This window comes from Suillus paluster (assembly GCF_016628075.1).
Source record: "Suillus paluster strain FC165 chromosome Unknown EDB91scaffold_107, whole genome shotgun sequence".
Lineage (NCBI taxonomy): Eukaryota > Fungi > Basidiomycota > Agaricomycetes > Boletales > Suillaceae > Suillus > Suillus paluster.
Genome location: NW_024537667.1, coordinates 1 through 132,037, shown reverse-complemented (window position 1 = coordinate 132,037; position 132,037 = coordinate 1). Strand labels below are relative to the sequence as shown.

Sequence of the window (132,037 nt, the reverse complement as noted above, 5' to 3'; positions counted from 1 at the left end):
AATATTAGGATTGGTAAGTAAAAGTCCAACCACTACATATACACCAAACTGGTGAGTTTCGATGTTTTGGGCTTTTGGACTTTCCCACACTCTATTTCAGAGATATTTCACTGCCCTAGCTCTCAACTGTTAGTGGATCCTTTTATAAATCTGAGACCATGATATTGACCATGCTTAGAATATATTGCAAGCATCTGATTACTAGATTGTGTCCATTGGAGAATGTAGGCCCCTTATCAGTACACATACCCCCTTTCCCTTAGATAACAATATTATACCATATTTCTAACTGATCCTTGGGATGAGAAGTAGGTATATATGTAGTAAGGATAATATATGAGTAGTCTGGATCATTTATGCAATGGTAAAGTAGGGGAAAACACCAAAAATGTGACAACTGCAATCTTAGAAGTTTTAGCCTGTATAGAAGGATTCTGTAGGTATCCTGATGTACCAACCTGGTGTACATACTCTAAATCTGTCTAGGAATGGTCCCCATATCATTCTTCAGCTGTGTTCCTGTAGGAAAACCTTTCCCAGAGGATGGACCACCAGGAGAGGGTGAGTACACAGCATCACAAGGTTTTGTCTGTGGATGTTAAGGTCATGCTCAAAGGAAGGAGAACTCAAAGGGCTTGACTTCAGCTTGTGTGCTGCACCCCTTACCCAAGTATGTGCCCTTAATTTATGAGAGGCAGGAGGGAAGTCCAACAAAGTCCAGAGGTTTCCGGAAGTCAGACACTAGGGGAGTTCGGCGGAACTCCAGAGGTTCAAGGAAACCCAGAGTAAGACTGCTGTGGACAAGTCTGGAGTAGAAATGGAACAGAGGTAAACTACCCTAAGGTAGAGCTGGAGACACACTGGTCTAGATATAACATATCCTCTGAATGTGTGGCTTTCTCTTGTAAGGCTCATAACTTTGTCAAATCTTGACCATTTTACATGATCAGACCACCGGTAAAATCACCGGATTGAGTGCTATGTTACCACAAGCAACCGGTCACATAACTACCGGTCAAAAAATACCGGTCACAATGGTCTAGATATCATATATCCTCTAAATTCATGACTTTCTCTTGTAGGGCTCATGACTTTGTCAAATCTTGACCATTTTACATGATCAGACCACCGGTGGAATCACCAGATTGAGTGCCATGCTACCACAAGCAACCGGTCACATAACTACCGGTTGAAAAATCCCGGTCACAATACTGTAGATATCATATATCCTCTAAATTCATGACTTTCTCTTGTAGGGCTCATGACTTTGTCAAATCTTGACTATTTTACATGATCAGACCACCGGTGGAATCACCGGATTGAGTGCTATGTTACCACAAGCAACCGGTCACATAACTTCCGGTTGAAAAATCTCGGTCACAATGGTCTAGATATCATATATCCTCTGACTTTGTGACTTTTTCTTGTAGCACTCATAACTTTGTCAAATCTTGACCATTTTACATGATCAGACCACCGGTGGAATCACCGGATTGAGTGCTATGTTACCACAAGCAACCGGTCACATAACTTCCGGTTGAAAAATCCTGGTCACAATGGTCTAGATATCATATATCCTCTGCCAGTGAATTTGTGACTTTTTCTTGTAGCACTCATAACTTTGTCAAATCTTGACCATTTTACATGATCAGACCACCGGTGGAATCACCGGATTGAGTACTGTTACTAGAAACAACCGGTCACATAAATACCGGTCACAATGGTCTAGACATGATATATCCTCTGAAATTGTCACTTTCTCTTGTTGTAAGGCTCATAACTTTGTCAAATCTTAACCATTTTACATGGTCAGACCACCGGTGGAATCACCGGATTGAGTGCTACATTACCACAAGCAACCGGTCACGTAAATACCGGTCAAAAAATACCGGTTGCAATGGTCTAGATACAATACATCATGATATCCTCTAAATTTATGGCTTTCCCTTGTAGGGCTCATAACTTTGTCAAATCTTAACCATTTTACATGGTCAGACCACCAGTGGAATCACCAGATTGAGTGCTATGTTTTACTTTAAACAACCGGTCACATAAATACCGGACACAATGGTCTAGACATGATATATCCTCTGAAATTGTCACTTTCTCTTGTTGTAAGACTCATAACTTTGTCAAATCTTAACCATTTTACATGGTCAGGCCACCGGTGGAATCACCGGACTGAGTGCTATGTCACCACAAGCAACTGGTCACATAACTACTGGTTGAAAAATCCCGGTCACAATGGTCTAGATATCATATATCCTCTGACTTTGTGACTTTCTCTTGTAAGGCTCCTAACTTTGTCAAATCTTAACTATGTTACATGGTCAGACCACCGGTGGAATCACCGGATTGAGTGCTATGTTACCACAAGCAACCGGTCATGTAAATACCGGTCAAAAAATACCGGTTGCAATGGTCTAGATACAATATATCATAATATCCTCTAAATTTATGGCTTTCCCTTGTAGGGCTCATAACTTTGTCAAATCTTAACCATTTTACATGATCAGACCACCGGTGGAATCGCCAGATTGAGTGCTATGTTACCACAAGCAACCGGTTACATAAATACCGGTCGTTGTTGCACCCCATAATACCGGCCCACCCGTCTCCATTGCACCCTATCATGCCGGCCCACCCGTCTTCATTGCACCCCATATCACCGGCCCACTCGTCTTCATTGCACCCTATATCACCGGCCCACCCATCTCCATTGCGCCCTATAATGCCGGCCCACCCGTCTTCATTGCACCCCATATCACCGGCCCACTTGTCTTCATTGCACCCCATATCACCGGCCAGCTCGTCTTCATTGCACCCCATATCACCGGCCGACTCGTCTTCATTGCACCCAATAACACCGGCCGACTCGTCCTCATTGCACCTCCTTTACCGGCCCACCCGTCTCCATTGCACCTGCTATACCGGCCCACTCGTCTTAATTGCACCATATTTACCGGCCCACCCATCTCCATTGCACCTGCTATACCGGCCCACCCGTCTCCATTGCACCTGCTATACCGGCCCACTCGTCTTAATTGCACCATATTTACCGGCCCACCCATCTCCATTGCACCTGCTATACCGGCCCACCCGTCTCCATTGCACCTGCTATACCGGCCCACTCGTCTCAATTGCACCCTATTCTCCGGCCCCCTCGTCTTCATTGCACCTTATGTACCGGCCCACTCGTCTCCATTGCACCTCATTTACCGGCCCACTCGTCTCCATCACACCCCAGTTCCCCGGCCCACTCGTCTATATTGCACTCCATTCCTCCGGCCCACTCATCTATCACACACTGGATTCACTACTACTATTCATAATTTCCTATATAGTACATTGCTATACTACCATCTATACTATATACACCCGGCCCATCCGTTTGCCTTGGACACTCCACCCCCTCGGCCCACTCGTCTAACATGGTACAATTATTGCCATGGGCCGGCACCGGGTGGCCCGTCTCTATTGGTACATTGTCACGCCCGGCTGCCCGTCTCAGACGGGTGAATTCACTGAAGGGGCTCTGATTCACTCGTTACTACTTTGCGGACACTCATTGGATGCAGATGTGTTGTCACTTAGGCTCACCGAGCGCTGGTTCACCAAAGTCGAAATCATCAAGGCTGAGCTTGAGGAAAAGCAGTTCAAGGTCAAACTTACTGTCATAGACACCCCCGCGTTTGGTGACTATGTCAACAACTGCGATTCACCAAAGTCGAAATCATCAAGGGCTGAGCTTGAGGAAAAGCAGTTCAAGGTCAAACTTACTGTCATAGACACCCCCGCGTTTGGTGACTATGTCGACAACTGCGATTCACCGAAGTCGAAATCATCAAGGCTGAGCTTGAGGAAAAGCAGTTCAAGGTCAAACTTACTGTCATAGACACCCCCGGGTTTGCGATTGACCTCATCTCGATGACGAAGGAGTTGCACTACAAGAACTACAGGCAGCAACAGATGGAGATGAGGAATGCTCGCTACTTATCTCTATGCACATGCTCGACCTCATCTCGACAACGAAGGAGTTGCACTATGAGAACTACAGGCAGCAACAGATGGAGACGAGGAATGCTCGCTACTTATCTCTATGCACATGCTCGACCTCATCTCGATGACGAAGGAGTTGCACTACGAGAACTACAGGCAGCAACAGATGGAGACGAGGAACACTCTCTACCTATCTCTATGCACATGCTCGACCTCATCTCGATGACGAAGGAGTTGCACTACGAGAACTACAGGCAGCAACAAATGGAGACGAGGAAGTTTGGGGAGCCCACTCACATCAGCATCTTTGGGCGAGATGGCGGGAAACGGACTTACTCGTCTGTATTGTGCTGGTAGATATCATTCCTAAGCGTGATATAGTGGCTTGGCCTGCTAGCTGTAGAAAAAATCAGCTGATACAAAGACAACGCGCAGATTTGATTAAGAAAATTGGGAGTGGGAAACGGACTTACTCGTCTGTGTTGTGCTTGTAGATATCATCGCTAAGCGTGATATAGTGGCTTGGCCTGCTAGCTGTAGAAACAATCAGCTGATAAAAAGACAACGCGCAATTTTTGACGAAAACGCGCACCGCGCAAGGTGCGGAACGCGCAAATAATAAATGTGCAGGTGTTACACCATAAAGTAGCACATTCTTACCAATCTAGCTACCATGAAGCTCGCTTTGTCTTTTGTCTTTTTTGCCATCGCTTTGGTACAGATGACGGCAGCAGCGCCCGTCGTCGACAACAGTGTGGAGCAGGACCTCGAATGTATGTTTCGACGTATCTTCTAGTATTCGCACTTTCTGACTAGATATACATCCAGCTCGTGGCGGCGTATGGTGTAGGTTAACGTGCCCGCAGTAGTATCCGAGTGACATGTCTAATCAGATACCCTTGACTGGCACATTGAATACGAGTCCCCTAAGGCTGAAGGTAATTCTCCAGTGCTAACTTTGATACCAAGCGTTACGATATTCACTTGGTTGACCGTGAAAACGCAGTCGTCGAGAAGCGCACGGAGCAGAACCTCGAATGTGCGTTTCAACGTGCCTTGTAGTATTCGCACCCTCTAACTTAGATATGCATCCAGCTCGTATCAAAGTCCCATGTAGGTTGAATTCTAACGTGCCCACAGTAGTATCTGAATGACATTGTCTGATTAGATGACCTTGCTTAGGACTCCTTTGATGTCGAAGGTAAGTAATTCCCTAGTCCTGGCCTTGTTTTCGAACGTTCTATTTACCCCGTTCAATCACAGATGATTCAATCTCGACTACAGCAAGTCTTTAGTTCGGCTCTGGAGTCTCGGCCCTTTTTAAATAATTATCGCCGTTAGCATAAGATTAGAAGCTCGGGGTTGTGGATCCCGGCAGCGAGTAGAGTTGACTTTCCATAGTGCGAATTAGTCTAGCAACTATCGACATTTACCATCACTATAACCCACAGTTTGTCTTGTAATAAATTATAGTGGAACGAAATGCTTGGATGCCGTGAGCCTGTCCGGTAACTCGGTCGGTTGCTGGAATAATGCCTCTCGAGTGCGACTATGGATAGGTTTCGTGTACTTATGTCGGGTACTTCAGCATGTCGACTATGTACAATCTACTTATCATTTGAGTATTAATGGAGCGTGAGCTAAATACACAGCGCAAATATAGGGTGTGATATATAATGCATCCAGAAAGAAATTCTGATCGTCGTCTAGAGCACTATCTTCTCCTGTAAAGACACAGAAGGCGCCAAGGACGCTGAGCCTGCAAAGGCCTGCGTCTGTGTCTGCGTCCCAGCCATAACACCGACAGGAATGATATATGTACAGTGCAACCGCGCTGCAATGGCGCTGCTACTGTCGCCCACGTTTGCATCGGTCGTTTCCGCCGTTCCATTTGCTTCATTTTTTTTCTGCAGCGGTCGCATACGGCCCACAGTGCCGGGTTCCTCTGGCCGAGGCCCCCATCTTTCGACGCACTTCTTGTCTTTGTAGCGCCTTGGTGGATCACATTGGCGACAAATGCGCTGGCCGAGGGCATTATTGGCGTGGAAAGAGGTTGTGCAGGGTACTGGTGCGAAGGTAGGGATGATGGCATTGTGAGCTGGCACTACGTCATCAGCTTAAGATGTCCGGTCATTAAAAAAAGGCACGCACCGATATTTGTGCTGGACCCTGGGTTGCCCTTTCTTTGGGGGCACCGGTAACAGGAGGGGCAAAAATACAGGGCTGATCGGTCCTGAGCTGACCAGGCTGATCCAATGGACCAACAAGGATACCCCTGGACTGGTGGGCCGCCAAGACAGCGGGGGGAGACTGTGACGGTTGGTCGTCTGCATTGAGATGGCTTCTTTCATTGCCAGCAGCGTCAAGGAGGAGGTCTTCCATGTCCTTGGAAGTAGCACGGATACTAGAGCGGCTGTTAGAGCGGGATTGAGAATTGTGAGTAGGCTGGATGGTGAGGTGGTGGTTGAGGTGTTATATTTGGGAAGTTGTTGGTGATGGGGGTCTAGGTCAGTAACGCGACCACTGGACATGGAGGTGACTTGGAGAATGTGAGAAGATAGAAAGGTGGTATGAGATGGGACTTACAAAAAGAGGGGGCTTGTGGTCATATTCCCTATTGCGAAGTCGTTTGGAAGGGGGTGGTGCAATGAGATAGGAAGGGTATCAAAACTGCCTGAGCGAGGACGGCCAACAGAGATGAAGGGAGGAAGAGGAGGGAGGGCAGCTGCGATTCTGGGATTTGCGGAGTAGAGTCTACAGTCGTCAAGCCGCCAGTTAATATTCGGGATGTGACCACCTGTCAGTCCGTCTCTGAGAATACGGTGTAAGACAGCACGTGCGTGGGCAGTGGGGGATTCGATGGCAGCGAGACACTTGTTGAGTTCTTCGTAATATTCGAGCGTAACACGTCTGCTTGCTTCTGATTTTTCGAGTCGTTTCTTTGTGTCGCTAAGTTCTTCTGTTAGTCTGTCATTTTGGCAGTAGCTGTTACGGAGTAGATTAGCAAGCCGAGCGTCACGGTTGGAATGATTTTTATTTGGAAGTGGGGATGTCATAGTATGGAGTTGTGCTGGAGGTTCAGACATGGTGCGCTGATGGGGGAAGAGCCCAGTGCTTGAGGAGGGACTTGAGAGTCGATGATCGCTCGATCACGATGGCGTTTACGTCACCGTGCATGCGACAAGTAATTTGGAAGTGCCACTTAGGTCGGCGAAAACCTCGATATTTTGCTGGTAACGAGATATGTAGATTGCAGAGCAACCTAGAGTAACGTTCCTTCAATAAAGACTCAATTACCTCCCAAATCCAATATTTGCATGGTCTCATGAGCGTGCGTGGTTTCGTCTCTTGTTGCCAGTTGGGGACCGAAACCTCTGTCCGACACCGTCGCGGGTCATATACGGCTAACGAAAGGTAGCACATCCAATACAAACAAAAGCCGGGCCGTCAAGGGTATACTAATCGAAGTTGATTTAGCTTCGTATTGATCTTCATATGGCTATTCACCGTACCGTATACGGTATACGACCGTCGACCGCACGACATCCACACATTACAGTAGAAAACATACCCGTACACTCAAAATTGCCTCAAAGTCAGATTCTGAATGCACCGCGGGTCTCTGCCGAAAACAGCTGGTGTTGCACTGATAGACATAGATGCTGTGAAAACAGCCACGACGGCGAGGAAGATGTAACGCATTGGTTGTACAAGGTGATGTATGGTAGAAAGACGGTTGGAGTTTATGTCCTAAAAACCTCGTTAACCATTCTGGCCGAATAAACAGTGTGTATTAGTGATTGTTAGTCGGCTCTATGACTGGTAGGAGAAAAGGAGGGCAACAGCAAATCATTATATTTAAAAATTTAAACCTGTTATTAAGGCGCGAGCTCACTATCATAAAGACAGCTCGGGTTCGATTAGGCAGCATGCTCGCATCGTCCGGCAGCGTCACGGCGACGCTGACCACAGCTCTCAAGAGCGTCGTCAATCTTCTTCGGCGAACGGCTCATCCGTCGGATAACAAACGCTCGGGCAGACTTGTTGTACTGAGCATAAGCATAAGTGAAGGACGCTCCACCTCAGTCTTGAGACCACCTAGATCTACGTGAAGCCAAAGTTGGCATAGGCAGCGATAATCGAGAACACGGGCTACGCGAGGCAGAAGGAGCCGTGCAAACGCCGGGTGATGAAGATCGGCGCCTGCGAGAGAAGTCAAACTTGTGAGCAATTTGTCAGTGTTAACCGTCAACCAACCACCGAAATATTTGCGTTATGGTTGTGCAACATACATTGATTATTTTCGACCTTCATTGAGCAGCATCGAGCCCTCGGCCCGTCGGAAATTGGAATTCCTTCACTTGGGCTTGGCTTGGGCCTGTGCCGCGGTTGCAAGGACATATCGGATGGATCGGGTGGTGCGCTCAGTTGAAGTTGATTCCCAGGTGACCAAGTGATGGAAAGAAAGTCAGGAAGCGGGTGGAAACAAAACAGATAAGCAGTCAGATGTTTTGTTCAGTGAAAAGAATTAGGTTAAGGGAAGAAGGACGATGAAAGACATGGAAAAAAGACAGCTAAACCGAGCGTTGAGGGGTGGTTAGGACATGAGGGGAGTGGACTTGGGATGGGTAGACCAGAGGACAGACAACGACAGATATCAAGGACGCGAGCACTGACCGACCAGTGTTTTTCAACAAGGACCTGCAAACGAGTCAGAAGCGGAAGCACCAGGGCTGTTACAAATGAGCCCAGCAGAAAGGCGGACTCACGTCACATCAAATACTTGAGGAAAATTCTTTCCTGATATACTTTGTTCCGAACTAAGTTCTCAAGATCTCAGGTGGCAATATTAATCTGCTGGCATTGCAGATGTTCGAAAGGGTGGTCGTGTTAAGTTCTTCCTACACTGCCACGAATAACAATATTCAGCACAGAAAAGCAAGCCCCCATATTACATCCTCACAAACAATGCGATTCTTCTTTGTCCTCGCCGTTGCTGCTGCTTCGACAGCATCAATATCTGCAGCATCAATACCTGCCAGTAACCCTGTCAGTGAAAAATGTCCTGAATTTTGCAACGCATCAAACTGCTGCTCTGGGCAGCTATGCTTGCCGTTGGGATTAGCTTGGGTGAGTATGAGTAGTTTGCGTCTTGGATTCAACCGCATGACTCACCGGCATGGTAGTTATGTGTGGATAGTCACTGAGTGGCATTTCACGATATTGAACTACAGTGAGTCGTGTTTCTGCTTTCGCATCGATGCAGTATGGTTGATGGCACGACGCGTGATTTACTCGTAGCGAGTTATTCAGATCTGCTAGCTTCGACGTCCTCGTGAGGATCCAGGCGTGAAAGAAGTGGATACATATAGCAGAGAGAGAATGACTGTTAACACAGACAATATTAATGTCAACTTTGAAGCTATAGTGAAGATGTCATGGACGTCGAAACAAATTTATGACGTTGTACTTACGACTCGGACGATAGGAAGTTTGAGAACGTTCTACTTTCAGCACGAACGAGGATGTAAAGGTGACTGATATTACCACTCGAAACTAGTGCCCGCACCTCAGAAGCAACAGTTGCTATTCATTCCTACTTAATCCAAGTCAAGAAAAAATTGAGAGGTATTGCAATAAATCAGAACTCGACCGGTTGAGGTTTAAGGCAGTGAGGCTGTTGCATATTGGTATCGGTACCTGGGGCTTGACGCTCAGCGCAAATATTTTGTTGTGATTTGTTTTGGCTCAAAGTCAATGAAAGTCTACTAGGGCTGCTTAATTTTTGCTTTGGACATAAAATGCTTGGACGTAGTAGTCGATTAGTTTCTAGGCAGCGACTTCCTCGACCAGCTCGACTTTACTCAAATCCTTCAAAGAAAGTAAATGCGCCGGCTACCGCTTTCGCCCAAGTCCCCCTACCCCATTCAGAGTATCCCCCCTTCTTGGCACAGAGGGAGGAGGACTCGACCCATCTCCTCGCAATGCACGGCTTTCTAAAGCGCAGAACACCATACACAATCCTGCCAACACCCCTTCCAGATGACCGTGCTTCAGCTCTGAACAGCTTCTACTTTACCGATTCTCCAACTCAGGACCAGCTGGCCGTTATGGATGCATGTCTCCACAATCTATACGACGTTCCACGCGCAAAACAGGTCTTTGAACAACTCAGGACCAGCAAGTCTGGCGAGCCCTTACTCGAATCTCGCATACACAACTCCTTCTTAGAAGCTTATATCGACATGGCATTTATCAAGGAGCCAGAGGACAGAGCTTTGTGGGTCGAGGACGCGTCTCAGCTCTACAACCTCATGGAAAAGGGTACTGAAAAAGTACACCCGACCGCGTCCACTTATGCTATCATGCTGCTAGCATGGAGACGGTACCCTTCATTCACCACTCTACTTTTTCTTACTCTGACCATCCTTTCTAGTTTCAATCCCGAGTCTGACACACCTGTCCACCTCTCCAACATGCCAAACCCAACAACACTCCTTAGTAACCTCATAGAGCGTGACATCTCACCCACAACAGTCGTCGCCGATCGCGTTTTATCATCATCCGAAGAAGCTTCTGACATCATAAAATTCCTTTCCAAAGCCGCGGTAGAGCTTAATCTCCCTCGTGTGTTGGCTGAACTCGGTCAGGCAGAATCGCTCGGAAGTCACGTCCCAGACCCATTGGAGGATGTCCCAGAGGTCAAGCCTGTCACGCGACTCGCCGTACGTGCTGCATTCTTTCACTTGAATTCCATTCACATCCCCTCAGACGCCCTCTGAGGAAATTCTGGACGAGGACGGCAACGTAATGCCAGCGGAGGCAAAGGAAGAAGTTCCCTTCAACCTCAACAACCTCCGCAACCACTTGGCTCAGGTCACTCTTGCACGACGCGTCCTCCCAGAAGACCTAGCTTCCCGACAAAAACTCCTGGAAGAATCCGTCTACGACGTTGCGGTGGAACGCCTCCGACATGAAGCCAAACTTTTCGACGACCTAGGTCTAGGCAACCGCGAACTCCATCGCGCAGATTTGCAAAAATGGATGTGGGACTGGCACCAAAAACTCAAGACGCGTCTCGAGGCCGAAATAAAGGGGATCATAGCTGCAGAGGCCAAAATTGGTAAGCATATATGCGCCTATCAGACATCCATATTGACCACCAGCTAGCTTCAACCAAGAAAGTACCCCGAATGGGCCCCTTCCTCTCCCTCGTCAAGCCCGAGAAGCTCTCCCTAATCACTATCCTCGAGATCATGCGCCTCCAAGGCAGTGGTGGCGTCTCAGATGGCATGAAAACTGCCCGTGCGCTGCTCACTGTCGGGCGCGCCGTCGAAAATGAGTACAAAGCTGAGATGTGCAAACGCAACAATATCGCCATCCCCTCGCACGCGCGGCCGAACGAGTTCACAGGTTATTTCACGGGCCTTGGGTACCGGGACTTGCATGCGCGCCGGGTGACGGCTGCAAAGTACATGGAGGACAGCGAGGACTGGACATCAGAGTGGACTCAGCTGCTTAGGGTACGCGTCGGGAGTATCCTCGTAGACTGTCTCATGGACTCGGCGACGATCGAGCGGACTGCTGTGGATAAGCGCACCAACGAGGAGCTGTAAGTTTACTTGTTTCCTGCGTGTCACATGGGTTGAAACTCTCTGCAGAAAAGAGAATCAACCCGCGTTCTACCATGCATACGAATATGTGCGCGGGCAGAAGCTTGGTGTCATCCGGTTGAACCCCGTGGTCTCAGAACGCATCGCAAAAGATGGCCTGCGCGAAACGCTTCACCCGCGTCATCTGCCCATGCTTGTCAAGCCCAAGCCGTGGCTCAACCACGACCAAGGCGGATATCTCTACAATCGATGTGAGTACAACATCCAACTCTATTAATCCTCGCTAACAAAGTTGAAATTACTAGCTGCCGCCATGCGCTTCAAAGACTGCCAAGAACAACAAACCTACCTCGAGCATGCATCCGCACTCGGTAACGTCGAGCTCGTGTTCGCAGGACTCGACGTTCTCGGTAGTACACCCTGGAAAGTCAACCGCAACATCTTCGATGTCGTGCTCAAAGTCTGGAATTCTGGTGAACGGCTGTGCAAGATCCCCCCTGCAGTATTCGACCAGCCAGAGCCTGAAAAGCCCCCGAACATGAACGCGGATATCAAAGCCAAGAGCGTGTACGGAACTCGTCTGAAGGCTTTTATGCAGGAGAGAGCGAATAACCATTCTGATCGGTGTAGCGTCAACTATAAGATCGAGATCGCGCGCGCTGTAGGTTTTTCATCTTGTTCTTATGCTAGCGATCTGACCAAAAGCGAAAGTTTCTGGGCGATACGATGTATCTCCCTCACAACCTCGATTTTCGAGGACGCGCGTACCCCATTCCTCCCCATTTCAACCATATCGGGGATGACCTCAGTCGTGGGCTGCTCATGTTCGGTGATGCGCAGCCCCTCGGTGAACAAGGCTTGCGGTGGCTTAAAATCCACCTTGCAAACCTGTACGGGTTCGACAAGGGGAACTTTGACGAGCGGGTCAAGTTTGTGATGGATCATCTTGAGGATGTGTATGATAGCGCTGAAAAGCCTCTCGATGTGTGTCTTTTCCCTTCTTATTACGATGCCTTTGTGTTGACGCTCGAATAGGGTAGCAGGTGGTGGACAAAAGCTGATGATCCATGGCAATGTCTCGCGACGTGCATGGAGCTACGCGCAGCGCTCGAATCAGGCGATCCGCATGCATACATGTCGTCCCTCCCGGTACATCAGGACGGGACGTGTAACGGGCTCCAGCATTACGCCGCTCTTGGTGGTGATGTCAAAGGCGCTGCGCAAGTCAATCTCAGTGTGACGGACCGCCCGTCGGACGTGTACACCTACGTTGCAAACATGGTGGAGCGGCTGCTTGAGGAAGATGTGAAAAGGGGCGACAAGTATGCGATCATGCTTGCTGGCCGGGTTTCGAGGAAGGTGGTTAAACAGACTGTGAGTGTTCGTTTTGTTGATTGAGAGGCGTGGGCTGACATGATGTGGTGACAGGTGATGACTACTGTTTATGGTGTGACTTATATTGGCGCTCGTGAGCAGATCGAGAGACAGCTTAAGGATAGGAAGGATATTCCTGAGGAGGAGTGTTGGGGTGCTAGCGCTTATCTTGCCAAGAAGGTATGCATTCTCTCTCTTCCAAGAACTCCATCAAAGACTTACTCCTCCATTCACAGGTGCTCTCTTGCATCGGTGATCTATTCTCAGGAGCCAAAGCCATTCAAGTCTGGCTGAACCTCTGTGCCCGCCTCATCTCCAAATCCATCCCAGCCGAGCGCGTTCCAGACGCATTACAATCTCCCAAAGGACGTAAGAAGAACGGTTCTTCCCTCCCCAAGAACCGTATCAGGAAAGAACAAATGTCGTCCGTCGTGTGGACGACGCCTCTAGGTCTCCCTATCGTACAGCCCTACCGCAAGACGAAGCGAAAGCAGGTCATGACAGCCATTCAGAGCGTGTTCATCTCCGACCCTAACGCGCCTGCTGAAGTGAATGCTGTGAAGCAAGCGTCGGCGTTCCCGCCCAATTTTATTCATAGTCTTGATGCTACGCATATGATGTTGACTGCTCTCGAATGTCGCGTAGGTCCCTTCGGCTTGGATTTTTTTTTCGATATTGATGAGTGTGGTTATAGACCCAAGGCTTAACTTTTGCGTCCGTGCATGATTCTTATTGGACGCATGCTAGCAGCATCGACAAGATGTCTGAAATTATCCGAGACACTTTCATCGCCTTGCATTCCTCGGACGTCCTTGAGAAATTGGCTACGGAGGTACGTATCGTATTGCACGTGCTACTCAACCACAATACTGAAATTCTTGTTGCAGTTCCGCACCCGATACGCATCCCACAAGGTTCCTTTGGCATCGCTCCGCAGTGGTAAGCTGTTGAAGAACCTCCAAGGCGCAGGCGTGCGTATCGTAGCTTCGTCCGAACAGGCAGCTGCGCTCCGTGAAGGCGGGTTCACGTCGTTTGACAGCATTATGGATGTCTCAGACGAAGAAGCTGGGTCCATCGCCCAGATGTCCCAGGCATCGGAGCCTCAGTCGCAGACTGAGACTCCAGTGACTGAGGTTCCGAGTCCCAAGCCCACGTCAAGCAAACGCGGACGGCCCGTCAAAAACGTGATCATCATCGAAGGGAAGAACGATTTTTCAACTGTTACGGAGCATGAGGAAGGAGACGAGGACAGCGCAGGCGAGGACGACGCTGATTCGCTTCTGGTGGATAAATTCGTTGATTTGAGCGCTGTGCTTCCACCTCTTCCGAAGAAGGGCGATTTTGATGTGGAGACAATCAAGAAGTCGCAGTACTTTTTTTCATGAGTCTGCGTGTGCGCTTTTGTCATCCGTCTTTTGTCTTTTTCATGCGATGTTTCGCTGTCCTTGTTTTCGCCCCTGCATGCTTCATCACGCCGCATACGTACGCCTTGCATTTGCATATCTATCACTAACGTAATCTTACATTACTCACGTTGTCACATAGACCTACTTAGATGGAATAAGAGTTTACTCGCCTCTCATGATGCATATATTTGTCTACATAAACATCAAGAAATTTGGTAAACTCGGATTGCTTAAAAACTTGAAGTAAAGGGACAAACTCACTACTATCATTGAACACAGTATCGACACGTACAGTATTACATTTTATTTCGCTCATTTTGTTTTTTTCGCAAATGAACGTATCCCCATGCCCCACGACAACAAAGCTATGAAAGGAAACAGTGGTTTGTTCCCGACAGCGGATTCGAGCTGGCACTGACCTTGCTTCCCAAGGTGATATTGTGTTCCACGCCAAATTGCCAATAGATCTTGCTTCACAAGTCAACTAAGTTCTCAATTTAGGTGGAAATCTGCTGGCATTGCAGATATCATCTATTCGAAAGGGTGTTCCGACATCGCCATGAAGGACAATATCCAGCACATAAAATCAAGCCGTCTTCCTACTATCCCCTTCAGATTTATCATTCTCACAAACAATGCATTTCTCCCGTGTCCTCGCCGTTGTTGCTGTTTTGACAGCATCAACAACCGCAGCATCAATACCTGTCAGTGGAGAATGTCCTATAGGTTGCGCCATATTATTCTGCTGCCCTGGGCAGTTATGCCTGGGGTATAGCATACTTTCGGTGAATATGAGTAGTTTGCATCTTGGATTTAACCATGACTCACCGGCGTGGTAGGTATGTGTGTAGACAAGTAGAGGTCGAGGTTTAGGACAGACGAGGTTTAGAAATGGTAGGACGAGGATTAGAAATGGGAGGACGAGGATTAAGAGTCATCACGAAGGTTTTCGGCGCTGTGAATAGTACCAAAGTGGATGTTGAGAATACACGCAAAGGGATCGTAAGGCTCCGCGGCACTGATGCTGGCGTCTTGTCATCAAACCCTCCAATCCCGTGTGGGAATAGAGTAAGAAATATACCCGGCAGCAAGTCAGGGTTATTGTATTACGGTTAGACTCTCTGTACAGCCTGTACAGCCAAAGGTCCGGCACCTCAGATGACAGTAAAGGCACGACCCGAAAAATGAGTGCAATCAGGATCTGAGACGCCCATGGATTCGTTTACAAACGACGGGTCAGTGTCCGAGTCCGCGGGTGACGTGAAGGACTGAGCGGGGTGATCATCAAAGCCTCCCGTTTCCTCCGAGAAGATTGTTGTGACATCAGGATCATGATCATACATAACGCGCTTAGCAAGACCAGGAATGGGACATTCTGAGGAAACGTCAAATATTATCCAGCCGTCTGGTTTTCCAAAGTAGCGACCCGCACATCTTGAATGGTTCGAGACGCCGCGTTCCAAGTCGTGCTTCATGACCGCATGGAATAGAACAAGGATAAAAGACTCTAGGTCATGATGTACACCGCGCTCGATTTTTGCGAGACGAACTGTGCCCTTCAAGTTCTTATCTGAGCGCAACATCTTCTCCAGAAGCCCTCCGGCCATGAACAAGGCAGTGCCCTAATGGTGATGTTTGGTGGAAATCAGCAAGCGTTAAAGCGTAGATGTACTGTGATCTCTGCCCCTGGAGCTCTGGAACTTGATAGAATGGTTTCCTCGCCTCTGGTGTTTGGCTGGTCGACCGAGAGAGGAAGCTGATCCAGTGAAATCATTGTTTCAGTCTTGGGTAGCACCACCGAGGCAAGCTCGAGATCCGTAATGAATCCTTCTCGACTTCCAGCGTAGCCTGGCTGGTCGAGAAAGATATTGCCCGGGTTGATGTCGCTATGAAGGGTACCCTTATCTTCCCGGAGTACTTCATGTCCTAGAAACATAACGATTAGGACAGTCAGTGCCGGCTACTTAAATGATGTTTTACCTTTGAGTGCAGCGATAGACCCTAACCTCATTCATCTTTACTGATAACCTCAACCTGAATGTACGTATCCAAGGCCTAGGAGTCTTCATCTCTTCGAGGGTATATGACTTCAGGTTCCAAATGGAGAGGTCTCGGAGCGTTTGGCCGGAGGTGTAGATTTAGCTGTGTTTTCTCTGTTGTTGTATAGTGACTGGCCCACGAGCTACCTTCATCCCTTGTTGTAATTCAATGGTAATTGTAGACTGCACCTTGAAAACAGTGATATGAGGAGGCCCTTGAACTCGTACCACTACCATGGTCAGTTTTCCCACGCATTTTCGTGGACAAGGTAGAGCGACGCCCGCTCACAGTGAACAACTGGCTTCGAATAAACATCATAAACATCATAAATCAAACACCTAAAGCACACACACGAACATGCAGCCAACCCACATCAAAACCATACCGAAACTGAACCACACACGTAAAATACCATCCCGCACCACGAGAAACACGCATCGCAGACAAGATTAAGAAACAAGCCTACGCCCGACGTAAAAGAAAACACTAACTAACGACCTTACACTAACGTCGCACCACAGCTAACCGTCCTCCTGAGAACAGATCCCTGAATATAGGTACCCTAAAACACGTCCCCACATCGCTAACAAAATGAACCCGGCCACACAGTGTCCCCCGACCCCAATGTTTGACACCCAGACAAAATCTGCGACTCAATACGAAACTATAAAACCCCCCTACAATTCTCCAAACTCCCCCGTCCACCCCAAGATGAGGGATAAGGAACCGACATCCCTTAAAGCTATCTCCCAAACGACTCGCCCATACCCCTCCACTCCCCGCCCCTCATCCCAGACCCCTCGCGCTGGTCCGAGGTACTTCCCACAGAACGTCCTACCAGACGACGACAGCATGGAACAACCCCCAAACCTCTTGCCTGATTCTCCCCCCTCCCCAACATCTCCCCCAAACACACCCACACCCATCTACCGCGAGATCAGCGGGCCCACACAACCACCTGACCTTCTCGTCTTCCGTGAATTCAACGTCACAACCACTACCCCCCAAGAGACCACGGCAACCGAAGTTAAGAACAGCGACCTTCATAATTCCATGCACGCCCCTGGTAACGCCATGGTAGACCAAATCATGGGCGCACCCCACAGCCCCCCTACCATACGTGAGCAAACCGAGGAAGAGGATGCCATCCTTGCTCACCTCGCACTAGCGGAAGCAAACCGATCCGTACTAAGCCAAAACGGAATTAACCACTGCACAATCCTACCCCAGTTCACTCCCACGCCCATCGGTGGCTTCCCCAAGATACATATGGCGCACTCTGCCCAAATATTCGATCACCTCAACAATAAGGTGCTCCTTGCTTGGTTCCAGGTGGAGCACCCGAAGTTTATGGTGCAAGTCTTTGACCAATCCGGCAAAGATGTAGCGGAGAAAACGGCAATCATAGCAGAACACATCCGAGCCAGTATATCAATCATTTCTGACTTTGTTCACCAAGAAGCTCCACCAATTCGTGTCTCCCCGCCCCATCCCCAAGGCGGACGAGGAGCTAAAGAACTCCCCATTGGCTTCTTAGTACACAAGATCTCCGAAGAAGCGAAAAACCTAATCATAGACCAACGTATATGGTCCTCTACGGACATCACATTTGAGGCGCTACCATTCAACTGTGCAACCCCCCCAGAATTACTATTCTGTCTATCCGGTTTCACCACACCAGATGCAGACATTGTCCGCAAAACTGTCATCGACATCTGGGCATACGACGACAACAGATGCCACATTGATGACACCTTCTCTATGTGCGGGTTCCCAGATGACGAGCTTGTGTACAAAGCCACGCATGACCTCATTCACTCCGTTCGCGTCGAAATCTTAGACTTCAAGGTGACAGGAGGTCTATCTGTACCTCGATTCAATATATTCACAACAAGTCCAACGAATAACGCGAAAACGTGGACAGAACTATGAAGCTTCCTTCACATCCTCGAATACCCCACTGGATTAGACGGCTGTGGAATAGCTGCGGCGCTATACCCCTACCAAATCTGCCACTCTCTCATGCACCCACGCGGCCTATGTCCATTCCCACAAATCCCACAATGGAATGGCCCAAAACTGAGTAACAGGAACGCGACAAACCCATCCCGTCAGACAGGGAGACCCAGAGGTGGCAGACCAGGCCGAAACACCTAGACCCATCATATATCACTATATATCACCTCTCCATATGCCAAGTATATACAAAAGTGTACCTCACTCCTACTACGTGCTAACCTCCAAACCCCCCTCAGCCACTTTACCCCCCAACCACCCAACCTCTTATGTACCACCTCGTATCCCCATCCTGTGAATAAACTCCCGTCGCCACCTGTCAGCTACCCGTCCCTCAATAATTACACTCGCCACAATAAACCCAACTTAGGCCCAGTACCTGTGTGAATTGGAAAATTGTCATGGCAAAAACGGATCATCGAGACGCGATCCGTTCACCACTGATTCCCTGCCCAAATATACTGATCGCATTAGCGAGACAGGAAAGTGGGAATTGTCTCACCAAAGCATGGTGCATGCCAGACCACGGAAACCTATTTAGGTTTGGACGAGTCGTGCCGAGAGGCTGAAGTTTTTACTAGTAGAAAATTGGAGCGTACTGGGCATCCCTATTCACCAAAAATGCTAACATAGTCCACTGAAAGGCGGCCAGGATATGCCGACTCTAAGCTACATAACGATCGTAATGTAGCCTTAGTATAACGATCACACCCACTTCTCAACATCCCCCCCCTCAAACTGGTCTCTCTGCTGGCCTTGGCTCTCGCCCTCATGGATGTGGAGGAGAGCCACCTCATACCACTGGGTGGCCCTCCGATGACCGTCCCCGAGGATCTGGAAGTGGATCTGCCCTACCCAGGCAAGAACTAAATCAACCGCAACACGCAATCGAAAACAACCAACACCTACCACACAACCTGTGCAACAACCCCAACCAAAATCTCCAACGCCCCCTAAGAACCCCCACCACAAATGACCCACACAACAAAACACCCGCCCGCCACCCTGCACCAAACACCAACACCACACAACATACCCCGAACGCGAACCCAATCACTAACCATACCACCGACAACTGGAAAACAAGAGCCAATATCAAACTAGCAACACTAAATATCAGAGGACGCACCTCTGCAAACCTAGGTCAAAACCAAATCTCCAAATGGAATGAGAGACCAAAGGATAGGTGTACTATGCATACAAGAAACACACCTATGCCCAGAACACCAGTCACAGATCGACTCCCTCTACACATGCAGACTCCTAGTACTAAACTCGAGCGACCCGGCGAGACCCGGTAGCTCAGCTGGAGTGGCATTCATCCTAAACAAAGAAATAACAAACGCTTCGAGCGCCAGACTACATGTCATCATCCCTGGGCGAGCAATTATACTATCCATCAGCTGGCATGATAATAAAATAATTAATATACTAAACGTGTACGCACCAAATAACCTGAATGAACACAGAGACTTCTGGAATACGATCCAAACCGAACTACATAGACATAGCCTCGAATCAATAGACTTCCTGATGGGAGACTTTAACCTCACCGAAGACCCTATTGACCGCGCTCCTGCAAGACTAGACAATGAAAGCGCGATAGATGCATTGAGGGACCTAAGAAACACACTAAACCTGCAAGATACATGGAGAATAGAGAACCTGCACTGAAGACTATTCACACTCAGTAGCAACCATCAAACACTATCACGCCTAGATAGAATATATACATTGAGTAGACATACCGAAAGTCTAATGGAATGGAACTCACTAATAAGCCAGATCCTGTTATGACCAACGTCCCTTAACCTAACTAGTAGGTGTCTGGAGATCGGATCACACCACAGGACTCGTCTGAGAGAGGATAAAGCAGGGATAGTATTGAGAGGGAAACATCTAGGCCTACGATGACGTAAGAACGAAGAGGTTAAGTCTAAGGAGTACTACTGACTACTACCTAGACTATATACTATACTTGGGTCGGAGATATCTGAGTATGAAAGGTTGTGATATATCTATATACGGTCATAACATTGCACCTAGGGTATAGGGCATCTTTATCAACCAATCAACTACAAGAAGGGGAAAAGGGTTCATAGGGGTATTGGTGATTAAGCAGGGTTCTTAGGGTACTGCTTCTATTCAGGGTGAACGGAGATTAAGAAGGGTGAGAGAGTTCTGTGACAAGAAGTCTCGAGCGGTGATTAAAGGATCTCGATAGGAGATAGGATCTGGAGATGTATCGGGTACGATTGGATCTAGGGGTTTCTCCAGGGTCTTCGGTAATGAGCATGCTTCTCTATGAGTGGCGCTTCTGTGATAGGGTTCAGGGGTGTAGCTGTGACTGTGCAACAGGTTCTAATGTAAGGGGTTCGGTGAATGACAGAGGTAAGGTAACTCTTAATGTGTCATGTGTGGGAAGTGAAGGTCTGCGATGTGAAGGGATGATGATTCTTCGAGAGGTGGCTCGTAAAGGACTCTCGGTTATGGTTCGATCATAGAGGCATGTAGATGCTTATGATGTAACCCGTTGCCTAATCGTAGGACTTCTAAGGATGTGATGACTTCGTATGTCTAGGGTTATGGATATAGATGGATGACGTCGATGTAGTATAGATGTGATGTAAAGATAGTGATCGTTAATCGGTTATCCATCTTATCTTATCAGGGATCTTATCTAATCTAATCTTATCGGATAGGGTCTCTTAGGTTTGATAATCGAAATTTAGATGCAGTTGGTAACATTCATGACAGATCCCCACTGACCACCAGATGGTCTCCGTCAGATTTGCGCCTCCAGACCTACCCCACATAGGGAAGGGAAGATGGTCCTGGCCACCAAGCCTGATATCGGACACATCCCTAATGAACAGAATAATTGAAATGGGAAGAAAAACCCAGTCTATAATAGAAAACAATGCACAACGCACCAAAGAATCGAACCCTCAAACCATATGGCAAGACTTTAAAACCGATATAAATAAAATCGCTAAAGATACAGCAAAAACCCACCTACATAAGATACATCAACAAATACGCACCCTATCGAAAGACCTTCGCAAGCTAGCAAACGCGAACGACATCGACATGTCCGAAAACACAAGACTGAACGAAATTATCCTAGAAAAGGAAATCCAACACCTGCAAAAGAAAAACTTCAAAAAAACGACACTGAAAGCACAAGCGCAATGGGCAACTCACGGCGAAACAATCAGCAAATATTGGTCCAGAATGAACAAACAAAAATCCCCGCGAGACATCATATACAGACTAAACATCCCTAACACTAACAGGTACACAACTAAATCAGAGGAAATGGCAACAATCGCAAAGACGTACCATGAAGATCTGCAATCCAATGACACACTACACCACACAGACAGAGAAAGATGCGAAGCAAGAAAGCGAACATTAGCCGAAATACCGATTGAACAGAAACTCACTAACCCCCCGGACCGCATGAACGAGACGTTAAAAGAAGAACACATCCTTGAAGCCCTTCTCTCGTCAAAATCGGGAAGCGCTGCAGGCCTCGATGGCGTGCCTTACGATGTATGGAAACTATTACACAAAAAACACCAAGAAGCGACACAAAATGAGAAACCAAGTTTCGACATCATAAAGACAATGACCTACAGTGGCTCAAAAAACTGTCCACATGTTTGTGCTATTTTCACTATCTACATTATTGTATATGAATGGACAGGTAGACCAAGGTTATGCTAGTGGGGTACTCTGTAGTACTCCCTTGGGGCATGAATGTGAGCCCTTGACCGTGGGAATCCATGGTAATGTGGTGGCGCTATAGGCCTTAAAAAATGATGACTCATGTGGACAGTTTTTTGACCCAAGTATTTTACACAGATAATTAGCTGTTCTAGTATTTTGTGTGACCTCCCTTGCCCTTAATTCCTGCCTCTATCCTTCTAGGCATACTTTCAATCAATTTCTGACAATCCTCTGCTGTAATATTTCCCCACTCCACTGTAACTCTCTCCTATAACTCCCACACTCCTTTAGGAGGGTGTTCATAGGCTAAAAGCTTCTTCTTGAGTACTCCCCAGAGGTGTTCAATGACATTGACATCAGGGGATTGTGCTGGCCAGTCAAGGAGGTGAATATTTTGCTCTTCAAACCATTCTCTGGCTCTTCTGCATGTATACTTGGGATCATTATCCTGTTGTAAAATAATGTCTTCTTCATCAATTCCTGATTCTGCCATGGTAGGCAGCAAGTGGTGGTTGAGGATGTCCACATACTGCTCAGCATCCATCCTCCCCTCAACTTCTGCAAGCATTCCCACACTATTCCACCCCATAGTTCCCCATACCATTAGAGAACCTCCTCCAAACTTGAGAGTTCCATTAATCTCTCTGTCTATAAGAGGGCCCCCCTTCTTTTTCCACACATATACCTTCCCATCTGACCCAATTCTATTGATTTTAGTCTCATCAGACCATATGACCCGCTTCCAGTCCTCTACAGTCCAGTTTTGATGGGCTAGGGCAAAGGCTAGTCTTCTCTTCCTATGAGTGATGGAAAGAAGAGGCTTTTTCTTCTTTGTTACAGCCCTAAGATTGGCTTCCTTAAGGACATTCCTCACTGTTTGTGAAGAAACTGGAGTAGGGATGATGGAATTGATATGATGAGTGACTTGGACAGCATTATCAGCCTTTCCTGTGGTGATATGTTGGATAATGACCCTCCTATCAGTAGAGGTGAGTTTGGATGGACAACCTCCACTGGAGTTTTCCTTGTCTGGGTGACATTCTTTGATGAGCTTAGCTACAGTAGACTTGCATACACTAGTTCTAGAGGCTATTTGATGAGTGGAGAGGCCAGTAGTAGACAGAGAAAGGATATTATCCCTTTGAGCAGAGGAGATGGTTTTCATGGTGATTGTGACTATGATATATGGGACACACTTCATTATATACTTAGCAATAGGTTTAATAATGTCATAATGACACCACTTCATAATTTATTTAATAGTGGCATGACTTTATGGTGTCATAACTAATGATTTATATAATTTTAATCTAGGGTCAAAAAACTGTCCGCATGAGTTATCATTTTGTAAGGCCTATAGCACCACCACATTACCATGGATTCCCACGGGCAAGGGCTCAAATTTACGCCCCAAGGGAGTACTACAGAGTACCCCACTAGCATAACCTTGGTCTACCTGTCCATTCATATACAATAATGTAAATAGTGAAAATAGCACAAACATGTGGACAGTTTTTTGAGCCACTGTATGTGATGACAGATATCCAGCTACATGAAGTAACCACAAACTCCTCCTTCATGACAGGCTGGATGTGCCCTCTGTATAAGAAAAAGGAGCGCTATAAAATAGAGAACTATAGACCAATCACCCTACTAAACACTGACTATAAAGTACTTACCAAAGCACTTGCGATACAAGCTGCAAATGTCATACACAAATTGATTCACCCCAACCAGAGCGGGTTCATCCCCAAGAGATCCATCTTTGACCTGATCCATCTGGCACAAACTATGACCGCATACACAGACATAATGGAAGAAGACGGAGCGATCGTAGCATTAGACCAAGAAAAAGCCTATGACAAAATACAACACACATACCTGTTCGACACACTAGACGCCTTCCAGCTACCCCCAATGTTCGTAAAAACAGTAAAAAGCCTATATAAATCAGCATACACACATGTAGCTATCAATGGCTGTATGAGCGCACCCTTCCGAGTTACCAGAGGTGTGCGCCAAGGAGATCCGTTATCATGTCTACTATTCAATTTAGCGATTGAACCACTAGCATGCACACTGAGAAACTCACAAAAAATACAAGGCTTCAACATCCCTGGCCTGAACCATCAAATCATCGTCAACATGTACGCTGACGACACCACCATATACCTATCCAAAGACGATAGATACTCGGACCTAGAAGACATACTAAAAGATTGGTGTTTAGCATCAGGAGCGAAATTTAACTTAGAAAAAACAGAAATATTACCTATTGGTACTAAAGCCCACCAAGACCAAGTAGTACAACAAAGAAAACTACACCCCCAAGACGAACCATGGAATGACCTAATCCACGTTGCAAAAGACGGGAACCCAATTAGAACACTGGGAGCCTGGATCGGTAATGAAATAGACCACGCAACATCATGGGAACCAATACTTGTAAAAATCGAAACAAACCTTACTAGATGGAACACGTGCCATCCCTCCCTAGACGGGAAGCGTCTAATAACACAGATGATCATTGGCGGAATGACACAATTCCTAACTAAAGCACAAGGAATGCCTAAGTCGATTGAAACAGCAATCACAAAAAAGATACGTACCTTCATCTGGGATGACCGCAAATCCCCCCCAATAAGCCTCGCTCGCTTGGAAAGACCTGTATCAGAAGGAGGTCTAGGTCTACTAAATATCAACACCAGAAACGAAGCAAAAGAAATCACCTGGGTACAAGCATTCATGGACCTATCTAACTCCAGACCGGCCTGGGCCTTTGTAATGGACAGAATAATAAATAGCCTGAAGCCAAATGACATCAAAGACCAACCTGAAATAAACAACCTACTAACCTCCTGAGACCCACCAACCCGAGGAATAAGAGCCAACTGCCTCCCCAAACAAATAACAAACCTAATAAAAACAGCAAGAAAACATAACGTAAGCTTCGCTCCACTGAAACTATCGGAAAGAATCAAAAACCAAATGCCTGCATGGTACCACCTTGGCGCCCCCCAAAAAATGTATCACAGAACCAAAGACAAGTGCCTGAAAGACACCCACAAAGCGAAGTCAGTAAAAGACCTTAGAGAAATAGCCGAATGACTAACAAATACCATCACCCACCAAAACATGGCAAAATGCATATGTTATGCATGCATCGAAAACATATTGGCAGGATGCAAAGACCCCGACAAGTGCGCACGCACCGCAAAAAAAATCCTCGACAACCTAAATCCAACATTCAACCCTAACACATCCCCAAGAAAAGACAACTTAACCCTAACACACAGAAGAATAGAGAAAAATGCATGCATGAGAAAACAACAAAACAGCGAGATCATCTTCGACCCCACCATCACAAACAAGAGCCACATATCAGAGAGCTTCTGTATCTTCACTAACCCAGACCGCATAATACAACTCCCAGCCTACCACCTTCGCACACCAATAGCGGACTGCGGACGATAAAGACCCCAACTAACAATATATACCGATGGATCTTGCACCAACAACGGCAAACTAAATGCGTCATGCGGAGGAGGAATCTGGGTAGGAGATAACCATCAACTCAACAAAGCCATCAAAGTACCAGGAAATACTCACTCAAACCAGATAGGTGAGCTGACAGCTGTACTAGTAGCCCTACATTCAGCTGACCCACTAACACCCCTGAAGATCATAACAGACTCAAGATATGTCATAGATGGACTAACTACGCACCTGACAAACTGGGAGGATACCGGTTGGATAGGAATCGCCAATGCGACCCTCTTCAAATCCGCAGCCTACCACCTAAGAAGACGCCCAGCTCCCACCACATTCCAGTGGGTTAAAGGACATAACGGGCATATAGGAAATGAAAGAGCGGATCAACTCGCGCTCGTTGGAGCCCTCCGAACTGAACCTGACCAAATCGACACATACATCCCATGAAATTTTGACACCCAGGGAGCGAGACTAACAAAAATATCACAGAAATTAGCGTATATGGAGATCATGAACAAAACTAACCTCACCTACAAAAGGGCGACACTAGCCCTCCTCAATATAACAAGATTTGCCATTGAATCACTATCGTCCAACCTAGAAACGGACAAAACCATATGGCGCAGCTGCAGGAACAAAGACATCTCGAAAAATATCCAGATGTTCCTATATAAATCGCTAAATAACGCTTATCGAGTAGGAGAATTCTGGGAATCCATACCTAACTACACACACAGAGCATTCTGTAATCAATGCCCGGGCGAAATCGAATCAATGGATCACATACTAACACAATGCAGCAACCCCATCAGTAAAACAATCTGGCAACTAGCAAAAAACACCTGGCCAATAAAACATGGCCCCTGCCCTGAACCACACATCGGTCTAGTCCTCAGCTGCGGCACCATTTCCCTCCCAAACACGATGCGAGCCAAGACACCAAACAACATGAAAAATGCTCGGATAAAGAGAGGAGCATCACGTCTCCTTAGGATATTGATCTCCGAATCGGCGTACTTAATATGGACAATAAGATGCGAAAGAGTAATCCGCGAGTCCACCCACAATGAAGACACTATAAGAAGATGATGGACGAATGCCATCGACAAACAACTACAACTAGATCGAGCACTTGCAAGCAAAACTAGGCGAGACACCAAGATGGAAACAAAAGTAAGACTAACGTGGTCAGACATATTACTTAATCAACAACACCCCCCTAATGACGACTGGGTAACAAACCTTGAGGTTTTAGTGGGTATCAAGCTACCCAGGCCCCTGCAGAACAAGGCAACCAGGTAGTTCTTAGAGTCCCACACTATTTCATGACCATGAAATGTGAGTAAGTAGCATTTTCCCTCGGACGACTTTACTAGTGAGAGTCGCTATAAGCGTTTACATAGAGCTCGATGGCGTCAGTTGCTACGTAATAAACCTGCTTTTCCAAAAAAAAAAAAAAAAAAAAACAGTGATATTCAACAGCTGAAGCCGAAACAAGTAACACATTCTATATTCTGACAACAAGTTTCCCGAGTATCATACCTCCCGACACTTTCAGTCCAAGCGTGTCCCTCTTATCATAGACAATGGCTCCTCAAACCTACATTTTGAATTCGCCTCCCCCCACTCCTCTCCTAATGTCATCGCCAAGTACAAGGAGCGCAGGTTCGCTGTTACTTTTGGTAACGCAATCGACGCGGAGAGCAGTGCGAAGAGCCAGGTCAAGACACCTCAGGAAGGGGATGTGTTGTTGAATTTCAATGCAATAGTACATTTCCTGAATTGCTGTCTGCCTCACTGAACGAAGTGCATAGCGACATCCTAGCTCATGTTTGAGCAATATTTGGTTCCTTCACTCACTTTCTGTATCGATTCTGTGATGTCGTTCTATCAGAATAGCAAGCACACATCCAGCAGCCCATTTGATGCTGACAGCCTTCTTGTCTCATTCAACACGGCGTCCACTTGTCTCCTGCGTGTTACATCGGTTGGAAGCTCTCCACAGTAAAGAAAACCAACCCACATTCTACCATGCGTACGCAGAAGCTCAGTATCATCTAGTTAAACCCAGTGATCGCAAAACACACTGTAAAAGATGTCCTGCACAAAGCACTTCACCTGCATCATGGTCGTCAGACCCAAGCCATGGCTCAATCATGACCAAGGCGGATATCTCTACAATCGATGTGAGCATGCACATGCACCTCAACCAACGGCTCACTAACAAAGTTTAATTTACCAGCTGCCATCATGCACATCAAAGACTGCCAAGAACAACAAACCTACCTTGAGCATGCATCCGTGCTCAGTAACGTCGAGCTCGTGTTTGCAGGACTCGACATTCTCGGTAACACACCCTGGAAAGTCAACCGCAACATCTTTGATGTCATACTCAAAGTCTGGAACTCCAGTGAGCTGCTGTGCAAGATCCCCCATGTAGTATTTGACCAGCCAGAGCCTGAAAAGCCCCCGAACATGAACATGAACATCAAAGCTAAGAGCGTGTACTGGACCCGTTTGAAGGCTTTTATGCAGGAGAGAGCAAATAACCATTCTGATTGGTATAGCGTCAATTATAAGATTGAGATCGCATGCATTGTAGGTTTTTCGGCTTGTTCTGTAATGTCAGCGATCATGTACACCTATGTTGTGAACATGGTGGAGCGGCTGCTTGAAGAAGATGTCAAAAGGGGTGACAAGTATGCTATCATGCTTGCTGGTCGGGTTTTGGGGAAGGTGGTTGAGCAGACTGTGAGTGCTCGTTTTGTTGTTTGGGGAGAGTTGGAAGCTGACATGATGTGGTGGGGCAGGTGATGACTATTGTGTATGGCGTAACTTATATTGGTGCTCATGAGCAGATTGAGAGGCAGTTTAAGGATACGAAAGATATTCCTGAGGAAGATTGTTGGGGTGCTAGTGCTTATCTTGCCAAGAAGGCATACATTCTCTCTCATCCGAGACCCTCGAACTTACACTTATATTCTCAGGAGCCAAAACCATTCAAATCTGGCCTAACATCTGTGCCCACCTCATCTCCAAATCCATCCCAGCCGAGCGCATTCCAGATGCATTACAATCTCCCAAAGGGCGTAAGAAGAACAGTTCTTCCCTCCCCAAGAACCGTATCAGGAAAGAACAAATGTTGTCCATCGTGTGGACGACGCCTCTAGGTCTCCCTATCATACAGCCCTACCGTAAGACGAAGTGTAAACAGGTCATGACAGCCATGGAGAGCGCATTCATCTCCGACCCTACTGCGACTGCTGAAGTGAATGCTGTAAAGTAGGCGTCGGCGTTCCCGCCCAATTATATACATTGTCTTGATGCTACGCATATAATGTTGACTGCTCTCAAGGGTCGCGTAAGTCCCTTCGGCTTTGATTTTTTTTGGTATTGATGAGCGTGTTTTACAAACCCAGGGTTTAACTTTTGCATGCGTCCGTGCATGATTCTTATTGGACGCATGTGAGCAGCAGATAAGATGTCTGAAATCAACTGAGACACTTTCATGGCGCTTCATTCGTCCAACGTCCTCGAAAAATTGGCTACGGAGGTATGTATCGTATCGTATCACCCATGTTGCTCGACCATAATACTGAAATTTTTGTCATAGTTCCGAACCCGATCCGCATCCCACAAGATTCTTCTCGCGTCGCCTCGCAGCGGCAAGTTGTTGAAGAACCTCCAAGACGCAGGGATACGTGTATTGTAGCTTCATTCGAACAGGCAGCTACAGGACCCCGGCTGCTCCCTATACCGCATGTCTGCAAATTTTCAAAATTTTCCTTGCGGGGCACAACACTTTTGAGCCTTGTGGGGCGCACTTCGGACATGCATGGTAGCCAAAACATACCAAAAAAGGAAATTTTCCGAAACATATTACCGTGCTACTGAAGTACCTAGGCAAACCTGTGGTTCTGCCTCTTGCAAGACCGTACCACGAACTGCAACGCAAGAATCTCGCACACTGCCACCATCCCAGCTGCTTCCCACCTGTAGACAGTAATAAATTTGTGTTTTACAGTGTTTCATAGACTTCAAACTTACCATTCAAAGGCCCATGGTTTCATAGCGTGATACCGGCCCTCTGAGACACTGAGCGCGGATGTTCCAAGATTGTAGACAAGCTCCTTGATACTGGCAAGTGTCCATAAGTGTCCTGTAGACTTACTGTTGTGCCAAAAAGAGTTTGGGCAAAGGTATTCAGAAAGTCGTGTATAAGGAGAAAGTCTGCCTGACTCGATTTCGAAGATAGTAGACCCCCTTCTTGTCCCCAACCGAAGATAGCATGAACGGGAGCATGAAGCTCCTCCCAGTGGTCTGCAGAATGCTGGAGTGTCAGGTACTTAACTCCGAGGATACTGTCAGATGCTGGTCCTTGATTGCTGACTGTCAGAGCGGCTTTTTTCAGCTCGTCTAGGATGTTTTGCCAGGTCATAGCACAAACTTCACAAGGCAGGGGTTGGATGATACAAAAAACGGTTTGATTCTGGTTTGACTACCACAACTATTGCTACCAAATGTTCCGCATAAGTGTACCATATGTCAGTAAACATAGCTACATGGTGAATCCCTTCATCAGTTCGTAGTCAACCAGTGCCTGTTTAGGGAAACCGGACATCTGTTTGAGCTTTGTCGTTGGTTAGTGTACCATTCGCATGACCTTCAACCCGGGATCCACGGCCTCTCGGGGTGCTACCAACGGACATGGGGTATGTGCTACAGGCTTCTGGGGCACAACTTTTAGGACCATAGGATGGGTGATTTCAAGGACTTGTGAGGCGCTACCAGTGGACATACAGTATAGGGAGCAGCCGGGGTCCTGCAGCTACGCTCTGCGAAGGCGGGTTCACGTCATTTGATGGCATCATGGATGTCTCAGATGAAGAAGCCAGGTCCATCGCCCAGATTTCCTAGGCATGGGAGCCTCAGCCGAAAATTGAGGCTCCTACAACTGAGGCTCCGAACCCAAACCTATGTCAAGCAAACGCGGACGGCCCATCAAAAACGTGATCATCGTCAAATGGAAGAACGATTCTTCATTTGTTACAGAGCACGAGGAAGGAGATAAGGACAGCGCGGGCGAGGACAACACTGATTGGCTTCTGGTGGATAAATTCGTTGATTTGAGCGCTGTGCTTCCGCCTCTTCCGAAGAAGGGTAATTTTGATGTGGAGATGATCGGGGGGTCGTGGTGCTTTTTTTCATGAATCTACGTCTGCATCTTTATCGGTCGCCCGTTTTTTGATTCACTACTACTAGATGTCCACTAGAGTTTGCACATTTTTGGGGTAACGTCTATTACTCCACAACACACAAACATAAAAATTTAATTCTTTGACAGTTCGATAGCCTGACATCGAAAGTACAACATCTGCTAGTTTTTCTTTTGAAACTCGACGTGTTGAGTCTGGCGGAGAGTTACCGCGCAGAAAAGTGCATTTTCCCTAGAGTTCGCGCACTTTGTCACATCATGTCACCCGTCTGCCGCAATGCCTTTTCACACTCCGCAGTGTCCGCAACCGTTCGTACGTACTAGTGTGTTGCAAGGACTTCAATTTGGCATTGCGGAGTTTCGATTTACACAGTCTCGATGTAACGCTTTGGATAGATTGTCACGTCTGAGGCATATTTCTTTTATTGCAGATGATCCTGACAAGCATGTGGCCCCAGAAAATTTTGTTTTAGTATTCTCTCATCGTGTATAACCATCATACCGCATTCCAGAATTTTATGTGGTGATCTGACCTTTAGAGCGAGCCTTCTATGCCAAAAACTAGCCTCCAGCACCAATAAGTTGGCCATGGAACGAGATCTACTTCGATTTTCTTCAAACAAAAAACATGGCACTGTGTATTATGTTGGGGAGCACCTAAATGCAACATACATAAGGATTCCGTGCAGAATTGCGTGTGCTAGAGTCAATGCGCGAACTCTTGGGACACACGGACTGGTGGGACTATCTAGTATCAGTAATCATCGAGCACAATATCGACACGTGCAGTAGCTCCATTTTATTTTGCTCTTTTTTTTCGCAAATGAGCGTATCCCTCTGATTCCCGTGCCCTACGACAACAAATTAGCTATGAAAGGAAACATTAGTTTATTCTCGACAGAGGATCCGAGCCGGCATTGACCTTGCCTCGCAAGGTGATGTTTTGTTTCACGCCAAATAGATCTTGCTTCACAAGGGCCGCCCAGGGCCCAGGCAATTAAGTCATGGTCGAACCTTCTGTATGAACGAAGTTCTCATAATCTTAGGTGGCAATCTGCTGGCATTGCAGATATGTATCATCTGTTCAAAAGGGTAGATAGGTTCTTCCTACATCGCCATGATAAACAATATAAAGCACATAAAAGCAAGCTGTCTTCCTACTGTCCCCTTCAGATTTATCGAGTCATCCTCGCAAACAATGCGTTTCTCCCGTGTCCTCGCTGTTGTTGCTGTTTTGACAACATCAATATCTGCAGCATCACTACCTGCCAGTGACCCTAACAGTGCGGACTGTCCTACATCTTGCGCAATATTTTTCTGCTGCACCGGGGAGTTATGCATAGGGTTTGGTTTCCTTGCGGTGAGTATGAGTAGTTTGTGTCCTGGATTTGATCACATGACTTACTGGCGTGGCAGGTATGTGTGTAAAGTTTAAACAAGTAGAGGTCGAGGTTTAGGACAGACGAGGTTTAGAAATGTTGAGGTTTAGGGAGGACGAGGTTTAGGACTTCAGGCCTGCAGGAGTCATCACAAAGGTTTTCGGCGCTGTGAATACTATACCAAAGTGGATGTTGAGAATACACGCACGCAAAGGGACCCCAAGGCTCCGCTACGCTGACGCTGGCGTCTTGTCATAAAACCCGTTTAGAAAATTAAAATAGAGTAGGAAATATGGCCGGCAGCAAATCAGCGCTAATGTATTCCGGTACTGCTTTAGATCTGTACAGCACAAGGTCTGGCACCTCGGATGACGAAGGCAGGAAATCGCGTAAAGCCGAGGCAGTAAAAGCACGATCCGAAAGACGAATGCACTCGGGATCTGAGACGCCCATGGATTCGATTAAAAACGACGGGTCAGCGCCCGAGTCCGAGTCTACAGCGGGTGACGCGAAGGGCTGAGCGGGGTGACTGGCAAAGCCTGCCGTTCAATCCTCCAAAAAGATTAATATTGTGACATTAGAATCATGATTATATAACGCGCTCAGCAAGACCAGGAATGGGGCCATCATGCGGGTTCGATTTCAGAGAACTGGCGTCTGGCTTCCACGAGCCCACGAAAACCACAGTCAGCATACTCAGCAGTAGTGCCGCGGCGAGGCAGGACTTTTGAAGTGTGCAGTGGACACGATACACTAGCTATGATATTCGTTTTGTGTGAACATAAGTTCGAGGCACCAAAGATGGCTATCCTCTTGTCTTGTAAATCGAATTCTAGGGGAACCCAGTGGCAGGAATGGAGCTCTTTCTATTTGTATGTTCACTAGTACATCAATACATCGTTACCCCAGAGTTCGCCAGACTCTGGCCCCAGACATTCACCGTCACTCTTCCGAGTCACGCCTTCGAACTCTTGTTGCTTGGAATCTACCCGCGTAAGATCATTTTCCAGTGTCATATCTTTTATTTGATGTGGTGGGTGTCGTTCTTGCGCGTTTCAGTCCATTCTTTCTTCTGGTTATCGAAATCTCGTGCACAGGTATACCATTACTTATAATCGTAACCTACTGTATATCGTGGTATTGGACACACATCAGTTATCGATCACATAGTTTCCGTATCTAGAATTAGTCAATGTTCTCACAGAAGAGCAACAAAAGCACGGACCTTAGCACTGAGCACGGTGGTCTGGATGCGTGCTGTTCATCGCAATCTTTCGTACATCTTGAATTCCGATGACTTCCAAGGGAAAGGATCGCCATCAGTAGCATCTTCTCTGTATCTCGCGTCAGCACAACACCCAGCAGATAGGATCGAGGCGTATACTCCTGAGGACCAAGGACACGCAGCCCTCGTATATGGGTATCTTTTCCACTCATGTGGTTTTGTACCACGATAACTTGTAGCACGTACGCGTGTACAGGTTTGCTACAAGGGGGTTAACGAGAGGTAAGCAACGTTGCAAAATAATTCACAATGAGGTTCCGTCTTCGTCAGGTTCTGAGGAAACGTCAAATGTTATCCAGCCGTCTGGTTTTTCTAGTGTAGCGACCCGCACATCTTGAAGGTCACTTGGACCAGTTCCTGCACGGATAGCGAGAGTCGATGGGGTGTATGAGTCATCCTGTGGCCAACTGAGGAAGATACTAATTTTCTGAGTTGCGTTCGGTTAGTGCTGAAGTCGCGCACAAAATCGTCCCTTTACCTGAATTGCCACCTTGCGAGGGAACTCCACCGTGATAAAGTGAGGCTGTGGGCCATCGGAACTGGACATCACCTGAGTCATGCCGTGCACATCAAAAAAGAGATCATGCTCACTGCCAGAACGTATCAGGATCCCCGTCTCTAAGACACTCTGCACCAAACCCAAATTTGTATGAAGAAACTGACCACTTGGCAAGGTGTCCGATATCCGGCCATGGTAGTACAGGGGGCGTGCGAGCTGCAGGAAGCTGGATGAGCATCACTAACTCCAAAGCTGTTTCAAGCACGACCAAGGAACTAAAGCGAACCTGGGTGCATGAGAGGGACGCCATCCCTTGGGATCGGTAAGGGGTGGACGTTGTGTACGGTTGCTGCTGCTGTGGATGGTCCTGCGGTCGTGTTAATATTGTTAGTGGCCATTATCTAGCGCTATAGTAGTCCAGAGTAAGTATTAAGTCGGCGTAACCTCGGCGCGCAGTGTCTAGCAGGAAATTAGGGTTAGGGTTGGGGTATTGTGTTCACATCGGATCCTACGTGACTTCGTTGAACTACTTAACTCCATCATTCCTTGACGAAATTCTTTCGTTCAACCTCGTAATCAAATGTGCATGTAGAGACATCGATTCCAATCGTAAATTGTATGTAGAAGTAAGAATTGAGTGAGACATCCAGGTGGTGACGACAAGCTTGTGGGGGTGACGACTCAGCCGGGATGGACGTAAAATAAATATAACCTTCGTGAAGACTCTTAAACCTCGTCCTCCCTAAACCTCAACATTTCTAAACCTCGTCCATCCTAAACCTGGACCTCAACTTGTTTAGTAACATACCCAGAAGAACTACCACGCCGGTGAGTCATGTGGTTAAATCCGGGACGTGGACTACTCGTACTCACCACAAATATGCCAAACGGCAAGCATGAATATCCAGGGCAGCAGGGTAATACTTGGCAAGTCAAAGGACATGCTTCACTGCCAGGATCACTGGCAGGTATTGACGCTGCAGATATTGATGCTGCCAAAGTAGCAGCAACGGCAAGGACACGGGAGAAACGCATTGTTTGTGAGGATGATAAATCTGAAGGGGACAGTAGGAAGACAGCTTGCTTTTATGTGCTGAATATTGTTCTTCCTGGCAATGTAGGAAGAACCTGTCCACCCTTTCGAACAGATGATATCTGCAATGCCAGCAGATTGCCACCTCAGATTTTGAGAACTTAGTTCATGCAGACGGTCCGACCGTAACTTCATAGTTATCTTGTGAAGCAAGATCTATTGCGTGGAACAAAATTTCACCTTGCGAAGGAAGGTCAATGCCAGCAGCTCGAATCTGATGTCGGGAACATTGAACAAACCAACGTTTCCTTTCATAGCTTTTTCACGTCATCTCTGACGCCTGGATTTTTCAGTTACAACTCACGCATCAACTTATCACAACGAATTGCTCAACTCGACCCGATATAGCTTGTTGGGCGCACAAATATCACTGCAGAGTTGTGTCGCCAACTTCCGAACGTGGTTTTTTTTATCGGAATACTCCCTAACATCTCGTATCGCCTCTCTGTACGCTGTCAAGTTCAAATTGTTGGGGCCATGTAAAGTTGAGGTCAAGGTTTTCCCCACCTCCTTAACGTTCAACTCAGGCTCAGGCTCTCCTCTATTTCTCTTCCCACCATCACTATCTCGCTCGCCACTCCAAGTGTTCCCTTCCGCTACAAGTTACAATAGCTCATGAGTTCTGTTGCTTTGTAGTTTTTCACCTGCGTATCTATCTTACCAATCCCCACCAGTGTCGCCTTTTTTGTCTTGCCAGTCAAGATAACCGCTCGGCGAGTCTTTCTCATCAACTGCTATATCTCTGTAGAGAGTGCAAACACGTTTACGTGTGCTCGCGCATATCTCATTCGTTTCGAAGACTAGTTAATCTTGAGTTAATCTGATCACACCCATTTACTTATTTGACTTTGATCATAGTCATTTTCCAGAATTTTGGTTTTTGTCCTGTACCGCGGACTCTGCCTAACGCTCCAGTTGTCATCGGCGACCGTCAAAAAGTGACATAATGAACTCGCTTGTATGCGCAGAAGGTGACTATATGCGCACTGCTTCCACTCGTGCTGAGTATCCATCGGCTCTTTCAGTGAAGATTCCACCTTCCTACGGTTGGTTGTCTTTCTTATGTCACCTGTGATCGTATGCAATAACTTGTAAACAGACCAGTGAGCCACAGCATAAGTAAGGCAAAATAAACACACCATCTATTTCCTGCGTGTCAGACGCCTCGAGCGAGCGGCTGGCTTGGCCGGTTCGGTGTGCTACAACGGGACATATTAGAAAGCGAAGCTAGCGGCGCAGTGAAAGATGAAAACGTCGACGTTGCAGAGAATTCTGCGAAACAGTGGGGAGGGCCCGAGGGCTGGCGGTGCGGTGCAATGAGGCAATGAGGTGTGATGCTGGGGGCAGTCCTAGAAATGAGCACAGTACAAATGCGAAGTGGTTGGAGTGCGGGCAGAGTAAACCGCTTGGATTCGTCCTTGGCGCCAGATAAATTTGCTCAAATGCGGTTGACGGCTGCAGCATCAGCTACCGGTCTAACATCGGGGTTCGGTGCTGACAGAGTCTATGGTGATTTGACGGTGATGTTACTTATGACCAGAGAGTTGCCAGCCTAGTATAGACGTCGTTGTCTCGACAGGAGCTAGCAGGGAGACTAAGATTGCCTAGTCAACAGTTGTAGCACTTCAGTTTTGCCATTTGGCTCCATGGCCAGTCCGAGTCAACGCTTCAGCCGCTGGTACAAGTGGTACCACGAGTCAACCATGAGTAGCACTAGTAAGTACGAAGGACCGGACGACCGAAACACAAACTGAGGAGAGAATGGGCAAAAACCACAATACTTAGAATAAGATATGCGTTGGACAGGTAATGCCATCTGATGCATCTTGCTCAGAATCACAGTCCGCATCCTGCAGACACAAGAAATAATACAACACTAGCATGCGTAGATGCCGCAGGTGAAAGTAAAATACTATCGTCATCGCTCCTTCCGCTGAAGCGTCCCTGGTATCTTGCGTGGTGTCGCACCAACTCCGGACGGCAGCCCTGTCAGCCGCCGCTCGCCTGAAAATCCGCCACCTTCCTTTGCCCGCTGCACTTCTCGGACAGCCCGCCATGCAGCATCCCCAACTTTCGTTCCATATCTACTCGTGATAGCGCGCGGAAAAGATCTTGTTGGTCGACAGGTGGCGGTTGGTTTCAGCCCTTCTGTATCAGCGGTAGATGTGACGAAAGAGAAGAACTGAAGACCATATGAGGGCGCCCACAGTCTTCCACTGATGCGTATCGTCACCTGCACCCATGCTGACCACGAAGGAGGGATAGTTCCCCTGGTAGTATGTATGTCCTTTAAACAAGGTTGCCGTCTCGTCGTGTCCGAGCTGATAATAAGTCATGTGTGGTGAGCTGGAGGACTACCTTGACGAGGATGTCAAGATTGGTGTCGATATGGTAGTCGTCTACCAACCGAGGCAGAAGTTATGGCCGTAAATGAAGATATGCACAACATAAAGCTGGAACGGTCGTGCGGCCAAGATTAGCCTTCCATGATTCGCTCCCTGCGACAATGGGTCTGACTGTAGTGGTCGAAGTCGTATTGGGACCTCTACTGGATGTGGGTTTGACTTCAATAAACCCACAAATCTGCCTCCATTTAACCCCATCATTCCCTACATCAATCTCGGGAGTCAGGGTCTCCAACGTTGGAGGCACTTCCGCGAGGACGAAGACGGGATTATTGTCAGGCAATGTCAGCAAAAGGTGATATTTTCGGCATCGGGTACGCGTTCGCCCAGTACGACCACCTGTCGAAACTGCGATCGTGTCACCTCAGCCGCTGCACCCTCGATCGTATGAAATATGTTTCGCTGTGAAATTCTATAACATGAGCGATGTCCAGCTTGTCCAAATGCATGCTCACCAGTTGTGGGTATAGACATTTTTCATCAACTCTGTCCTGTACATTTTTCTGAAACTCACTCAAATCATCGCTTGCCCTGATGGACGCTTCGATCGTTTGGATGACGGCGTCGATACTGGTGATGGACCACTTTTCGTAAGCCTTGATAAGTTTCGGTGATTGGTATTCGACGTGACTGAGGAGATCCTGCTGATATACCACGCGGGAGCTGGCCATGAATGACGATGGCATTATAATTCGATCTTGCACCCTCTTGCGCTGGAGGACCAGAGACACATTCGGGTATCAAGTTCGTCAACTTCGATGTTGTGGTTGTGGTTAGTTCTCAATCGTGACCACGTACTCTGTGGGAAGCCCGGCACCGCTGGAAAGTCGATTGCTGGCTGATGGACGGAACACCCCGAAGTTTGGCCAACTTGAAAGGCCACAAGCTCAGAATTTGACTAAACAAGCTTCATTGACGAGATCTGACGAGGTTTAGGTGAGAGGTTTAGACTTGTTTTTTTTTCATCGGTAGAACTGCGATTCAGTGACTTCTGCCAATGGCCTGCGACCTGCTGCCGGCAATTGACATTGGCAGGATGGCAGGATTCTGCCAACAACACTTGTGGCCCATTGGTCGGAGCATTGAGACTCATCGTCGTATTTACGCCGGTTAGGACCGTTCATTTAGTTGTTTGTTAGTGTTAGCATCGGAAGGCATAGCCAAACAACACCAAAGACCTTCAACAACTCCATCACGTGCTGATGGACGGTGATGCGACTTCACACATCACATTAACGTTCGGTCATTTCTTTGAACATGTGGACAATTCTGAATTCATCGCGGACCGGTGCTTGCTTTCTTCCCGCCCATATAAAAATCCCACAAAATGTGGTAAAAATGAGATTTTTTGAACCCACCTGTTTCTTTCTGCGTGATGTGGCTACTGTCTACAGTTCTCCCTTGCGTTGCGTTGGCATCTGCAAAACATGCATTTGTGGCCCGTGGTGATAACGCTCCGTCTATATTGACGTTGTTTGGCCCAGCTTCACTCCCAACAGATGCGACTCCACCGTTAAACCCCGCACTGGCAAGCTTCAGTATTGAAACTGCCTTCTTTGAAGAATATATGGGAAATCGATCATATCCGAACAAACTCTCTCAGAATCTTTTTGAGAACCTAAAGGAGAGGACTGGCGTTCCAGCCGAAGTTCGCATTGGTGGCATCACCGCTGACTCGACATTCTGGGACCCTAATCAGGAGGCTGCTCTGTACAATTTCGTTGACGACACGGGTGCACTCATAAACACTACTCTTGGACCCCAATTTTGGAACTCTGTGAAGCTTTTGCCTGCAGGGACGAAGATCGTCATGACGCTCGTGGGTGTTTTTTTTTTTACTTAATCAAATGTTTGGGCGTCGGCATCTACTTAGCTGGTCTATGTAGGATCTAGAGAGCTTGACTTATACCGGAGCTCTTGATATGGCTGAGGCGGCATGGAAGGGCCTTGGCTCACGCCAAATCTCTCGCTTCGAAAGTAAGTATCCAGATTTTTTCACTGACGCCCCCCGGTCCGACCTTTCCTCCTCGTCTTCAGTAGGAAATGAACCAGATCAATATTACCTCGATCTTGACGCTCAGAATTATACCGCTATCTGGGAGGTAATCTTGTACTATTTTCGTACATTGATGGTGGGGTCTTACACGTTCTGTAATTAGCCGTGGACTGTCAATATCTCGAAGGCGCTAGGAATCAACTATCCCGAGTTCCAAGTCGGGGCGACCGTTATAGACCCTTTGTGGCCGTATAACACGCCACAAGCGAATGCGCAGTTTGACTGCGTCAGTGCTCTGGCTGCCGGGGCTAATGACGGACACACTGTCAAGACCTGCAGCGAGCACACATACCAGTACAGCGTGAGGGAACCTCCCGATTGATACACGTGCAGCCTAAAATAGCTTTCTTTACAGGTTTGTGACCCCACAAGGGCTGCTGTAGCTACGTTGAGCAACCTGGTAAGCTGTTGACCATCATTGCAACTATTAAATACAATCAGGATTTAGGTGAATCACACACGCTTGGCCGAGTAAGTTATACCTGCTGCTTTAACCACGCCACATTAACTCCAGCAGATATTTGGATCTTTGGCAGCCACGTATTCACAACGTTCGCGCCCAACTCGGACCCGATGCCTTTGTTATCGGTGAGTCAAGTTTAAGGTCGAACATTGAATGTATGTTCACTCAGAACGAAGGAGAATTCAATTCTGTCTCTTGCTCTGGACGGAACAATGTTAGCAACACGTTTGGTCAAGCCATGTGGCTGGTACGTTGATCAATGGAATACATATCGTGATATCCGAGCATTCTTGCAGCTAGACACGACCCTCTACGCGGCTTCGATCAACGTTTCACGGTACGTGACCAGGGTGCTTCGATGAACCTGCAGCTTAATCTTATCTCCAGGGTGTATGTGCATCAAGGTGGCCCCCTTGCATTGCAGAGCTCTACGCAGCTCAATCACGGCGGCTTCTCACTCTACAACCTCTGGTATGTTATCTCAGAATATGCGACTTCACGACATGGTTGAACTGACTTTGTGCATAGGTATCCCGTTGACAATCAGAACGGTCCTATCCAAGTGTTCCCGGCATATTCGGCTTACCTTTTTGTGACCGAGGCCATTGGTCATTCGAGATCACTGCGCCTTTCAAACATCTTCCCAGGACGACAGGCCAATGGATCATCGATTACAACCGCAGGCGGTGATCCCTCTGCTGGTCAGATCTCGGTGTACGGTTTCTGGGATGAAAAGTCGGCCAACAGCGATGGTTACCCATCTAAGCTCGCACTCCTAAACCTTGAGATGTACAACCAGACAGATTCATATCCTCGCCCCAACATCACAATCGATATATCTGCGTATTTGCCGAAGAAGATCCAGGATGTAATGGTCAAACGGCTAACAGCCCCAGGAGCTGATGTCATGTCATCCAACGTGACAACTTGGGCAGGGCAATCTTTTGCTTCTGGCGTCGCAGAAGGCGGTATTGTGGAGGAACAAATATACGATGCACAAGTGATGGTCGAAGCTTCCTCTGCTGCTTTGGTGTATTGGTAAATTGGTAAATGCAGTGTAGCATGTAAATTGCGCTCGTCATAGGTTTTGCTACAGAAGCGATCTGGTTATCATTAAGTATCTCCTGCCAGTGGGCGTCCAAGTACAACAAGGGATCCCTCGGGAGCGTACAGCATGACTCCATGACTTTCTATCACCGAATGGGCGCAGATGAGCGCCAGAGCGTGCACAAGGACTGAGAGCACACTGTGAGGACTGCTAGAGGCTGGCGCTGTTGTGACTTTAATAAAGTTGCATCTGGTGACATTTCCTGCGGCACTATCGAAGGCGCCTACGAATGAGTTGATATCATTCATCATTGGAGGTTGAATGCAGCCTTGCCAGACTCACTGAAGGAGAGGAATAGTTAAACTTGCCATATGTTTAGGTTTGTCGAGTTGGCATAGCTGTGAGCGGAGGACAGAGGAGGAGCCAGACAAGCCTTCCTAGGATTGGGTGACTTCGGGGTCTGTACAGACCTGGAGACTGGCAATGTGTGTACGTCTGGCAAATGAACTGATGCGGACATCACAAATGAGACTAATCGATCCAGGAAACGCTATGAAAGAGGCCTGCAACCACTCTTCCTTGTTCCACGTATTTCGCACTCAGAGCTGCGGTAACTCTCGCTCGGTTGAAGTCTGTAGCCAGTCTTTCACTCCTTGTGTCTGCAGCCAGGCATGTTCATCGAGGATTGTAAATCTGAACTACATATGATCTCCCCGGACCCATTTAAGCTCTGGGGATCGTGGAGTTGTATGACTTAGCTCTGCCTGTATGGTGAGCTGAAGGACTACTTTGACGAGGATGTCAAGATCTGCATCGTTGTGACGACCCCTCGGTGGTCGTACCAACCGAGGCAGAAGTTGGGGTCGTAAATAAGGATACACAGAACATACAGCTGGAACGGTCGTGCGGTCAAGATTAGCCTTGCATACTTGGCTCCCTGCGACACGATTGGTCTGACTGTCGTGGTCGAGGTCGCATTAAGACCTTGGTTTGACTTCAATGAACCCACAAATCTGCCTCTATTTGACCCTATTACTCCCTGAATCAATTTCGGGAGTCAGAGGCGGCGACCTTGCAGCCTCTGACTCTAGTGAGTACTTCGGCGTGAATAAAGTTTATTGCCAAGAAATGTTTTCAGCATCGGGGACGCATTCGCCCAGTGCGACCACCTGTCGAAACTGCGATTCTTTATATCCTGTCACCTCTGCCGCTGCACCCTCTATATGCTCACCAGTTGTGGATATAGATGGTTTTCATCCGTATATTTTGCTGAAACTCGCTCGAACCATCGCTTGCCCTGATGGACGCTTCGATTGTTTGGATGACGACGTCAATATTGGTGATATACCACTTTTCGTAAGCCCTCATAAGTTCCGGTGATTGGTATTCGACGCGTCCGATGAGATCCTGTTGATATGCCGCGCCACAGGTGTCTCCTGAGCTGGCTATGAATGATAACGATATTTCTGTGTGGATTCACAATGACGCTTAAGAGACCTTGGGCTGGAGGGCGAGAGAGATATTTGAGCATCAAGTCCGTCAGCTTGAATGTTGTAGTTGTGGTTAGTTCTCATAATCGTGACCACGTACTCTGTAGTAAGCCCGGTACCCTGTCGCTGAATAGGTGATTGCTGGCCTGGGTATGTATGGAATCACCCCGATTTTTGGCCAACGAAGGAGCCTGAAATTCAAATTCAAAGTCGACTTTGACACAATTGCACAATTACAAGCCACCCTTGAATTTGAATTAGGTTTATATAAACGAGTTACCTGCAAGACCACGTCCATAGTACAGGTTACCGAACGCAAAGTACAATGACAACGATAGAGCGGTGCAGACCAAACCTCTGATGATCGCTGACTAAGCTATACAAACACCAGCAAACACCTGCCTCTTTGCAGCTCTATCAAACCGTTGAATTCCAGTTCCCTCCCCACCACCTCTTAATCCTCTCCCCGCCCCATTCCTGATACTCCTCCGCTGTTACACCCACGTGATGGAACTCATCCGTGTTCGCAAAAGATGCCATACCCTTCCAAGCATCGAGCGATGGGTCCGCCGCCCGTACAATATCCCCCAAGTGCATATCGGGTGGCAGAATCGGACGAAGCGTTCCATAAAGTCTTTCTGGGAGCCCAGGGAACTGCGATGGACCTCCTGTAACGAATACGTTCTACAGTTTGCATGAGTAGGAGTCGGAAGGACGGAAAGACAAGAAACGAACCCTCACAAGCCTGGCTTTCTCGGATTCTGAGAATCTTGACAGGATACTTTGAAGAACTTCACCGAGGCCAGCAGAATCAACACCCGCCATTCCCGGCGAGAAGTATGTTTCGCACACGCGCCATCGTTCTGTGTTCAGATGTATTCGCGCGTTTCCTGTCATTGGTTCCTGTAAGTAGCTGTTTGTCGAATAGATAGAAGTTAATACAACCTTCAATGTCGCCCTCCTCATACTGTGGTCTCAGCGCAGATATAAGCGCAGACCGCTGGGATGTTATCGACGCGTGCGTGTGCTGCGTCGTGAATGTCGGGTCATGCATGAGGAGCTTGCTCTCGATCATCCGGAGTTGGTTGAATTCTTCCTCCTCATCTGAGGATACAGCCGCAGTGTTCTGTTGCAGGAAGCAATGTCAGATAATATCGCGCCTAGGAACAAAGTACGACATACCAGTTTACGATAAATCTGCCAGTCCTCGTCATCCGCTCCAAACATGTCCTCTTAACGCTATATTAATAAAGACCATCAGAGGAATTGCAAACACTTGCCTGCACCCGCTTTCCGTTTCTTCTTGGAAACGCGTTCGTCGGCAGCTAGAGAAGCGATATTCTTCATTCTAGCTTGTGCAGCTGCGCTCTTCCGATCTGACAAGGCAGCTTTCCGACGTCCTCGCTCCTTCATCTTGTTCATGATGGTCTATCATTCCAAATGCTCAGCAAGAGCATCAAAGCAGACAGGCAGCAAGCAACACACCTCTTGTTCACGGCGCAGTCTAGTTGCCCACTCATCAAAGTTATTCTCCCGTTCATCCTCCTCTCGTTTCTCCTCAGCTTCTTTCTCCTCTCGTTCTTTCTCCTTCTCTCGTCTCGCACGCGCTCTTGCGTCAAAACCAGCCTTCATAAGTTTCTGCTTCTTCTTTTCTTTTATCCCTTCTTCGTCGAGCTGTGGAATGGTAAACCCAATGTCGCGTCGCCTTCAATCATTGCGAGACTTACGTCGGCATCAGGAACATCAATGAGAGGAAATGAAGGTTCTTCCTAAAATCACGAGTTAAAGAGAAGAAATATCAATGACGATACTCCATGCTTACAATGACATCGTCTTGCCCATCAGGATCCTTCTTGCGAGCGCGCTTCACGTCAAGCTCGAGCTTCTTGATGGTTTCATCGAGGGCAGCATCATCATCAAAGCCCTCGGTTTGAAGTGTGTTCTGTAGGGGAAAATGAGCAGCATGCCCAGTCAGATGTTATTCTTGTCGCACCGTCCACTCGCGCTTATTCTCGCTCTTGCCTTCCTTCAAATTTGTAAGGTACTGTAAATCATTCTCCTTCTTCGCCAACTAAAAACCCAAAAACTTAATTGAAACCCTTATTTTTTGTCGCAGGAAGGGAGACGAACCTTCTCCATCCGGCTCTTCGCAGCCATCTCCTGAAGCTTCTTTCCCTGTTCTTTTCGTTTTTCCGATATCCTCGTCAGTTCCTCTTCGGTCTTTTCTTCAACAACAGGTATTGCAAAAGGGAACTGAATGATGCGCTCTGCAGCGCGCATGTTTGCAGGCATTTTGAGGGAACGGAGGACAGCAGGGTAGTCGGTGGCGAAGGAGCAGAAATTATGCAGCATCCACTACACGAGGTTAATAACTAGGAGGATCGTTTAGACAAACGGATGAACATACACTTGCTTGTGCAGAAGTCACACGAGTCGGGAAGCTGGAGTATTTGAGTTGGATGAGCTTCAGGAGATACTCCGTGGATTGCTGTGTGCCCCATGGTATTCTACAAAGTACGATCAACGCGCGATCCCGTAGCTCAAGGAATACTGACCGTTTGGCGTGACTGAGCACGCCCTTCCCGTTGAGAATGGGGATAACAGATGTGGAGGCCGTGTTGAATGAGATCACAAGGCCGTCAGCAGCGAACGGGCTGGCGGATGTGGGTTTGCTATTTTGATAAAATGACATCACGGAATCGATACAGTAAGTGAGTGAAGGAACTGAATATTGCTCAAACATGAGCTCAGAGGTCACTATGGACTTCGTTCAGTGAGGCAGATAAGATCGCATGGGCTTATGGACGTACATGCTCTTGAATGCAGTGGTGAGCAGAGTCTCTCTGTCATGAGTACGGGGTGGTCTATGCCCTCTGCATCGATTCCCAGCCTCACAAACGCGTAGTCCAATGCGTTTTCCTACCTCACCCATCCTCAGCGCCACCACGCGTACCAGTAATACAAGAAACGCACCATTGCATCAAAATTCAACAACACATCCCCTTCCCAAGGTGTCTTTGCCTGGCTCTTTGCACCACTCTCTGCATCGATTGCGTCGCCAAAAAGTAACAGCGACTGATTGAACTTGCGTTCCTTGTACTTGGCGATGACATTAGGAGAGGAGTGGGGGGAGGCGGAGGTACTGAATCCAAAACGCAGGTTTGAGGAGCCATTGTCTATGATAAGAGGGACACGTTCGGACTGAAAATGATCGTAGGAATCGGGAGGTGTGATGCTCGGGAGATTTGTTGTCGGGACATAGAATGTGTTACTCGTTTCAGCTTCAGTCATCGAATCACTGTTTTCAAGGTGCAGTCTACAGTTAACAATTACACAGCGGATGAAGGTAGCTCGTGGGCCAGTCGTGTTCGAAAGCGCAAAACTGAACAATTGCAACTTACGATTACAAGCTGTCGCGCCAAGCAAGTGCCAAGTTGGTGTTGGCGCTTGCGGGCGTCTACTCTTTTAATGTGCAACACGATTCGTATATCTCTCGATTTTTAGTTCGCCTTTGCTTCGCCAACGATTTCTTCTGGCCAATATTGATGACAGTACTCCCCGCAGTCAGGCTTGTTATCCTCCAGGCTGCAGCTAGAACAACTAGTTTGACGAGAGCCCACTCGTCCACCAGCTCAAGTCTAACTGACTTGGTCTCAAAACGTCACACCTTAGCCTTTGATATTTCGATCGTCGGTTAATGTATTCGTACGTCGTCTCTCGCTCTCAAGATAACCGTCGCTCATATTATTTATCACAGCACCATTGAACCCAACTAGTAATAGTATGTACTTGCTCGAGTTGCTCCATTCCTTCACACAGTTCAGGTCGCAATTCATCATCAGTTTTTGCCAAGTAGTCCCGGAAACATTGCATCAGTATTTCTATCCCATTCTCTTCTCGCTCTCTGCCCTCATTCGTGATCGTCGATCATTTGACTTGAAAGGAACTTGGGAGAGATCTCATGTCCCTGTCAAGGATGCTGAGCATGACTCCCCTGCACGCCAGCCGATCGAAATGCTTAGAAGGCATCCGGGCGGACCTTCTCAACTGCATCCAAGGATTATTCAACGGCCGCAAGAAGTCAACTCACTTGGCTGCATGGCATGGCAGGCCTCGCAGTCTGCTGTTGTGTTCATTGTAGCTGAAAGGACGAGAGGTCTGCAAATGAGAGAGCAGGTGACGGGATCGTTCTTTTTTTTCTTATGCAAGCAGGTTTTTATTTCCGTCTAGACTCTATCAGCAGGGTTTTTACGAGAGCGATATCATTAAATAATCAACACTCCATCGACGGAGTGGTGAAGTTGAAGAGTGGAGATAAAAACTCATTGTACGACAGCCTGAAAATCAAGGTGTCTTCCTAGGGCTTTCACCAGATGGCTGGCCTCGATCAATCCAATCAGTGTTCGGTGAGTGACATGTCAACATACTCATGTCAGCAGGGACGACTAATCTGGGTCGCGGCCTATCTGGCCTATCTAAGCAGATCTAAGTCGCCGGTCACGTCGTTCACCGATATTCGGATTGCCCTCAAAAGCTCAACGCTTAGCTTTTTATTCCGAGGAGCCCCGCGGCAGTTATGAACTCTGTACAATGTGACCTGTCGGACCAAACGAGGGCAGGAAGAGCATTCAAGTTTCCGTCTTCGCCACGACGTAACGTTTGCCAGTTCGGATGACGGCCAGGGCGACGCTGGCGTTTGCTTCCCCCCACGAAGTTATCCCGATGCGGATGCCGCAGTTTCATGGCGCCAGGAGTGGGTCACTAAGTTAGTTTGGTATCAAAGCTCCGGTAAAATGATCAACCACACTGCCAGGAACAGCGTCACATCGCACATCATAAGTACTTAGTGGAAGGGATGAATTCATAATCAAGGGTTGCCCATCCCAACGACAAGGATGGCTTCATCCGGAATTCCACAAATAATGTGAGCGAGATGCTAGATTGAATAAACGTGCTTCATTAGAAGGAACAACTATCTTCCGTCTTCTATAGGTCTGATTAGCGGAGGATAAGCCTTGATCATCAAAAGTAGAAGGTATCGATATGATATCTCTACGTCTTGCGTTCTGGACCTGGTTGACGCCCGGAAGTTGGCAGGTACTTCTTTCTTCGTCTTGCTTTCGAAGGTCGAATAGTTCAATCGTTCCGGAAGTTCCGAACAGTTCCCAGCCTACTTCGCTCATGATGCAGCTGCCCATTGATGAGTTTTAACGATAACGGTTGGTGTTTATTGACCTTGATACTACAATGGGATTAACCGTATCATATCGTGGATCTGGCTCACCCCCAACATCCGACTTTTTGACAGATATCTACAAAGAAGCGGTTGGTTCCGCAGGAGCAATTCACGTAAGCGCCATATCTCGTCATGCGATGGTATTGACTTCCTGGACTACTACGTAGAGCATCACCGAGGCCTTCGTTTATTCCCTCAAGCACGTTGATTTTAGCTCTATGACCGGATGCCGCGCACAGGGTTCAGCACTTTGATGCCAGAAGCTCGTCCTGCGTTCTATCAGCAACATACGTCATACCTGTCCCCACCGCCAGCACAGTAAAATACTGTCTCTTGGCAATGAGAAGCCAGTGGCTAATACCATTTGGCGAAGACCGCGATGGCAACCCGTCCAAGCTTCATTACGTTGTTGATTTGGAGGTAAGGTTTATTACCCGGCCCGCGGGAACTGCAGACTGATGGGGGTGCGCACTACATCAGTGCATTTGGAGTCGGGACGGGAACACGATGCTCCAGACTAACTACTATTGTCCTACTCACTTTTGGCAATGGTCATAAATTGGATACAAAAAAGGTCTTGCTGGTATGTATCACATTTATTAAAATTTATGGCTCAACCATGTCCTTAATCCAAGGGCACGCCAACGGGAGCGAGATCCGGCCAGCTCGTTGATATGTACTTGCCACTTAATGAGCACTTCAACTCAACTTATGACCTGATTTCTATCATTGTCGCCGCCCGAGCCGGCGGAGCCTCCAGTCACCTTAAAAGGCAGTAGGTTCCTCTCGATAATTTCAAGTTGCCGGGGTGCGGTTCAGGGTAAAACAACCCGAACCCGAACTCACCCGTTCGCAACATATCAGTATCATCGAACCAGAACCATAGGCAACGGTTCGGTAGAGAACTGGTTCTATACAGTATTGTTCAGGTTCAAACCGGTTCAAAACATTTTTACTACTAAAAAGGTATTACACGGTGAAATACAAGTGTACTACTTCATCTGCAGCATCATCAAGCCACTGTGTTGTGAGTTGTTCATCCATGAGATACCCGCCCTCCTGAATATACTTCAGAAGCAAGTTGAGCTGTATCATGATGATACTGCCGCGAGAATCACAAATATTCGAGGACGTCGAAGACATTGTACCCAGCCCTGTGATGCAGTACTTAGCACTTGCCTTGGTCTAGAAAGGAAGGTCAATTCACTGAGATGTCGCTCTGGAATGCGGTATTGCCACGACCCACACTGCGGATGTCGCATAACTCGCTATAATGGGGAAGGTTATCAAGCAAGCCCACAGTCAACAAACGCATGCCCGCTGGTCGCGATTATGGACCAAATCGCCCCGCTATGCCTACATGCAACGCCTCGACCCGCAGGTCATTCGGAGATCATTCACCAAACTCAACGCATCACTTCCCAAGCGACCCACCGGCCTCCTTATGAACCTCCGCTCACGACACATCCCCCTCAACAAACACCTTCACCGCATTCGCAAGGTCGCTAGCCCCTTATGCCCTCACTGCCCGGAAACGGAGGAGACGGTACACCACTTCCTACTGGAATGCATGCAATACCGCAGAGAGCGCCACATCCTGCAATGCGACCTAGGAAGGGATGCATCTTCCATTCCTCATCTCCTGACCGACTCAGAAGCCGTTGAACACCTGGCTCGGTTCGTCAACTCCACGAAACGTCTGAAAGCAATCTTCGGTGAGGTACCCACGTCTGGAAAACGCAAGAACTGACGCTCGTACACGCAGATCGACACATTATCAACGCGCCCCCACCCTACACTATACTCAGTACCCCTAATCCAAATATAATCACCTCGTCCTCTCCTCACCTCGTCTACACGGAATCATTCAAACCAACAAGGCATCAGTCAGACCCGGGCACAAACCATGGTTCCCTCAATTTACTGACCTATTACTGCCCCATCTGCCCCCTTCCAGCTTCCTGTACCACTCTGCATTTGCAGACGAGAATGCGTTCAGTTACTCACCGCTTACCATACCTACTATCGCATAGAAACAAGTCACCTCATCTACGACGTAGTGCGCGTCTAAAACGGCCGACGGGAACGGCGGACCGATGGGGCACGTCTCACATCGGGGCATTCGCGACTACAGAGATGCGATGGGACAAGGGTGTCCCTAGACTAGCATGTATTGTCCTACATAGAGTTATCTCTCAACGGACACAAACGGAATCAAAAAAAAAATGGGGAAGGTTATCCATTTCTTCGAAAGAGTAACTTTACAAGCTTGACTGTCATCTTCGGTCTTCGTGGATGGTGTGCAGTCTGTAAACTGTAGTAATCAGTATAAAAGCACTGCCCAAAGAGCGGTGAATGCTGCTGAAAATATGTGATCATGATGAATGGCGAGTGATGCATCATGGCAGAGAAGCCATAAACATGCCTGGTACACGGCGAGGAGAGCACAAGAGATGCGTGTGTAGGTCATCCATCACTGAATACACCACAGAGATGCAGCACATTGATGACAATGGTGTTGGCCAGTACAGATAGGACACATGCAATGCATAGAATACCTGAGACATAGTAGTTACAGAATAAAATCTGACATACCATCATGATATGGTGCGTTATGGTGCGGTTATAGTTCGAACAGGTTCGCGACGGTTCACATAACTTGCTCGACCCCCGAACCATGAACCTATCCGATGTTTGACTGGCTGAACCGAACCTAGACTGCACTGCACTGCACCAACGGTGCGGTTCAGGGTTCGGGATCGGTTCAGGCAGTTCAGAACTGCACCACAGCAATTTTAATTTCAATTCGGGCCCGTGTCTCGTTCATGATTTCTCTTGCACACTTTCACTTACGACTCCCCAGGAGATCGTCGATGCCGTTGCCTTCGACCCTGCCAATGGCCGCCAATGCCACTATGTACCCTACACCACCCGGGCAATTGACGGACAATTTTCATTTTCGCAAGGTATAGTTGAGGCTGCTGTCAGGCATCTACATATTTCTCATTCGCTTCGTAGCTGTAGTTCTAGCATAGCAAGATTGTACTATCGTTGATCGTCGTTCGCTGGTAAGTCACGTTGGACTAATCCGGAGAGCGTTGAAATCCCGTGTGTTCCTCGCATTTGATGTTCGGGGGACTTCCTAGCACTTCTACTTGATCTACGAAACGCTTGAAGCTTTTTTTTTTTTTTTTTTTTTGAATCCAATTTACTGTAGAGTTACGACCGTAGCTTCGCGCCCTTTCGGGTGTGACCATGTCACACTTAGCTTCGCAGCTTCGTAGGCCCTTGTGACGTGTGACCTATCCAAGTTAGCTTCGCCCCGACTGACTCGGGTTTGCAACCCGACTCGGTGCAACAATCTTCTCTCTTCCTTTTGGTGGTGATATGGACCAAAAGATCCTCACATCGTTGCCTTGGGCCCTCCGCTATGGGCACATTTAGAATGGATAAAAGGATGGTCAGCTGCATTCCATGTGAGTCAGAGGTTGCAGGAAATACTCAGGCCGCTGAGGCCTCGAACACAGGTGAGGGAGAGGCCAGCGCAGATGCATAGCCAATACCCTATATAACGATTTTTGGTCGCACTGCTAAGTTAGTGCTAACTTGTCTGTAGCGATTTTGTTGGCGATTTTTCCTGTTTTACCGCTTGTCACAAAATAGCTTCGCTCCCCAAAATTTAGTGTGACCGTCACATCAAATAGGTTCGATTCGCTGTGGGGTGGGACGCGTGACGAAGTTACGGTCGTAACTCTACAGTATGTCCATTGGGGTAATCTACCCTATGTCGGACACTACTAGCTAGTCTAAGGGGCCCCTGCCCCTACGATATCTCAAGATTCGCGAATGCCCCTACGTGGGTGTTACCCCCGTAGGTCCGCCGTTCCCGCCGGCCGTTTTAGACGCGCAGTCTTTCGAAGACAGGTGACTGTTCTCTCTGGTACGTAGTCATGTGAGTGTCTGTCATAGGTGATAATCTGAAGCGCGTACTCGACCGCCGAGGCGGTCAGTACATGAAGCTATAAAGGAAAAGCGGTAAAGGGGTGAGACGGGCATGTTGACGCGGAGAGTTGAGGCTCCGTTCCTGTCTTCATCTTCCGGCTGATATTCTAGTGGCCTGCTGGGATCCTGGCCGAGTGTCTTTATATGAGGAGTTGAGGTCTTGAGGGGCGTTGGGATTGGGGTCGTTGTGGTCTTCGTGAGTTCTATGCTACGAGCGGGGCGTCATTACTTATCGGGTGTGGGAGGTAGCAGTACGTCACCGAATGTTTTCTTGAGTCTACTGGTGCTGTTTACATATCGTAGGAAGTGCTCCGTGGCCATGGGGTTCGTGAGTAGGAACGGAAGGGAGGCGCGCTTGAAGCTTGAACTTAAGGCTCTGCTCATTCTAATTTTTTGCTGCCAGTATGTGACCATAAAATCAGGCTTACTGGGACATGGTGAAATTTGTGTAAACAGCAAAGCTCACTCGACAATGGCTCTCGTCAGAGATCGACGACGCGCGTTGTTGACATGTTGCTGTGATGATTGCCCCACTGAATTTACTTGTCGGGGATGTCGCCCACGAGTTGCTATATCTTGAATCAAAGTTGAGACAAGCTGAAACTTGAAATTGCGCGTTACCACACTGGTCAACAGGCCGCTTTTGGAGCTGCACAATAAGATCTCGCAAGCATATGCACGACAGCCATGGGAGATTAATTTTCAGGGGAATTTGGGCAGTTCGAGGAGGATGCAGCTCCGGCTGCAGCAGAGAGAATCGCGCCACTGGAATTGAGTTTCAACACGCGGTAGGGTAGCGAAGGGGAAGGGTACTGGTGGGAATTCGGAGATTCTATGTAGCTCGGATATATCTATTATCCATAACGTTTCGACTGAGTCCCTCCAGAAGTGATTCGATGGGATTAGGTAGGATTGAATTTTTTAGCTTAGTGAAATGTTGGGCTGGAACACGATGCGGCGATCTGGGGGTGATCTTGAAATGGAAGTTTCTCTTATGAAATATCCAGCCCATCGGCGATCCGCAGTAGCGTCAACAGTGCGAGACTGTGCAAACTGACAAACTCTAGATCTCGGAACCAGTTGCAAATTGAATGATTGTTCTCCCAGCGCTCGACAGATACCGGGAGGAGCTTAGTTTTATGACTAGTGCCAAATATAGCTGAAATGCAAACGAAGGGATTGTCGTGACGTAATCATGAACGGTCAGGCGCGGAGTTTAAATTTGTAGTGTCTTTTAATAATTATTAATGTTCAGAACGTTCAACATCCAGCATGACGATGGGCAGGGGGCCAGGGGCTTATATTTTTCTTGTTCAGATGTTAACTATTGAGCGCTGAACTCGGATCTCGGTGTGGATCAAGCTTATCTGATCGAGGACTCTTGCGGACTCACGCGGTCAGTGATCGGGATTTGTCTGTTGGTCGTTCTATAACTTTACTTGAAGCGCCCTTCGGAGCCCCCTTCTCCGCAACCCCTCCGCCTTTGATTTGGACACCTTTTAAAGCGTATGTACAGCAATTTCATATGCTGTGCTACCACATTCGTTCGCCGTGGTGTGCCATTTGTTCTACTTGGCTAAAGCTAAAGTTCAAACGTTCATGCATCATGTTTCCCCTTCGACGGACATATAAGGACCGTTGGGTACCTATCATCTCCCAGATGAATTTACTCAATACCTGGCATCTGTAGGCCCCGGTATCCTATCCATCATTGCTTGTTCTCATTTATCTTCTACAGTACAACTACGCCAAACCGACCCGTGTTCAACCAGGAAGTTCTCGACGACAATATTTATTGTCTTCGTCAACCCATCCATTCGCGCCAACGACGTCGTAAGGTTTTTCAAGCGATCTTCTCTGTCGCACTGATCATTCCGAAGATGCCACCTTCTAACCTACGGAGCTCAACAACATATCCCAATCATGGGTTCGCAGCGTCCCATCGGACTATGTCTGCCCCCTCCTCCTTCTTGCAAACGTATAACACCGTGACTAGTCATCCTGCTCAAACCAATTTTTCTGAACCGGGGATGCTAGCCGGTCCATCGGTGAGCCCTGGTTACAGCTGCTACAACTTCACCTGTGGGCAACACTCAACAATGTCTGTTTCCGCGTCCCCCTAGGCCTTGGCCATACTGCAACCACAAAGTATTTACTTGGCCTACCCTACCACCCCGAATATCCTTACATCGGACTCAAATCATGGCACCTGGCATAACTCACCATCCCTCCACAGTGCCCAGTACTACGGTCCTGTGGTGGGAGGCAACATCATCAGGCACCCTAGTTATCCTGCAATGGAAAGTAGTTTCTCGTCTTCACACACATCCCAAATGTACGTCCTTCATCGCCATCTATTTTCCCATTATGACGCTCGTGCACAGGCAGTATCCACATGTGCACCATTCGCATCCTACCTTTTCTTCGCAATACACCAATCAAGACATGCCTTTCGTCGTTTACCCTGAAATATCCACCTCTCGCTTCTCACCGTATAATGAGTTATCGCAGCAGTCGCATAATTCTGCAATCCCTCAGCCAGGCTTTCCGAGCGAACTACCCCAGCCCATGATATCTTTGCCTTTGACTGCAGAATCTTCGCAAATTAAACCTGCATTGCATATATCAGATCAGCCACATTCGATCCCACTTCATAGCCCTCCCTCATCCCCCTCCCTACTGTCCTGCCGATGGCTGCGTGATGACACACCCTGCGGGTTTACAGGGACGCTGGAGGCGTTAAAGGTGCACTGTAAAATCAGTCATTTTGCGGGGCCCCCCAATGCGCAAATTGAATGCCGCTGGGAAGCTTGCTATTATCATAAGCGTGGTGACCCCACAGTTCGTGGTATACGGCGCGACTGTATGTGGCGTCATACTTCTGAAGTTCATTTGGGGATGAGGAGGCGTACCTAGGCGAGCCCTTCTCTTCTTACACTTTTACATTCATTGTATTGCGCCACCGCTAGCGACGCCATAGTATTTGTGTTGTTTTCAAAGATCTACTAACGTCACTCTTTATTCTTGTCGATGGTTCGTCCCGGATCCAATTTGTCGCTCATTGCATACCTTCTTGCATTCGTTATTATCACTATAAAGGCTGACGATGGACGGCATTAGAACCCATTGCATTGCACACGAGTGATCAGCAGTGGCCCTCATCCAAGAACGTAGGATATGAAGAAATACCGGAACGACCAAACGATCGACCGCCAGAAAGTTAATAAGGTCGGTTGGTACATGACACAATCATTCTAGCCTCTTGGTTATGAGGCAGGCTTCAATAATATTAGTGAGGAACCCGACATTAAAAAAGCCCGATGCGACCCAGCTGAAAGCCGTGTACGCTGCTGTGTTGCCTTGAAGTTCCACTGAAGATTCAAGAATATTGGAATGGATCGGGACACCCTGCTAGGTACATTGACCATCACTCTCATTGGAAATATACAAGAAAGAAAATCTTACGCGGACATCCCTGTTAGCGAACTACAGTCATTCTGCGAGGCTTATATGTTGCCGTGTCGCTGAAGGAATAGTGTCTGTATATGCTTGTCAGAATCGCGCTTCATTGGAGAGTGATCAGCTTCTGCATGTACGTACAAACTTGAACTGGGCTGGTCATAAACCCAAGGGCTTGTGGTCATTTAGTTCCTAGTACATGTAAGTACTGCAGCGCGATCAAAGCAGTGTACACTATAGCCATGTCCCTGAAACACGCTGCAGTGTCTGCGTAGGGCAATGTTTTTCAAGGAGAAACTGGTAGTGGAAAAAGCAGGAAATACAGTACGACGGTGGAGTGCAGGAAGATCATGAGAAATGGATGAAACGACCAGAGTGTGAACCGAGTCCACCATCTAGCCTGACTTATAGTGAGATCTTGAAGGTGCAACGATGTTCTAGTGAATCCAGTCGCCACTGCAGTGGTAGTAGCGACTGCGGGAATGGTCTCAGATGTCGTGGCATGACGGGTGGTTGCTGCGATGATAGCGGCGTGCTCTGTGTGGCCCCACTGGGTTGACATGTGTATTGGGGGTCGAGAGGAACTTGCAGCTTGCTTGTTTCGTGATAGTTTCTCTGCGTGAAAATGAGTCAGTGAGAAAGAAGAACCGAGATAACCCTGGGGGTATTGAACGAGCTCTAGCAATCTGTGGGGCTTTCTGCCGTATAGCATTAATCTGGGATGTAGTTCCGTAAAAGCGATGAAACACATCGCATACATCTAACACTACTCGTCGATAATATTCTGCGATGAACCCGCGAGGTTTTGAAGAGACAGACCCTTGCAAATTACCGCCTGGAAGAATGAGTGGACTCGTCAGTGTGATGAAGTTGGAGAACAAAATTCAACTTTGCATATTCTGACAGGTGACCCAGGCAAGCTTTGCTAACGATAGCAGAGACATCCCATGTATAGGGCCGTTCCGCAGAAAAGGCCGCGCATGCCACCTACTTTTCATGATGGAGGGGTGGCCCGATGCGCTGATCGTTGTAGTAGGGTGATCTGGCATAGGGTGTCGAAGGTCCTGGCGCAGTGGCTGGAGTCCTGGCTCGTAGTAGGTAGCCCACATGTCTGTAGTCCGTCCTGGATAGATAGAGCCGCCGCCTCTCGCCTTAGAGGTTTGGCCTGGGTTTCCCCTAGCAGTCCATGCCCGGTCCATCGTGTTCGAGGTTTTATGTTATAATTCGCGCTGTGTCGTCCGATACGCTTGGAACTTCGGATGCGCTCATTTGGAGATAATGAAATCGCTGAAAGGCTTGAACTGCGCTGAGTTGGCGCTGAACGTATGTGGCGGTGTCGAATTTCCTTACATAGCTCCCATCAAGTTCATCCCGGCTATCGCTGCCTTCAAAATTCTCTTTCCCATTCCACTTCCAGCGCCTCCGCCACCGGCAGTCATAGCCAGGGCCCATCCATATGCCGCAATGCCGGCGCGACATACAGCTAAGTGGCCCGGGATAAGCAGCAATAAAACTCTGTGAATGAGAGGACACAGTGGTCGTCACCTGGGAGGCGATTGTCGTGGACTGAATGTCACGCGTGACATTGTATGGCATCAGGGGGTCATACGTAGACCCAGGAAATACGGGTGGCACAGGGTAGAACTGCACGAGCTCCGTCTCAGGCGGCTCGCTGCTGTGTCGTAAATGTTGGGTCATGCATGAGGAGCTTGCTCTCGATCATCCGGAGTTGGCTGAATTTTTCCTCCTCATCTGAAGATACAGCCGCAGTGTTCTGTTACAAAAAGCAATGTCAGATTGAGTAATGCGCCTAGGAACAAAGGACGAAGTGACAGTTTACGATAAATCTACCAGCCCTCTTCATCCGCTCCGAACATGTCCTCTTAACGCCAAAAAAGATCATCAGAGGAATTGCAAACACTTGCCTGCACCCGCTTTCCGTTTCTTCTTCGAAACGCGTTCATCGGCAGCTACAGAAGCGACGTTCTTCATCCTAGCTTGTGCAACTGCGCCCTTCCAATTCGACAAGGCAGCCTTCCGATGTCCTCGCTCCTTCATCTTGTTCCTAATGCTCAGCAGGAGCATCAAAGCAGGCAAGCGGCGAGTAATATACCTCTTGCTCATGGCGTAGTCTAGCTGTCCATTCATCAAATTTATTTTCCCATTCTTCCTCATCTCCTGAAGTTTCTTTCCTGTTCTTTTGGTTTTTCCGATATCCTCGTGAGCCCCCCTTCGGTCTTTTCTTCAACGACAGGTATTGCAAACGGGAACTGGATGATGCGCTCTGCAGCGCGCATATTTGCAGGCATTTTGAGGGAACGGTCGATGGCGAAGGAGCAGAAATTGTGCAGCATCCGCTGTATGAGGTTCATAACTGGGGGAATCGTTGAGACAAACAGATGGACGTACACTTGCTTGTGCGGAAGTCACACGAGTCGGGAAGCTGGAGTATTTGAGTTGGATGAGCTTCAGGAGATACTCCGTGGATTGCTGTGTGCCCCATGGTATTCTACAAAGTACGATCAACGCACGATCCCCTCAGCTCAAGGAACATTGACCGTTTGGCATGACTGAGCACGCCCTTCCCGTTGAGAATGGGGATAACAGATGTGGAGGCCGTGTTGAATGACTCAACTCAACTCAACTCGATTTCAACCGTCTCAATTCCTTTTCGAATGTTTCGACTCAGCCGTATGACCGTATATACGGGCGTATTACTGTAAAGCAACTCGTACCGTACCGTCAGAGATACCGACAATACTCACACGGTTACGGTAGTAGTACTGTATGGTAAATTGGCACTTATCACTGTATACTTTTCGTCACTTTTCAACAATGGATCTACTTTTTTTTCCTTTAACTAGCCTCCACCTTCAATAGGGTACGGACGATAAGTCATCCGACTGTTATTAACCTATGTTAAAAATCAAGTAGGATACGTAGGGTTATTAACAAGCATGTTATTAACATGTTATTAACAGTCACGTGACCTAAAATTTGAAAATTTCGCTACAGCTACTACCAAAATTCGTCCCACTCGTTGTCCATGCCTTCTAGGTCAGCATCATCCTCCGTAGCATCACCTTGAGTGCTACACAGGCCATTGATAGGACTTTCCTCGTGTTCATCAGACAAGGCCTTGGTGACAATTAGTGCATGAAGGTTTGCATCTGCTTCAATGTCGAAGGCTGAATCCTCCGCCGGTTTAGCCGCTAGTGTCTCATCGAGCCAAGTGCCTTCTTCATCTTCAAGGATTTCTTCCTGCTCATCTGTGCCCACAGATAGATAGCTGCCAGTGGTTTCGTGGCTTTGACGAGCAGCTGATTGTTTGGGTGAGGAAATGATGGAGTCAAGATCGCAGAATGAAATGTCTGGATGCCGTCGTTCAACCATTTTCTAAGGGGCATGAGTTATCAATACAGGCCACTGAATAAGACACTGACCTTTGGATCATACATATGCCATTGTCGAATCTGAGTCATGTCCACCAACGTCCGGACATGTTGACGGTTCCTGGCTGGTGTATTCATCCTCATGAATACCGACATTGTTCGTTCCTCGGGCACAGATGAGGGCTTGATTGAATAAATTTTTTCTGCGATACACTGGAGATAAAGCTTGAGTTATGAGTAGTCAGGACTGGCTGAAACTCACAGCAAGTATGGAGCCTTCAGGTATCTTCGTCAAGTGAGTCCAGTATGAGAGGACGTCCTGACCAGCATCCATCATTGTGTCAAAAGGGTATTGTCCTTTCACATAGCGCTCAAACTGGCGAACGAAAGCTTCATGAACATCAGCAGCTGTTTGTCCTTTGAGTGTGGGGTTGTGCTGGGATTCATTAGGTTGATGTTTGGTGAGGAAGGCTTCCGCCTGTCACCAGTTGCTTTGGACGTCCAAGAGAGTATAGGCTTGGCGCCAAAACGTCAGAATCCAGAATGGAAAAGGTTGTTCCATGTCGGCATGGGCATAGATAATAGACCGGCTACCACCTGATATTGCATGTTGCACCCCTTCTAGGAGCTTGTGCAGAACCGCAAGCTGGGGAAGCAGCTGCGTGCGGAGATAATCGAGATATAAGCTGTCCTCAGGTGGGGAGTCAGTGCTAAAGTATTTGCGCAATGGCGGAGCAGTGGTAATTGAAGCTGACGGGAGTGAGAATTGAAGGAATGACGAGACAGACAGATTCTTGTCTGGGAGAATAATAGATTGCACTGATACAGGAATAATGAGAATATCATCTGAGGCTTTTGTGTCGACGATGTCAGCCATTTCGAGTGCTCGACTGGTGCAAGAGGGAGGGAAAACAAGTTGAAAACTTCGTTGCGAGACACTCGAGTCCCATGTCAGACAACAGCTTGCTTCTCTGCAAGATTTGCGTTGCAAACTTCTAAGTCAATGATCTGCGAGGAACAGCAGAAGGTCGGAAGGCGACTCACAAAGACTATGGGGGTCAATAGACTTATTAGCACCATGTCACCCCCCCACGGCCGTGTGCCTGTTATTAACATGTTAATAACACACCTTTCTTAGCAGTGTTATTAACAACCCACTTTTCGTCCGTACCCTAACCTTCAACCAAAATGTTTCTTATACATTAGAAATCTATCTGACAACATGACAATAAATATTAGCTGTTGTGGTCAAGCAGAAACACCACAACAGTTGTCGATAAGTTCTTGACATAAATGCGCTCTCTAGGCAGCTACACATGAGAAAACTGTATTCTATCACAATTAGATATGTATTTGTAGATCCATTGCTTGATAAGTGCCAAATAAGTAATAAGAGAATTTGCTGACGCCCCGTTAGGTGTCCGTAAATTGTACGGCCGTACCCGTATACGGTTACGGTGGTCAGCGCGTTAACGCTCGCGATCCGCTCGAAACGAACACTATGATTAATAAGGACGCGGTAGCTAACTTTCAACTTCTCGCTACATATATAACACATACTAACTAGTGCAAAACAAAAATTAAATGATGGAGTAGGCTGACTCTGACACTCGCTAAGGATTCTACGAGAGGGAAAGTTGCCGACTTCCTATTGCTTCCAAGACTCTAACCCTCTCCGCTACTATAAAACACCAATAAAGAGCCTCCTCCCTAGGGCTACCCCAATGCGACACCGCGGAAAACATTAAACCTGATAGGTAGCGGTCCAACCCATAGGGACAACAACGTGTCCTTCGGGTCTATGGACAATATCGGTAAATGCAAAATGGCACGGTTCTGAGGATTTAATATGTGCACGAAGGAGGTCGTGGCGGCACTTCACGACCCCACATACGGAGCAGCGAACCTTGACACCAAGGTGAGTAAGCATGTGTCTTGTCATGCATCCCCTCTTGAGTGTCTTGTAGCAGCCAACCCACGTGCAACTTGTGCTGGCGCTGTCCGGACCATGGATGCCGTGTCCTCGCAGGTGGGCAGACACTTCACTTGTCGTTCCTTCCACAAATATCCCGCACGGGACCCCCTGTAATTTACACTCATATACGACAACTGGTTGACCGCTTTGTTCCACTCGAAAAAATGTCTCTGGATCCACAGGAATAGTATCGAGAGGCATGTGGATTTTCGAGGGCAAACTGATAGACAAGGTTGTCAGAAGGACAGGGGATATGCTATATTATGGGTTAGCATGTTTCAGTGCGACAGGTGTCCGACGCACCAGAGTGTGATCAAAGAAGTTCCTAGAATGCAACAAGCAGAGGACAGCCTGGGTATTCGAGGGTCTTGATACTATGCTTTCCTTTGAATTGCAGACCGTTCTTTATATAAAATTCTGGGTGAGTTGGCTGACATTCTCCCCGCCACCGGAATATTGAAATGTTCCAAAAATTGAAACGTACCGAAACGTCCTTTGCAACTGTATCTGCAAGTTACACACATGTTGTGAATGCTACCGATAAGTGGCTAAATTCCAGGTCGGAATGCCAGCAGAACTTTGCGTCAAAACCATCTACAACGTTAACTGTTGACGCAAAGCTTCGGGTTTCAAATAACAACCGATCCACGACTCATGCCCTGAACGCCACCGCTGAGCACTGAGCACCAACTGGGATCTGTGCGGAAATTAGGATGGCGTCAAAATCGTTGATACGAAGCTTGAAATAATAACTGATCTGTGATATGCTCTGAATGCCACCGCTGTAGCGCTGAGCGGCTGAACTCTAAACTAGTATTCGAACGGAGATTAACGCCAAAAACCACCTTTAACAATAACATGCCCTACTGCCACCATCGATACGAAGCTTCAAATAACAACCGACCCACCCTGGATGCACTGCAGAGGGGTTGATTCAAAGCGGCTTTGAGCGGAAATTAGCGTCAAAAACCATCTACAAAGTTAACACAATCTTACTGCCACTGTTGATGCGAACCTTCAGGCGTCAAATAACAAGCAATCTGCAATAAGCCCCGAACACCACTGCTGGGGCGGTGTCAAGTGTCAGACAACGACTGATTTGCGAAACGAATATTGCTGATAAGTTTGTGTAAACATTAATATGTTGTGGTCGGGGTGGCAGCCAAATCAGTTGAACACTCTTCCTCTTCCCCGTTGCCTGTGTCCCATACTGTTGCGTGAGGTGACTGTAGAATAGCAGAGTCATTGTAGGTACGCACTGAAAAACTTGATTTTAACAAGTAGTGACCTTCTAGGTGATCATATATACATTCGGTGTTGCAGCCCGGTTTTCTCTCTGACTCAGAACCATTTGATTGCTACAAACCGAACGGAGTTCCTGTCCTAGATAATGAATAGAAACATGCGTGGTAGTGCAGCGGCAGACTGAGGTTACTTACTAAATCCACATACACGGTATACGGAAGTGGGGGCTGAAAGCGGGTTGCGTGAAGTTGGCGCGGTTGATCAGAACCCACGGTGGAACCGACTCGGGAGCAAGTGGAGTTGAAGAGGGCTCAAGTGGAGTTCGCACAATGTACAAGGGAGCTGACACGAATGGCTTGGAGTGCTTCGACAATAAGAATGACTTGAAAATATGTTCAGACTGCTAGCCAAATTTTAACGAGGACCTTGTCTGTTCTTTCTCCTCTTCATTTGGTGTCAGGATGAAAGCAGAGGAAAGCAAGCAAGTTGTTCCGTACCGAGATCTCAGATATCAACAAACACGGCGCCGAAATGAATCTCACGCGCCCGTCTCCCCGCACGCATTAACGCTGAGATCTAAAATTATATGAGTGGGCACTATATCTTCCTTGACCCAAGTACGCCCAATCACTGTTAATATGGTTTTAATATCGCCACCCAGTTTTGAATTACCATCCGTTACATAGTTCTCATGGGCATCAGGTCTCAGGTTCATCTCCGTTCCAGCTGATGAATACTTAGAAATCCAAGACTTCTGCTTTCGAATATTCTCAATCACGATGATCTGTTTGTTAGCGCAACCACGTGCACCAGATCACTCTTTGTCTTCAAATTACCTCCGTTCTTGCGCCTCGGCTGCCGACAGTAACAGCCCCCATCCACACGCTGCAATCACTGCGGAAATGAGATTTAAAACCAACCGGATCCGAATAGTATATGTTTAGAGGCCATAAACAGAATGTAAATGGACAAGGAAAAACAAGGATATTTCTACCCATCTAGATCGAAAAAGGTACTGAATAAGCATGTAATGTATCAGAAAACCGTCCTGCTAGCCCCCCACAGATGCTCCCTGGTCCTTGGTAGTAGTATCCTTCACCCCGCTCGGCCGTGTACAAGTTCCGAGGTCAGCCTCAGAGACGCCCTAGCGGTGCTCCTGCCCACGTTAATGCACGCAATTATCAATAACCAGCGGGAGAAACATACCCTCCACCATATAATACACCCCAGTCCCATATATCTCTGCTGAGCGTTGGGAACCAAGCGGTGTCACAGTTGCCTCGACGTGATGATTTCTTCAGCCCTGCACCTCCCGCAGTGAATGCCCACTCCTCTACGTCCAAAAAACATGTCGACGACAAAAAATAATATCCCTTGAACCGTTGAGCTTCAGCTTTAGACTTCCTGTGGAAGAGTCTCATGTTATCCCAGAGTGTGTTCACTCTCTTTACGAGGCGAGCCTTTCTCTGATCATAGTCCATTATATCGTCGTATTCCAACCTAACTTATCTTGACCGCTACCATCTGTCGCCCGCAAACTAACCCGCTCATTTTCTACAGGCATGTTTTACTGCTGTGTATAGCCCTCCGCCGGCCTAATCTCGTTCAGCAGTGTCTTGCTAATCTAATCTTGACGTCTGCGGTGTTTGCACACGACCCATGAAAATTGGCAACGGCGACAGTAGCAAATTAATAGTGAGACATCAACAGCCGTTCGCTGTTGCATTCTAGAGCATGTACGAGTCCTTAAGCTCGTACCTATCTTGTCTGCCTCACTGAACGAAGTGCGTAGTGTCTCCGAGCTCATGTCTGAGCAACTTTCACTCATTATACTGCTAATCAAAAGCCAACCCCCCTTCGTCGGAGTCTTCGGAGTCTTCGTCCAGAAGTCGACCGCCGTTTACTACGAATACCATTCTTTGGTCACCGACAACCTCCAGGCGAACCTTGTCATCTCCGTTTTTCAGCCCGTTGCCACCAAATCCTTTGGAAACGTCTGGTAGCGTCCCTACAGACGGTGCCATAATGAGGTCAAGAGAATCAGTAACATCGAAGTCTGCAGGTTGACCGAACCCGTTACGGATCATTTCCCCACTGACAGATCCTCGGGACTTCAAGCCAATCCAACACCAGCGTAACTGATACCAGTGCGATAACAGTTGTTGAACCCAAAGCTAGCAAGTATGTTGGCGACTGATAGGTCCATCCAACCATCCCGACTTGCACCGAGCCAGTGACTGGCACAGACACGTTGGCAGGCAGCTGATTGTCTGGGAAAGTGCCATTGGCCGAGAATGCGGATCTCAACACGTCGATTTAGTGTGCCAACAATCCTGTATGGGCAATACTCATAGTCCAGACGAACTCTATGGTACCACGCCAGAATCCATCCTAAATATTACTGTGTTAACCAGTGACGCTCTCGCGAACCAACAAACCAATCAAGATCTGATTTAGTAGAATCTCTCGTTCTGTAGCATTCGAGGTAGCCACTCGATTTAGATATACATCAAAAATAGTATCTCCAATCGATTTCCCCCAGATAGTTTGGTTTATGTAAAATTGTGCGTCTATTGTGGAGGCAAGAGAGGCAACCTTTTGTTACTGCCATTTGAGTCGAATGGTGTGCTGTGTATTGGCGCCAAGATATTAATGATGTTATTGCTATATTTTACTGGGATAGTTGTAAGGATAGGCGTCTTTTCGCACAAAGTGGAACGTCAGTGTTTTACAAGTCCTCACATCAAAAACACCCAGTTTTAGATGGATATCTGGAAGGAGGGTAGGCCCCCCCCTTCCAGATTCAAATCGCGTTCTAAACAGGCTCAATACCCCTTCTAAACTCCGCGATGATGTTGTATCCGACACTTGTCTGCCATTCTGACAGCTCACAGCTTGACATTAGAATCTAGACACAATTGGTTTGCGGTTTAGCAAGCGTTGTAAATCATGACGAAGTGCGAGGCGACACTTCGATTGTTAAGGTTTGGATCAAGATCTAGGATTTCTAAACGCTGCGGAAAGTCAACCAGTGTATTCGCAATGGTTAGATACGGGACCACTCTAGCTGGGATGCCTTTTACAAAAAGGCGAATCCTACTCCAGTTTAGACTGCATGCCATCAGCATCGAGGAGGACTGATCGAATCGCAAGAATCTTCCATACTAACAGCTGGTTCCAAGGTTCAGTACGAGCGGAGGCTAAAAATGTATGTTGTATATCGCAGTGAGACGATATATGATTCAAAAATTCTTGTTGACGAAGAGTTAGCTCCATGGAACAGAAAACGTTTGATCATCATACTATTTATCAGATGTGCACTGATCTGTGGGCGTTTGGTCGTGCATGAGAAGCCTAATGTGATCTCTGCAGAGGCGATGACAGCAACACCATCATGCTCAATCAATACAAGCTCGATTCAAGTAGGAGCAGGCCACTGCATGCATAAGGAATGACTACCTTCCTTCGCACACGGTTTGCCTAGAGAAACTAGAGCAGGCTGATTGGGCCGCACTGATGGGATGCTAGTATGTCGATACATACATGCTAATCTCCCAGCGCTGATTCGGAGATGATGCTATGCGTTGCCGCTTGCCTGCGAACCAAATCCATGACAGTTGTATTTGAGACAAATTTAAGGGTGTCAAACTACATACAGTGTCAAAAGTGCAAAGAAGACAGCGCAGGGCTACTGTATAGCGATTAGGTTGACCCGGCGAGGTCGTCGTGACGTTGAAGTTGTTTCCACTTCCTTACATAACTTGAGGTACGTAACAATTCTGCTTTCAAATTTATAAATTATCTATCGACTTATCAAGATTCAAGTGCTGTAGCCTAATCACACCGCTTTCCACCACCGATCGTTCTCTGGGTCTCTAAATGCATCCTATCGACACGGTCGACAACTTGAATGACCTTCCACGATTGTCGCAGTCAGATGACTACCTGAGATATGGCAGACAGATGATACTGGATGGCTTTGGCTTAGAAGGTGCGCCAAAAGGTATTTCTGCAATCACTCATGCAAACCACACAACAGGTCAAATAAAATTACAGAACTCATCTGTCGTGGTCATCGGAGCAGGGGGACTTGGTTGCCCCGCATTACAATATCTCGCTGCAGCCGGGGTAGGTACGTAGGCCCGCTTTCCAAACAAGTATGTATGTACCCGGAAGAACTCACGTTTGCTAGACAGGTCGCCTGGGCATAATCGACCATGACACGGTCGAATTATCCAATCTCCAACGCCAGATTCTTCACTCAGATAAAACGATCGGCAACCCGAAAGCTGTCTCTGCAGCCCAAGCCATCGCTGCTCTGAACCCACGCGTCAAGATTGACGTTCATCCCACTGCTCTCGATCCATCCAACGCGCTTTCTATTCTGGCCCCGTATGACGTGATCCTCGACTGCACGGATAATGCTCCGACACGCTACCTCCTTTCCGACAGTGCCGTCAGGCTAAAGAAACCTCTTGTCAGTGGTGCCGCACAGAAATATGACGGTCAGCTTTGCATATATAATTTGGGCGAGGATGGCCCGTGCTATCGCTGCATATTTCCAAAGCCACCTGCGCCAGAAATGACAGGGTCGTGCGAGGAGACAGGAATACTAGGCGCTGTGACAGGAATCATTGGAAATCTGCAGGCACTGGAAGCGATAAAGCTAATCACCGGGCTTCACGGTGAGTTGAACCAGCTATTTCAGGGCTTATAGTATCTGAAAGATCAGCAAGATGGCAAAGCTTCCCTACTTCTTTTCAACGCTCTTTCTATCCCTCCGTTTCGTACCGTGAAGCTGAGGTCAAGGAAACTCACCTGCGCTGCATGCGGGATCGAGGGCCAGAAAATTGGCACCGTCGAAGAAACAGACTATGTAGCATTTTGTGGTGGTGCACGGCCGAATTGGTTAGAGCGCGGTCTCGAGACTGGCGGACCTGGATCACGAATATACGTTCAAAGAACTAAAATCAGTCTTCGCATCAAACGAAAATCATGCCATCATCGATGTGCGACCGAGAACAGAGTTTGGTATATGTCGTCTTCCGAAGTCTACGAGTAAGTGCTTTCCAGTCCTAGAAGCGCGGTCTATCTCACAAGCGTATTCAGGTGTCCCGCTCAACATTCTCCTGGCTAACCCAGCTCTTCATCTTCCCTCAGACAAGTCCTGTCAGATATTTGTCGTGTGCAGATTAGGCAATGACTCTCAGATCGCTGCGGATGCCATCAGGGCAATTGACTCTAATCTGATTGTAAAAGACGTTGTCGGAGGCTTGCGCGCATGGTCAAATGAGATAGATCCAACCTTCCCTGTGTATTAAGGTAAAGTACACTTGTCCCTCTTGCATTCGATGATCTATGATATAGCAGAAGGTTACAACTATAGAGCAGAAACTCGAATTGAGATCCAAAATAATACATGTGTTAACGCTTCTTTTCACTTCCCTGAAAATAAATGTAAGCAAGGATGGATTAACAGAAGGCAATCCACATACTTAGACCTGCCTTCAACCACTTGGGTATCTTCTTCTCGGTATTCGTGCTCGACGTTGTTGCGGAAGGTATGGCTGACTTCCCCGCCTTGGGTGGTTCGGCATCAACAGCTGGGGGTTTGGGCAGCTCAATCGCTCGTGCTGCAATGGATGACAACAGCGGTGCGGGGACACTCGTGCCTGTGAGCCTCGTGAGGAGTAGCGCATGATTTTCCCGTAAATGGACCTACCATTCAGTGACTCATCTTCAAAACGCAGAAGGAGTATTGATGACGGTGCAAGTTGCAGTTCTACCAAGCTTAAATCACGGACAGTTGGGTCTGATACCTTCAGGTCGCGCTTGGGAGGAGATTGATCTACTAATGATGTCAAAACCTAAAACATCCAAAGCGACCAACACACGCACATAATATGAACTTGATAGACTTGACATCATCTCGGAGGGACGATCGCACAAACGCATACACAGAGCGAATTTTGTCTGTCGAAGGGAATGTCTTCTCAAGCTGTGTCCGATCAGAGAACCTCACACGTATCGTTGTCTGCGTATATTAATTAAGCCCACGCACAACTGGAGGGCAAATACACGCACATTCGGCCATCGATCTCTCTTCGATTTCTCTGCTGCCTCTCGCTGAGCTCGAAGTCGTAGTGGGGCATCGACCAATGCTCGTGTCCGAGCGCTTAGCGTTGCTTGCGCAGCCTTCAGATCGCCAGGGGACGGAGTGAAATAAGAGTCTGGTAGCTCTTCCACTGGAAGTTGACTATAAGGTACAAGACAAATGCCCGAAATGAAGGGACGCACGGCGACGGCTGGTTGTTGATGCAGATGGAGGCCTATACACCTTGAACTCGGCAGCAGGTGCTTCTCTCGCACTAGAACTCGGTGTGGATGTCCCACTGGCTTGCGTAGAGGATTGTAAATTATCAGCCATGGACTGTTGGATGTCGGGTTCAAAGTAGTGGATGACTGATCAAAGAAGATCTGTATTGGTACATTGTATACAACAAACAAACATTTCGCAGTGTCTTACAATCTACAGATACACCAGGAAGATTTACAATGATCGATCTGTGGATGAAAGGAAGGTCAGAATCCATGAATTTTTCAAGAAAGATAATGAGAAAATCATCAGCGGCTGCAGAATAGTTGTCTCAGCTCACTCGCCTCAGGGCCGCGGGCGAGCAGACCTTTTGGTACAAGACGAGTGATCGAACGCAAATTACAAACATCATATACAGAAAAATAAGAAGCAAACTTGACTTACCAGGTGCAAAACGTCTCCTTCAGTGGTCGTCGACGTGGAGGATGAAAGAAACAATGCGAAGCATAAAAGTAAGCTTTGGTTGGCATTGTTTGTGAGGCTTATGTAATCAGATATGTAGGTCACTCCAACTCGCTTGTCAAAGCATCCCTTATTGATCTCCTCATGTCACACAATCATCACGACGGGAACTGCAGCCACGAGAGCCACGACCACGACCACGACCATGACCACGACACCAGCGATCTCGGTCCAAATGACAATTTGTTCCCCTACATCGATCGCGCCAATGTCATCGCACTCAACGGTACCGGGGAGGGTTCTGTCGTGATCAAACCATGGGATCAGCGGAACAACGAGGAAGTTGTATGCCTGTTTATGTACATGCCCTTATTTCCAAGAATTGATAAAATTTTCTCTAGTTTTTGGAGTCGGATGCTGACGATCAGCTGTAAGGTCTCGCTGCATCGAGATCTCGACATTTGCAGCTTAAATAACATTCTCTTGAGAATTCTGCGTATCCCTTTCACCGGCTCCGTTAGACTTCGGTCCTTACTTCTGAAGACGGGCCCGGGTGACCAGACCCCAACGAAAGTCTCTTTGGTCAGTCTAAAGTCCTATTTACCGCCATCTTGTTCATCTCCCTGCATGTAGTTTTCCAACCAACCTAGCATGGATTTCAACGACGTTTCCGACAAGGTCCCTGTTCAAGAATTCAACATCCCTCAGGACAGGAACATTGCGGAGTACGCTGTCAAGTATGTTAATTTATTCTGCATTTTTGTCAAAATGACGCTTACATCGACTCTCCAGGACCGCAAAGTTTAACAAGGTTTCTTCCCTGACTCTATTTTTCCCCGCCTCGCAAGGAGCGGAAACGACAAGGATATACTATGTTGGTCTCCTTGGTCACTGGACAGAGGTATGTGAGCTACTGATTTTCCATGTACTCATATTCATTTTTGCAGCGTAAGAGCGATCCAGTCATCACCGTCTATGAAGCTCAGGCCAACCTTGCCGACCACGAAAAGATTCAGGGAACCGACGGTAAATTCAGTACAACACAATCCTAATAAAAAGCAGGTTCCTATACCATAATTACGATGCGATAAGACATGGGGCTGTTGGAGTGTACAAGATAGCATGCGAGTGCAGTGATATATAGTAGCGCATAACAATCGATTGTAAAATTCCGAAATCATGACTGTTGTCCCAGTAGATCCATCCATTTCGTTCTCCGGAGATGCTGCAGATCCCATAAAGTGGAACAGTTTTTATCGATCACGAGGGATTCATCCCCTGTCGATTGGATCCGTCTGCACTTCTTTGGATGAACGATTGCATCATCTCAAAATTCACCGTCCCGCCAGGATGCATGCCCCCATTGAATTGCCTCTGATGGACCCCGCCGCCGCCCTATGTGTCCAATCATGAACATCACCACACACACGTACTAGAGCACAACTCACAAACATATTCATCGGCTGATTCGCTGCGTTCGAAGAAAACGGGCTCATATTCTGCATTCCCACACCAGGCCCAGGCCCAGGCGCTGGTGCTGGTGCCTCCTGCTGTGGCGCTCCCGTCTGTTGTTGCTGCTGCCGTTGCCGCATCTGCTGCTGCCGCGCAAATTGTTGCAAGAAGCGTATTTGCTGCTGCGGATCAAGTCCCTGGAGCTGCGTTTGTACCTTATGATCAAGTCCCTGAAGTTGGTTATGACTGAAAGTGCCTGGCTGTGGTTGTAGTTGTGGTTGTGGTTGCGATTGCGGCTGCAGTTGCGGTTTTAGGACGTCGACTTTGCCAGAAGTTGGTAGATCCGGCAGTCCAGTGAGTGGGAATACTGCGCCTGCTAGCACATTACCCATCGGAAACACGATCATATTATTCGTGTTCCCAGAGTTCCCTGGAAGTTGCCACGCCGCTACGGCAAACTGAACATCATGAAATGTCAGTTGTAAGGATAGCAAGTAAGAAGGAGGGGTTGCTGACTGTTCGCCTTTCCGCCATCATCTTCAACAACACACCGTGAACCATGGCATTCATGTTCTGATCCATGCTCCGCGCTTGGGGCTTGAACTGGACCATCGCGACAGAGTGCTGATGTTTCCGAAGCCATGCTTGTAATTCTGTGTGGTCCTTCAGTGCTTCTTTCGAGACGCTGATGAATAATTTGTCAGGCCATGTGTCCGTGTGCCTACCAAATGAATTAGTAGTAGACCATAAAGACTGGCCGATGACGTACAGGTCACCCGTGGACTGCGTAACGGCTACTTGCGTTTCGAGCCCCTTCGGCTGTCCAGCATGAAGCGCAGTGAAGGTGATAGAACCTTCCCATTGCTTTGACCCTCCTGAGCTTGTGGAGGTCGAGGCCTGCGGCTGCGGCTGGAGCTGAGTGGTAGATCCGGATGCAGGGGGAAGAGCTGGTCGGGGTTTAGGTGAGCCACTGAAGGTCGGTGGCTGAATGCCAGTCTTGTTGATTAGCTTTTGCATTTGCGCGGCGACCTCTGGACTTGGGAATCCTCCTGGTCCCGAACGCGTCTGCATGAAGTGCATAAGCGCCTGCTGATCTGTAAGCAGTGGCTTCTGCTCCTCCGCAGGGGTAGATATGGGGGCAGGCACCGTTAGCGGTGCTGCATCTTCCGACATGCTGTTGTTCGCCGCCGGCTGAGGCTGAGGCTGGGGCTGAGGTGGAGGTGGAGGCTGAGACATTTCTCCAGACCCCCCTGCACCAGAATTCGAACCATTCATCGCAGCTCTGCTCGCTTTTGTCGCGTGCTGCATGACAACAGTCTTTAACTTTATCGCAGTGTTATACATCATAACGCGCTCCTTTTGAAGCAACTCGACATCTGCAGTATTCCCGGCGGATTGTGCCTCCTGTAATTTCGCGTCGAGAGTTTTCATGTCAACTTCAATACCTTTGAGACGATCTATAAATATGCTGATATTTGGGGGGAATGAGTATTGCGTGGGGGGAGCATTGGGGTTCGGAGCATTTGTAGGTGGATGTGTGGCGGGTGCCGCTGGGGGTTTTGCAGGGCTAGGTGTGGATGTGATGGTTGCGTGCGGTGGTATAGGCGAAGGCAGGAGCATTTGCGAATGTGTTTGAGAAGGTTGTGCAGAGTGTTGGATAGAAGGTGCGGGAACCTGCGTAGAAGGTGGTCTCTGGCCTACTGGACCAGCGCCTCCTCCCGGGAGACGCGGGCTAAGTGCCGGTGAGCTTTTCTCGCTGAGTTTTTGTCGTTTGGTATCTGGGGTTTGGGGGGACTCATTTGGACGCCTTGCAGCGTCTGGAATGGGTGAGCGCGGGAGAGGAAGGGAGGTTGTGCGCGGGAGCTCACTGAGTTTTGGAGTCTGAACATGTGCCTGAGGAGGAAATCCAGACAACCTTAGTATATGCGGCGTGTGGACAGTAAACCACGGAGCGGTTTGTGGGGCTGGTGCTGAGGTCTGAGGAAGAAGAGGTTTCAATAACAACAAGACAGACGCAAAACATGAACTGACGGCAGACTGGACATCTTGGAATTGTTGTATTTGCCGTAGTGTTATAAGACTCAGATTTATTTTCCTCTATGATGCAGGTCAAATCAATGTGAAAAGTCGCCCCGAGCGTGCTTACCTTCTTGAGTTCTAGTGGTAGTGTATCCCATGATACTGAATCAAGATGCGGGAGGGTATTCCAGAGGGGTCTTCGTGTAGAATCGGGTGGACTTGCAGCGATATGTAGTATATGCGAGACGGGTATTCGAGTATCCTTCGGACCAGCCGCGGCGAGCGAGTTGTGCAAAATGTCAAAGAACTTTCGTCGCAGGTTAGACTGAGTTGTAAGTCGAGAACGGTGGTACGCACCTCGATAGCAGCAACCATCCCCTCCAGTGCAGATAACCCCCGTACACCGATAGCGGAGCCAATTCCTAACTTGCTTGGATCCTCGCGCAATTCCTTCATCACAGACGTCGGCGGGAAAAAGAAACGCTTCGACAACAGCGGATTTGGGCGCGTATCCGGTGCGCCATATGTCACTAAAGCTAACCGGAACTAAGCATCACCCCCACTCAGCATGCCACTTGACAGAAGAATGATCCAAGTGAAACGCACTTGATGACCATTGTATACCTCGTTCAGACGCTTGAGAATCGGTAAGATGTACCCTGTGACTACGCGAGTCCATTCTGTAGCGAGCGATAGGGATGCATCGACGACACAGGCGACGGCGAGCACTTCCTGGCCTGCATCGAGCTGAGCTTGGACATGTGGTTGCTGCTGCTGCGACTGCGACTGCGACTGAGTGGACATGAGGACAAGTGGCAATCGCTGCTGCAGAGCCTTAGAACCGAGGCTTTTGAAGGATCCACAATTTGTCCACAAAGACACGAGAACAACGACGTCAAGTGGACTGCCGCGGAGTCAAATTATGAACGTGGTTGAACTCCGTAGTCCTATTAGTCTCCACTAGGCAGATACGACAGGATACAAGCCGCTCCAAGTTTGTGTCAGTTTACCACCGCTTAGATCTGGACTCGGACTCGAGTCAAGGTCTAGAATCCTTGGATTCCTCAGTGTTTGATTTGACTTTCAATGTGGTCATGCGTGTGGTCTCAACGTTGCAATTTTCACGCTAAATAGTGTTGTCGATAAATGAAGGAGACAACAGAGTAACTAGGGTAACTGAGAAGATATCATGTAACAACTGTCTATGTAGACGATACAGCCAGAAAGTTGGTATGTGCACCACCACAAATAAGAGTCCATATACTCGACTGTCCTATCGACTGTCCTTCGTAATCGGGCGGCAGACCCACATCATTATGAAATATGCGCTCTACAACATTAAGAACCATGCACCACCTCCGATGCCCAGCACCGTGCTTGCTACCAATCCATACCAACCGCTAGAGAGCAAGAACTGGCGGCTCGCACCAGACGTTGGTGCTGCACTCGTCCCGACCGAGGCTATATACGATGAGTAGTTGACGATTACGCCGGTAGTTGTGGTGGCTGGCAACACAGTGGCAGGCCCTGTAGGCGTAAATGTGGCTAATACGGCGACGGTGGAGCCAGCGGCATTGGTGGTAGTATAAGTGTACGGGGTAGGTCCTCCTGGTACTAGTACTGTTGTTGACGCGGGTTGTTCTACGGGGCCCTGCTGCCCTTTTGTAGTCGAAGTAGTTGCTATAGTTTGGAGTATCGGATTTGTGGTAGTAGTAGAGGTTGTACTGGTTGTTGAAAGGGTATTCGTGGTGAGAGCGGTGGTGAGAGCGGTGCCAATGATCGTTTGTCTTGTCGGCGACATGAACATGTAAAATTCAATAGTGATATGACCATGACTTCACTTACAAAATCTGTGTCGTAGGAAGACCAGCAGGGTTTAGTGTAACAACTTCCACGACGGTATTGCCAGCTCTATTCCAGCGATTGATCAGACAGAAACTTGTACAAGGGCTGATATACTTACGCATTGGTGATGGTTTCTGTCTGAGCGTATGCCCACGACGCGCACAAGGCGATCGCAGTGATAAAAGCGCTCTTCATTGAGTTTTTTGAGGATAGGTCGTTGTCTGGGAGCTAGCGACGAGCAGCGTGCTTGGTGAGCATCACTCGCAGTGCTCAGGTATCCACGCTAATAATATTCATTTGCTTCCGGCAGGCAACCTTCCATATCAAGATATCTCCTGCCGAAGACCACCTAGTTTTTACGGCCGTGAGAATTCCAAAAAGGGATAATTCGCCCGAATTTTTTCTCTTTCTTGTAGAGCTCGTGACTGATTTTTTTTTGGGAGATGATAGATCGATGGTGGCTCTGTCTGCATCATCTGCATCGTCCATCTCCTGCATCTTGTCTTCTTTTTCAGCGGTCATTCTCCGCGTCGCACTCTCTCCAAGCTAAGAAGAAGAAAATGCCTCCAAAGAAGGCTGCTGCCGCAGAAAAAAAAGTTTTGCTTGGGCGTCCAAGTAATAACTTGAAGATCGGTATCGTCGGTATGCGCCTATCATCCTCCAATCGAATCCAGACTTACAGACCACCCGTAAAGGTCTTCCGAATGTCGGAAAATCGTCTTTCTTTAATGTTCTATCCGACACCGGTGCGGACAGCCTTTATGTAGTCACATCCGAGTCTAAAATATCTTAGATTTGGGAAAGGCTGCCAACTTTCCATACGCCACGATTAACCCAGAAGAAGCGCGTATCCCTGTGCCGGATACACGTTTCGAGTGGCTTTGCGATTTGTACAAGCCCGCCTCGCGCGTACCCGCTTTCCTCACCTGCATTGATATTGCCGGTCTTACCGCGGTACGTCCATGACCTTATGCCCGTTGGTCGTGTCCACCGACATGTTTTTAGGGTGCATCAACAGGTGCAGGACTTGGAAATTCATTCTTGTCCCACGTCCGCGCTGTCGATGGTATTTTCCAAGTGGTCCGTGCTTTCGATGACGCGGAAGTCATCCATGTAGAGGGCGATGTTGACCCTCTGCGTGATATGGAGATCATCCAGACCGAGCTTCGCCTGAAAGATATTGAATGGGTTGAGAAGCACCTTGACGGTCTCAAGCGCACTGGTCGATCGCTTGGCAACAACAGCCTGGCAGATAAAGCTAAGAAGGAAGAAATCGTGCGTCTCGCTGGAAACACTGTTTGGTGTGCAGCTCGTGCAGACTCATGCTGTAGGGAACAGTTGAGAAAGTCCTTAAGACCCTTACTGTTGATAACAAGGATGTCAGGAAGGGCGAATGGACAAACAAAGAGGCGAGTCTTTTTCTTGACAAAATTTGATCCTCAACTTTCGATTGTATCTTGATGAAAAAGAGCCTTTGCTCGATAACCCAGCTCGTTGAGGAGGGAGTAACGCCCCAATATTCCTTTGAGATAACAGTTTTTTCTGATTCCTTTTGTGGCTTGTGGTCTTCGTCTAACATGCTGACCAACATCCTACAGGTAAATATCATGTTCTCAGTATTGCTTTTGAGCGATGAAAAAGAGCTTTCGCTCGATAACCCAGCTCGTTGAGGAGGGAGTAACGCCCCACTATTCCTTTGAGATAACATTTGTTTCTGACTTCTTCCTTGTCTGCTGTGATCATCTTCGTCTACCATGCTGACCGTCATCCTACAGGTAAATACCATATTCTTACCATCGCTTTTGAGCGATGAAAAAGAGCATCAGCTCGATTAACCCAGCTCTTTGAGGTGGGAGTAACGCCCCATTATTCAATGATGTTTTTTCGACCCTCTGACCTTCATGTCCTCGCTACTTTGTTGGCGCCCGCTAATACCCACTACCATCCATAGATCGAGGTCGTCAACAGCCTTACCCTACTCACCGCCAAGCCCATCACTTACCTGGTCAATCTCAGCGAGAAAGACTACATCCGCAAGAAGAACAAGTGGTATGGCTGTTACCAACCTCTTTTGATCACCACCGCTTACGCTCGCATACAGGTTAGCCAAGATCAAAGGATGGATTGACGCACACAATCCCGGTGACCCCCTCATACCATTCTCTGTGGCGCTGGAGGAGCGCCTTGCGCAGCTTCCAGAGGATGAGCGTGTCGAGGCTCAAAAGGAACCAGGAGCGCAGAGTGCCCTCGGCAAAATAACGCAAGCGGGGTACTCAAGTCTTGATGTGAGTCTCATCAACTGGTCACGGACTACATACTGATTAACGAAATGACAGCTAATCCGCTACTTCACGTGTGGACCTGATGAAGTGCGTGCTTGGACGATTCGCAAGGGGACAAAGGCACCTCAAGCGGCCGGTGTTATTCAGTATGTAGACCCATCCTCTTCTTTCTACACCCCTCAATCTTTCGCAGCTCGGACTTTGAGAACAAGTTCGTTTGCGGTGAAATCATGACATATGAAGACCTCAAGGAACACGGAAGCGACGCTGCAGTCAAGGCTGCAGGTAAACTGAGACAGCAAGGCAAGCCTTATGAGAGTGAGTTCTTCCTGTCGTTCTCCTGGGACCACCACTGACTGACGGACAACAGTGATAGACGGGGATATTGCTTACTGGAAATCTGGTTAATGCGGGGGGACGGGTTGTCAAGAAGTTGGGGCTGTTGTACGTTGCATACATACTTGTGCTAGATGAGGCAAGTGGAATAATCGCATTGATTGAGGATTAATGCTTGGTAGCAGGTCCTATTGTCACATCGGGATTGCATTTCTTTTGTGTATTCAGAGTACTCGAGCAATTCCTTATCGGGATGACACAAACGCGGTGCGACCTTGAAACATGCCTTGCTCAAGTTTGTGGATGTACTACAAGAATATCAGTCCAGTTCAGAAATAGGAGCCAAGGACCACGTGACTTAAACTCCCACTCGGAGATCGATCCCTTGTACGCCTATTATTCACCAGATGTGATTTGGTGCTTCATTGCTTGCTTGTCAGCGACGTCGCATTCATATCAGCTCTGTGGCACTATTTAAGAGACTGGCAACCAATTTGCCTTGCAGGGTGGTCCAAACTCTATTTTCCAGTGGAACTTTGAGGGAAAGGTAAGCCTCATTCAGGACTTTCAACTTACGCACTTAGCCGCGTCGGCTTTTTTTTATGAGAGTCGGACTAGAGTATTTTTTGGCATCCGACAGGGAAGGACGTTTTGCTTACGTGCGTGCAATCTAATTGGTCAAGCTGTGGAACATGTTCCGAAGACGAATGTCCGGAAAACGAAGGTGGTATATCCATCAACTTGAATAGTCTAAGGATGGTTCGAGACTACTGCGACATCGAGTACGCACTGAACAGGCGAGTAGTCTTTGAGACTAAAATTCATTCAATGTTCGAGGTCAGTGGTCAATGATATCCCATTGAGTATTCTTGGGTCTAAGGAGGCGGTGGAAAGAACATGCGATGGACGTCCTTTTGTCACAGTGGTGCCTTGTTGGATCTTTAGAATGGACGTTCTGCGCAGAACTTTCACTGGACACACAGCCTCGGCTGCTTACCATGGTGTCACGTACATTCATAATTGCCACTTCGAATCCTTAGTTGAAACTTTCCCCTCAGGGGCGACTCTTGATACAAATAGCCAGCACCAACTCCAACCAGCACCAGTCTTCAGACTACGACTGCTCTCCTGCGCATCATGAAGCGGGAGGTCGACGCGCAACCATGCTCTAGTCAGGGCATGTCTCTGGGTACTATACGGCATCGTCTCGGTTCTCCCCGTGCGGCGGCACATCGACGACGTCCGTACATGATACCTGGGAGGGAACCACCGGCCCGGGAGCCGCCTATCGTCCAAGAACTGATGCAGAGGATGGAACATTTGCGATCAGTCATGAATAACGTTATCCGAACCATACTCGTGCAAACAGGAGGCATCCCAGACGACGCATCGACGGTGAAGTTGGAAAACATGCGTGCGGAGCTCCGCCGCAGCGATAAGACTCTGCCTCAGAGCGCACCAGGCTGCGATCTCAAACCCCAATGACATACTTGGAGGTAATCTAGCACATCGGTGAGTCATGTCAGTGTATCGTTCAAGCTTCCTATTTATAAGTATTATAGTAATACAATGACCACCGCTGCTGGTCGACCAAGTGTTATGCAGGGTGGTGGAGCCTCATCCCAGCAACCCCGACCACAGTCGACCAGTCCCACTCCAAGTTTTGGAACACATCCTGCAGTTGGCGATCCTTCGTCGGAAGATCAGCGAAGATTTACTGGTCCTGTCGCACGTCAACTATCCCCATTTATTGTTCCCAATATCGCTCCCTCCACTCAACTGATCCCCCAATCCTCATCCCAGACTTAACTGGGCTCATTACCCGACTGCCGCCAAGACCCCGTTTCCGGCGGTACGTACGGAAACATTTACAAATGTATATACCACGGACCAGGACGGCGATGTAGAGGTTTGTGCATGCTGACAGTTCTTCCACGTTTACTGACGTATCACTCACTCGCAGGTTGCCGTCAAAGCCATTCGGCCACAATTCATCAATGATGAGGTGTCCACCAGATGATCTGGCGGTCATTAACCATTGCTTGCTTGTCAGCGACGTTGTATTGATCGTACATATGTATCAAACGCTGACAGTACGAAGTCCTCTGACACTATTCGAGAGAGCGACGACTAATCTGACTAGCAGGGTGTTCCAATCAATCCCATTCTTTAATGGAAAAATCGAGGGAAACGCAGTACAAGCGTATGCCTCGTTCTGTGGTCTCCATTGAAGTCCAAGGCATGGGCTTCGTGTAGGTTACATTTTAGTATTCAACATTTACATCCCAACAAGGGTATTCGTGGGCGCATCTGTGCATCGGATGCCGGTCAGTAGAAGCGCTTTTGCCTCACTGATCAGACCTGTCAGGGTCCAAATGGTTTGGGAAAGCTTGAAGGTCAGGGCATTGTAATACTATCCACTTATATTCACAGTATTCAGAACCGGCAGCCTCAGACCCACATTGGGCAGATCAATTGAGTCTCGAGTATGACAGAGCAACCAAGCGAGGACGATCAACAAGGTTATCAATGCAATTAAACCATCTCAAGGTAGCACAGGGCAGCCACTTCCTTCGGGTCATGTCCGCTTTCATCCGCGAATAGCTTGCCATGACGCCCGGGACATTCCACCACAAAACGGGGCGGAGGTGCTCACCTAGATCTTGGCCAGTACGACGAGAACATTACCCTTCCTGAGCCTTCACCAAGGGTGATTACTCCCTCGTTGGCTGCCTTGGAGATGGCGGTGTCCGCCCGGATCTACTTTGAGAACCTTTACTTGAGTCCCCCTTCTTTGGCGACTTCTTTCTCGAGATTAACGGAGAATTGCTATGGAAAAGGATATATTTAGCTATCAAGCGCTCGAGTGGATATCAGAAATGCTTAAGCTTACGTGCTTACTGGCGCCTAAATGAGACTGAGTACCTTTGTGAGCTCATTCAAACTTTCTTTCAACTGAGCCACGTCGGATTTATTTAATGACGGTTTAGCCTGCCTCTGGAGCCTCAAATAGTCGTTTTATTTTCTTCGGTATCGAAATAGATAAATTACCTTGTCCGTAAACAAAGCGGGTGCGCCGGACAATGGTTCTTTCTTTCCTTTTGAATCCCGTTCATTGTCAGTCTTCATAGGCTAGTAATGACAATAAATGTATGAAGCTATGAAATTAGAGACAACTGAGTGGATTCATAATGAACGATCTACAAGGAAAACGAGTGACACTAATAATAAGTAGTAGCCGATCTAAAACAGCACGAAAAGCATGGCGTGGCTAGTAATAGTGCAACACAAAGAATGCAAAAATACAAGAGGAGGTAGACGCGCCTAAGCACCCCTCTTCATCCCCAAATGAACTTCACGAGTATGACGCCACATGCAACCGCGTCGCATGACACGAACTGCAGGGTCATCACGTTTATGATATTCACAAGCTTCCCAGCGGCATTCAATTTGCGCGTTTGGAGGCCCCGAAAAATGAGCGGTTTTACAATGGACCTTTAACTCCTCTAATGTGCCTGCAAATTCGCAGGGTACGTCATCACGTAGCCATCGGCAAGACAGTAGGAGGGGGGATGAAGGATGGCTTTGAAAGGGAATCGAATGTGGGTGGCTGGTGGGTGGCTGATCGGAAGGGTAGCATATATTTCCACCGTGACTTGAAAATGGCTGTAATGCATCTCTAATCTGCGAAGATTCCGCAGCCAAAGGTGGAGGTACTATAGGTGGGAGTGGCACGTTCCGTGGTGGCTGAGAAATGACAGAATCGCACCACTGTTGCGGCAAATTGTTATACGGCGCAGTGGGCATTTCATAGTCAGAGGTGAAGTATATATCTTGGTTGGTCCGGGTGTATTGTGAGGGAAATGCCGGATGCGAATGGTGGACATTTGAATACTGCCTGCGTATGAGAGTGATTATTAATGTACGAGAAAAATAAACGGGTACGAAGAGCATACATTGGGAATGTGTATGAAGACGAGTGGTCTCTTCCCAACACAGGGACGTCGTTCTGGGAAGTGTGAAGGGTTGGTGGGTTATTCCAGGAGCCATAATGCGAGAAAGATGTAGGGATAGTAGGGGAGGAGACTGAGTAGATACTGTGTAGTTGTGGTATTGCCATGGCCCAAGGATTTGGTGTGGAAACAGATTGTATTGAGTATTTTACCTGGTTGAAATTGTGGCAGCTGTAACCAGTGCTGCTCGGTGAACCGTCCGTCATCCGCGGGCCAGGTAAGGCGGGCTGAGCAAGATGACTAGTCACGGAGTTATACGTGTGCAAGGCAGAGAAGGGAGCGGACTGACTTGGGGCTTGACACCATGGTCGGTCGGACCACCACTGCGAACCCAAGATTAGGATAAGTAGTCGAGTTCTGTAGCATTGAAGGAAACATCTTTGGAATGATTAGCGTGACAGAGAAGGATCTTTGAGAAATATTACCGTGTCAATATCAAGGGTAGGACTACTGGATAGGTTGGCGGAGGGGCAACCAGTATCGTCGTCGACTTCTTGGTTGATTATGTGTTGGTCTGGCATGGCTGTATTGTGTAAAAGAGCAGTGAGAGCAAGCGACGATGCTTGGTATACTAGGTCCTACAGATGCTAGTTGTGGGGAATTCGTCGGAGAGAGAATAGGTGCCCCACAGTTTTTATATGCGTCGAACATCATGCAGGGGAACACGAAGCTTGGGCGAACATGCCACACCATGGTGAACCGAGGGGCAGCATGGCATTGTTTACCCAAAAGTATAATTACCAGTAATTAACGTTCCGAACAAACAATGTGCATATGCTGCCGTAAAATTCATGGTTGGAGGGATCAATTGGGTGCGATAGTGCTTTGAGTTTTTAATTTAACCATCGATCCCTTTGATCGGAAAGTCGTTATATTGCCGAAGCCGCATCCTGCCGCCATCATAAGCCGCGCCAGGTTCGCGGGGATGTTTCTTCAGGTACATAGCATCAGTACTTAGGCTCTGTTTCTCCAGGTTTCTCCTTGTTTCTCCGGGGTTCAACGTAGCAGTTTTCGCAAAGTTGGAAAGAAGAAGGGCAACCAATATCACTCGTGCGCTTCAGGTTGGCTCTTGGCGTCAGCGGAATGTGCTCATCCGCAGTGGCGGTGGAAGTGAAGCCAAAATAATATAAGCGAGCATCGCCACTGTACACTCTGGTCAGCCAATCAAATTTGTTCCTCGTTCCACGTGACCCAAACTCAGCGAACACCGACTCAGCGAACGAAAGAACCTAATATTTTAAGTGGGTGGACAGCAGGAGAATATGAAAACAAAAATTTGTTCAAATCGAAACAAAACTTCCAGCGTCGGTGGGTCCATCCAGCCCTTGTGCGCTAATAGTCCAGAACATCATACTTATGGAGCCGTCAACGGCAGGCAACAGGGCCCATCAGTAGGATCGGAGCCTATAGGAGCCTATCAGACTATCCCTGGTGAGCAAACGACACGGCACCATATACAATACAGTCCTATTACTTACCATACCACATCCGTGCAGAACCTGCAACTAAGTTGGCGGCGCCGTTCCCACCGGGTGTGATAGGTAAGGCACTTACTTTCATGTTTCACGCGTGCCATCTTGAACCCCACTGTGTACGTTCCTCTTGGCAGGGGATATTCTCGGAGAAGGTTCTCCTTGAGTTCGCCGCCAACCCAGCCGACGACCGTGTCGACATGCCAGCCCTGGTCACTTTTGCTTTTGTTTATTCTCCAGGTTCTGGGGCCAGCACCAAGGCCAGTGAGAATGGGTATGAAAGCTCAATAACCCGAAGCCGCATAGGTGAAGGAGGTATCACAAACGCAGAGCGGACATGTCTGGGGTGCACAGCGGCCCAATAATTCGAGTGTGCAAAGCAGCTCCGGCCGTTACCCGATCTGAATCAAATTCAAATGGGGGCTAGTCGAACCAAAGTCAAACAAGCGTTGTAGCAGGGAGATCAGGCGCTCCTCCGTAGGAGGGCCAGAGGTCCTGGCAGAGTGGCTGGAGTCCTGGTCGTAGGTCCTGCAGGTCGTCTGTCCTCGCGATAGATAGAGTCGCCACATCCTGCCTTAGAGTTTTGGTTTGGGGTTTCCCTTGCAGTCCGAGCCCGGTCCATCGTCAGCACTTGGCACACTCACAGCATTACTCTTCAAAGTTGAGCAATGACGTCTAGTCCAAGATCTGGAATATACAGAGTCCAGACCAAGCGACCGTAGCTTTTGTAATGGCTTGCAGATGTCTTGGGGCGCTCTCTAGTCACAGGTGCGCTTTTTTTTCCAATTTATGTCTTGTGAGAGTAGTACTCTATGTAAGACAATACATTCTAGTCTAGGGACCCTGTGTCCCGCTGCGCCTCTAGATCCATGAATGTTCTGGTGTAAGGCGTGCCCCACCAGTCCGCAGTTCCCGCCTGCTGTTTCAGACATGCAATCTATCGGAGAAGTGACTTTATAGGTACGCGCGTGTGATGATATCTGAGCCAAATGGGATCGTCTGAACGCTTGAGATATATAAGTTTGTGGATGTACTACTTGAAGAACGTTAACTCAGTCTGTTTAGAAATGAAAGCCAATGACCCGCTCAGATGGCGATCAACGCCTTGTACACCTATTGTTAACTTGGAGATGATTTGGTGGACATTGCTTGTACTAATCAGTAATGTTGCATTCATCTTCATAGATGTAAACAAGACGCTAGTGTTACGAAGCCAAATTTGGGACACTCTTTGAGAGAGCGACAACTCAACTGCCTACCAAGGTGTTCCAACCGATTCCATATACTTTGAGGGAAACGCAATGAGACGCTCAACGTGCGACTGGTCGCTCGTACATCCTTTGAGCTCATGTCCTGGGATGAGAACACATACTAGGAAACATCTTCGCGTGCGATGGGCGGACGTCCTTTATTTTTTTATCCCGTTCACTATGACTTTTTTACAGGCTAGTAATGACAGCAAATGTGAGAAGCTATGAAATGAGAGACAAAGTGGATCCATCACGAACGATCGACGAGATCGAGTGACATAAGCGGCGGCGCAACACAAGGAACGCAAATGTGCAAGAGGAAGAAGGCTCGCCTACTAGGTACCTCTCTTCATCCCCAAGTGGACTTCAGAAGTATGACGCCACATGCAGTCACGTCGCATGGCATGAACTGTGGGGCAATCACGCTTATGATAACCACAGGCTTCCCAGCGGCATTCAATCTGCGCATTTGGGGGTCCCGCAAAATGACTAGTCTTACAATGTGCCTTTAACGCCTCCAGTGTCCCTGTAAATACGCAAAGTGTGTCATCCTGTAGCCATCGGCAGGAGAGAAGGAGGGGAGATGAGGGATGGCTATGAAGCGTGATGGGATATGGCTGGTTGATGGGTGGCTGATCTGAAGGGTAAGATGCATTTCTACCGTGACTTGCACAGGGCTGCGATGTAAAATTAATTTGCGAAAATTCCGCAGCCAAAGGCGGAAGTATCACAGGCGTGGATGGCCCACTCGGAGGGCGTGGCTGGGGGATGATAGAATTCTGCCATTGATACAACAACTCGTTGTACCCCGAGAAATGAGAGGTAGACATTTCAGGGTCAAAGACAAAAGGCGTATCATGGTTGGTGTATTCCGAGGGAAAAGTGGGACGAGAAAGGCAAACATCTGGATATGGCCTACGTGTGAGGGTCATTATGAGAAGAACAGATGTAGACGAAGGGCATACATTTGCAATGTGTATGAAGACGAGTAGTCACTTCCCATTGCAGAAGGACTAGAGCGCCTTACGATGGTGCCTCCTAACACAGGGTTGTAGTACTGGGTATTGTGAAAGGATGGCAGGTTTTGCGAGGCGCCATGATTGGAGACAGATGTAAACATATTGGTAGGATAGAAGACTGGGTAAACACTTTGTGGTTGTGGTATGGCCAAGGCCCGGGAGGGTGCGCCAGGAAAAGTGGGCTCAGCAGGATGGCTAGTAATCACAGTGTTATAGGTCTGCAAGGAAGAGAAACAATCAGACTAACTTGGGGTTTGACACTATAGTCAAATGGGGCGCTGTGAACCCATAGTTGGGACATATCGTTGAGCTCCGTACTAGCTTTGAAGGAGACATCTTCGGAGCGATCAGTGTGACAGAGAAGGACCACCTAAGAATTCTTACGATGTCGTTGGCGCAGGGAAGACTACTGGATGGGTTGACGAAGACACGATAAATATCGTTGTCGAGGACTCCTTGATCGACCACGCGCTGGTCTGGCGTGTGCTGTAGAAGAGCAATGAGAGCAAGTAATGACGATGATATACTAGGTCCTACAGATGCCATATATCAAGGAAATTCATCGGGGAGAGAATAAGTACTCTATGGTATTTATATGTGCAGGCAGGGGATACGTGAAGCTTCAGGCAAATAGAACCCATGATGGACCAAGTGGCAGCATTGCGTCATTCATGATTCGAGGACCGTCAATTTAGGTAAACGTGGCAGCTTGTGAGCATTCTGCGCTGTCTGAATGGCAAAACCGTACCTCATCTGTCCAATCCGAGACCCATGTCTTCCTTGCTGATGTCCGTATTTTAACTAGAAATGGTCATTTGGGTTGATTTCTGTCCGGATCGCCGACTGGGTTCCATAGGCATTATCAAGGGTCTAGTAGTTTGTTCTTGCTTAACGTTAACGTAACGTTATTATCCCGATCAGATCTCAGTAATACATCCGGGAACAGCCGGGCTCGTGTGTTTGATTAAACTCGGAAGATACGGTCTTGGCCTCCCCTAGTAATCAGACATTGAAAGCAGGAAGTCAGTCGTTCCTTCTTTTTCAAGGGTCGAAGACGCGGCGATGCGGAAGCGGGCGCTTAACGTTACTGTCAACTTCTGTGGCAGATACACTGGGTCTCGTATCCTACTATCCGCGCACCGATCTATGAACAGTTCAGCTGTGCGCGTTCACTTCCCAAAATATCTGGTCGAGGACGCTTACACTGGCAGTAGTTCTTGACTGGCTCTTGGGGTGACAGCGTCCGGCGCCTAGACTATGAACTATGTTTTGGGACAATAGTATGTTTGATTAAACTTCCTAAATGACTGGTCGAAGAAGCTTACACTGCCAGCAGTAGCTCTTGGTCGGCTCTTGGAGTAACAGCGTCCAGCGCCCGAGCCATGAACCGTATTCTGGGTAAATAATAGGTTTGATCAAACTTCCTAAACGACTGGCCTAAGACACACACTAATAGGATGTGGAAGATCTTGGTTGGCGCTTGGGATAGTAGCCTTTTGGATCGACCAAAATAATTCTGGTTCGCCCTGGCCGCCTGGTGTCCACATCCGAACTTGATTGGCAACGTGGCAGAGGTGGCAATACGCTTCCTGCCCTCGTCCGGTGATTGTTCACTAATCACAGTACTGCCATACAAAAAACCCATGCTGGGGATGACACAGTGGAAATTAATTCTACTCCCCAACGCGGTTGGGATTTACAAACAACCGTCTGCTGCAATCTAGTTTCGTCAACACCTTACTCACGATCAAAATTCACGGTGAAATCCAGGAACCCAGACAACACATTTGTATTACAGATCATGTAACCAAATTACAGAGCTAGTGAGTCGGTTCCATCTTCACAGTTCTTCCATCACTGATAAACCATCGGAACCGACTCCTCGGGGTAGAAGGCTAAGTGCTGTGCTTTTAAGAACAAGTCTGAATAATCGTCAACGAGTTGACCCTTGTATCTGCTTAGATGTGCCAGATTGAATCACCCCTGCTCACATGAGGATGTTTACATGTCACCCAGATGGGTGTGTTAACGTGTCCGAGTCACCCAGGTCGCACCCAGTGTATACGAGTATGTTTGTCCCCACTATCACCTAGCGAACGTTGATTGGATTAGCCAAGGTTGGCCGTCCAGTAATCCAAATGCGCTTCATTATGTTGCATAGAAAGACACCTTTGATTATCAGGCTGTCGCGTGATTATCTTGCACGAATTTTTGTCTCTACTGCATCTGAACCCGAAGGGGATGTTCTTTTGGAAGGTTCCGCTTGGGCTCACCACCAACCCAGCCTCAATCACCTTCGCTTCTGATTAATTCCGTCAGTTTCGCGTGCCATTCAACTCAAAGGGGAAGTTATTGGGGAAGGTTCTGCTTGAGCTCAGCGCCAACCCAGCCTCAGCCACCTTCGTGTTTGATCACTTCCATCTTTGTCGCGTGCCATTCAACTTAAAGGGGAAATTCTAGGGGAAGGCTCTGCTTGAGCTCACCGCCAACCCAGCCTCAGCCACCTTCGCGTCTGATTGCTTCCATCTTTTTCGCGTGACATCTAACTCAAAGGGGAAGTTCTCGGGGAAGGTTCTGCGTGAGCTTGCCGCCAACCTAGCCACTGGCCGTGTCGACAGACCAACTTCGACCACATTTACTTTGATTATTCTCCAAGTTCCGACGCCAGCAAGGGTGGGTACGGAAAGCTCAATAGCCCGAAGCCGCTTAGGTGAAGGAGGTATCACAACCGCCGGCCGTTCCCCGATCTAAATCAAATTCAAATGGAGGCTAGTCGAAATAAGCGTCAGCACCTACCACCTACACGGCCTTGCTCTTTGAAAATTGAGCGATGATGTCTAGTTCAGGATCAGCAATATATGGTAGACCAAGCGACGGCAGCTTTGGCTTTGGTAAAGGCTTGCGGATGCCAATGGGGGTCACAGGTGCGCCTGAAAGGTTGAGGTAGGTAAGTTCACCGGAAGAGCAGATAGAGTCTAGCTCTCAATAAGACATAACTTATTTTTTTTTATAAACACCACCGAATGTGAGACGCGGTGCAGAAGAAATTCGTTCATTCGTGATCGTCCGTGGTCACCAAACAGCGTGAGTTTTCAATTTGCGTTGCTGTCGGTGTACGAACGGGGAAATGCCCGATGCTGGACTTAGTGACATGTATAGACCAAGCAAGGACAAATGAACGCAAGCGAACGGTTGGGTCACCAAGAGCCTCCAAGAGCACGCAGTAATTCCGGTGTGAAGTAATCCCAGGGGAATATACAGGGGGGATATTTATTAATAAGACACGATATCAGGTCCATGAGATATCAAAAGTTCCGAACCATGAGTCGAAGCTACGCCATCAGAATATCGCTCTGACTAATCCACCGCCAATGGCAGCACCTGTAAGGGCGTATTAATTACATCCGACCTACATTTCTCTTTAATAAATTGCTTACCAGCACCAAACCCGACACCTCCTGCAGCTGAGTGGGCCATCTAGGTAAATATAACTGTATGAACTTACGCCCATAGTGATAAAGGTGAAAGAACATACCGTATTGCCATACTTGCCGAATTTATTCTTCTTTTCCGCCTGACCAGATGCTTCCTGCAGACCAACAGAGTTGACGCCTACACCCGCAGCGGGAGGCTTATCCATCCCATGCAAAGCGGCACCAAATGGCCTGTACGGTTTCTTCGCTGTCGTCGCAACTCCATCAACTTGTGCAGGGGCAGAAGCGTCTAATCTCTCGACATGATTAGACGGGAATAGAGCCTCCCGACCGCGTGCGCGACCGAGCCACCAATCTTGGTTCTTCTCTGAGACAACCTCGATGAGTTCGCCAGCAGAGAACGAGAGATCGTTTGGCTCCTGGTTGCAAAAGTAAACACTGCAAAGATATGAATGATAAGCAACTCACTGAACCGTCCTCGTTGTATGCCCAGGTCGCTTTCGCGAATCTAGGTTGCTGTGAGGGAGAGGATGAGATCACAGGCGCTTGAACAGGTGGAGGGGGGATCGCTCTAGGCATGACAGCTGGACTGACAACCCTGACGCTGGTTGTGACAACTGACTGACCGGCGCCGCCGGGTAGTCGTGATACAATTTCACGCATGGTGCTGGCGTCTTCGGTAGACATGTAGTTCTGAGACTCGAGGAAGGAGACATTGAGCTGCAATTGTGTCGCGACGTGGGCGAGGAGTACGGCGGACTGGGTATCATGTGGGACTGTCATTGTGGTTTGTTGAGAGAGATGAGAGTAATGATGACAGTTGGCTGTGCATGTGCACCGCGTTCAGTAAAAAGGATGCCGGCCTGCAATTCAAGAACAATTCAACTGTAGAGATGTCGAGATTTCAAGTCCAAGTGCTACGCGGAGCCCTCATGGACTATGGCCATCCTTTCAGATCACAGACAGTATACACTTGCACCCGGGTCAGTACGTACATAATAAGTATACTGTCGTCTTAGACATCGCCTACGATATTCAGTTCTCAGCAGCTTGAAGAAGAGGACCCATATCTCCTGATACCTCTCAAGGATATCTACACAGGCATTCTGGTGCCCAACACCTTTTTGGTTCTTTACCTCAATACAACTCACATGCATCAAATCAACACGATTCGGCTTCTGCCTACTCTCCTTCCTTTGCAGCATCATCCATGACTTCAAACCTGACTTGATTGCTCAATCCCGTTTCAACCTCGTTCACATTTACTTCAGCAGGCTATAATGCCAATTCTACTCGTCCTGGCTATCAGAACGCCTTCCCATCAGGGGTGAACGCGTTGGAGTAGGGGACCCCTAGGCAGAGGGTGAGAGCAGAGGGAGGTTTGACGGTGTTTGGGCCGGGTTTAGCCGAGGCAGAGTTGTCAGAGTCTTCGGAAGCAGTAGCAAGGCAAGTTCAGCACGAGAGTCAGTCGATAGCCAGAGTAGAGGAGTAGGCCACTCCAGCGTCAAGCGCTCCAGGTACACAATCAACCTACTGCGACTTCCACCACCCCTTCAGGTCACGGGTTTCCTATGCAGTTTTCTTACACCTATCAACCACCTAATATTCGCCAATCCGTGGTCGAGTCGCAGATCTTAGACAGTATCGGTCGCTCAAAACGCCATAGAGAGGATGACGACGACGACGACGACCAACCTCGAACTATGATACCCAAACTACAGGAGTTTCCAGAGCTCGCGAACAAACTGAAACCGTGCGCTCTCCATTTAACTCCACCACATCCATACTAACAAATCACACAGATCAGGTGCGTGTGCTCGGTGCAAAAGCTTGAAGGTAAGGTATCTTTTTGCTCTATTTCAAATATCAAGACACCTCCACCACGCTAGGTCCGGTGTGAATTCAGGGGCGATAACGATACCTGCAAACGGTGCACGGGTGCCGCTCAAGAATGTGTCATTCCTGGGCGCAAACCACGTCGGACCCTACCGTACGTGCTCATTTGGTCTCCAGATTTGTGCAAATTAAGAAGTCAGCATTAGCGAACGAGAACACCTTTTGAATCAGATTCGTGAACAAGCTGCTCAAATTCAGGAGCTTATGGCGCAAACAGGTGTTATGCAAGGCGGTGGAGCATCCCAGCAACCCTGGTCACAGTCAGCCTATCCCATTCCAAGTTTTGGAATGAATCTTGGAGTTAGTGGTCTTCTATGGTAGATCTGTGAAGTGTTGACGATTCTTTGGTTCTGGATGAGTAGTCGGGTATGCCCAGCGCACATCAAGGATTATTTCCCAACTGGGTGCCATCCACCCCACCTACCGCTTCCGATGTCTTTCCCTCCACTCAGCTTACTCCCTCGATCACCATCCCAGACTTAACTGGGCTCATCACCCGATGCAGCCAAGACCCTCTCTCTGGCGGCACGTACGGAAATATTTACAAATGTATATATCATGGACCAGGTAGTGATGTAGAGGTTCGTGCGGATGTTACAGTTCTTCCACGTTTACGTTTACTGACGTATCACTTACTCGCAGGTCGCCGTCAAAGCAATTCGACCGCAATTCTTCACTGCTGAGGTAATTTTCTGTGGCATGGAACAGACAGTTTTGATCAGTCTTCTTAGGTATTTCGGAGAGAGCTCGGGATTTGGAAGAGGTTGCGACATCGTAATATTTTGAAGTTCATGGGTACTACTTCGGACTTTGGCCCTTCTGTGGCTCTGGTTGCTCCGTGGATAGTCAACGGCACTCTAACGTCGTTCCTCGATGAGAAAAACGAAATTCTCACGCTGCGTGATCGTCTTCTTCTGGTGAGACCTTTAAGGACTTTCTTGGTTTGCGCGTTCGAGCTCATCATTTTGTACCCAAGCTCTGCGACGTTGCCGCTGGCCTCAACTATCGTGAGTAAATGCAGGGACCCGCATGGCAAGAATTAATATATCGGACACTCAGTTCATACATTTAGCCTTACTATAGACGGACATACACATTCCAATCCAGTCGTCCACGGAGACCTCACTGGTGTAAGGCCCCCCCATCTCTTCTAATTCTTCATGCTAACGATCGACTGCAAGACCAATGTCCTCATCGGTAGCGATGGCACTGCATATCTTGCAGACTTTGGCCTTTCGGGAACCTTGACCAAATTGCCCGGGATGACGTACCTCGCGAAGATGAGCTGTCGTCCAGGAGCAGTGAGGTGGACAGCTCCTGAACTTTTTTCTGAGGAAGAATCAGACTCTGCGATCACCACTCAGAGTGATATTTACTCCTTTGGTGGGATTATACTTCAAGTAAGTCGTTCCCTCTTGCTAATGCAGTTTATTAACTGGTCTTGCAGGTCCTGACGGGAAAAGTGCCCTGGCCCCACTTGAACCGTGAAGCTGCAATCTTGAGGAAGGTAATCATTGAGGGGGAAATACATCCTCGTCCAGACGACGATCGTGTTACCGACCAGCAATGGAATTTCATGACCCGTTGCTGGTCTCAGACACCCACCAATCGACCCCCCGCCGAAGAAGCACTTCAATTTGTTGATTGCGAACTGAGCTTGCTGTGGTTGAGTGATGATGGTCTAGTTGCAGATACCCCTTCGTACAACGACCATCCGTCTTCATCCTCCCCCTACTTCAGTTGTTTTTCTTCACCCTCTTTTGGAATCAGCAAGGATCATGGTTGATCCTTTGTGGCAGGATACCTTGGTCCCTGGTACGCATGACGCTGATGCCGCTATAAAAGTTCGTTTTGCTGACGCTCTCACCACAGGTTTCCAGTGGATCGGTCAAATGCAGTTATACGCCCAAGATTACCAGATGTACGAGCCACAGCACTTGGGTTCGATGTCATGAGTTTTGCCTTCGCAGGCACCCGTTATACCGTATCAGCGCTATGTTGCTGTACTAGTACTGTTCTTTGTTTTTGCGCTTTGCCCGTGTATTATGCTGTTGACCTTGTGCAGCACGAGGTGCGGGAACTAAATGGGATGAATATTCGTTCTTGTTTCATGTACTAGGATCATGGTGCGAAATCAAGTAGAAAAGAAGCGCTCGATTGAATCCGAGTAGATTTTGAGTTGTGGATCTGCAAACTGCGCGGGCGCGGAATGTTTAAGACGCATATAGTACGCATACTTATGGACTGCAATTGCAATAAGGAGTGTATGTTGCACGTGACTCATTTCTTTCTTGAATTGCCTACTGACCGATTCCTCCTTTCCGCGTTCTCGTTTATCCTAGTCCAGGCTTCTTTGAATCTTGCGAACATATCTGAGCCAGAAAAAGGCTTTCTGAACTGCTTTCCATGTCAAATATCTCACAAATTCAACCCACAGTTCCTCCTCCTGTTCAAACAGCGTCATCTGAACCGGGGGAGAAGGATGCTGACGTGCGTTCATCTTTACTTGTGTCTTATTTCTCTAATTATTGATCATTTAGTTCATTGTGCTTCGACAACTGAATAAGCGAGCCCGTGTTCGCCTTTCAAAAGAACCCATAAACCTTTCACCCATCCCAGGCAGGGCCTCCTTATTCGCGGTTGCCAACTCTCGAGGATGGTTTGCAGCAGTCGCCCGGGATTCTGATTCCGGAACCAGTATGTATAGATTTCATACGCTCTGTAGATAGTTCTGAGTTGCGTCCTTGTAGCCCTCGTGCTGTCGCCACTCAGCGACCTTCGCTCTGCATTTACCACTGCTAGCGATACAGATGACCAAACGTATCAGCCTCAAAGGAAGGTTTATTTGGGTGCCGCCACTCCAAATATTATTGTATTTGCATGCAATGACTCCAGACTGGTTGTTGGATTTGCTGAGGGATCGATCATGGCTTACGCCACAGAACACCTATTCTCCCCTGGAGACACTTCCGTCACTCCCATTTACTCACTTCCTCCTGTGTCTTCATCTTCCATTGTTTCAATATCTCCAAATACAGGAGACCTTACCGAGCTTGTGGCTATCTTACGGGATTCCCAAGGTGGCTCAAATGCATTGGCAGTAGAGCTTCTCGACCTCCAGAAGCTTGTATCTGTAGGGGGTTGGGTAGCAGGTAGCTCACCCAATACTATTCCCGCATCAAGTGCGTATCTTCTTGTGATGTCATGATGATATTTTGACTGTTGCACAGTATCCTGGTCCCCCAAGGGCAAGCAACTTGCGCTGGGTATGAGAAGCGGTTCTATCGTCACATACGCCCCTACCTCTACCTCCGCTCCCAAGTCGAGCATTCCAACCCCACCATCAGCTTCTAATGCCTCCGTCATATCAACGACTTGGCTGTCCGCTTCGTCTTTCCACGCGATCTACGCGCAGCTGCCTCTTAACCCAGATGTCGAACAAACACACTTTCATGTCTCCCTTGACGCCAAATCCAATTCCGCACAAGACCTGAAATTCTCCTCTCCGTATTTCCCTTCGCCCGGGCTGCGTCCACCTGGTGCGTTCATTGTGTGTTTGCGTGGGTGGGATCCCGCGAAGATACTGTTGTTTGTGGGAGATAGTACTTCATCAGATATTGGGGCGCTTGGATGTGTAGGAGAGAACTGGTCGAATCTGTCACTTGAGGAAACGTCGACGCCCAGCCTCCCACTAGACAAGGACATGAACGACACTGTCCTCATTGGCCTAGAGCTTGATTTAACTAGCACCGAGCCGTTCCACCATACGAGCGCGTCCGGGGAGGGTGTCCAGTTGCCACCTTCACCTGTCATGTACGCATATGTATCGGATGGGACAATAGCAGGTTGGCATGTCCTCAACATCAAGGGAACACCTTACCCAGGCATGGTAACTCAGTCGTCGGGAACGACGATGAAGTGCTCCGACACTCTCAGCCGTTCCAACCGCAATCATGCGGGAGCCGTCGAACGACATGCATGCGTCTCCTATCGAACCCACTCCTCCATCCACGTCCGCACCTGCCAGCACGTCACCTTTCGGCCAGACAGCCCCTGATTTTGGTCAGGCGTCCGCGTTCGGGAAGCAGCCTTCGTTTGGACAGACATCTTTCGGTCAATCTCCCTTCGGCCAGATATCAACAACCAATGCATTTGGCCAGCGGACTACATCTGCGTTTGGACAAACGTCGCCAACGTCAGTATTTGCTCAGCCATCTTTCGGCCAACCGTCATTTGGCCAGTCATCATTCGGACAAGCTGCACCTGCGTTTGGATCTGCCGCTCCATCAACTTCACCGTTTGGCCAAGCTGCGAAGTCTGCTTTCGATACCACACCTAAATCAGGAGGGTTTGGGGCATTTAGTAATGTTGGGCCCTCAAAATTTGGACAAACAGAGTTTGGGTTTGGAGGAGCACAAACTACTGCGCCTCCGCAGAGTGCACCAGCACCGACTCCTGCAGAAGATAGCATGGCAGATGACACACCCGCCTTTGCTGGGATGCTCTCGCTCGGTGGTGGTGACCCTGCACCTCAGAGTGCTGATTCAAGGCCCTCTATATTCGGGAGCGCCGCAATGACTCAAACCTCTCCTGCAAGTGATTCGTCTGGAGGTGGACTCATCAAGCCTGGAACTGGCTTTGGAGCTTTTGGAAACAACGCGGGTCAGCAAAAGAGCCCATTCGGTGGATTTGGTGGCACATCGACTACATCAGCATTTGGAGGTGCGTCCCCAGCAACCTCATCGGCGTTTGGAAGTGCGGCCCCCGCAACCACTGCAGCATTTGGATCTACTTCTGGATTCGGCAATAACGGATTTGAAGCTACATCTAACTCTAGCTTTGGGAAGACTGGTTTTGGACAGTCTGGGTTCGGACAATCTAGCTTTGGAACGCCAGCTTTTGGCAAAGCGAGCTTTGGAGCAGCTGCCACTGCTGCACCCACAACAGCGCCTGCTTCCGGAGGCTTTGCCGCGTTTGCAGCAGATGCCCCAAGTGCATTCGGAGCTGCTGCTTCCAATGCAGGTGCTCAGAAGTCGGTATGGGCCAGTACACCAACCAATGCCACAAAACCCGATGCACCAAAACCTACCCTCACAATCAACACACCACGCGAAGTTTCTGTACCACGCGACGAAAGTCTATCTCCTTCCCCTGTCACACAGAGGGGTGAAGAAGCTGAGTCTGGATTCAAGAGCTCAGCGCCAGCTCCAACGACGGGCGCCTTCAGCGCTTTGAAGTCATCTTCATCCGCTTTCTCGTTGAAACCCTCCTCTGGATTCGGATTGGGAGAGCCAGTGAAAGATTCTCCGTTTTTCAAGCCGCCAGCGCAGCCACACGTCTCTGCATTTACTCTTGCAACGACTACGCCGTCGACACCGCTCAAGCCTACCACTGGGGCTCCTGCTTTCGGTCAGTCGTCGATGCCTGGCGCTATAACGAAGGGCCCCTTCGGGACTACCACCCCCGGTTCTCCAGCAGCTACCAGCACACATGCATTCGGTACAACATCCATGCCAGGAGGAGCGTTCAAGAGCCCATCTAGCCCACCCAAGTCAGTCTTCGCGGCACCTTCAACGGGTGGTTTCAGTGCTTTTGCATCAGATACAGGTGGAGGTTTCAGCGCGTTTTCGGGTGCACCAAAGTCGTTTGGCGAGCTGTTGAAGAGCACTAGTGACGATGCGAAGGAACCTGCGAAGGAACCTACGAAGACGGAATCTGTCAAGGTGTTCAACGCTGAGCCTGAGACGCCTGCCAAAGAGGTTACAAGTGTCAAGGCAGAGGAACCGCCTACGCCTACTACGCCCGTTGCAAAGGCGGGGACTGTAAAGGAAGAGGCGACTCCAACGAGAGCAACCACTCCGCCAACGCCCGCGGTCCAGGAGAAAGCGCAGGAGGCGAAAGGCAAGGGGACTTTGCCTCACGAACCTTCTTTGGAGTCCATCTCTTCTTCGACGGCGTCATCCTTCGTCGATATTTCTGCTGAAGATGCAGCTGAGGGTGCTGAGGATTCGACTGTTGAAGATTCGGATGAGGATGGAGAGCTTGAGGACGACACCGAGTCGTTTATTTCTGATGATGAATCGGAGGAGTCTGAGTTGCCGGATGAGCAGGACGAGCGGGAAGAGGAAGAGCTGGAAGAACGAGAGAAAGAACTGGAGAAGGAGCTGGAGAAAGAGTTGGAGAAAGAGTTAGAGCAAGAGCAAGAAGAGCAGGAGGAAGAGCCAGAAGAGCAGACTCAAGAGGGGAAGGCTGAGCCGACAACGGTTCCTCCTTCCATCCCATCATCTGCTGCCAGGTCTCGATCAACCACTCCAAAAGGGGATTTACCGACCATCACATTGTCAAGGTCGCCTTCCCCTCCGCCTCAAAGAATTTCTCCAGTTAGGGAGCACAGCACTACACCACCCTGGATCACCCATACCTGAGTCTCAACATGCTACATCTCCCGTGGCTTCGCCTCTTCCAAAGCCTCCCGCCTCCTCCCCATTCTCTATGACTCCCAGGACGGGTACCCGACCGGTCAAAAGCTCACCTCTTGCGAGTGCCCCCCTCACCGGAGATACGGAAGCTCCCACTTTTCTACCCCAAGTGTCAAAATCAGTGCCTCCAGCTATGGTGCCGCATCCTGCCTCACCGAGACCGCAATTCGGCGCATGGGTACCACCCATGAAGCAGGAGGTGGAGTCTGATTCGTCTTCTCGGCCTGGAATGCCTCCGGGTCTTTTTGGCAAGAGCGCGAGTGCACCAGAAATTACGACGTTGCCTATGCCGCCAGCGTTTACACTACCTCCAAAGCCGATCTTCGGTGCTCTGCCGCCTGCACCGATCTTCTGCGCTCTGCCGCCTGCACCGTCTAGCATCTTCGGTGCTTTACCACCTGTACCGTCTAGCATTTTCGGTGCTCCAGCTCCAACTCGGACTCCAACGCCGCCAGTCTTTACGCCCCCTCCTGCGGGCCTCTTTGGTTTTACGAAGCCGAGCGAGAGTCCCAGTGCGACTCCGGCGTCTCCCAGCACCTTCGGCATGCCAGTCAAAACTCCGGAAGCGTCTCCTGCTCTTACTCCTCCACCTTCTAGCGTTTTCGGTGGCTTCAAGCCACCTGGTGCTGTACCCGCTACTCCCATGTCTCTGTCTCCAGGCCCGTTGCTACCTGCAGTTCCCCCTCCTTCCATATCCCCACCAACTCCGCCTATCGAGCAAGGGATGCAGTCAGAGTGCTCGTTTATGGTCTCACGTCTAACTTGGGAACTCGACAATGTAAGTTCGCGATACGAAAATTGGAACTGAAGGCTTAACCTGTGGTCAGTTAAAAACCATGGCCGCGCGTGCAACGCAGCAGGCCGCGGAACTCAAGTCAAAGAAAGCACCAGGACAATCACACGTGAAAGCAGACCTTAGAGATGCAACAAAATGGGCGCCCGGCGACATCCAGGAGTATGGTCGTGTAATGACTGGAGTCCAGAGCGACATCACAGAAATAAAGGAGCAACGGAAGCTTCTTAAACAGTCACTGAAGGAGCTTGAGAGCTGTATGTTAAAAGGTTGGTTGTTCATGCTGAGATTACGAACACCAGAGTCTGATTCGTGGGATATAGCCGGAACGAGAAAGGAGGAGATTATTCGATTTAGCCGAGCGCAGACGGACAGTGAATTTGCGAAGATGCTCAAGATCAGAACGCTTGGACCAGAATATCTGGAGACTCAGTCGCAACTGCGGAGGGATATACGGGTACAGTTCTCTCTCGGTGATTGACTGGACAATATACTGATTTCGTGGACAGGCAATGAGAGACCGTGTGCAAAAGCTCGAGGACCACCTGCAATCCTCTAAGAAGAGGATCGCTGAGTTAAAGCAAGGCAAACCCAGTCTAAAGTTCGTTGTCCATTTTTGCGCACCCGCCGACGTCTCATACCTTGCTTACAGGGCACCATCTTTGGACACCGTGAACCGTACCTTCCGCAACATTGACATCAAAATCACGCAACAAAGCGGGGATGTCGCCAAGCTCCAGCAGCGAATGAATAAGCTGGACTTGTCCTCTGACGTCCTTAGTTCACGAGACAAACGACTCTCAGAATCAGGCGCTAAGAAACCATCGAGCATGATTCCCCATGTAGCAGTTACCACGGCTGCTGCATTGAATGCGGAACGCTCTGCGCAGAAGTTGAAACGGGCTCTGCTGGCGGCGAGGAAAGAACCCTTGCTTAACAACAAAACAGTCTCCAATCCTACGCCTACATCATTCCTAACGCCAAGCAGGGCAGGAGTTACACGAGCGCCTGAGACATCTACTCCTGCTGGGCTTATTTCACTTCCTACGGGCGCCTTGCCTGCGTTCAAAACGCCTACGTTCACGCCCGGGTGGTCGCCAGAAACGTCCATCAGTTACGATGATTCTGCGTCATACACAGCGTCCTCTTCGCGTCGCACACACCGAACACCAAGACATGGATCTTCAGCTAAATCGGCGACCATGCTGAAGTTGGAGAGTCTCGAGGCTTCTCCAACGCCCGCACCAAAGGCACCCGCTGCCGCATTTGACTGGGGACCGTTGCCGACTGCCACACCAAAAACAACACTGCCTGCTGATGTTCGGGGTTTCGGTTTCAGGTCGTAAAATCAAGACTGATATGGTTTGATGATCGAATAGTTATGTACTGGGTGTCTCGATTATGTGTTTGATCCTTGATGAAATAGATACTTTTGCTCATGCCGTTTGTTTTAAATATCAACGTTCAGAACTGGTAGCCGATCATCGTTCCCCTTCCCCTTCGCTTTCGACATCCTCGCCAGCGCCGTTGACGTCATTCTTGTCTGGATGGTATGGATCATCGATGATCGACTCCAGATGCTCGAGAGCCGCCTGCGTGAAGTGTCTAGTACGGTGCATAACGACTGTTGTTGACGAAATCACTGCGCACCCGGCCAACCTCACTGAGTTCCTCGCCCTCTTCGCCCGTAAATGTCTCGAAGGCACTTTCATCAACAAACGTTTCTTCCAAGTCATCGTCATCTGACATATTTGGATCTGGGTGGAGAGAGGCGCAGACAGACATTGCCTCAAATATCGACTCCACTGATCGGATGACTACTGTCAGCTTGTGTGGTGTGTTTTGACCTTAGATCACTTACGAGAAGCAGGGTTGGATGGGATAATGCTCAACTCTCGCATGTTGGCGGCATCATCATTTTCAGGTGACTCAGCTGCTGCGAGTTCTCCGACGAGCTCGTCTAGCTGACAATATATTGACGGTCCAGATTCTGGACGCGCAATGGCGTGCAAGGTGATGGCAGGGTATGGGACCTGAAATCCAACCCCGGTGGAAGACATGAAGACAAGGGCACTGCGAGGGGCAAAACGTCAGATCGGTGAGATAACTGGCGATTCACCGATCTAAATACCTCTCGATCACGAACAATGTTCCATTCGCGCAATCTTGTTCGGTGAATGTATGGAGGGGGGGATCAAGCGTAACGCGTACGTTATCCTCTTTGTGGCGCAGAACAGGAGGGATGTCATTGAACGATGCAGGAGTCGATCCCACTATATTTCTGTGCTCCTCAACAGAGACATATTGTGGAACGGATGAGATCAACGCCGTGGAGACCATCGTATGTAGTAAATTCGATTTCACTTTGATGGAAATGCTTGTAAGTAAATGAAATCGGAGATTGCCGCTTATAAGCCCACAAGTCTGTATGCGTTGTGGGTTGAAGAGAAAGGACAACATCACAACTAGTAAGTAGTAGATTAGTACCAGTGTCGGTCTGACGGGGAATCCTGTCATCGTGCACCAAAAATATATAAGCACTGTACATGTTATAGTATTATATAGATAGTATAGCAAATGATTCACCGGCACTATCGTGTATGCAATAGTAAATCACATCATTCGCTCAATTACAGCAAGCTCAGCTGGCTGACAACAAATTGAAGTGCTTCTTTGGCAGAAGGCCGATCGTTGGGTGTCCTCGACCAACAAGAGACCATAAAATTCCAGTGCTGGTCACTGATACGTTCGTCGTCTGGACGAGGATGTATTGTACCCTCATACACTCTAACCGCGATTGTGCCCTCCTTAGTCAAGTGACGCCAAGGCACGTTTCCCGTCAAAACCTGCAGGTTCATTGGGTTAGAAAGCTGCATTAGTAAGAAGACACGACTTACTTGAAGCATGATGCTACCAAGGGAGTAAATGTCACTCTGAGTGGTGACTGCAGAGGCTGATTCATCCTCAGAAAGAAGTTCAGGAGCTGTCCACCTCACTGCTCCTGGACAATGGCTCATCTTCGCGAGGTACGTCATGCCGGTCGACGCATGCAAAGTTCCGGAAAGGCCAAAATCCGCAAGATATGCTTTTTTATCGCCACTGATGAGGACATTGTTCTTGCAGTTGATCATTAGTATGAGGGATGGAACAAATGAGGAATCTTACACCAGTGAGGTCCCCGTGGACAACTGGATTCAAGGTTGTGTGTCCGTCTTCAGTGAAGCTGAACGTATGAACTAGAGGTAATCATATATATATATTTCTATGCACATGCGCGCCTTCACTCACGGTAGTTAAGGCCGGCGGCAGTGTCACGGAGCTTGAACACGAAACAGTGAGCTCGAAGGCGCAAATAGGGAACGCACTTAAAGTGCTCACCAGAAACAGACGTTCAAGCAGTGTAAGGGTCTCGTTGTTGTGGTTAAGAAACGATGTCAGAGTGCCGTTGACTATCCACGGAGCAACCAATGCCGCAGACGGACCAAAGTCCGAAGTAGTACCCATTAACTTCAAGATATTACAATGTCGTAACCTTTTCCAAATCCCAAGCTCTCTCTGAAGAGCCTAAAAAAAGCTGACTCAGATCTCACCGTTCCATGCCATAGAACATTACCTTGGCACTGAAGAATTGTGACCGAATTGCTTTGACGGCAACCTGCGAGTGAGTTACACGTCATTAAACGTGGAAGAACTGTAACATCCACACGAACCTCTACATCGCCGTCTGGTCCGTGGTATATACAATTGTAAATATTTCCGTATGCCCCGCCGGAAACGGGGTCTTTGTTGCATCGGGTAATGAGCCCAGTTAAATCTGGAATGAGAATTTTGGGGCGGATTTTTGACAGAGCAACGGAAGGTGTGAGAGACTGGTTGGTTTGACGGGGCGTAAGCTGAGCGGAGGGAGGGATATTGGGAGCGGTAATCGAGGACGGTCGATGACCAGTAAGTCCATCACCCATTTGTTGCGATGCGACGGCGGTAGTGATCATCGGATGCCTTTGTTCGAAGACCTTGATAGACTTTCGTAGTTGTATAGACATGTTCTTTAGAGTGTGAAGACCGATTATGAACCGGGGTGACCCCCTTGAACAACGCTCCCATTGACGTTCCACCATCAACACCTAGAAAGACGACATGCTCAACGCGACAAAATTTAGACACGTAGAGGGAGCTTACAATTGCAACGAGCTCGCGAATTACATCGTCCGATTTCAAAGTAATCCAGTACAATGGCAGTTTCTCATCAAGACGCCGGGTTATCTTGTGAACCTGCTGTAGCAGTTCGTCATATTCCATTTGCTGGTCATCTGCCACCACTTGCTGCTGCAGTTCGACTAGTCCTGCACCGAATTAGAATATGCGGCGATGATGTGAACAGGACGAACCATATGATGAGAAAACTTGTTTCATTTTCTGAATCGCGACCCTTGCTTGTGAGAATTGCTCCTCAGTCGGTGGAAGGATGGGACCTGACTGGATGACGGGCTTCATCTTAGCCTATCTGTGGGGGTCGCATCCCGTCGGGCATCATGGATGCCTGTGCCTGCGGTGCGGGAGCTATGCTGGGACCAGCCGTCGGCACTTGGTTTGGGAAGGCTCCTTGAGGTGTGCTAGGCATTCCCGACTGCTCATCCGAGACCCAAGGAGTAATTTGCGGTACCGCCGTCGAAGGACCGCTACCTCCGGGGTTCATTCCATTTGGAGCAGGACTGGTTGACGGCTGGGGTTGCTGGAATGCTCCGGCGCCTTGTATAACACCTAGTTGACCAGCAGTGGCTATTGTATTACTAGAATCCGTGTAAATCGGAAGCTTCAACGAAGGGCCAACATGACTCACATATCCACTAGATTTCTCCCAGGCACGCCATTGGTATTTGAAGTCACTCGCTCTATGGTCTGTCTAACTTTAGCGAGGTGAGCCTTGTGGCCGGACAGTTCGGTGCGCATCTTGTTCAATTGCTTGGAACATTCTTCATCTGGGCAGCCTCCCGTTTCCGCGAGTATAGTTTCAATACCTTGGTCAATGCCATTTATCGCAGATTTCAACTTCTGCTTATTCCGCATCAGTTCTGCGAGGGTAAGGTTCCCAAGTATGATGTATGGAGCGCCTATCTGAAGTCGACGATGTTGCGCTGCTGGACGGGGGGGACCGTGAAGGTGCGGTGCATTAACATCGGTCGTCCTTGAAGAAGAAAAGGTGTCCGGAGGTGTCGCCTGACTAGAGCTCGATTGCACATCCATCTCAAGCTGCGAAGGCAGTTTAATCTGAGACAGGTGCTCGTTTACCGATTGGAAGCGCAATACATAAGGGCAGCTGGCAGATACAGGATTACATAAGGAAAAATGAAGCTGTGCCACTGAGGCCGTCTTTGGGTGTTACCGTGACGGGGACTAAAACGAAGTGTTGAGATGTCGGGTGAGGAAATCTGAAAATGTCCCGCTGAATATGATCTGACCTTGCAGTAGCACAAACACCTCTTCGAATATCGTCGAAAGAGAACCTGTACACAGTCTGTCTTTGCAAAGGCATCGAGTGCGAGAGCGAGAGATGGCTTGACAGTCTTGACTTAGGAGACCTGGAGCTCAGAGGTTGGTCTAGTTTCCCTTGGCAACCTTCAAGGGGAGAATACCAGTTTTTGGAGTTTCACTCCCGCTAATAACCGTGACAACTTACGGGCCAACGTATTGAAGTATTCGGATCCTGAGAAGGGGAATAAATAGTTTTCGGGGGAACCCAGGCCAAGGCTGCAACGTCTGGACTGAAAGCTGCCATCAGAGAACCAGTGAGCCGCAGATATAGTCTTATAAGACCCTTATAACAATATATGACTATGTAAAAGTACCGGAATCAGCATAATCGCCAGCAAGAACTCACTGGCCCACTGATGGCAGCGTGCACGTCCGCGAGAGGATGCAAGCTTGGGTTGGGCTGCCCCGATCTCATGCACCACTTCATAACGCATGAAGCATCCAGGCTCGAGAGCATCAAAGGGCGGAGATGAAGCTTGAATCAATGACGGTACAGGTGGACCGGAGACGGGCTCAGACACCAGGGGCTCTCCCCCCGCAGGACAGCAAGGCCAACCTCGACAGGCAGCAGATGGATGGGATCTAAGGACTGCTATACCGTGAACATGCGTGCCTACACTATGCGAACCAGGACTCCAGCCACTGCACCAGGACCTCCGGCACTACCACCGAAGACCTCCCCAAAGGTCAGGACAGACATTAAGTGTTGCCATGTACGTTTGTTGATCCAAGACCAGTCATCGCTTCGCCTCATCTCTAGATCACCACTTTCAATACAATACCCCAACAATACCCCTCTTCCTGGGTGTCCGTGTTCAACGTCCAACTTGGTATCAATCCCGAGCTCAACACACAATCCGCGCAAGTGATCCAGGACCCAGGCGGCGCAGCGATCCAGGGATTCTTTCAAACGTGTTCAGGTTTTATCTTGCAAGGGATTGGTGAGTTCGTGGTCAGCGTTACTGGTGTGGCTGGGGAGGTGTGTTTCGGAACCTATTTTCTTTCATTCTAATCTCCATTCTTGGACCGGGCTAAAAACCGATCTCGGACTATAGTCTGGTCCATCATTCAAACGGAAAACGGCAAGAGGCCACATGAATACAACAGAAACAGGAAGACAGGGGCAGGCTACAATGGGGCTCACGATATCACACAGCCCACGAGCACTCGAGTACAACCGTGCATGAGGTAACTCCTCGCACAGGATCTTGATACCATCGCCCCCTCGTCCACCACTACAATGATGGTTTCTCAGCGACTGTCACCCTTATCGATTCGGGATGAGAGATCCTCAGTTGAGCTTGTTCGCTACAGGCAAAATGGATTGTGAATGTATGATATGTGCATACCATCCTCATTCTAATTAGTTCTAATACACACATCATCTTGTGCGTCGGTGGAAAGTCAGACGACACATCATAAACTATACAAAGCTCAGTGCCAGCTCCGAGTGGCGAAGAGACTCATGTCATCGAACGAAACGGTATGTATTGAGTGATCGTGGGCCACAGAAGGAGTGTATCAGTGCATTTGATTCATCCACTGGCAGCCTGTGGTGAGTGGTCAGCGAAATGAACTCTAGTACATCAGCACGACGCGTACCAGGGACCAAAGGATCCTCCCGCAAAGAATTGATTCCAGATGGCCCCGCAATCGAAACTGCGGCGTGCTCTTGCGGCGGGGCTCCCAGAAAGTGTTCCGTTCGGGCGTGTGGGTATGAAAGAGAAGAGGAACTGGTGCGGGAAGATCGTGGAGACCGATGATCGTCGAACGTAAAAGTATCTGTGACTAAACCACCCTTCGACCGCAGCTCGTGACCAAGAAATTGAAGTGCTGCTTTGGCAGGAGGTCGATCAATGGGTATGATAGACCAGCAACGGGTCATAAAATTCCAGTGCTGGTCGGTGATACAACTGTCATTTGGACGAGGATGTATTTCCCCCTCAAATATCACTTTACGCAAGATTGCGGCTTCACGGGTCAAGTGAGGCCAAGGCACATTCCCCGTCAAAACCTGCAGGACGAGTTAGCAAGCTGCATTAGCAAGACGGAATGGCAACTGACTTGGAGCATGATGTTACCAAACGAGTAAATGTCACTTTGAGTGGTGACTGCACAGGATTCCTCTCCAGTAAGAAGTTCAGGAGCTGCCCATCTCATTGCTCCTGGATGACAACTCATCTTCGCGAGGTATGTCATGCCGGTCGACTGTTTTAAAGTTCCCGAAAGGCCAAAATCTGCAAGATATGCCTTTCTATCTCTATCGATCAGGACATTGGTCTTGCAGTTGATCATTAGTATATGAGGGATGCAAGAAATACGAGATCTCTTACACCAGTGAGGTCTCCGTGGACGACGGGGTTCAAGTCCGTACGTCCCCCTTCAGCCAAGCTAAACGTATGAACTGGAATAGACAATTATTCATTTTCCTATGTAATGCGGGTGTTCACCCACGGTAGTTGAGGCCGGCGGCGATGTCATGGAGCTTGTCCACGAAACGATCAGCTCGAGTCTGCGCAAATGAGAAAGTTCTCACCAGACGCAGACGATCGATCAGCGCGAGGGTTTTGTTGTTCTGCTTGAGAAATGACGTCAGAGTACCATTGGCTATCCACGGAGCAACCAAAGCCACAGAGGGGCCAAAGTCCGAAGTAGTGCCCATGAACTTCAAAATACTATAATGTCGCAACCTCTTCCAAATCCCAAGCTCTCTCCGAAAAACCTAAGAATTTTTAACGAGATCGGTGCGCACCCTACTATAGGACATACCTCATCACTGATAAATTGTGGTCGAATTGCTTTGACGGCAACCTGCGAGTGAGTGAAACGTCAGTAGACATGGAAGAACTGTTACATCAACACGAACATCTACATCGCCGTCTGGTCCATGGTATATGCATTTGTAAATGTTTCCGTATGTGCCGCCGGAGACGGGGTCTTGGCTGCAGCGAGTAATGAGCCCAGTTAAATCTGGGATGCGGATTGGGGGGATAGGCTGAGTGGGGGGAGCAATATTGGGAACGGTGAATGAGAAGGATTGATGCGGGAGATCACCAGTAATTCCACCGCCCATTTGTTGCGATGCGATGGTGGCTTCCATCATCTGGTACCTTTGTTCGAAATCCTGGGTAGCCTTTTGTAGTTGGCTAAGCATGCCCTGTAGAATAGAAAACCCAATTATGACCTGGGATGACCCCGTTGAACAACTAGCCCTTTGATGTGCCACAGTTAACACCTGGAAAGAAAACATACTTAACACGATAAAATGCACACAAACACGAACGTTACTCGCGATTGCAACAAGCCTGCGGATCATATCGTCCGATCTCAAAAGAATCCAATACACTGGTAGCTTGGCATCAAGGTCCTGAGCCATATTGTGAACAAGATCCAGTAGCTGGTCGTACTCCATTCTCTGCTTGTCTGACAATACGATCGGTTGCATTGCCGTGAGTCCTGCTTAGAAGATAGGGATGTGCGGCGAGAATATTATATCAACGGGATAACCCACTTGATGAGAAAACTTGTTTCATATTCTGGACCGTGTCCACAGCATGTGAGAGCGTCTGAGGTGGCAGTAGAATGGATCCTGACTTCATGATGGATATCATCTCCGTGACATGCGGGGGTTGCGTGCTGTTCGGTATCATGGGTGGCTGTGGTGTGGGAACCATACTGGAACCAGTGGCTGGCCAGTTAACTCGAGTATTCGTTGCAAAATTTAGACTAGGACCATTTGAAGCTGACTGCGGCCAGGGTTGCTGGAATGCTCCGCCGTCCTGCGCAACACCTGGTTGGCCAGCAGCAGTGGTTGTATCACTAAAATGCTTGTAAATATGAAGCGTCAAGGATACACCAACATAAACTCACAGATGCGCTAGTGCTCCATTGGTGTTCAAGGACAGAATAGCCTGGTTCAATCTAAAGAAGAGAGTCTTGCGACCGTGTAGCTCCAAATGCATCTTTTCCAACTCTACTGCCGATGCGTGGTCTGGGAAGCCTCGTGTGTACGTGAGCATGGTTCGGATACTGTGCTCCATGTTATTTATGACAGATTGCAAATGCTCCCTCCTCTGGATCAGTGCTGGTAGAGTAGGCATCATCTGGACGGATGGTTCCATCCCAGGTACTGTGTGTGGATGTCGACAATATTGCGCCGCACGACAGGGACAACTGTGACAATGTCGTGCGTCAAGGGGTTGTACTGGGAGAAGAAACTCTGTCTGGAGGGTTGAAGCCTAGCTGCAGCCTGGTTGCGTGTCCACCTCCTGCTGCATGCTTTTTATCGACCGGAAGCGCGGTGCATGTGACCCTGAGCCCCCGAGGTTCGCGGCTGGCCATTCGGCATAAGGAGGAACCTGTGCTAAGGGGATCAATAAGTTAGCAATGCAGCAGTTATGCCGTGGGACAAAGCTTTGCGGTGCTGCAGAACGAAGCGCTGAAACCCTTCATTATCGTCCCTGGCGTCAATATTTAACACTCCCATGCGTTCTGGCGCGCCATAATATTAGTATGGCGAGAAGTTAAAACACACGCGTTCTGCAGGAAAAACAATACGCATGCAATGACCCACCTCAACCGCTAGTCTCCCTTAGCCAGACCAATCGAAGGAAGACAATCATTCCTTCTACTCAACTGCCACGATACAGAACCAAGACGCAGCGAGGCGGGAATCCTCTCAAATGTGTTCAGTTTCGCCTTGTGAGAGATTGATGAGTTTGTTATCGATGCTACCAGTGGGCTGAGGTGTGTTCCATTTTCTCTGATTTTACCTACCCATTCTTGAACCGAACTAAAAATAAATTATGGACATGGTCTGGTCCATCTAAATTAAAGAGAAAGAGGGAAGAACGAGGCAGACAACGAAGGGGCTATGATATAATTGAACAGAAAAAAGAAGTCAGCGCCACCGTCGACGGTGGTGATATATTCTGCACTGGCAGAAGGTGATAAGGGTGAAGTGAAGGAGGTTAAGTACTGATTATCGATCGTGGCCATAGCAGGAGAAAGAACTAGAAGAGGGATGGAAGGAGACGTGCTTCTTTAGGGTCACCGTCTCGCTTGGGCTAGGTGAACCAGTTCAGAGGAAGAAAGCCAAGCTAGTCGAAGGCAAAGTCAACTGATGACTATAGGCGGAAGAAGTACCAGGATCGAGTCTGATGGTGGTGAGTCTTGCATCCGACCTCTCGTGCCAATTTTACCCAACGCGCACCACAACTTCAATACACCCAGTCACCAATATTTGCTGATACGCATCTACAGAATCAACACCTAGTGTAACCGCCCGCTCCCCATCTGACGCAATAATCATTCGCGCCTTTTGGTTTCATAGTGACGGTTGAAATGTTTGAGGTCGAAGATGAAGGTGACTCTGATTTGAAGGAGGAAAGGACGAACAATAATTCTGATACTACATACAGCTAGATCTGATATGAAAAACGACTGAGTCTTATGCAAAATGTTCGGGATTCACTGTTACTTTGAGGGAAGGCATAAGGGCGATGTATTCCGCTCGCTGCACATCTGTTGTCATACTCCCCTTCTCCTTCTAGCAGGTTCTAAGGGAAACATCACCTGTGTTAATTCGGGTGCGTTTCTGTTTGTCGAATGTCACTGTTTCGCGGAAACGGACTACAGGTCGTCGCAGGATGTGCCGGACACTCCGTGCTCCTTCGTGAAGGGGAAACTGCTATCGGAGTTGTGTCTGCGTATCGCACGCGATGACGATTCGACCAGACCCATGCGTACATCTTGATATTACTTTGGCACGGTCCCCAAGTTGCGGCACACCACCAGTAAGCATCCGGGCCGGCTGGCAGGACAGATTTGGGAGGCACGCACGCAAACGACGCGTAAAGAACGCCACCCAATTGAACATAGAAACTCACTCCACCAAATCTCAGATTACCTTTGACTAGTGATCAACCCTGAGTCTGACAATGACCTACCTTCTATCCCTCATGTAGTAAGCCGGTAAAATTCCGATAGTGCGCAATATTTAATTGGATGCTCAGCTCAAATTCGAGCAACAACAAACACACGAGCTCGAGTATTCACTCAGAAGTGTGCCTTTTGCGTAGTTCTTTGTGTGTTGCACGAATGTTGCACGAAGATATTATATCTGACCGAGGCGAGTGCGATGTCCGTGTCGTTCCGTGAGCATCAGTTACATGATGAATGGTCCGAATACCATAATTCCTCTCTAACGCTCACATTGCGGAGGAGAATGCGACGCATTAACCTACCAAAACTGCCACGATCCAGGACGCAGACGCAGCGAGCAGGAGTGCACGACCGGTATGATTAGGGGACCTCAGCGCTCAAGGCGCCCATCAACAGATCAGGCTACATGTAAGTAAGTAATACATATCATTACACATTTGTCCTGTGGCCGCTACGGTGACGGGCATATAAAATAATAAATTATATCAGACTCAATCGTACCTAGCGAGCTCGCTTTCAACAAATTGAAGGGCTTCCCGGGCAGAAGGCCGGTCGGTGGGTGTCTTACACCAGCAACGGGTCATAAAATCCCATTGCTCGTCGGTGACACGATCTGGACGAGGATGTGTTTGCCCCTCAAAAATCAATTTACCCATGATTGCAGCTTCACAGTTCAAGTGGGGCCAAGGGACGTTTCCAGTCAGGACCTACAGGACAAGTTAGTAGGCTGCATTAGCAAGAGGGAATAACTTACTTGGAGCGTGATGCTACCGAAGGAGTAAATATCGCTCTGAGTGGTGATTGCAGTGCCTGATTCTTCCAGGGAAAGAAGTTCAGGAGCTGCCCATCTTAGTGCTCCTGGATGACGACTCATTTTCATCAGGTACGTCATGCCGGGCAATTTGGTTAAAGTTCCCGAAAGGCCAAAATCAGCAAGATATGCAGTTCGATCGCTACCGATCAGGACATTGTTCTGGAAGTCGATCATTAGTATCAGGGATTGGATTAAATGAGGATCCTTACACCAGTGAGATCTCCGTGGACAACTGGATTGGAGTATGTATATCCGTCTACAGTGAAACTAAACGTATGAACTGAGGGAGTCATTAACTCTCGCTATGTGGATGCCGGTATTCACTCACGATAGTCGAGGCCAGCGGCTACGCCATGGAGCTTGGGTACAGAACGATGAGCTTAACGGCGCAAACCGAGAAAAGCCCTTGAAGTTCTCACCAGAAGCAGACGATCACGCAGTGTGAGCGTCTTGTTGTCGTTGAGGAACGACGTCAGAGTGTCATTGACTATCCACGGAGCAACCAAAGCCACAGAGGGGCCGAACTCCCCAGTAGTACCCATGAACTTCAAGATATTAGAGTGTTGCAACCTCTTCCAAATCCCGAGTTCTCTCCGTAATACGAATACCACCATCTCAGTATTGAAAATTTGCGGTCGCATTGCTTTGACGGCGACCTGCAGGTAAGTGATACGTCAGTACACGTGGGGGAACTGTAACATGCACACAAACCTGTATGTCGCCGTCCGGCCCGTGGTACATACATTTGTAAATATTTCCGTATGTACCGCCAGAAACGGGATCTTGGTCGCATCGGGTGATGAGCCCAGTCAAGTCTGGGATGATAATTGGAGGGATATGTTGAGTAGAGGGAATGTCATTGGGAGCGGTAGGTGGGGGGGATTGTCTATTTATGACAGGTCCAGCAAGTCCACCTCCCATTTGTTGCGGTGCAACGGCGGCTTCCATCGTCTGATGCCTAAAACGTTCGATAGCACTTCGTAGTAAGCTATGCATGCTCTTTAGAGCGGAGGGATCAATTATGACCAGGTTCGACCTTGTCGAATAACTGGCCCTTTGATGTGCCACCAACGAGACCTGGAAAGAAGACAAGCTTAACACGACAAAATGCACGCACGCATAAAGGACACTCACGATTGCGACAAGATTGCGGATCATATTATCCGATCTCAAAACAATCCAGTACATTGGTAGCTTGACATCAAGGTCCTCGGTCATCTTGTGAAGCTGCTCCAGTAGCTTGTCGTACTCCATTCGCTCGTCGGCTGACAATGCGTGGGGTGGCATCGTCGGCGGTTCTGCGCAAAGGATAAGAATCTGCGGCGACAATATATGACGGGATGACCTACTTGCTGAGTAAATTCGTTTCAGATTCTGGATCAGGTCTACTGCGTGTGCGAGCTGCTCCTCAGTTGGCGGTAGAGTGGGTCCTGACTGGATGGTGGGCTTCTTGGGCATACCCAGTCGCTCATCCGGGACCACAGGATCTGCGCTTCGCCGACCTGCCGTCGAATGAGCGTCGACTCCTGGATTCGTCCCAATACTTGTAGTGGATCGGGCTGACTGCGGCTCAAGTTGCTGGGGTGGTCTAAGTCCATTCTGGGGCAAACGTTCCCTCCCAGGTATCACATATGGACGATGACGATGTTGCGCTGCCAGACGGGGAGAACGATGCAATGCACCAGCATTGGTCATAGTGGAAGGGCGAGATGTGGCCAGAGGCATAGCCTGATTACCGTTGAATGCGCGCTATGAGGTGCTAGGGAAGTCGTTGCCTGAGACTGGTTCTGATATTATCGACTCGAGCTGGAAAATTATCGGAACTGCGGGCAGCTGGGGACAAAATGGTAAAGGAGACTGAGCGCCGCAGTGTATGTTATATACATTCCCGATCTAAAAATCCGAGGCGACATGAGGACAACATGAGATCAAGCAGTACAGCACAGCCACCTTTGAGAAGTAACACTGGTCGAACTTTCCAGAGACATTTTGGTTCAAAATATCGGAGTACTAGTGTCGCCTCGACGTACTTCGAAGCATGATCAAGGTCACAGAAACACTTTCTAAAAGTTTCTAAACCGCAGACCGGAGATGTTGTGAGCTGGCGGGTAAACCTAGGTACAACACAGTCGCGGAGTTTAAAATATTTACATGTTTGAACGCGATGTGAATCTTGGGGTCTACCCAAGCCTACTCCCCTATCAGATATTATTCTAGAACTGAATTTTTTTGACGGCGGCACGACTTTAGAACCATTCACTACAGCATGACTTGGCAAGTTGTTGGACCGTTTTTATTCCACTCCGGAACCTAACCGTCATGATCATATCTCCGCAGTGCCCACATCCTCTGTATCACTCTTCCCTCCTGCACAGTCCTGCACTCATAACATACGCCCTCGTCGACACCTCCGCTCTTAATTCACCATCGTTCCTTACGTACGTACTGCCTCACACTGCCGCTGATCTGCCGCTGCCAGTGATCCTGCAGACCACCTGCACGTACAACTGTACGCGAGATCCACTGGACATGTCACACGGCGCATGTTTGTCCATGACGACTCGAGCCCATGCGCACATTTCTATACTACCTTGGCACAGTTCCCAATTTACCGAAATCATCTTCCTTACCCCTGAACTCACCACCAAACTTATGGCAAACCAGTATTCGACTGGCAGGACAGATCTGGGAAGCACGCGACTACCGGCGAGTAGTTAACCCGCAGGATGCACGGAAACGGTGCACATTCGATCGTCCCAGCCATCTCTTACACTCTAAACCACGGGAATGAACCTGTCGAATGTTTGGTCGATAAGGTTACTCTGTCCAAGGAGCTGGCGAGGGCGAGTCTGACTTACATTTGTAACGTAGTCAGCGAATTAAAATCATCCACCGTCCATCCTGTTGGATGTTCAACATCGACCTCGTATTCCTTTTTCTTGATCGCCATCACGGACTCTATAGCGTAGCTTATAATTTAGTTGTATCGCATTGTTTGTACCTCAGCAGTTCTTTCACCAACACTGAGGTACAGTTCACGTTCATTCTGCACGCCGTCTCTCACTTACATTGTTTCGTCTCTAGACCTGTCTCTTAGGTACTATTAATGTCATAGCAGTTCTTTCACCAATGCTGAGACCTGTCTCTTAGTTTCTACTTTCTACAGGTTATGAGCCCTGGCTCAAGCTGAGCCAGAAACCAAAACTTCGAACAGAAATCACTCAGTTAGTGCCCGCCGCTCACTTATCTCATTTCCCTCCACGACGGCATCGTCATGGGGAAACATGATCACATCCCCGAGCTGCTTGGAACGGAGAATTATACTGGTTGGGCTACCAAGATGCAGTACGCTCTTGCATGCGAAGACTACTGGTGCCACATCAACACGAAATCCAAACCAGGGGATCTCCTTGGTCTTCCCTCATACATACCTTTACCAGTTGATAAAGCTAAACCCACGGACACTGAAACAGCGCTGATGCGTGAATGGTTGCTCAAAGACATGAAGGCCAAGGAACTCATTACTCGATGACTGAGCTCGTCCGTCACATCACTCATTCCTCGTTCTCACACCATCTCCGCATGTAAAGCTTGGCAGGTCCTACAAGATCATTTCAACTGGACCGACATGAGCGCACAGTATCTTCTAAGACAGCAGGTACAAGCGTTGCGCATGAAGGACTCCGCTGACGCCACCAATTATGTCACGCAACATGCGGTTTTCCGCGAGCGCTTAATGGATGCTGGTGCACCTTGGGGTGAAACTGACGCCATTTACCATATGTTAATGGGGCTCCCTCAAACCCCAATCTGGCAGCAGTTCAAATCTCTTCTCGAACAGCGTATGCATGACGAGTCGACGACCGCCACGTCAGCATCTGTACCTACTTTTACCTTCGAGAGTTGCGTGTCTCACGTCACATCTGAGGCTGCACGCCATGTCGTGACCCAGCATGCGCATTCCTCGCATCCAGGTTCAGAGTATGCCAATGCCGCCACCACTCCCAACGCAAGTGGCACCAATCCCATCACCGGTCTGCGCATGCACAAGCACAACCCCCAAGGGGTGTTCTGCACCACGCCTGGCTGCAGCAAGGGCGATCATGACCATGCTCACTGCTATGGAAAGGGTGGTGGAATGGAAGGTCAGGCTCCTTGGATGCAGAATAAGAAGAAGGACAAGGAGTCCGCAGTTGCTGCAGCTGCTACCACAGCACCCGTTCCAGCTCCTCCTCCTGCTCTTACTCCTACACTTCCTATCGCAGCGGCTGTCACTGGACTCAGCAGTCTTATGGACGACATGTCTTTTGCATCAATTACAGAGCTCCCAGACAATGTATCTTGCACCGTCGACCTCCCGTTCTCCACCATTTTGGACTCTGGCACTACCATTACCCTAGTCAAAGACAAGCATTTTTTTCACACTTATTCTGATGCAGACCCCATTCCAGTGCGCACCGCTAATCACGGTATCTTGCAAACCACCGGCCGCGGCTCCTGCGTTGCATGGCTCACCATCGGAGGGAAACGACTTCGTATACGGTTATCCAACTGCCTTCATGCACCGGGTGCCTTACTCAATCTTCTATCTGCCAGTTGCATGAACGCGAAGGGGTGGGATGTCAACTTCAGATCCAACATGACCTGCGAACTCACCTACAAAGGCACTCTCCTTGGTGCTATACCAGCCACCGGGAAACTATATGCTGCAGACATGGAGTTCATTCCGGCCTCCGTGCCATCAACTGCATCATCACCTCACCCTGAAATGTCAGCGTTCGCTCACGTTCCTCTCTCATTGGACCTTTGGCATGCTTGAATCGGACATATCGGAAAGGAGGTGGTATTACGACTCGGTCGCGTTGCCAAGGGCGTTACCATCAATTCTACCGCACCTCTCTCTCACTGTGAATCATGCATCATGGCCAAGCACACTCATCAACCCTTTCATCCATCTGAGACTGAACGCACGTCCGGTTTCCTTGATCTAATTCACTCCGACCTCTGCGGTCCCATTCCCACACTCACTCCTCACAACAAGCGCTACTTCATCGTCTTTCTTGACGACCACACACACGCGCTTGATCTCCAACTCCTTGCCTCAAAAGATCAGTCTCTAGACACCTGGCGCGCACTGCGCGCCCGCTGGGAAAACCTGTCCAGGCGGAGTGTAAAGATTTTTCGTTCTGATAATGGCGGGGAATTTATCAATGACGCCTTTACGGCAGATCTTGAGCAAACAGGTGTCCAGCGTCAACGCTCTGCTCCCCAAGCTCATCAGCAGAATGGGAAAGCAGAGAGGGTGATGCGTACAATTGAAGGTCGTATGTATGCATTGCTGGACTTTGCCCATTTGCCAGGCTCTTTGTGGGGTGAGGCGGCTCTCACCGCATGCTATCTGTTTAATCGGATGGAATCATGTGCACTACCTGCGGGGAAAACTCCATATGAGATGCTGCACGGCACTCAACCAAATCTGGGCCACCTACGCATTTTTGGTGCTCGTTGTTTCGCGCGCATCCCGACAGAGCTACAGCGAAAACTTGGACCTCGCTCTCGCAAAGCCATCTTCATGGGATACCCCCCAGGTGTCAAAGCCTGGAGATGTTGCGACATCGTCACTGGCGCTTTCTTCAACTCATGCGATGTCATCTTTGATGAAGGATTGTCCAACTGCCCCTTCCCTGACAGCAACAATGAGGACGACGATGCTGTACTCCCACCGGCACCTCCTCCTACCATCATCATCCCGCCTCCACCTCCTCACGCTGATATTATTCGTCATTCAGGTCGCATCCCAATCTCAACTGAGAAGGGCCAACTCTTTAAGGGTCGCATTGCTGCCGACAAAGCGCGTCTCGCTCGCCAACGCGAGGTTTGCATCACATGTCTCACGGGCATTCCGCCACCTTCCTCGGATGCTCTTGTACCTGTTGCACCAATCGTCGATGCTCCCGCTCACATGCCTGACCGCCCACCTCCCGCAGTTGTCAACCCTGATGCAATCAACCCTGATGATGACGAAATTGGTTTCCCCGAGGTCATGGCTAACCTCATTGTTGTGGAAATGGCTTGTCTGTCCGTCCGCAGTGACACACGCCGAAACCCTCTGTCCCCTGGTTACGATCTCAAGGTCCCCCCTGCAACTTATGACGAAGCACTCCGTCGTCCAGATCACGACCATTGGTTAGCCGCGATGCATAAAGAGATGAACCTGATGTCAGAAATGAAGGTATATGAACTCGTACCACTGCCTGACGACCGTCGCGCCATCGGGTGCCGCTGGGTACTAAAATTCAAGGAGGATCTCAAGGGCGGTCCTGTATTCAAGGCGAGACTGGTAGCGCAGGGCTTTTCCCAGATTCCAGGCATTGACTTCAGACGCACCTTTGCCCCAGTGGCCAAATCCACCTCTATCCGCGTTCTTTCCACTTATGCTGCAGCCAACGATTGGGAACTCGATTGCTTTGATGCGAAACGTGCCTTCTTGTGGGGCAAACTCCAAGAAGACGTCTACATGTGTCAACCCCCTGGCTTCGAGCGCGCTGGTCCCGATGGTCTCCGCCTAGTCGCCCATCTCCTTTCCTCTCTCTATGGTCTCAAACAGGCTGCTTATGACTGGTATGAACTCCTCTGCGAAGTCCTCTCTTGTCTCGGGTTCTTACGCTGCGATGCTGACTATGCCGTTTTCATCTTTGACCATGTCAATGGCGAGGGGGTGAGAATAATCTGCATCATCGCATGGCACATCGACGACGGACTCGTGGGATCGAACAATCGCACTTTCCTTGACCGAACAAAGGCGCAAATCGCTGAACATTTTGGTATCACTGACCTTGGACCTGTCATGAAATATCTCGGCATTCAATTCATCCGCGATCGCCAGACTCGTGAACTATGGATGCATCAGGAGGACTACATCGGTTATCTGCTGGCGGAGCACAGCATGTCAGATTGCAACCCAGTAGCACTGCCCATGGACCCCACCTTTCCGTTTGGCCATCCAACTGACATTTTCCCTCATGTTAACGACCATCAGACCGAATATCGCAAACTCGTCGGTGAACTCCTTTACCTTGCCATGTACACTCGCCCCGATATCACGCTTACTGTCATGCGACTGGCACAGTACAACGTCTCCGCCGAACCTAAACACTATGCAGCCGCCAAACACATTCTTCGTTATCTCGCCGGTACAAGAACTCTTCGCGCACATTACGGGGGTGTAGGAATCAACCCAAGTCTGCACGGGTTCTCTGACTCTGACTGGGCCTTGTGCCCTGAGGATCACATATCAATTTTGGGATACTGTAGAGATACGACACTAGGTTCATCACGGGTCACAGACCTCGACGAATCGAACCTATTTGGTGTGACTGTCACACCAATTTTTTGGGGACCGAAGCTAATTTGTGACATATGGTAAAAACATACAGAAAAACATACAGAAAACATATAAAAACAACAATGCTGAGCTAGATTCTACCTGTTGTTTCTCAGCTTTACAATAATATATGAATCAGACAAGAAGCCAAGGTGCAGCAATCACAATTTGCGAAGCTATTTTTTGTGTGGTCACAGGTCACAGGGTCATTCGAAGCTGTGACACCAAGTGTGACTGTGTCACGTGCTGCACGTGACGAAGCTAGTGTCGTATCTCTACAGTATGTCTGGTTTTTCAACGGTGGCCCCGTCTCGCACTCCACAAAGAAGCAAACCACTCAGGCTCTCTCATCCACTGAAGCAGAATATATGGCACTCACCTCGGCCATTCAAGATGGCCTCTGGCTCCAGTCCTTCTTTGGGTGCCTCAGCATCCCTCTACCCCTGCCGTTGCAACTATTTGCAGACAATGCTGGCACCATCACTCTATCGAAGGAGGCTGCAAATCACGTTCAAACAAAACACATCGATCTCCGTTACCACTTCATCCGTCATCATATCGAAGATAAAACATTCTTGCCCATCTGGTTGTCGACTCATAAAAATACTGCCTACATATTCACCAAACTCTTACCCCGTCCCGCATTCATTCATCATCGTTCTGGTCTCGCGCTCGTGTCTCATTGAGGCAAATGTTCTGTTTTGTCTCTCGTTTTCGTTGTCTCGTTGAGGGGGTGTGTTGGATGTTCAACATCGACCTCATATTCCTTTTTCTTGATCGCCATCACGGACTCTATAGCGTAGCTTATAATTTAGTTGTATCACATTGTTTGTACCTCAGCAGTTCTTTCACCAATGCTGAGGTACAGTTCACGTTCATTCTGCACGCCGTCTCTCACTTACATTGTTTCGTTTCTAGACCTGTCTCTTAGGTACTATTAATGTCATAGCAGTTCTTTCACCAACGCTGAGACCTGTCTCTTAGTTTCTACTTTCTACACATCCAGCCTCAAGGAATATTGATGCTCTGCGAGCACCGTCTGTGGTTGTTATGGGAACGTAGCATCATTGCGGTCCATGACGGATTGCCGGCATAAGATCGTAGAAGAGATGTTCATGCCAACCTTCGAAAAGATGACTCTTTTTGGGGAACTGCACTCGTGACTCAATAATACATGTGCAAAAATTAATGGAATGGTGACAATCGAGTCCCGCGGAATCCATCTGCGTCGATTGCGTGAAGATGATCTGAATTAATTTTCGATGCACACAATTGATTCCCCGTCTCAGTGTCAATATGCGACACCCTTGCCGTGCGTTCTAGCGTGCCACAAAATTCTAGTATTGAAGTGCGAACCTCACAGCTCAGAGGTCAAAGCTCACACATGGTGCAGAAGAAACAATAAGAGGCAATGAATGACCTATCAAAACCGTCATGATTACCCCAAAATGCAGTGAGCAGGTACCGTTGTTAGAGGACCCCTCTGAACCGTTGGAGGTGATTTAATACTTTCAGTCTAATTGGGAGCTCTGGGCGCCATTCTGCACCAACGGATGCACGATACATGAAATGCAGTATTGATGTGTCCTTTGACCATTACGGTACTGGGTACGTACATGAACTAATGAATTACAGCACTGGCTCAATCGTATCGAGTGCGCTTTCGAAGAATTCAAGTGCTTCCTTAGCAGAAGGCCGATCAACAGGTGTCTTTGACCAGCAACGGGTCATAAAATTCCAGTACCCATCGGTGACACAAGCGTCATCTGGACGAGGTTGTATTTCCCCTGCGGTCACTTTTGAGCAGATTACGAAATCATTTCTCAAGTGACGCCAAGGGATGACTCCCGTCAGAACCTGCACGAAGTATGTGGTAAGCTGCATTAGCAAAAGGAACAAGGAAACGACTTACTTGAAGTATGACGCTACCAAAGGAATACATATCGCTCTGAGGGTGATGGCAGAGGCTGATTCTTCTTTGGAAAGAAGTTCAGGAGCTGTCCACCTCAATGCTCCTGGACGACAGCTCATCTTCACGAGGTAAGTCATCCCGGGCAATTTGGTTAAAGTTCCTGAAAGACCAAAGTCTGTGAGATATGCAGTTCGATCGCTACCGATCAGGACATTGTTCTGGAAGTCGATCCTTAGGATGAGGGATTGGAACAAATGAGGGACCTTACACCAGTGAGGTCTCCGTGGACGACTGGATTAGAGTACGTGTGTCCGTCTACAGTGAAGCTAAACGTATGAACTGAGGGAGTGTGGTTAATTCTTGCTATGTGCATTGTGGATTCCAATATTCACTCACGATAGTTGAGGCCAGCGGCTACGCCACGGAGCTTGGGTACGGTACGATGAGCTCGACGGCGCAAACCGGGGAACGAACTTGAAGTTCTCACCAGAAGCAGACGATCAAGCAGCGTGAGGGTTCCGTTGTACTTGTTGAGGAACGATGTCAAAGTGTCGTTGACTATCCACGGAGCAACCAGAGCCACGGAGGAGCCGAAGCCTCTAGTAGTACCCATTAACTTCAAGATATTAGAGTGTTGCAACCTCTTCCAAATCCCGAGCTCTTTCCGTAATACGAATACCACCACCTCGGTACTGATCATTTGCGGTCGCATTGCTTTGATGGCGACCTGCAGGTGAGATACGTCAGTACACGTGGGGGAAATGTAACATCCACGCGAACCTGTATGTCGCCGTCTGGCCCGTGGTACATACATTTGTAAATATTTCCGTATGTACCGCCAGAAACGGGATCTTGGTGGCATCGGGTGATGAGCCCAGTCAAGTCTGGGATGAGAATTGGAGGGATAGGCCGAGTGGAGGGGATGACATCGGGAGCGGTAGGTGGGGGGGATTGTCTATTTATGATAAGTCCTGCAAGTCCACTATCCGCTTGTTGCGGTGCGGCGGCGGCTTCCATCGTCTGATGCCTAAAACGTTTGATAGCACTTTGTAGTAAGCTATGCATGCTCTTTAGACCGGAGGGATCAATTATGACTTGGTTCGATCTTGTCGAATAACTAGCCCTTTGATGTGCCACCAACGAGACCTGGAAAGAAGACAAGCTTAACCTGACAAAATGTACGCACGCATTGAAAGGCACTTACGATTGCGACTAGGTTGCGGATCATATTATCCGATCTCAAAACAATCCAGTACATTGGTAGTTTGACATCGGGGTCCTGAGTTACCTCGTGAAGCTGTTGCAGCAGCCGACTGTACTCCGTTCGCTGGCCGTCTGACAATTCATGCAGTTGCATCGTCGGCAGTTCTGCACAGCAGATAAGAATCTGCTGCAAGCGTGTATGAACGAGACAACCTACTTGCTGAGTAAACTTGTTTCAGATACATGATCCCAACCTTTGCATGAGCGAGCTGCTGCGGCTCAGTTGGCTGCAGAATGACTCCCGAGTGGATGGCGGGTTTAGTCCCAGCCATCTGCAGGGGTTCTATTCTGTTCGGTGTCATGAATGGCGGTCCCTGTGATGCGGGAGTCAGGACGAGACCAGCAGTTGGCACCCAGTTGGGGAAGGCTCCTTGAGGTGCGCTGAGCATACCCAGCTGCCCATGCGAGGCTACAGGATTGGCGCTTGGCCGATCTACAGTCGAAGGAGCGCTAGCACCATGGTTCGTTCCAAAAATTGGGGTGGGGTATGCTGGTTGTTGCAAGAGTTGCTGGGACGCTCCAGCACCCTGCGTAACACCTGCTGGACCAGCAGCAGAGGTCATTCTATGGCTAGAATGCGTGTAAATAGGAAGCTTGCAAGACACGTCAACATAGCTCACAGATGCTCTTGGTTTCCTCCAAGTATATGAAAGGGTTGCTCCCTCCTCTGCATCAGTTCTGGAGGGGTAAGCTCATTCTGGGTGAAATGATATGGATGGTGACGACGTTGCAGACGGGGAGAACTATGATGATGCCGTGTACCAACAGTCGTAGTGGAAGAATAAAGCGTGACTGGACGCATATGACCAGAGGCTTAGTCGCACATCCAGATTTTTAAAAGGATGATGCGAACATTTAACAGTTGGGTCTGGTATTGTCCTGCGCAATTTATATCACGGTACTACTACGAAATCATTACGTGACAGTACGGAACAGCACTAGTATACGTGAGAGGCAGTGTGGCTGCAGTGATTTTTTTCTGGAAATTCTATGTAGAAATTATGTACATATTGATATCGATATGGAGGACATAAAGGAATTAAAATTAGGTACCGATCGGATACCACTCGTTCGGACAGTACGAACGAGCGAAGGAGGAGTTGCTCGGATAGTCACAAAATGTCACACTCTGGGTAGCTTGCTCGCATTTCACTGTCCGCTCGTCACGCGTCACGAGCCTTGCTTCTACCACCTCCCGCACTGGCATTGGCACACGCCCTCATGACACCTCCGCTCGTGATTCTCTACGTCTTCCCTACATCGCGATGTGCAACTTTCACTCTTGACCATTTTTCTCCCTATTCGCATGTTTTCGGCTTCATCGACTCCTCTTACGTATAACTGTTTCTCACTGCACGCACCGTGACACTTGCACTGCCACCACGGTTTATGAGATCCCGACCACTGAACACCGCTACATACTACATGTCTGCTTCTCCCTTCACCTCACCTTTGTGCCAATTTGGGCACGCTTCTACATCAAGCGGAAATGACCAGCGAAAACTTATCGGTCCTCGGAGTTGTGTCGACATATCGCACGTGTAACATACCGCCAGTATTCTTGCGGGTAGGGCAGATCTGGGAGGCATTCCGGCGAGCGGTCAACGTTCGGCCTGCAGGATGTACGGAAACAGCGCGTATTCGACCCTCCCGACCATCACCATCACCACGGGAATGATCCGATTCCAGGTGCATGTTAATATGGTTGCGCTGTTTAAGGAGCTGACAAGGTTCTCCCTACATTTGTAATTATCAGCCAAACATCACCATCCATAGTTCATCTAGCCTCAGGCCAGGAATATCGATTTGCGCCGGTATCATTGCAGTGCAGGATGAAGCGTTGAATTATTGAATCTGGTCGACCGTAAAGGTTGGCATGGACACCTCTTTGACGATCGTCGAAACGGGAAACTGTGTAGATCCTGTCTTTGGAACCCATCAATACTAGTTCAAGAGGAGAGATAACATAAGAATCGAAGGTAATCTCATCAGAGGGAGAGCTTTCTGAATACAGCACCTTTCTATTTGCGATTTCACATAGAATGATCCTCTCAAATGCGTTCAGTTTTGTCTCACCAGAGATTGCCGAGGTCGCGATCAATGCTTCCGGTGGTGCTGAGGTGTATTTTGTTTTCGCTCTGCCTAATTCTTGGACCGGACTGAAAATCAATCACTGGACATAGTCTGTGGGTCCGGGGTAAACAATACAAAGAACTAGACATCCTTCCGCTTATTCGCTAAGGTGAGTCACGGGTCGGAATCCTGCAGGGACTGGGGCTTATTGCATCATAACGGAATTATGCCCACCGGAAGAGAACAGAAGAGGAACCAGTATCGCTATCATATATGATAGCCATACAAAAAAAACACGAGAACGAAAGCGTCAGCTAGCTAGGGGAACATCATGATGATGAAAATAACAAGAAAAAATACTCGCTAGCCCCTCCGCCGGGGTATCCTCCTGCACTGGCTCATTCCATCGTCCTCGGCGCCCCGCACATATCCTACGCCCATAAACTTAGCTGGAATTCTCGGCGTGCACTCCCAGTGCCCGTCCTGACCAACTCCTCGCTCTCTAGTCCCAGCTCTACAAGCCGATCAGATGACTGACCGCGCAAGCTCTTCATCCAACACCAGTCGTTGTTTGCCCTTGCCGTTCGCTGCGTGTTCGAGATTGGGATCACATGCGACTGAATTGTCTATGACCCTATGCTGAGCCTCGCACGTCCACTTTAACTTCGGAGGTAACGCCAGCTCGTCTTCTTCCTCTTCCACATCGTCATCATCCTTGTCGATGTTGGCGTCCACCATCAGCGCTACCAAGTTGAGGATCAGGTTGGCGCTTTTTTGGAGGATCGTAAGGGCGGTAAAACGGAAGTTTTAAATCGCATAGTGCCTGGATTGAGCGCTGCCCATACCATCGTTTCTTTACAGACTTTGATGGGAGGAGGAAACGGCTTGGGATCACGACCAAGGATGTACCCAATATCGACTAATCAAAATGTCAGGAGCATGAAACGTACAGGTAGATGACACTGACCATGGAAAAAGTGACCTGCGGAGCCAATGTTAGAAGTTGAATCCTGCTGGTCATATTTACTTACCACCCGGTGCCAGTAAAAGGTTGTCCAAATGCCGGTCGCCTACACCTAGCAGGTACGTCACGACGAAGTGTCCAACTACCAACGAAGGTTTAGCGCACATCACCGCCAGGACCGCAGAACGACCCACCACAACTGCGCACGTTCCAACGCCACCCTCATCCGGATTATTCGCTCTCAAATAATTCAAGAGCATCCCATTCTCACTGATAATCGCCGCGATAGTCTTAGTCTTGCTGGGTATCAACTGCACCATAACCTGCAACGGCCCAGTCGCCAGCACGTCATGTGAAATGAGTTTCAGGTCTAGATCCCCCTTCCTAAGTAACTGATCCATGAGCGTGGACAACTAGAGGACTAGCTGGACCTTGCGCATGTCATCCCCATCTTCAGGATACTCTGAGCCAACACTGGCAATACAACAAGAAGAGATAGAGATTTGACTTGAAGACGGACAACTTCTCAGCGTTGATGTCCGTGATCTCCATGCATGCATCGAGTGGCAGAGGTAGGGGAGAAATGGCGACGAGCCCGTTCTTGGAGTCGATGAAGGAGTGGAGTTTTTTTTTTTCTTCGGTCGTGGGTCTTTAGATGTGCGTAGCTCCTCGGCTCGTTTGGTGAGGGTTTCGACGAGGACGCCTTGCTGTCGCATGAGCTCGCAGCGTTCACTGCCATTTTTTAACTGAGGAACTGGGTTCGTCAGCGAGGGTAATACAAGTGGAAGTCTGGTTACCTCTAGAATCTTGTTCAGAAACTTGAATACCACCCGCCCGTACATTTTCGCTACAACCTTGTCTTCCAATTCTACTTCTACTATCGTTGGTTACCCAGCATATGGTTTTTGCACTTCAGCAATCAGGAAGTCCGTCAGCCCGCTGTCGTCGTAAGATAACGCGGTTGTAGTCGATCGACTTGAGCGCTGCTCACTAGAGGCACTTTCGAGTTTCAAGAGATACAACAGAAGCTCCTGCAAATAATGTCAGTGCCGCTATCACGTAGGGAAATGAAATGCTTGAACTTCATTATATGCGCGGGTAAGCTGCCGTACTGCAACGCTCTCACTCTCGAGTCCACGGTTCGCGGTTCGAGAAACTCCAAAGCGTCATCCGTGTCGGCCTCTGTCCACATCGGTAGCAGCTCCTCAACTGCCTGCTTGACTTCCGAAGGATCTCGCCAAGTGACATACTTGAGGGACTTGGTGAGCCCACGCGTGTCCAGTGCAAGGGAGAAGCGAAACTTCCGGATGAGGTCTTTCTCCTCGGAGTTGAGATATTGAGAGGGTGCATAGTTAAGTATTTCCTATGAATGACGTGTGAAGAAGGGCATCAATGCATAACGGTACGAGCCTTGCGCACCCAAAGTTCATCCCTAATCTTGGCATTAGGTTTGAGCTCCCTGTCATATGGACTACTTCGGTGACTCAGCACGAGCCGGCGATGCTTGTCCTCCAGAAGGATGGCCCACAGATGTGGATCTGTAGCAAAATAACTGGGGAGTACAGGTACGACAGGTGTCTGGGCTGCTAGTAGATGTGCAAATGGAATTGTCGCCTAATTTCGAGCCTCCAAAAAGCATTGAACGTCAAGCGAGCTACACTCGGGAACGCGGCACTTACGGGCTCGCTGAATATCACGGGAAAGCCGGAACATGGAGGTTCGGTATAGAGATGCATGCTCTTTGACTTTTCTGTCTCTGCCTTCGGTACTCTTTAAGCGATTGCATTCAGAATCAGAAGACTTACAGCATGTATCTCCTCCATCTTTCTGAAGGCCATATTGTCTAACCAATCTGACTTTGATAGGTCGCTTCGCTCGTATTTCTTGACGAGCTGTAGAGACGATGACCGATAAGCGACAGTACCCGAGAGCTGTGGCGTTACCTACCTTCTCTAAACAATCTATTTCATCCCTATTGACAAATTACTAGGAGTCTTGGTCCGCATGGAACCATCTGCTTCTTGACCTGACCAGAGCAGCCAGCGGTGTTTTCCTCGGCGCAATGTCCTGATGTAGTGACCCTTACAATGCATTGCAAATATACCTAACAGACTATTTCCTTCCAACATCCTGAACGTTGAGCTACCAACAGGCACCGCTGTGCGTGGTCCTCCGATATCACATACGGTAAATGTAATTTGTGAGTTCAATGTGAGGTTATAATACCGAATAGGTGACCTTATCCATTCGTTCCACCTGTGTAGGTAGTCAGCTCAGGTAAGATAACGGTGATGCAAGGCGCACGTATAGTTATTCTTGAAAGCTGTGAAAGACGGTTCTAATAGTGTCTAAGCTCAAGCTGGATTTACAGGGCCCGCTCGACCGACAACCATCAACAACGAAGAATCTCTGTCTTCCCCTCCACCTGCGGTGAACCGTCTAGCTACGCCACGGACGGAGGCGATGGGGCGGGTGCGCCAGGGGCAAGGACTGATTTCATCTGCGGGGGTCGTGGACTGAGAATTAGAGTCCACTGTTCGAGTCGTTCGTGGGCATGGGTATTTTCAGAGGCAGACAGAAATCGTCTCCGAATCTCCATTTCTTCCTCATCAAGTTCGGGAAACAGTGAATGTAACCGGGGAGAAAGTGAGCCAGGCATTGGGATGGAGGGCTTTCCAGAGAGAGGAGTATGCTGCTTCTGATATGGTTAGGTGGGACGAGGGGGGAGGAGGGGAGGTCAGGAAGGTCGAAGTGTATTCAAGGAAGGGGGAGGATTGCCTTAAGACGAAGATGTCCTATCACAGCCTTCTGCCTCGTTCTTCCTTGTCCATGTTCCAACCTGCCATTGATTCCTTTGGATGGATCAGACTATCAATTTTCATTCAGTCAAAGAATCGGTGACTAAAATCAGCGAAAGCCTACACCACTGATAGCCTTCATCACGAACTTGCCAATCTGATGGCAGTGATTGTCTCTCGCAAAACAAAACTGAACACACTGGCAGTTTGCTGCGTCTTGGATCATGGCGGTCGAGATGGTATCCTGTGTATCATGTCTCCTGCGGAACGTGTGTTGTAGCCTCTCGCATCACTGGAATTATGGCGCGCTAGAACGGATGGCAAGTGTTGAATACTGACGCCAGGAACGAGATCGCGGGAGGTTGCATTGAAATATATGGATAAGAATGTTTAAATAAATAAATTGTATACGACACTGAAGCATCTTGGTAGACTGGAGAACAACCCGAGGCTCTATGAGGCAGGGCATCGCCAATAGATCCACTGTACATGGAATATTATAGCGCGTTTGTCCTGCAAGTATGTGTAAACAAGCGTATGACATAGTTTTCCCTCAATGGTACTTACAAAGCGAGTTTGCTATCAACAAATTGAAGTACTTCCGTGGCAGAAGGCCGATCGGTGGGTGTCATAGACCAGCAACGGGTCATAAAATTCCAGTGACGGTCAGTGACACAACCGGGACGAGGATAAATTTCCCCTACGGTCACTTTCGACCAGATTGCGAAATCGATTTTCAAGTGATGCCAGGGAACATCTCCAGTCAAGACCTGCAGGACGAATTAGTAACCTGCATTAGCAAAAGCAGAAAATGTACTTGAAGCATGATGCAACCAAAGGAGTAGATATCGCTTCGAGTGGTGGGTGCAGAGGCGGCTGATTCATCTACTGAAAGAAGCTCAGGAGCTGCCCATCTCAACGCTCCTGGACGACAGCTCATCTTCGCGAGGTACGTCATGCCGGGCGATTTTGTTAGAGTTCCCGAAAGGCCAAAGTCTGCAAGGTATGCAGTGTTATTACTACCGACGAGGACATTATTCTGGCAATCGATTATTAGTATGCAGGATTGGAATAAATGAGGGACCTTACACCACTGAGGTCTCCATGTACAACAGTATGAAAGTGTCTGTCCGTCTACAGTGAAGCGAAATGTATGAACTGAGGCAGAAAGTTATTTATGCCTGTGATGTGGATGTTTGCGTACACTCACGATAGTCGAGGCCAGCGGCTGCACCATGTAGCTTGGCCAAGAAATGGTGAGCTCGATGTCACAAAGCGGGAAAGTCCTTGAAGTTCTCACCAGAAGCAGACGATCATGTAGCGTGAGGATCCCGTTGTTCCTCTTGAGGAACGACGTCAGAGTGCCATTGTCTATCCACGGAGCAACCAGCGCTACAGAGGAGCCAAAGCCTCTAGTAATACCCATGAACTTCAAGATATTCGAATGTTGCAACCTCTTCCAAATCCCGAGCTCTCGCCGAAATACCTAAGAGGGGTGAGTCAAATGTCTTTCCATGCCACAGAACATTACCTCAGGACTGAAGGGTTGCGATCGAATTACTTTGACGGCAACCTGCGGGTGAATGATATGTCAGTAAACGTGGAAGAACTGTGACATCTGCACGAACCATTATATAACCATAGTATAGACATTGGTAAATATTTCCGTATGCACCGCCGTCAACGGGGTCTTGGCTGCATCGGGTGATGTGTCTAGTTAAGTCTGGGATAGGGATTTGGGGGATTGACTGAGTGAAGGGAATGTCACTGGGAGCGGTAGATGAGGGAGATGGTTGATTTAGGAGAAGCTCAGCAAATCCATCATCCGTTTGTTGGGGTACGACAACAGTTTCGAGCATCTGATGCCTTTGTTCGAATTGCGAAATTACCTGTTGTAGTAAGCCATACATGCTCTGTAGAGCGGAGGGATCGATTATGACCCAGCATGACTCTGTCGGATAGCTAGCCCTTTGATGCACCACTAATGATACCTAGAAAGAAACACTTAACGCGACAGAACGCACGCACGCAAGGAGGGCACTTACGATGGCGACGAGGTTGCAAATCATAATATCCGAATGCAACACAATCAAGTACATTGGTAGCTTGGCATCAAGGTCCCGAGTCATCTCGTGAAGCTGCTGTAGTAGCCGGTAGTACTCCATGCGCTGGTCATCTGATAATGGATGCAGTTGCATCGTCGGCAGTTCTGCTCAGAAGATAAGAATCTGTAGCGAGCATATATGAAGGGACGACCCACTTGCTGAGAAAACTCGTTTCATATTCTGGATCACGCTCACTGCGTGTGAGAGCTGCTCCTGAGTTGGCAGTAGCTTGGGTCGTGACTGGATGGCGGTGTTCGTCCCAGCCATCTCCACGCCGTTCGAGAAGGCTCCTTGAGGCGTGCCGGGTATACTCGGCTGCTCATCCGGGGACACAGGATGAGCATTTTGCCGATCTGCGGTCGAAGGAGCGCTAACTCCAGGATTCGTTCTAGGGAAAGGAGTGGAATAGGCTGACTGCGGCCAGGGTTGCTGGGATACTCCGCCATGATGCAGAGCTCGACCAGTAGCAACGGTCATTCTGTGATTAGAACGCATGTAAATACTAGGACACGCTGCAAAGTTGGCCGTAGTGGAAGAATACCTCGAGCTCCCAGGTATCGGGTTAAAATTTTGATGAAGTTGCGTGGCTGGACGGGGAGAACTACTATGAGGATGCGATGAAGGAAGGTAGGTAGTAGTGGAAGAAGCTCTATCCGTAGGAATAGTCAGTTGCGCCTCCATTTCCCGAAGAGTGCGTACTACTACGACAATAGGTTGTACACACCTCGCTTCACCCTGGTTGTACGTATATACTGTATCAGCCAATTAAAATCGTTCCGTTATTCGCTTTATCGCAATTATTTGAATCTTACTTGTTGAGAGGTGATCCGTCAGAGCACTGAGCCGGTTCCAGATAAATATATCTAACTGTTCCAGTTCTATGTACCTTAGCTGCCAGTGTCACTGGACGTCATCCACCCTAGTTACTGACCATTTTCTCTTTTCTATTTAAGGATGGCTAGACGCTATACTCGCACCTCAGTCTTTCTACCATTGACTGAGGTGCGCATACCATTCATATTATACTATACATGATACTTACTAGCGGTCCTACAGACTCACGCTACCTTAGGTTAGTTTACACGAATAGAGTCTTTCTACCATTGACTGAGACTCACGCTACCTTAGTTCTCGCTCTTTAACAGGTTATGAGCCCTGACTAAAGGGTAGCGACATCTTCTCCTCGAAATCTCTCATTCTCTCGCCGATAACCACTTGGCTCTGACACTACCATGTCGTCTCCTGACTCCCTTCCCAAAACTGAACGATATCCGCATGAGAAGCTCACCCTCGACGGATCCAACTACTCTCAATGGGTCACTGGCTTTAAGATGTGGTCCGGCGGCATTGGACTATGGCCATATATCAACGGCGACGAGACGGAACCATCACCTCCAGCCACACTCACGGACGTGGATCAAAACATTATTTGCGCAGAGAAACACGACGAGCGAGTACGAGTCTACAAGCAATGCCGACTCCTCGCTCTCAGCGCTCTGTCCACGGCAATTGATGCGCAGGACTTCGTCCACCTCCGCGATATAGATGATCTGCACGTGGCGTGGATTGCTCTAGAGAAGAAGTACCTTCCCCAAAAAGCTATTCGATTCAATCAATACCTGGACCGCCTGTTCACCATTCCCAAGGCGCATGACAGTGCCTCCATCGCCCAAACCATGCAAACCCTTACCGTGCTGAAATCAGACCTTGCAGCTCTCTCTGTCACCACAGTCGCACCCTCCACCACCAGTGTCGTTACAACTGCAGCAAAGGACGAGTACAAGATCCCGGACGCAATCTTCGTGCATGTTCTATTGCGCACCCTACCTGACTATTACGACCCCCTTCGTCAAACCCTCGTCAACAGCGACACTTCGCTAGACTTCAGCGATGTTGTGAATCGCCTGAAGACTCAGGAATTGCACCGCGCTGGGACCAGTGGCAGTGACCACGTGGCCATGCTCTCTGGACACCGAGGAGGAAACTCCTCCAACCCCAAGACCAGTGATCGTGTCCCACCGAAAGGATTTGATGAGACGAAAGGGGATGGCTGGATAGTAGGATGGCGACCTAAATGCGGCCACTGTCAAAAGGCCGGTCATGTCTGGGTACAGTGCCGTGCACGGCTCTCCAAGGACGACAAGACTCCAAAGTCAGCACCTAGTCCTTCCTCCCCTGCCGCTACCACCGCTGACACGGTGTCCTCCCTGCCAGACCCAACTGACGAGTCTATCACACCACTTCCATTCGTCCTTACGCTAAAGGATCACTCAGCCAATATCTCATCAGCCCTTACTTTACCGGCTGGATCCTTCCATGTAGACTCTGCCTCAACGGCTCATATGGAGCCCGAAATATCACGCTTTTCTCACTATGTGAAACTGCGTGAACCTATCCGTGTGACGTTAGCTGATGAGCATGTGGTGTTAGCTCCAGGATGGGGTAAAGTGAAGCTTGTTCTCCGGTTTGGTGATTCATTGACGGAACACGAGCTCAAGTTCCTACATGTCCCTGATCTACATTGCACACTCATTTCGGTCTCCACCCTCGCCTCTGCTCGTATATCCTTCACGACAACCTCCAAAGGGGGAACACTGCGCTCTAACGATGGCAATGGGCTGTACATCGCCCATGTGCACCAGAAAGGCGGATTATATCTGCTAGATGCAACATACCACATGGCTTATTCCACCCCTGCACGCGCGATGCTCACAAAGGCTACGCCTCCATCTCTCAATACGTGGCATCGTCATCTTGGGCATGCTGGTTTTTCGACCATTATGAAGGCCATGGGACATGTCAGTGGAATGAACATCAACAAGACCACGCTGCATCATCACGTCGACGGCGCCGACACGATACACTGTGTGTCCTGTGTTATGGGAAAACATAAACGACTTCCCTTTCCTGCCGTTGCACGCCGCGCTAAAGCGACAGCCGACCTCATTCACTCCGACGTCTGGGGACCAGTCAACATCACTTCCTCTACCGGTGACCACTATTTTGTGGTATTCACTGATGACTACACGAGGTACTCAGTGGTCTATCTAACACATAATGCAGTAACATATACCCATCTCAGACAGGCAGCCGGGCGTGACAATGTACCAATAGAGACGGGCCACCCGGTGCCGGCCCATGGCAATAATTGTACCGTGTTAGACGAGTGGGCCGAGGGGGTGGAGTGTCCAAGGCAAACGGATGGGCCGGGTGTATATAGTATAGATGGTAGTATAGCAATGTACTATATAGGAAATCATGAATAGTAGTAGTGAATCCAGTGTGTGATAGATGAGTGGGCCGGAGGAATGGAGTGCAATATAGATGAGTGGGCCGGAGGAATGGAGTGCAATATAGACGAGTGGGCCGGGGAACTGGGGTGTGATGGAGACGAGTGGGCCGGTAAATGAGGTGCAATGGAGACGAGTGGGCCGGTACATAAGGTGCAATGAAGACGAGGGGGCCGGAGAATAGGGTGCAATTGAGACGAGTGGGCTGGTATAGCAGGTGCAATGGAGACGGGTGGGCCGGTATAGCAGGTGCAATGGAGATGGGTGGGCCGGTAAATATGGTGCAATTAAGACGAGTGGGCCGGTATAGCAGGTGCAATGGAGACGGGTGGGCCGGTATAGCAGGTGCAATGGAGACGGGTAGGCCGGTAAAGGAGGTGCAATGAGGACGAGTCGGCCGGTGTTATTGGGTGCAATGAAGACGAGTCGGCCGGTGATATGGGGTGCAATGAAGACGAGTGGGCCGGTGATATGGGGTGCAATGAAGATGGGTGGGCCGGCATTATAGGGCGCAATGGAGATGGGTGGGCCGGTGATATAGGGTGCAATGAAGACGAGTGGGCCGGTGATATGGGGTGCAATGAAGACGAGTGGGCCGGTGATATGGGGTGCAATGAAGACGGGTGGGCCGGCATGATAGGGTGCAATGGAGACGGGTGGGCCGGCATGATAGGGTGCAATGGAGACGGGTGGGCCGGTATTATGGGGTGCAACAACGACCGGTATTTATGTAACCGGTTGCTCGTGGTAACATAGCACTCAATCCGGCGATTCCACCGGTGGTCTGATCATGTAAAATGGTTAAGATTTGACAAAGTTATGAGCCCTACAAGGGAAAGCCATAAATTTAGAGGATATTATGATATATTGTATCTAGACCATTGCAACCGGTATTTTTTGACCGGTATTTACATGACCCGGTTGCTTGTGGTAACATATCACTCAATCCGGTGATTCCACCGGTGGTCTGACCATGT

The 132,037-nt window shown here is 48.7% G+C and overlaps 36 protein-coding genes across 36 annotated transcripts; 16 read left to right on the top strand and 20 right to left on the bottom strand.

Annotated features, from left to right (window-relative positions):
* Window positions 1–3,613: 3,613 nt before the first annotated feature.
* Window positions 3,614–4,290, top strand: EDB91DRAFT_1025949 (uncharacterized protein; the record flags this gene model as incomplete). The annotated part of the gene is made up of 2 exons (XM_041312633.1): window positions 3,614–3,869; window positions 3,896–4,290. Coding segments are annotated over 2 exons (651 nt in total), but the record flags the coding sequence as incomplete, so codon positions are not given.
* Window positions 4,291–4,371: 81 nt separating this feature from the next.
* EDB91DRAFT_1166564 (uncharacterized protein) lies at window positions 4,372–5,453 on the top strand. Its single transcript, XM_041320002.1, has 8 exons — window positions 4,372–4,396; window positions 4,660–4,772; window positions 4,828–4,845; window positions 4,893–4,937; window positions 5,006–5,038; window positions 5,095–5,112; window positions 5,168–5,200; window positions 5,263–5,453. Exons 2-7 carry the CDS (start codon window positions 4,673–4,675, stop codon window positions 5,179–5,181), a joined length of 228 nt encoding a protein of 75 aa, XP_041171296.1. The 5' UTR covers window positions 4,372–4,396; window positions 4,660–4,672; the 3' UTR covers window positions 5,182–5,200; window positions 5,263–5,453.
* A 252-nt stretch (window positions 5,454–5,705) lies between these two features.
* On the bottom strand, window positions 5,706–7,224 carry EDB91DRAFT_1263992 (uncharacterized protein; the record flags this gene model as incomplete). The annotated part of the gene is made up of 3 exons (XM_041324471.1): window positions 6,586–7,224; window positions 6,147–6,412; window positions 5,706–6,097 (listed from the first exon to the last, which is right to left on the bottom strand). The coding sequence occupies exons 1-3, from the start codon at window positions 7,083–7,085 to the stop codon at window positions 5,706–5,708; spliced, it is 1,158 nt and encodes a 385-aa protein (XP_041171295.1). The 5' UTR covers window positions 7,086–7,224.
* A 2,576-nt stretch (window positions 7,225–9,800) lies between these two features.
* EDB91DRAFT_1061713 (uncharacterized protein) lies at window positions 9,801–10,175 on the top strand (the record flags this gene model as incomplete). Its single annotated transcript, XM_041314474.1, has 1 exon — window positions 9,801–10,175. A coding segment is annotated over one exon (375 nt), but the record flags the coding sequence as incomplete, so codon positions are not given.
* Window positions 10,176–10,313: 138 nt separating this feature from the next.
* Window positions 10,314–14,371, top strand: EDB91DRAFT_1239673 (uncharacterized protein; the record flags this gene model as incomplete). The annotated part of the gene is made up of 12 exons (XM_041321889.1): window positions 10,314–10,384; window positions 10,436–10,724; window positions 10,771–11,122; window positions 11,170–11,611; window positions 11,661–11,863; window positions 11,918–12,273; window positions 12,324–12,596; window positions 12,648–12,986; window positions 13,041–13,166; window positions 13,223–13,627; window positions 13,681–13,818; window positions 13,874–14,371. 12 exons carry the CDS (start codon window positions 10,314–10,316, stop codon window positions 14,369–14,371), a joined length of 3,492 nt encoding a protein of 1,163 aa, XP_041171293.1.
* A 2,772-nt stretch (window positions 14,372–17,143) lies between these two features.
* Window positions 17,144–18,364, top strand: EDB91DRAFT_1086840 (uncharacterized protein; the record flags this gene model as incomplete). Its single annotated transcript, XM_041316125.1, has 1 exon — window positions 17,144–18,364. The coding sequence occupies one exon, from the start codon at window positions 17,144–17,146 to the stop codon at window positions 18,362–18,364; it is 1,221 nt and encodes a 406-aa protein (XP_041171292.1).
* Window positions 18,365–27,242: 8,878 nt separating this feature from the next.
* On the top strand, window positions 27,243–27,473 carry EDB91DRAFT_1061683 (uncharacterized protein; the record flags this gene model as incomplete). The annotated part of the gene is made up of 1 exon (XM_041314470.1): window positions 27,243–27,473. A coding segment is annotated over one exon (231 nt), but the record flags the coding sequence as incomplete, so codon positions are not given.
* A 324-nt stretch (window positions 27,474–27,797) lies between these two features.
* Window positions 27,798–28,264, top strand: EDB91DRAFT_1263987 (uncharacterized protein; the record flags this gene model as incomplete). The annotated part of the gene is made up of 2 exons (XM_041324470.1): window positions 27,798–27,858; window positions 27,915–28,264. Coding segments are annotated over 2 exons (411 nt in total), but the record flags the coding sequence as incomplete, so codon positions are not given.
* Window positions 28,265–29,217: 953 nt separating this feature from the next.
* EDB91DRAFT_1086838 (uncharacterized protein) lies at window positions 29,218–30,110 on the bottom strand (the record flags this gene model as incomplete). Its single annotated transcript, XM_041316124.1, has 4 exons — window positions 29,218–29,436; window positions 29,611–29,665; window positions 29,720–29,802; window positions 29,844–30,110. The coding sequence occupies 4 exons, from the start codon at window positions 30,108–30,110 to the stop codon at window positions 29,218–29,220; spliced, it is 624 nt and encodes a 207-aa protein (XP_041171289.1).
* A 3,003-nt stretch (window positions 30,111–33,113) lies between these two features.
* Window positions 33,114–34,560, bottom strand: EDB91DRAFT_1166532 (anaphase-promoting complex, subunit 10-domain-containing protein). The gene is made up of 7 exons (XM_041320001.1): window positions 34,337–34,560; window positions 34,143–34,266; window positions 34,030–34,090; window positions 33,800–33,978; window positions 33,651–33,752; window positions 33,492–33,600; window positions 33,114–33,391 (listed from the first exon to the last, which is right to left on the bottom strand). The coding sequence occupies exons 1-6, from the start codon at window positions 34,446–34,448 to the stop codon at window positions 33,528–33,530; spliced, it is 651 nt and encodes a 216-aa protein (XP_041171288.1). The 5' UTR covers window positions 34,449–34,560; the 3' UTR covers window positions 33,114–33,391; window positions 33,492–33,527.
* A 32-nt stretch (window positions 34,561–34,592) lies between these two features.
* Window positions 34,593–35,225, bottom strand: EDB91DRAFT_1166527 (uncharacterized protein). The gene is made up of 2 exons (XM_041320000.1): window positions 34,946–35,225; window positions 34,593–34,878 (listed from the first exon to the last, which is right to left on the bottom strand). Exons 1-2 carry the CDS (start codon window positions 35,083–35,085, stop codon window positions 34,809–34,811), a joined length of 210 nt encoding a protein of 69 aa, XP_041171287.1. The 5' UTR covers window positions 35,086–35,225; the 3' UTR covers window positions 34,593–34,808.
* A 3,572-nt stretch (window positions 35,226–38,797) lies between these two features.
* Window positions 38,798–41,371, top strand: EDB91DRAFT_1263984 (glycoside hydrolase family 79 protein). The gene is made up of 11 exons (XM_041324469.1): window positions 38,798–39,367; window positions 39,435–39,525; window positions 39,586–39,650; window positions 39,708–39,905; window positions 39,960–40,004; window positions 40,053–40,075; window positions 40,122–40,192; window positions 40,244–40,314; window positions 40,364–40,404; window positions 40,455–40,538; window positions 40,596–41,371. Exons 1-11 carry the CDS (start codon window positions 38,924–38,926, stop codon window positions 41,107–41,109), a joined length of 1,647 nt encoding a protein of 548 aa, XP_041171286.1. The 5' UTR covers window positions 38,798–38,923; the 3' UTR covers window positions 41,110–41,371.
* A 426-nt stretch (window positions 41,372–41,797) lies between these two features.
* EDB91DRAFT_1166518 (uncharacterized protein) lies at window positions 41,798–42,765 on the top strand. The gene is made up of 2 exons (XM_041319999.1): window positions 41,798–42,301; window positions 42,347–42,765. Exons 1-2 carry the CDS (start codon window positions 42,115–42,117, stop codon window positions 42,493–42,495), a joined length of 336 nt encoding a protein of 111 aa, XP_041171285.1. The 5' UTR covers window positions 41,798–42,114; the 3' UTR covers window positions 42,496–42,765.
* Window positions 42,766–42,978: 213 nt separating this feature from the next.
* EDB91DRAFT_62207 (uncharacterized protein) lies at window positions 42,979–46,050 on the bottom strand. Its single transcript, XM_041327922.1, has 14 exons — window positions 45,579–46,050; window positions 45,416–45,524; window positions 45,161–45,362; window positions 45,013–45,112; window positions 44,736–44,960; window positions 44,599–44,676; window positions 44,428–44,547; window positions 44,333–44,374; window positions 44,091–44,279; window positions 43,886–44,033; window positions 43,788–43,837; window positions 43,551–43,731; window positions 43,341–43,495; window positions 42,979–43,289 (listed from the first exon to the last, which is right to left on the bottom strand). The coding sequence occupies exons 1-14, from the start codon at window positions 45,894–45,896 to the stop codon at window positions 43,023–43,025; spliced, it is 2,184 nt and encodes a 727-aa protein (XP_041171284.1). The 5' UTR covers window positions 45,897–46,050; the 3' UTR covers window positions 42,979–43,022.
* Window positions 46,051–53,108: 7,058 nt separating this feature from the next.
* On the top strand, window positions 53,109–54,967 carry EDB91DRAFT_1166498 (uncharacterized protein). Its single transcript, XM_041319998.1, has 4 exons — window positions 53,109–53,529; window positions 53,582–53,891; window positions 53,967–54,178; window positions 54,228–54,967. The coding sequence occupies exons 1-4, from the start codon at window positions 53,369–53,371 to the stop codon at window positions 54,757–54,759; spliced, it is 1,215 nt and encodes a 404-aa protein (XP_041171283.1). The 5' UTR covers window positions 53,109–53,368; the 3' UTR covers window positions 54,760–54,967.
* A 3,209-nt stretch (window positions 54,968–58,176) lies between these two features.
* On the bottom strand, window positions 58,177–59,173 carry EDB91DRAFT_62107 (uncharacterized protein). Its single transcript, XM_041327918.1, has 3 exons — window positions 58,957–59,173; window positions 58,746–58,907; window positions 58,177–58,698 (listed from the first exon to the last, which is right to left on the bottom strand). Exons 1-3 carry the CDS (start codon window positions 59,029–59,031, stop codon window positions 58,321–58,323), a joined length of 615 nt encoding a protein of 204 aa, XP_041171282.1. The 5' UTR covers window positions 59,032–59,173; the 3' UTR covers window positions 58,177–58,320.
* On the bottom strand, window positions 59,091–59,579 carry EDB91DRAFT_1166479 (uncharacterized protein). Its single transcript, XM_041319997.1, has one exon. It carries the CDS (start codon window positions 59,569–59,571, stop codon window positions 59,176–59,178), a length of 396 nt encoding a protein of 131 aa, XP_041171281.1. The 5' UTR covers window positions 59,572–59,579; the 3' UTR covers window positions 59,091–59,175.
* Window positions 59,580–65,793: 6,214 nt separating this feature from the next.
* EDB91DRAFT_1254408 (uncharacterized protein) lies at window positions 65,794–67,235 on the top strand (the record flags this gene model as incomplete). The annotated part of the gene is made up of 6 exons (XM_041323821.1): window positions 65,794–65,905; window positions 65,954–66,046; window positions 66,111–66,599; window positions 66,651–66,833; window positions 66,889–66,972; window positions 67,024–67,235. The coding sequence occupies 6 exons, from the start codon at window positions 65,794–65,796 to the stop codon at window positions 67,233–67,235; spliced, it is 1,173 nt and encodes a 390-aa protein (XP_041171280.1).
* Window positions 67,236–67,351: 116 nt separating this feature from the next.
* On the bottom strand, window positions 67,352–68,341 carry EDB91DRAFT_1086830 (uncharacterized protein; the record flags this gene model as incomplete). The annotated part of the gene is made up of 6 exons (XM_041316123.1): window positions 67,352–67,359; window positions 67,410–67,586; window positions 67,637–67,762; window positions 67,813–67,948; window positions 67,999–68,159; window positions 68,212–68,341. The coding sequence occupies 6 exons, from the start codon at window positions 68,339–68,341 to the stop codon at window positions 67,352–67,354; spliced, it is 738 nt and encodes a 245-aa protein (XP_041171279.1).
* A 495-nt stretch (window positions 68,342–68,836) lies between these two features.
* Window positions 68,837–69,744, top strand: EDB91DRAFT_1254406 (galactose-binding domain-like protein; the record flags this gene model as incomplete). Its single annotated transcript, XM_041323820.1, has 6 exons — window positions 68,837–69,037; window positions 69,094–69,122; window positions 69,181–69,274; window positions 69,326–69,429; window positions 69,485–69,593; window positions 69,640–69,744. The coding sequence occupies 6 exons, from the start codon at window positions 68,837–68,839 to the stop codon at window positions 69,742–69,744; spliced, it is 642 nt and encodes a 213-aa protein (XP_041171278.1).
* A 208-nt stretch (window positions 69,745–69,952) lies between these two features.
* EDB91DRAFT_1254405 (uncharacterized protein) lies at window positions 69,953–74,203 on the bottom strand (the record flags this gene model as incomplete). Its single annotated transcript, XM_041323819.1, has 11 exons — window positions 69,953–70,087; window positions 70,141–70,602; window positions 70,661–70,865; window positions 70,914–72,121; window positions 72,176–72,241; window positions 72,291–72,470; window positions 72,521–72,709; window positions 72,770–73,067; window positions 73,558–73,950; window positions 74,009–74,074; window positions 74,127–74,203. The coding sequence occupies 11 exons, from the start codon at window positions 74,201–74,203 to the stop codon at window positions 69,953–69,955; spliced, it is 3,279 nt and encodes a 1,092-aa protein (XP_041171277.1).
* Window positions 74,204–74,568: 365 nt separating this feature from the next.
* On the top strand, window positions 74,569–76,698 carry EDB91DRAFT_1239666 (P-loop containing nucleoside triphosphate hydrolase protein; the record flags this gene model as incomplete). Its single annotated transcript, XM_041321888.1, has 10 exons — window positions 74,569–74,650; window positions 74,704–74,754; window positions 74,802–74,962; window positions 75,014–75,283; window positions 75,340–75,417; window positions 75,960–76,057; window positions 76,110–76,293; window positions 76,345–76,436; window positions 76,484–76,608; window positions 76,661–76,698. 10 exons carry the CDS (start codon window positions 74,569–74,571, stop codon window positions 76,696–76,698), a joined length of 1,179 nt encoding a protein of 392 aa, XP_041171276.1.
* Window positions 76,699–77,763: 1,065 nt separating this feature from the next.
* EDB91DRAFT_1254403 (uncharacterized protein) lies at window positions 77,764–78,435 on the top strand (the record flags this gene model as incomplete). The annotated part of the gene is made up of 3 exons (XM_041323818.1): window positions 77,764–78,026; window positions 78,079–78,138; window positions 78,189–78,435. The coding sequence occupies 3 exons, from the start codon at window positions 77,764–77,766 to the stop codon at window positions 78,433–78,435; spliced, it is 570 nt and encodes a 189-aa protein (XP_041171275.1).
* Window positions 78,436–79,950: 1,515 nt separating this feature from the next.
* On the bottom strand, window positions 79,951–81,160 carry EDB91DRAFT_1254402 (uncharacterized protein; the record flags this gene model as incomplete). Its single annotated transcript, XM_041323817.1, has 4 exons — window positions 79,951–80,524; window positions 80,583–80,879; window positions 80,929–81,017; window positions 81,065–81,160. 4 exons carry the CDS (start codon window positions 81,158–81,160, stop codon window positions 79,951–79,953), a joined length of 1,056 nt encoding a protein of 351 aa, XP_041171274.1.
* Window positions 81,161–83,519: 2,359 nt separating this feature from the next.
* EDB91DRAFT_1166434 (uncharacterized protein) lies at window positions 83,520–85,241 on the bottom strand. The gene is made up of 4 exons (XM_041319996.1): window positions 84,765–85,241; window positions 84,628–84,716; window positions 84,327–84,575; window positions 83,520–84,276 (listed from the first exon to the last, which is right to left on the bottom strand). The coding sequence occupies exons 1-4, from the start codon at window positions 84,924–84,926 to the stop codon at window positions 83,697–83,699; spliced, it is 1,080 nt and encodes a 359-aa protein (XP_041171273.1). The 5' UTR covers window positions 84,927–85,241; the 3' UTR covers window positions 83,520–83,696.
* A 2,479-nt stretch (window positions 85,242–87,720) lies between these two features.
* EDB91DRAFT_1061692 (SH3-domain-containing protein) lies at window positions 87,721–88,597 on the bottom strand (the record flags this gene model as incomplete). The annotated part of the gene is made up of 4 exons (XM_041314472.1): window positions 87,721–87,761; window positions 87,818–87,857; window positions 87,916–88,233; window positions 88,283–88,597. 4 exons carry the CDS (start codon window positions 88,595–88,597, stop codon window positions 87,721–87,723), a joined length of 714 nt encoding a protein of 237 aa, XP_041171272.1.
* A 788-nt stretch (window positions 88,598–89,385) lies between these two features.
* EDB91DRAFT_1254399 (kinase-like domain-containing protein) lies at window positions 89,386–91,665 on the top strand (the record flags this gene model as incomplete). The annotated part of the gene is made up of 13 exons (XM_041323816.1): window positions 89,386–89,567; window positions 89,617–89,650; window positions 89,704–89,804; window positions 89,857–90,010; window positions 90,073–90,291; window positions 90,353–90,394; window positions 90,442–90,627; window positions 90,687–90,717; window positions 90,770–90,840; window positions 90,892–91,110; window positions 91,158–91,349; window positions 91,402–91,525; window positions 91,583–91,665. The coding sequence occupies 13 exons, from the start codon at window positions 89,386–89,388 to the stop codon at window positions 91,663–91,665; spliced, it is 1,638 nt and encodes a 545-aa protein (XP_041171271.1).
* A 313-nt stretch (window positions 91,666–91,978) lies between these two features.
* EDB91DRAFT_1166425 (uncharacterized protein) lies at window positions 91,979–98,411 on the top strand. The gene is made up of 22 exons (XM_041319995.1): window positions 91,979–92,200; window positions 92,251–92,407; window positions 92,461–92,892; window positions 92,941–93,607; window positions 93,630–93,648; window positions 93,673–94,072; window positions 94,106–94,112; window positions 94,149–94,402; window positions 94,424–94,465; window positions 94,490–94,571; window positions 94,593–94,682; window positions 94,704–94,830; window positions 94,873–95,004; window positions 95,029–95,290; window positions 95,312–95,351; window positions 95,376–95,707; window positions 95,732–96,056; window positions 96,100–96,967; window positions 97,017–97,251; window positions 97,306–97,439; window positions 97,492–97,583; window positions 97,635–98,411. Exons 1-22 carry the CDS (start codon window positions 92,117–92,119, stop codon window positions 98,326–98,328), a joined length of 5,475 nt encoding a protein of 1,824 aa, XP_041171270.1. The 5' UTR covers window positions 91,979–92,116; the 3' UTR covers window positions 98,329–98,411.
* Window positions 98,412–99,828, bottom strand: EDB91DRAFT_1166420 (regulator of volume decrease after cellular swelling-domain-containing protein). The gene is made up of 4 exons (XM_041319994.1): window positions 99,114–99,828; window positions 98,844–99,055; window positions 98,633–98,787; window positions 98,412–98,574 (listed from the first exon to the last, which is right to left on the bottom strand). Exons 1-4 carry the CDS (start codon window positions 99,497–99,499, stop codon window positions 98,464–98,466), a joined length of 864 nt encoding a protein of 287 aa, XP_041171269.1. The 5' UTR covers window positions 99,500–99,828; the 3' UTR covers window positions 98,412–98,463.
* On the bottom strand, window positions 99,613–100,525 carry EDB91DRAFT_1061690 (kinase-like domain-containing protein; the record flags this gene model as incomplete). The annotated part of the gene is made up of 4 exons (XM_041314471.1): window positions 99,613–99,828; window positions 99,880–100,098; window positions 100,148–100,205; window positions 100,344–100,525. Coding segments are annotated over 4 exons (675 nt in total), but the record flags the coding sequence as incomplete, so codon positions are not given.
* A 3-nt stretch (window positions 100,526–100,528) lies between these two features.
* On the bottom strand, window positions 100,529–101,896 carry EDB91DRAFT_61120 (uncharacterized protein). The gene is made up of 5 exons (XM_041327875.1): window positions 101,823–101,896; window positions 101,371–101,772; window positions 101,162–101,325; window positions 100,693–101,106; window positions 100,529–100,637 (listed from the first exon to the last, which is right to left on the bottom strand). Exons 2-5 carry the CDS (start codon window positions 101,474–101,476, stop codon window positions 100,569–100,571), a joined length of 753 nt encoding a protein of 250 aa, XP_041171267.1. The 5' UTR covers window positions 101,477–101,772; window positions 101,823–101,896; the 3' UTR covers window positions 100,529–100,568.
* A 2,086-nt stretch (window positions 101,897–103,982) lies between these two features.
* On the bottom strand, window positions 103,983–105,236 carry EDB91DRAFT_1061703 (kinase-like domain-containing protein; the record flags this gene model as incomplete). The annotated part of the gene is made up of 4 exons (XM_041314473.1): window positions 103,983–104,528; window positions 104,579–104,794; window positions 104,848–104,918; window positions 105,056–105,236. Coding segments are annotated over 4 exons (1,014 nt in total), but the record flags the coding sequence as incomplete, so codon positions are not given.
* EDB91DRAFT_61174 (uncharacterized protein) lies at window positions 105,063–106,808 on the bottom strand. Its single transcript, XM_041327876.1, has 7 exons — window positions 106,385–106,808; window positions 106,026–106,333; window positions 105,807–105,973; window positions 105,569–105,749; window positions 105,381–105,509; window positions 105,284–105,325; window positions 105,063–105,236 (listed from the first exon to the last, which is right to left on the bottom strand). Exons 1-6 carry the CDS (start codon window positions 106,633–106,635, stop codon window positions 105,288–105,290), a joined length of 1,074 nt encoding a protein of 357 aa, XP_041171265.1. The 5' UTR covers window positions 106,636–106,808; the 3' UTR covers window positions 105,063–105,236; window positions 105,284–105,287.
* Window positions 106,809–108,798: 1,990 nt separating this feature from the next.
* Window positions 108,799–111,370, bottom strand: EDB91DRAFT_1350522 (kinase-like domain-containing protein). Its single transcript, XM_041326074.1, has 9 exons — window positions 111,222–111,370; window positions 110,621–111,164; window positions 110,406–110,569; window positions 109,983–110,348; window positions 109,691–109,927; window positions 109,600–109,630; window positions 109,481–109,551; window positions 109,212–109,430; window positions 108,799–109,164 (listed from the first exon to the last, which is right to left on the bottom strand). The coding sequence occupies exons 2-9, from the start codon at window positions 110,994–110,996 to the stop codon at window positions 108,949–108,951; spliced, it is 1,680 nt and encodes a 559-aa protein (XP_041171264.1). The 5' UTR covers window positions 110,997–111,164; window positions 111,222–111,370; the 3' UTR covers window positions 108,799–108,948.
* Window positions 111,371–118,284: 6,914 nt separating this feature from the next.
* EDB91DRAFT_1254392 (kinase-like domain-containing protein) lies at window positions 118,285–120,393 on the bottom strand (the record flags this gene model as incomplete). The annotated part of the gene is made up of 8 exons (XM_041323815.1): window positions 118,285–118,533; window positions 118,585–118,785; window positions 118,836–118,906; window positions 118,964–118,994; window positions 119,055–119,294; window positions 119,348–119,713; window positions 119,772–119,935; window positions 119,988–120,393. The coding sequence occupies 8 exons, from the start codon at window positions 120,391–120,393 to the stop codon at window positions 118,285–118,287; spliced, it is 1,728 nt and encodes a 575-aa protein (XP_041171263.1).
* A 1,873-nt stretch (window positions 120,394–122,266) lies between these two features.
* EDB91DRAFT_1086816 (kinase-like domain-containing protein) lies at window positions 122,267–128,247 on the bottom strand (the record flags this gene model as incomplete). Its single annotated transcript, XM_041316122.1, has 23 exons — window positions 122,267–122,417; window positions 122,442–122,646; window positions 122,763–122,822; window positions 122,871–122,885; window positions 122,935–123,251; window positions 123,299–123,341; window positions 123,388–123,744; window positions 123,859–123,898; window positions 123,994–124,230; window positions 124,287–124,405; window positions 124,547–124,637; window positions 124,673–124,759; window positions 124,815–124,828; window positions 124,855–125,123; window positions 125,866–125,925; window positions 126,233–126,435; window positions 126,483–126,704; window positions 126,876–127,151; window positions 127,227–127,238; window positions 127,294–127,524; window positions 127,555–127,656; window positions 127,711–127,874; window positions 127,926–128,247. 23 exons carry the CDS (start codon window positions 128,245–128,247, stop codon window positions 122,267–122,269), a joined length of 3,597 nt encoding a protein of 1,198 aa, XP_041171262.1.
* Window positions 128,248–132,037: the final 3,790 nt, after the last annotated feature.

Excerpts from the sequence above, each read along its gene's own strand:
- EDB91DRAFT_1166564 (XM_041320002.1), top strand. The coding sequence starts at position 4,673 with ATGAAGCTCGCTTTGTCTTTTGTCTTTTTTGCCATCGCTTTGGTACAG. Across the intron at positions 4,938-5,005 it reads CGAGTCCCCTAAGGCTGAAG|TCGTCGAGAAGCGCACGGAG; the intron begins GTAATTCTCCAG and ends GTGAAAACGCAG.
- EDB91DRAFT_1166532 (XM_041320001.1), bottom strand. The coding sequence starts at position 34,448 with ATGGCCACTAACAATATTAACACGACCGCAGGACCATCCACAGCAGCA. Across the intron at positions 34,267-34,336 it reads CGTCCCTCTCATGCACCCAG|CTCGCACGCCCCCTGTACTA; the intron begins GTTCGCTTTAGT and ends AGCTTCCTGCAG. Across the intron at positions 34,091-34,142 it reads GATCCTGATACGTTCTGGCA|TTCCGATGGCCCACAGCCTC; the intron begins GTGAGCATGATC and ends GGTGATGTCCAG.
- EDB91DRAFT_1166527 (XM_041320000.1), bottom strand. The coding sequence starts at position 35,085 with ATGCGTTTCTCCCGTGTCCTTGCCGTTGCTGCTACTTTGGCAGCATCA. Across the intron at positions 34,879-34,945 it reads TGCTGCCCTGGATATTCATG|CGGCGTGGTAGTTCTTCTGG; the intron begins CTTGCCGTTTGG and ends CACATGACTCAC.
- EDB91DRAFT_1263984 (XM_041324469.1), top strand. The coding sequence starts at position 38,924 with ATGTGGCTACTGTCTACAGTTCTCCCTTGCGTTGCGTTGGCATCTGCA. Across the intron at positions 39,368-39,434 it reads CGAAGATCGTCATGACGCTC|GATCTAGAGAGCTTGACTTA; the intron begins GTGGGTGTTTTT and ends TGGTCTATGTAG. Across the intron at positions 39,906-39,959 it reads AGCACACATACCAGTACAGC|GTTTGTGACCCCACAAGGGC; the intron begins GTGAGGGAACCT and ends CTTTCTTTACAG.
- EDB91DRAFT_1166518 (XM_041319999.1), top strand. The coding sequence starts at position 42,115 with ATGAACCCACAAATCTGCCTCTATTTGACCCTATTACTCCCTGAATCA. Across the intron at positions 42,302-42,346 it reads CACCTGTCGAAACTGCGATT|CAGTTGTGGATATAGATGGT; the intron begins CTTTATATCCTG and ends CTATATGCTCAC.
- EDB91DRAFT_62207 (XM_041327922.1), bottom strand. The coding sequence starts at position 45,896 with ATGACTGAAGCTGAAACGAGTAACACATTCTATGTCCCGACAACAAAT. Across the intron at positions 45,113-45,160 it reads GTGCTCAGTCACGCCAAACG|AATACCATGGGGCACACAGC; the intron begins GTCAGTATTCCT and ends CGTACTTTGTAG. Across the intron at positions 43,732-43,787 it reads GGCAGATTTATCGTAAACTG|AACACTGCGGCTGTATCCTC; the intron begins GTATGTCGTACT and ends TTCCTGCAACAG.
- EDB91DRAFT_1166498 (XM_041319998.1), top strand. The coding sequence starts at position 53,369 with ATGCTGTGCTACCACATTCGTTCGCCGTGGTGTGCCATTTGTTCTACT. Across the intron at positions 53,892-53,966 it reads GGATGCTAGCCGGTCCATCG|GCCTTGGCCATACTGCAACC; the intron begins GTGAGCCCTGGT and ends GCGTCCCCCTAG. Across the intron at positions 54,179-54,227 it reads TCTTCACACACATCCCAAAT|GCAGTATCCACATGTGCACC; the intron begins GTACGTCCTTCA and ends GCTCGTGCACAG.
- EDB91DRAFT_62107 (XM_041327918.1), bottom strand. The coding sequence starts at position 59,031 with ATGATGGATGCTGGTCAGGACGTCCTCTCATACTGGACTCACTTGACG. Across the intron at positions 58,908-58,956 it reads CTGAAGGCTCCATACTTGCT|TGTATCGCAGAAAAAATTTA; the intron begins GTGAGTTTCAGC and ends CTTTATCTCCAG. Across the intron at positions 58,699-58,745 it reads GGCATATGTATGATCCAAAG|AAAATGGTTGAACGACGGCA; the intron begins GTCAGTGTCTTA and ends CATGCCCCTTAG.
- EDB91DRAFT_1166479 (XM_041319997.1), bottom strand. The coding sequence starts at position 59,571 with ATGGCTGACATCGTCGACACAAAAGCCTCAGATGATATTCTCATTATT.
- EDB91DRAFT_1166434 (XM_041319996.1), bottom strand. The coding sequence starts at position 84,926 with ATGGCATCTGTAGGACCTAGTATATCATCGTCATTACTTGCTCTCATT. Across the intron at positions 84,717-84,764 it reads TTCCCTGCGCCAACGACATC|ATGTCTCCTTCAAAGCTAGT; the intron begins GTAAGAATTCTT and ends ATCGCTCCGAAG. Across the intron at positions 84,277-84,326 it reads TCTTCATACACATTGCAAAT|GCCATATCCAGATGTTTGCC; the intron begins GTATGCCCTTCG and ends CCTCACACGTAG.
- EDB91DRAFT_1166425 (XM_041319995.1), top strand. The coding sequence starts at position 92,117 with ATGTCAAATATCTCACAAATTCAACCCACAGTTCCTCCTCCTGTTCAA. Across the intron at positions 96,057-96,099 it reads CCGACCATCACATTGTCAAG|CACAGCACTACACCACCCTG; the intron begins GTCGCCTTCCCC and ends CCAGTTAGGGAG. Across the intron at positions 97,584-97,634 it reads CAAGGCAAACCCAGTCTAAA|GGCACCATCTTTGGACACCG; the intron begins GTTCGTTGTCCA and ends CCTTGCTTACAG.
- EDB91DRAFT_1166420 (XM_041319994.1), bottom strand. The coding sequence starts at position 99,499 with ATGACAGGATTCCCCGTCAGACCGACACTGGTACTAATCTACTACTTA. Across the intron at positions 99,056-99,113 it reads ACATTGTTCGTGATCGAGAG|TGCCCTTGTCTTCATGTCTT; the intron begins GTATTTAGATCG and ends TGCCCCTCGCAG. Across the intron at positions 98,788-98,843 it reads CCCATCCAACCCTGCTTCTC|TGGAGTCGATATTTGAGGCA; the intron begins GTAAGTGATCTA and ends TCATCCGATCAG.
- EDB91DRAFT_61120 (XM_041327875.1), bottom strand. The coding sequence starts at position 101,476 with ATGAAGCCCGTCATCCAGTCAGGTCCCATCCTTCCACCGACTGAGGAG. Across the intron at positions 101,107-101,161 it reads TTCGCGAGCTCGTTGCAATT|GTGTTGATGGTGGAACGTCA; the intron begins GTAAGCTCCCTC and ends TCGTCTTTCTAG. Across the intron at positions 100,638-100,692 it reads GACCAGACGGCGATGTAGAG|GTTGCCGTCAAAGCAATTCG; the intron begins GTTCGTGTGGAT and ends ACTCACTCGCAG.
- EDB91DRAFT_61174 (XM_041327876.1), bottom strand. The coding sequence starts at position 106,635 with ATGGAACCATCCGTCCAGATGATGCCTACTCTACCAGCACTGATCCAG. Across the intron at positions 105,750-105,806 it reads TCCGCAGGCTTGTTGCAATC|GTGTTAACTGTGGCACATCA; the intron begins GCGAGTAACGTT and ends TTTTCTTTCCAG. Across the intron at positions 105,326-105,380 it reads GACCAGACGGCGATGTAGAT|GTTGCCGTCAAAGCAATTCG; the intron begins GTTCGTGTTGAT and ends ACTCACTCGCAG.
- EDB91DRAFT_1350522 (XM_041326074.1), bottom strand. The coding sequence starts at position 110,996 with ATGCCTCTGGCCACATCTCGCCCTTCCACTATGACCAATGCTGGTGCA. Across the intron at positions 110,349-110,405 it reads TCCGCAATCTTGTCGCAATC|GTCTCGTTGGTGGCACATCA; the intron begins GTGAGTGTCCTT and ends TCTTCTTTCCAG. Across the intron at positions 109,928-109,982 it reads GGCCGGACGGCGACATACAG|GTCGCCGTCAAAGCAATGCG; the intron begins GTTTGTGTGCAT and ends ACTTACCTGCAG.